The sequence below is a fragment of the Chamaea fasciata genome, unplaced genomic scaffold, assembly GCF_029207755.1.
Source record: "Chamaea fasciata isolate MVZ Bird 193981 ecotype frontalis unplaced genomic scaffold, bChaFas1.0.hap1 SCAF_6, whole genome shotgun sequence".
Classification (NCBI taxonomy): domain Eukaryota; kingdom Metazoa; phylum Chordata; class Aves; order Passeriformes; family Sylviidae; genus Chamaea; species Chamaea fasciata.
In genome coordinates, this window is record NW_027094091.1 from 12,825,773 (window position 1) to 12,931,021 (window position 105,249).

The window sequence follows — 105,249 nt, forward strand, 5'->3', positions numbered from 1 at the left end:
ACTTCTATTAATGGGCCTTTGTAACCTTCCAGGAAAAATTCCCTCACCAAGTGAACAAAACTGTTGTCAGATCTGAACACACATGTGAATATCAACTACAAAAAAAGAAAAAAAATATATATTTAAACAGTGGGGGTACTGTCTTCAGAAGAAAAGGATGTCTGAGTCACTAGCTTGTGTCTTCACTAGGCTGTGTTTTAAAGGTAGTTTTTATCTATTTTCTAGGATGGAGATTTAATAGCAGAGGTGGAAACCAACTGTTTAGAGAAGGCAAATTCAATAATAGATGTCAGTAAGGATTAATGAATAAGGCTATGGACCAGAAAGCACAAGCCTGTGTGTACCAATACAAAGAAATCTATTTGCAGCACAGTGGAGCACAGGTCAGTTTGAAGTCATTAGCATACTGAATTACCAAATAGCTGCATCTAAGGCACTTCAGTTGTCCTTAGAACACATTTCCCAAGCTATCACATTTTTTCCTTTGAATCTGTCTATAAAGCTCATGTTTGTTTGCTTTCTATTAAGCCTTCTGCTCAAGCAGGACCATCTACATGTCTTGCCGTGTTTATCTAACACACTACTTCTCAAACAAGCTCTTTAGCTAAAGAAAGCTAAACATCCAAAATACCAGCACACTCTCCAGAACCTGGAGCCTGGAGAATTTGTAAAGTTTTACAACTCTGTTTACCTATATGCCTCTACACTTTTCCTTACTGAGCTTGAATACGTTAACCTCTGGTCTGGATTATGAGGGGTGGGTAAGTGGCATGAAGCGAGCAGCAAGAATTGAATACAGCTGTCCACGTATGAATGGAGCTACCCACAGCGGGGAAGACAATGCAAGGAAAGAAAAAAAGTGGATTCCAGAAGCAAATGGCCTATGGGGCCAGTTCCACTTGCTTCACACTGATTTAGTCTTAAATTTGGCTTGCTCTTGTATATGCCACTTAGATGTTTTGGGAATACTTCATGTGTAGCAATTACTTCCCTGTAAAATTATCAACAGGAGTTTAAGTGTATTTGAATTTGCTGAAGAAGCCATGGAAACAAAGCACAAGTGCTCTGCTCTAAAGCCTGACCTCTGAATTTGAGATACATCTAGTAGGCTGGGTTTAAAAAGAGTGTGAGAGAATGCAGATGAAGTGTTAGAACACAAAAACACTCTGTGCTCAATGGCAACAGGTAATAAAAAAGCAGCAAGTCCTTCCTAGTGAAGTTCTTCTTCCTTATACAAATTTTTCAGTTCTAACTAAGCTACAAAATAAGTCTCAAGCAGAGGATTGGTTTGGGTTTGGGTTGGTTTTTTTTGTTGTTGTTGTTTTTTTTTTTTTTTTTTTTTTGGAAGGAGAGTTATTTGAACTTAGATGTAATTATATGATGTCTCCTTTTCCTATGTACACACAGTAAACATCCTCCCATAAAAATGGCAGGATACATTTTGTACAGATTTAATGCTCTTTAATAAAAATAAATTTTAAAAGAATCAAAACAAATCAATAAAATAAATCAAAATAACCACAGTAATGTCTCCCAAAGTCAAAACACTGATTTGATTTTTTTTTTTTAATATTGTTCAGGAATCAAATGACAGATATGTCTGCCCTGAACAAACCCAAACAAAGCCCTGAGTGGTCACCTGCACCTTCTGTAAAAAAAAAAAAGTGATTCAAGTTTGCAAGACTAAGAGCTGCTCTGAGCTGCAGGATAACTATTGCAAGAAATAACAATTAACAGTCTTCCAATTTAACTAGGCCAGGTTGGTTAACATCACCTTTCCAAAAATCCTTTTTTTTTTTTTTTTTTAAATAGCACGTAATTTACATCAACTATAATGGCACTACTGCACTGTCTGGTACTGGCCAAAGCACTGATGCTTTTTCAGCCCCCTCAGCACCTGGGTATGGGTATTTGTGAGCAATAGCTGTGGATGTGTCTGCTGCTTGTAAAATACCATTGGCTCAGCACTGGTGCCACGATTTCCACCTGTTCTCCAAAGCCACGGGGTAGCTGCTCCTCCTGGTTTATGGCAGCATTAGGACTTCGAAACAATATTTGCTATTCTCACTCAAACATCCTCTCATTACAGACCTACAGGTTGGCATAGAAAATTATTAGGATACAGGAAAGATCCTCTTTCAACGTTATTTTCCACTGAGGTCTCCCTGACAAAAGCTCAGGCAATACTAAATAGACATGACAGACTATGTTTGATTTTGGAAACACAACAGCAAAATACATTTTCTTGCTGTCAGGCAGTGATATTCTCACTGCAGGGTGGCTGCAGTGATGGGGCTTCTTAATCCAAAACTTTTTACTCCACACATAAAAATTCATTCTCTTCCATCTGCCTCCATCCACCTACTAATCTTTTGAATTTTCTCTCTTGTTCAGTTTTTCCTTCAGGCCAGCTAGAAACAACAATCCTTAGTGCTCCTTCCCAGTGCTGTAACTCCTTTTTCTGGTTCTAGCTGCACAAACTCAGACGGAACAGCTTCCTCTTACCAGTGTTTGCTCTACTTCCTTCTCAAAGATGCCACATTGCAATGTGCTGTTTTAACAAACCCTCCAAACCGCAAAGAGCATCCACAGTCTGGTAGCAGTTTTGAGAACTTTCATGTTTCTGGTGGGAAACAACTCTCGCAGAAATACTGCCAAGCAAGGGGAATAATCCTTAATGCAACAGAGCTGTCCTCTTGGCACAAAAGCACCTGATACTAATCCATGATCTGATCTATCTATGTGTTTAAAAGTATCTTAGGTTGCCACTTCCCTTTTATGACAGTCTTACACATTCCTCCAGACTTCCAACACACTATTGGAAGAGCACAAAGGTAGAAACATGGCTTGATTTAAACTTATCCTATAGTGACTCCTCAAAAATACAAGAGAGAAAGCAAAATCACTGTGGAATCAGAGACAACTAAAAAGTTAGAAGGTTCTTAAATTGCAGATTTGTCCTTTCCAAGCAACAAAATCCTCTTGAGAACAGAGTCAAATTTCTATTTTCTCTTGGGATAAGTAACTTTAAAAATAGTTTCTGACAGGAGGAAACCTACAGGGCTGGTGACTGGCAGATACCCACATTTTGCCTCAGGCACCAGTGCAAGGAAAGCAGAGTGAGAGTGAGCATGAGCACACGTGGTCAGGGACAGAACTGTAATACCTGGACTGTAGAATGGCACATGGGCAATTCCCACAGGGAACTGCAGTGTTCCAAGGCAAATAATGCAAAAAGCAAAGAATGAGGGGAGAGCTAAGGGTTTACATATATAAAGTGTTCCCTGCTTAATCCATGTAGGACTGTCTTCAGCTAGACTATGTGCTATTGTTATCACACACACCCTGCAAAAAGCTTTTGTGTTTTGACTTCACTGGCTGGAAAAATAGTGTTTTTAAGTTTTCTAGTATATGTGCACTACAAGAAAAGAAGGTTGAAAAAAAAAATCCCAATTTGCTCTCCAGTGCAGCTAATTTTTTTTTTTTTAACTGGTCTGTTAATGTAGTAAAAAAAGTTTTTTGTAACATTTAATGACTATTGAAAGAAATGTGTCTCTTTTGAGACCCACAGACAGTAGAGTGGGCTGCCACTTTTCTTTGAAGGCGTGCTGTACTCTGGCCAGAAACACTCATTTTGAATCAGGTTGCAAGCAGTTCAGGAAGGTATAGAGACCAAGTAAAAGAAGTAAGGAAGTGAAGCCCCAAATTGTAGTGTATGGTGGTTAACACAAGAGATGAAAAAACTAGTTTTAAATTCCTGGGGGGCAAAAATTGGTGAGCACCTTAAAAAGACAGAAGAATACTATATTTTGCCAGCTTTAAATTTCCACAGAATGTCATGTATCTGTAGCAAGCAGTTTGAAATGCAGCAGCTATCCAAAGCACCAAAGCAGAAAAAGCCCTCTAAGCAATGTTTCTATCCTGTAACAGTCTATTTATTCCATGAATCAGCCAATGTTTTATACTCATTCAAGTACAAGACAACCTACTGATGTATTGATTGCATTTATTTTATAGTGCAGCTCTTCTTGTGATGGCACCCCCATTAGCATTGTAAAGATAATCTGGAAAAGATGGAATTGTTACTGAAAATCCTTCACAGAAAGATGAAACACAACGAGCAATGTAAAACCATCCCCCTTTATTCACAACTTGATCTTAGCTTTCATTGTACAAATAATCTGCTGTGCAAAATAGTTTATAAAATACTAAAAAAAAAGCTTTTATTGTAAAAAAATAAAGTTTCTAGATATACAGTTACTTTGCACTATCAGAAATATTGCCCAATATTTAACATTTAAATTTAATGTCACAATACTCAGGTCCTGTAAACCAATCACCCTACTGGTAAGAAAGCCACTACTGAAACTTGGGTTCTTTAGGGACTGGTTAAACATTTTCCTCCTGTCATATCTACACCTTTACACAGCTCTGATGACCCATACTTGGAACTGTACCCCTATCATGAACTTAGACACTGGCCATCCTTTCCTCCATTATCAGGTAAAAAAATTTCAAGTTCAGTGGTAAATTTAGTCAGTGGCAGACTTTAGTAAATGATGACAATAACACAGGAGCTACACAGTGCAGTCACAGAGCAACAGATGTCCCCAACAGTGCATTTCAACTTTGCTGAGAAGCAGCGTAAATAAAGAACCTACATGTGGTTCTGGGAATGAGCACTTTGATTCCTGTCACTGTCCAAGCTGCCTGGCTTAAAAACTCTCCGTGATCTATGCTACAGTGCAATTGCAGCCACATTAGCACGAAATGCCTCTGAGAAGTTTTGGTACAGTCAGCTGAGCCCTCATTGCTCCAATTCACTTTCATTTTGTAAAGTCTTCATGGCCAAGCCCCAGAGGGACATGCTGGAGAAGAAGGGGCCCTCGTTACTCTTGTAGGCGGCAGAGGAGGCCCGGCTGCCCAGGGGCTCATTGCAGTGCCCGTCCAGGCCAGCCACGGAGGAGCGGATCATGGGAATGCCGTCGGCCTGCAAGGGCTCCTCTGCTGCAGACACATCCACATCTGTGTAAGCATATGGTGGGGGTGGAGGGGGAGTCTGCTGTGCCTGGGCCTTCAGGAGTTTGGCAGAGTCCACGCTGAGTTTCTCTGCGCTTGCCGAGTCGTGGTGCTGGATCATCGATCGCAGCTTACAGTAAGAATCCGCGGAACTGTCAAATTCAGTGGAGTTTCCAGTCGGATGAATGGGAAATTTAACAGACACTGGTAACAACGTAACAGACATTTCTGGGCCAAAAGAGTCAGAACTCTGGGACTTGTCAAGGTCGGAGGTTTCAATCCCTTGAGCAAACTCCTCGAGCGCGTTGGGCGCCTCCTCAGAGGCCTTGCAGTGCATCTTCTTGTGGCGCCGCAGCACGGCCGAGCGCGTGAAGCACTTGTTACACGTCTCACACGTGTAGGGCTTCTCCCCCGTGTGCGTCCTCACGTGCCTGCGCAGGTCACCAGAGCCTGCGAAACACTTCCCTGCAGGACACAAGTGATACTGAGTCAGATATTGCTCTCAACACAAGGGAATAAACATGTTTTAATTACAGCAACTATCAAGTTGATAAGGCATCACATGTCCCATTATTTATCTACAACAGGTTCAAACAAGATCCATCTATTTTTACAATTCCATTAGCTTGTTTCTTCTTCTTGATCTGATTTTCTAACTTGTGTTTCCCAGTGAATGGGTTTAGCTTTTGTCTCCAGAGACAGGAATTTCCATTAGTGCCTGAAAGCTGTGAGTGCTCTCAGTTTGTTTCAATCTTCACGGAGAAAAAAAAAAAAAATAAACTATCAATTTAATTTGTCTGTCTGGAAAAACAGTATGCTGATAAGCTGCTAAATATATTCTTCCAGTGAGAGCTGCATCATAGAAAGAAATGGTTTGTTCATTACCAAGGAACTACTACTCTCAAACTACTGACAAAGTTAGCTTTTTTGTTAACTTTAGGCTAAGATAATGCAGCAGTCCTTTTTTATATTCTAGCCAGAGAATGTGTGAGAACTGTAAGTTTTATTGCTGTAAATATCAGAATACGGAAAAATACTCAACTGTTTGTCTGTCTTCAAAGTTACAGACTCAAATAAGCTCAATCACCTTACAGCTAAGAAAGGAGTCAAAGACTGAACCAAGGCAAAATGTAGAAGAACAAGCAGAAAAAGAAATAATTTCCAGAATTGCCACGTGACTCAGACACCTCACATTCTTTGAAACAGTAGAAGTAAGCTTGTGATTTTTATCTCATTTATTTTTTGAGGACCAATACCACCTGAAACAAACCGTATTAAATGATTGCCCAATAAAACTGCAGTCTCAATTTTCAGCAGCATACTTTTTATTTTGCTGCACAGATTTCTCCTCAGAACACCCATTAAACAGTAATGATAAGATTAAAAATTACTGGATTTTTTGCATAGTGTGAATGATTTCTTAATGCTTCATCAGATCCTCTTTGCACAGTTTTTGCCTTTTCAGAATAAGATGACTTGGCTAAAATCAAAAATATTCAAAAGACCACTTCAAGACAAAATGAAAACAAGCCTGTTTCATGACAACAACACAACTGATTGTTTTTACTTTTGAATCCTGTGTATCTGTTTCCTCATTCTGATGCAAGACCTCCTGATAATATTGGCTTTTTCTTGTGCCTTAAGACAGTGCAAATAAAACAAACTGCAGTTGGATTTGAACATATGAAGCTACCCTCCTCCAAAGCTGATCCCTCAGAAAATGAATGAAATTCTGTCAAAATAGCACATAATGGCAAAAAAATACATACTATGCAGGATACTGAGTAACCTATGACGTCAGGATGGACCTGATCAAAAGTGATTTTCAGACCTCCTGGCAGCATGGCCTATCTAACAGATTTTGAAAATGGGTGTTCTGAAATATTGATCAAGTTTTGATTTTATTCCAGAGGCTGAAGCAAAGTAACAAAAGGTTGTTATTATCTAACTCTGTGGGTGAATGGAGCTAAAATCAAGTGGTATGCAATTGGAAAAAAAAAGAAAAGACCCTATCAATAGCCAAGTGATGTCAAACCTAACTTTCCATCAGAAAGGACTATTCTGAAAATAAATCTATTTCTAAAGCAGCTACTCTGAGCAGCTCTTTAGCAAACATGTTTGCAAACACATACAATGTTGATTCCTCTTACTTCCTTTCTCTAATTTTCAACTGAAATTTTCTTTTAAACTCATGAGAAATAAAGAAGTTTATTATTCCAAATGAAAGACTATGAAGCATGCAAGACAGAAAATTTTGTGACTGACTTTCACAGCATGGTATTTCAACTTAAAACAGTTCTGATTAATTTTTATTCTGCTGACAAAGGAACAATTACTCATAATTTGAAAAGCAAAGACACAACCAAGCAAAGCACAGTGAACTTACCACAAGCTGAACAGCTGTATGGTCTCTCTCCAGTGTGCCTTATCCTATGCTTTACCAATTTTCTTTGCATATTAAATGACTTCCCACATTCATCACAGGTGAACACTTTATCTGCTGTATGGGTCTTTTTGTGCTCCTTTAAATTACTGAAGTTACTGAAACCTAGAAAAAATATGACAGACTCTGAGATTAAAATGACTCCTCACTTTTCAGGCAAAAAACCCGAGGCAGAAACTGTGGTTGATACACACCTCTGCCACAGATATCACACAGGTGAGGTTTTTCTCCAGAATGAATAATTATATGTCGCTGAACATCACCAGAAGCAGCAAATCTGTAACACAACACAGAAACACAATTAGTGCCTTTATAAGGCCTTTATTTTTCTAAACTATCATATGGAAATTGGCTTGAATGAATGCCTGATTTTCTGAATGAAGACTAAGACCTAAAACACAGATAAATGGATGCAATTAAGGAAACAGTTTTAAACTGACAATGTCCAATTAAATTTATGCTAGAAAAAACCTCCAAGAAACATTTTACCAATCACGTTACTAATTCATTCTGCACTTTATGCTATTCCTGCATTAGTGTATTTTCTGTGACCTGTTAGCTAGCAGAATTATTTAATGCTTTGCTTAAATTTGTCAAATTTCCCATATTTCAGAATTCCATACAATGTAAAAAAAATGTATCATCAAAAATTAAAAAAAAATTGAGGGAAAGGTACAAACATGCATGATATATTATGACTCATACTGTTCAAAATACATACAACAATATACAACACAATACATATAACACAACACAATACGATCAATGCTATTCTTATCTGCATACCAATACACAATAAATTTAGACCACAACCTCTGGTGGCACGATTATCTTACTCACAACAAGTCAACTGCAAACATTTATGTATTTTAATCCCATCAGCCCACATTTAAACCCAGCATCTTCTAAACAAAATTGAGCCGCATGTTGCCTTAGCTCTTGGCCCACAGTTTATAATCAAGATTAGTAGAAAACATGAACAAATCGTTTCATGTTAACTTTACCAAGGTGAACAATTCTACTCACCTTTTCCCACAGATTTCACAAATGTATGGCTTCTCACCAGAATGTCGACGTAAATGTGTCTGGAGATTACCTGCCTGAAGGGAGGGCAATTTAAGCATTTAAATTCAGCTTGTCTGTTGTTGCATACAGATAAAAAAACCTCCAGTGATGGGAACTATGAGACTGACTTTTTATTCCTACTTTTAAGGCAGTGGAGACTACAAAGCATGCATGAACTTAAGTATTCTTATCTAGTAAAGACAGGCTACCATGTAGTCATCATCAACATCAAATTGTTTATGTATGCAATTAACCATTGACAAGAAGAGAAATAGGGAAAAAATAAAAACAAGAAGCCTGTAATCAAATGCCAAGAGAAAAAAATGACTTATAATTGAAAGCAGATCCAATTATAAGTGAAAATTACACTATCTAGAATGCAATGAAAAAGAAAACTTACTATAACTTACTAGCAATATGGCTCATGTTAGTCTCACTTTCCCTGTCCTACAAATAAAATACTGTTACACAAGGATGTCTGAATTCCTCTACCAGGTGGTTAAAAAGAAAAGAATGGGGTGAGCATCTTTTTATCCATAAAATACTCAGATGCTCCAAAACTGAAATTATTTACTCATATCAAAATAGAACAGGAAGTACAGAAAATAACAAATGGGACTACTGCTAACAATTTTATTACGTATCTTTCTTCTCTCAATCCTCTAAAAATCATGCTAGTCTAGCCACCAAACCAGCCAATGACTAGATAAAACCTTCTTACTGAATCCAACTTTTTTTGAATGGCTACTCCACTGAGTCCAGTTCTCCAACAACAAGACACACCTTGCAGAAGAGCTGCAGATGTTCCACACATTGTGCACACTTCCACAGTCAGTTTTTAAACCTTTTTGATTGATAATTGCTTGGTTTTTATTTAACTAAGGAAACATCGAGTCCTTTACATTGGGAAAGAAAATCTGGGATGTAAAGATTATCATGTCCTCATCAGTCAAAATTAGATAACAAAAATAAGACCCAGACTAATTCCTTCTGACTCATTTAGATAATAAATTACCTATTATGATCTGTCACTGTAATCAGACCTTATAATATACCAGAACTGAAGTACTGCAGGCACACACAGAGAGGATCAGTGTTTGAACTCTGAAAGAGCTTTCTTTAACCCCTGTAAATTTTTTCAGATAACAGTGTGACTGAACAACTGTTTTCTAAGGCCAAAGTTTCTAATACTGAAATCCACTCAAAGAGAAGCATTAGGTATTTATTTCTGGGGAAGAAGATGATGAACCATGGAATAATTTTTGCTTTTCAAAGACAAGGGATTTTATGTCACAGTGCATTTTAGAAAAACATATAGAAAAAAAGACAGAACCTTTACATCTATCCATGTCACAAACCAACCCTATAATGGGATTTTGAAAGTTATTCCAGATAAAGACAGAGGGTAAATTTGAAGTGCAACAACTATTTTGAAATAGTTCCCACAAAGGCATATTAAGTAAGAATAAAAACATTCTACAGAAAGCAGCAAGTAGGTCCTTTTCTTTATTACAAGCCCATGTTCTTTCCTCCTAATGAGGGCAAAGCTTGTTACGAACTGTGCTAAGACAAAAAACAGTACAAACATCATTATCTTGTATTCTTTCTTAAGCTTTAAAGCTGGCACACAACCTTGGTTAAAGCATCACATGCCATCCCAATGAAAAAAAACCTAAGGGGACTTCTGCTTGCATTTCAGTGGAAGAAAATGCTCAGAACAATCCGCTAAATGGTTGCATAAACCTTCTCACAAATTTGGAGACCAGAGAGATACACCAGACTTAGTCCTTCTGTAAATGGCAAGCTTTCAAAGTGAAGCAACTTATGCATGTGGCCCCCAAAAGAATCCCTGCAGGAGGAGGTAGAACACAATATCCTGGGTCACCAGTCAGAGAGGGTTCACATCACAACAAGCTGTGTACAAAAAGTAAGGGAAGATGCAGGCTTGGAAGTTAAAAAAGCTATGTTCTCCTCAAAAAAATCAGACTTTTAGGTGTTTGTTCCCAACTATGAGTTCCCACATCAATTTCCCCTACTTTTCATTTTTTGCTCTACATTCCAACACACAGCACGTCAACTACATCCAGCAGGAGCAGACATCCCACAAGGCCCTACAGCTGCACTGTCTCAAAAGCACAGAACATGAAGGCTTAAATAAGAAGTGTTTCTATTTCTGTGCCTGCAGACGGAGAAGACAAAGGACAAGATCGGAGATGGTATTTTAAGCAAAAAGTAGACAGTAATTATCCTTGCATCTTACTTTCTGGTAAGTGGAATCTTACTTATGTGAAGGGTTCAAAAGCAAGTACTTCAGCAATATACAAGACCCCTTTATGAGCAGAGAAAGAACTGCAGCACACAGGCTGAATGCTCTGGCTCCTCTGCTGGATGTGTAGGGATTGTCCATGAGGATTTATCTACCTACACTTTCAGGCAAGTGAGGTAACACAGAGCAAAGGGAAGCTGTTTGGGAGGGTTTAATTAAAAGGCAGAAATTTCCAGCTTTGTCAGGGGTTTTGTTTGTTTCTGTAATTAAAGAGGAGTTAAGCATATTTCATGAAGAGTCTGTCATGCCTTCATACACTCTGTGTGACATGTCCCCTCCTCTTCCCCCACTGTAGTACTACAGAATACCACTCTATTTGCCAAAAGTACTTTCAAAGGAATTTGAAGTATTCATGTTTTTCTTTTAATAACTAAAAGTTCAGCCATCAAAATGAACAAAAATGCTTTTCTTTGCCTAAAAAGCATGCCCAGTTTTGCTGAAAATTGCCCAATAACCAGAATGAAACAGTATTGTTCACTGGATGCAGTCTTATATTCATACTTAGCAATGAGGTGGAGGACACAAAGGCATCAGATTCATGGTTCAAACATGGCCCACTGGGGGCTGTGAAACTGAAGCAGGAGCAGCTCAACCAGTGCTGGGTGGGTAGGCAAAAAGCACAGAGCTCTAATTCTTAAACCAGGTACCGTAAGAAATGCCAAAGCTATTTGACAATAATTATGTAATCTTAGTATGAAAATATGCACCTGTTTATTGTCTCGTGTACATACACGTGCACATCTCAACCACAAAATCAGAAAGGAAGCAGACATTTTGGAAATGTCAGACTACTAGGCACCAAATTTGTAGAAATACAAATTAACTGTTGTCCCCAGAACAGGAAGCAAACACTGGAGGGTAAATAAAGTAGCTAAAGCTTAGGCCCTGTATGTAAGTATGGAATTTCACAAGAAGATTTTTTTTAAAATCATAGCTGAGTTTTGTCACTTCAGACAGGTGATCGTGTTCTCACTGAAGGAAACTGAGCCCAGTTATATGGATATAAATTCTTTTTATCTGACTCAAATCTACTTAATAATTTATGGCATTTAGGAAGATGAAACTGTACAGTGAATACAACATTATATAAAACTTGAACTTGCACTTTTTTCAGACACTGTAAAAATGCTATTCCCAACATACCTCTAAGCATAAAGCAAAAGAACAGTTTGGAAATGAATGTTCTTTGTATTTCAAATACAGCCGTGGCTCTGTATACTTAAACATTCACTTGAAGGTAAAATGCATAACACATCTACTGAGAGCAGACAGAATCAAAGACATAGAATGCATCAAAGAAATCTAAAACATTAAACATGTTATTTTCAAATCAGACATTTAAATAATTTATCCCTAAAGAGAATTCTTTCTTCGAAAAAAAAATTTTAAACTTAAACCCAAGATTTTTAGAATCAACAGAGAGATGCATTTCAAGTGTAAGTACCATAATATATAAAATATTCCCACCTGTGAGAAGTGTTTCCCACAAATGTTACATTCAAAAGGTTTCTCACCTAAAAGAAGAAACAGAACATAGAACTTCTAATAGTTGCAGTAGAACAGAAATGTTTAAAATTGGCACACTTCTTTTTAAAACATGTAATGTAAGAGTAAAAAATAGCCCCAAAAGGACACTTACCCATGTTTTTAAGGGGAAATTCAAGAGGGAAATACAGCTTTTACCACGAAGTTTGTAAGGCGGACCTGCTCAGAATTTATCTTTCAAAACAAGTAGAAGAGTTTTGATATGAATGGGTGCAGGTTTTAATCTTTTAAAAATACTTTTGATTTGAAATGAAAGGAGTATCATATCACCAGGAAGAACAGAATAGATGACAAGGCCCAACAACAACAGTGATGGGAAGGGCAGCTCTTTCTTCACTTGCACAGAGACACATTCTTAAAAAGAAGGAGGAATGAAGGGAAGCGAATTTGGAAGAACTGTGTTTTCGGATTTTAAGGTCTACCATGTATCTCTGCTCAGCACATAGCCATTCACTTCCAGAAAATATATATTTGACTTCTAATTCTCATCCTATACAGAAGTATCTGAAGATTACCCAAGTATTTTACTCCAAAATTCTGAATTTATACATGTAAAACTGTTATCCTTGAATCTCCAAAAACAGATTAGCAGATTTAATAAAAACTGGTGCAGCCCACTTCAGCTTTTCAAAATAACTTGATTCTCAGTCTAGAATGTGACTGTACAACACTTCAGTTCTCTCACTGTTAATTTAAGACAAATATGTTTTTGTAATAACTTTTTCTCTGTAGTATTTCATAAAGGCGTTTTTTAATTCCCCCTGCTTCATTCTTAATTTCTTAGTTTTCACACTGTTGATAAAATTTTATGTCCATCTTTTAGAATTCTGAAAACAAAAATGATGCGCAAATACCATTGATTCAATGACATCACATTTATCATCATCTTTCATGAGTCTAACTGCACATTTAAAGGACATTTATAATCAGTCCCACACGTGCAACGAAACTAGTGTAAATCCATGTGATTTTAAAAATGGAGTATTTCCAAAGGGAAAAAGAGATCTTCCAGTGTTTCATCTTGGTCATGATTAAAAAAAAATAAAAAATATCTGTCTAATGATTTTTATTTACTTCTTTAATTTTAATTTTCCGGACTATACAGAACTCTTGGCTTCTCTTCCAGTAAGTATTTTGGACATCAATCTTTTTTCCATCCCTGAAAATGTTACAAGCAACATCTACCATATCCAGGCATGGGAATCCCATTTTCCTTTCCTGCCAAATACAGATAAAGTTCTTCCAACATATTTTAGAATCAAGAACTAAATGCAATTCTCTTTAGATTTTAAAATACAGAGTAAACATACAGTTATTCTGCATGTAACATATGTTACTTCACAGATTGCAACCTTGCAGTTAGTCTGATAGCTTGAGCTTTATCTACTTTGTCTACTTAATGCAGAATGGAAATCTGGCTGTTTTAAAAAAGCTTCCCATCAATTAAAGATAAAAATTATGAAACCAGTAAACCAACTTTAAAGTCACGCAACTATAAAGAGCACTGAGGCTTGATTTCATGACATCTTTAAACTTGCAAAACACTAAAAATTCTGATACCGACAACAGAAATATAAATGATACCAACAGGGGGCCAGATCTGTAGCACCTGGGAAGGATTCTGAAAGTCTCAAGATAAAAGGAATCAAGATAAAAAAAGCATCAAGATAATAGGAAATGGTGGATAAAAAATACTAGTAAGGAATTTTGTAGAAATTACCTATACAAAAAAAAAAAAAAAAAAAAAAAAAAAAAAAAAAAAAAAGCTTACTGGAGACCTAAAGAATAGTATCTGAACAGGAATCCACTCTGAAATGACTAGAGTGAGGGAAGGAATTGGAGGCTCCAATTTCTCCAAACTAGTATTGTAGGCTGCATGCAGCCTCATTCTAACTGTACTGATGTACAAAGAATTGGAGGTTTTTCCCCCTAGATAAAGATAAAACAAACTGGGGTCTTTTTGAAAAGAAACATCAAATTACTTTTTAGAGAACAATTTTGCACTTGCATAGAACTCCAAACCACTGGGCTTATCAAGTAACCTACTGCTCAGAGGCAATTACCCTCACTGTACCTGAGGGTGTATAAGTAAGAGTGCAGCTAACAAGATGAAGATTATTCTTCTCTGCCTATCACTGGTAAGACCATTTCTGGAGCCTGAAGAAAAGAAGGCAAACAGGAAATCTTACTGCTGTCTGTCTGCAGGCTTGGGAAGGCAGATGCAAGCAGGTTGTTCCTGGTACACAGCCTTAGGACAAGAAGCATCAGACGCAAGTTTGATCATGACAAATTCCAATTAGAGATATGAAAATAATCTTTTACCCCACAAGGGTGGTCAGACACTGGGAGTGATTGTCTGGAGAGGCTGTGGAAACTCCGTCTCTGGAGATGCCCAAAATTTTCACTACACAAGGTCATGAGCAAAACAACCCAATCTAGTTTGATGTGCCTTGAGCAGGAAACTGGTGCTGATTACCTCAGGACATCCATGCCAATTAAAAATTATTCTATGATTCCACAACTGTCCATAAATTTCAAACCAAAAACCTCATCTGATAATACCAGGATTGTAACCTTATTGTTCAGCAACCTGTAAGAAGCTAAAGTACACAATAGTGGGATCCATGGCTGGATCAACAGCAACAGAGAAGAACTGGGGAAAAGTAGTAACTGAATACAATTTAGACAGTGCTTAATCCAGGGGACTTTACTTTTGAACCCTTGGGCTGCCTTGTGCTTTTCTGTCTTCTGTTGCATTCTTTCTTGTTCACCATTCTGCAAAAAGAGGTGAAGATAAAGTACACAACAGAGATCAAAGCAGTGTTGTGCCAGCCCCAGAGGAGAACGGCATGAAGCGGTGTTCTTGGTGAGATCACGAAGGTGAGGAGCTGCACTCACTAAGGCAAGGAATGCTGGAAATTGCTCAAGCAAAGCTGGAAATGAAGAAGGCTGAGGATCAACAATGTATTACATGGCAGTGCTACTCTGTTCCTGTTGCATTCCATCCTGCCAAGAGTTCTTTCCATTGGCCCGAGTTTGTTTTGGGTTGTTATTTTAAGATGTTCCCTGAAAATACCTAAAATACCCCAACAAAACCACTGGGTGTTCCTGGACAGGTATGGACTACATAAAAGAGATATACTTGCTTCCTTTTTTTTTCAGACAAGTCAATATAAGAATAAAGAACAAATTATAACATTCAAAGTCATCCAAAGCCAGTGCAGTAAGCTCTGTTTAGAGATTCCTTTAAATGTCCATGAGCAACACAATTAAAACAGCCAGACATGCCAGTACAATGACTGTTGAACACAGGCTGCCTTCACATAGAAAACTCATCAATGCACCCATGCTAACTTGTAAATTCTTTAGCAGTTAGTTCTCCGTTCAGGGAGAGAATTTCACACGTGCTTTTTCTTGACAACACGACCAGCACAGCACTTGTGTTGGAAGAAATGCCATTTTTGGGTTAAAAACAGGTTTGCCAGTGTGACATGTCCATTTCAGCTTCCTCCATTTCTTCAGCAAAGCTGTATTGGGAGGGCTTTCAGTGAGCACTGTAATACTTAAATGCCTGCTAACCTTTTTGCTTGGCTCTAGAAAATGAATGTTTTTAAATAAAATTGACTGGCTAGCAATCTGCTATGCTTTCTGAAGTGGCAGATAAATAGAAATGGTGTTTAGCATTCACTTACATTACTTAACTACCAGTGTACCTAACAGTAACAATACAGATGTGCCCTGTACCTTGTGCTACAGATCTTTCCAACATCAATATCCTACCCACTACCCACTGCAATTTTCCAAACACTCTTTTTGCACTAGTTAGGTATTTAAAAAATAAATTAACATGAATAACAAGGAAATAACAGGGAACAATTCCCAAAAATAACAGGGAAGCAAACATGCGTTTCTAGTCATATCTTTGCCTCAGTTTTTGCATCCTTTGTTGTGCCTATTATTTGTTAAACTTAGGCTCTCACACTTTTGTTGCCTTAGCACATCCATACAAGAATGCTAATGCTTTATTAAATAGCATTCAAGTCTGGAATTTTTGAAAACTACTGGAAGAAGATGGTGTGTGAAAAGCAGCAGAGAATTCCTGAATCCTGGGGTATCTCTAGCACAAACTGACATGTTACTGCAGTCTCTCCCTTAGCTGGGACTTTTCTAAATGTTTTTGTCCTCTGTCTGATCACCTGTTTTCCTGAAAATCTAGGATATTAAAATATACCTGATGATACCAGCTCAAACTAGATAATAAGAATTAAAAAAAAAAACAAGGCAAAAAGAGAATCTAGGTAAGAGGCATATGCAACTCTTTCACAGGGGAACAAATTTTAAAAAAAGTATTAGAAACATGAACACACAGAAGCAGTTAAAGCTAACAATTGAAAACTTCAGAAAGATAATGCAAAATGTCCGTATTTTCAGTCCCTTGGGAAGATTTTTCTATGAATGAAACAGAAAAATAAACTTCTAATTCTAAGGATCAGTTAACAAAATAAATTCATGTCTGCTAAGAGAGTTTCATATTTAGTGTCAAAGTACCAATACATTTATGATCATTTCCAAAGTGATGTTTATTTGACAAGATTGAGAGGTGCATTTGTATATTTAATACAGGGAAAAAGAAAAGCAAAAAATATTCAACAGCATAACCAGGAGTAATACCATCTCAAGGACTTTGAATCAACGGTGTTACCTGCCTAGCCAAGGTAATTCTTAAAAACTCTTCTAAAGAAGCATATCTAATAAGAAGACATGCTTGATTAAATTGAATTGACATGCTGTTAAATTGAACAGACAAATTAATTAATTTGAAGTTAAACTAGGTCTTGTTTTTCCCTAGAATAAAAAGATACTTAGAAATAAATGTTAGGTTTAAAAATATTACCTGTGAGTTTTTAAAATGAAGTAAATTAACTCAAAATTCCAATTTACTCTGCAGCCTGCAAGAGCCTTACTCTCTAGGTAAACACAATTAAAGTTGTTATAAGGCATATTTCTACAGGTTAAAAAAAAAATTACTACCAAGGCCCAATCACTTGAATGAATACATGACCAGAGAGACTCTAGTATACTTACAGTACCATTTATTTGTTTACACCTTTTATTATCATCTGGCTCAAACATCCGGGCCACCTGACAAACTGGCTAGAAATGACTCATCTAAATGCATGACAAAACCAAAATTTTCACTGAAATTTCATTTTCATCGAATTCATATGATGTTCTGTGAAAAAGCACCCAAAACCCCAAATACATAGGAGAAATCTTTTCTACAACTCCCAGCGAAACTCGGTATTACATTCTTTATTCCTGTAGAATTATCCATTAAAAAAAACCCCACAAACCACAGCCTTTTGAAAGCAGACCTTTAACCAGCATCTCTGAATCAAGAGACACTGCAAGATATTCTCTGTAATTGAAATATTTGGTCTGCAGACCAAGTAACTGGTAACTGTACCTGTGTGAGACCTTTTATGTAGCTCCAAATTGCTTGGATGTTTGAAAGCCTTCCCACATAACTCACAAGAATATTGTTTCTGTGACTGAAGGGTCTGTGATTGCCCTTCTTGATCCAAAGAACCTTGAGATCTTTCCACTTCAACAGTTTGTTCAAAATTCTCTGAATTCACTAAATCTTCAGCTTCTTTATCAGAAACTCTAACATCTGTTGTGTCCGTGGTACCTTCATTTACAGGTTCAATTACTTCTGTTATTCTACCATCATCTCTTTGGGGCTCAGGCAGCTGCTCTGCTGATTTCTGAGATCTTAGAAAATTTAACTTTTTGAGGTGTATTGCCTTTTTCAGGCGCATCTGTCTGGTGGGCTGCCCAGCTGTGCCCTCTGCATTTTGGTCTGGAGCAGCTTCACTTGCAGACTGAACCAGAAAGTTGGGTGGTAAATGATCAGAGGTTTCCAGAATACACTCAGAGTGATTGACAGTGCAAGAATTATTCTCCACTGTGTTTATTTCTGTGGAGGTGTTGTAAGAAAAGGATGGTTCTGCTCCTCTCTCGTGATCAGAGCAAGCGTTTTGTTTATAGAACTGTTTGCTGTAGAAGTTGCGCAGTTTATAGTAGTAATTTGGTTGTTTAAATGGAAGCTCTGTGCAGTTGCCATCTAAGGAATCTTGTGGTGGTTTCTGTCCATCAGCTGATGGGGTGTGCAGATTAACAGACTGAGATGCATGTGAGTGGTGCTCAGCCAAGCCTTTGTTAGTCTGTGTGTCAGCTGAGCACTCAGGCAATAGGTTTGTCCCATAGCTGTCACTGGCACAGCTGCTATCCGTACCCAAAGTACTCTGCAGTGAAAATACACTATTACACGGCATGCTGGCTGCCTGCTCCACAGCTGTGGAAGACTTTAAAAAGGTGTGGCAAATGTTCAGCACATTTTGCACTTGGAGGCACTGTGCAATGTCCAGCATAGCTTGCACATTGTCCTGACTAAGATCCAGATGGGAGGTGTACATGAAGTCCAGGATCTGCCCTATGCCACCTACATTTTTAATGTCCAAGTGAAACACATCATTCTTCTGGCCTGAAGAGTTCTGGAAAAGGGTCCTGATAAAATAAGACAAATACTCAGATACAAACACAAATAATTCACAAACACTTCAATGAGAAACACATACATAAATCTCAAATAGGCTGCTTGGTATGAAACAAGTTAACACTCTAAAGCCTTACCTAGATTGCTGTGTTTTTGAAGATGGATTTCTCAAAACTGCACAATTATTTGTCTGATATATTAGTCCTACATTAGTCCACTTGAAGTATAAATCAAAGTAAATGATCCTTTATCTAACTTTAATTCTGTATTTTTTTATGTTTTCAAATAACACCCTATGCTTGTGGCTTCTTATGCACCACTCTTCACATATTAGGTGCAGTAGTGTATTTATGGACAATTTGCAGAACTGGTTGACTCAGAATGGTTTTTCTCCTTTCATCATGGCAAATCAAACAGGGCATAATAAATTTTCTAGAAAAATGGAGAAGACAGACCTCAAAGTCAGCTAAAGTCTTCTCTGGCAACTGCGCTTGTCCATTGAACTCTATCAATGAGCCTATCAAAGTTCTTAGAATTAGTTCTTTCTCCATAAATACACAAGAGGTTGGCAATATTAAACAAGAAGATGACATTATTTTCAACTTATTCTCTCATATCAAAAAAGGTACTTTTTTTACTGATACTGGATAAGAACCAAGTAAAAGAATAATGAAGAGTACAGGTACATAATCCTAAAACAGCAGTGCAACCAATACCCACCAAATTGTTGCTGAATCCTTAAAGTGAATGAATTCACAGAAGTTCCTCCTATTTGATGTAAAGTATTCTCAGCATCAGAGATGTAGTTCTTCACATGCACAAGCAGTCCTAGATTAAGTGGGCTCATACTCTCTCTCAGTCCAGAACTTTATACCTTGCCATTAAAATACTGATACTCCCAAAGTAAACAGTGACATATAAATGGGGTGAGGTCACTCACATGTAGTTACTTTCCTACACCAAAAAATGTCCCAAACTTGATGGTTTCTCTTTGTGGGCTAAATCTCAAATTTGGTCTTGTTTAAAGGTGGGCATTGTATCAAGGAGCTCTAAATCTTAAGAAAATATGAGTCTATGCTGAAACTTTAGATATGCAGGGGATGCTCTGAAGCCAGTGCCCACATCCAAATTCTTTCATAAATCTAGATCATCCTATCTAAATTAAAACCAGAACTATAATGAACAGATATGGGTTGAGAGCCTAAATTAATTAGCCACTTATATCCTACTGAATTTTAACAGGAGCTGAGATCTTAGTCCTCTTTAACAACTTTAAAAATTTGGTCTTTGAGCATAATTGCACTTCATCAGCAGTACACCACTAGAGCAGAAAAAGGAACCTCTTATCTTTTTTTCCCTGGTTGTAACATAAAAATAGGTTTCTTAACAATGATTTAGCAGTCAGAGGCTTTAGAGATGTTTCAAAAAATAGGTCTAAAACCTGCCAGATCTAACAGCTTACTCATGATTAATATAAAACACTACGTTGGGAGATGCAGCACCCTCCAAAGTTTGGAGGCACAACTGAGGGCACTACAGAAGGGGAAGAAAGCAGTGATGTAGAATAATGGGCCACTTGTATACTTTAAAACACAGTTGCTGTCTCTGAGAATCAGAATAGGAAGAAATTCACTAACAACCTATATAGTCACATTTTATTTAGAATATGATTGATGAAACAAGTCCCATTATTTGGAAATGGAAAACGTTTTATCCCTTATCTGGCCCTGTTTATATACTACACTATGTCCCTTGTAAGTAGTTATCTTTTTCTGGTGAAATACTGAATATAGGTCCATGCCAGAATCCATTATATGAAGCACTACAAGCAAGTAAATGAAGAAAACATCAAAATCAAAGTGCATACTATGAATACTTGACAGAGCTTTATCTCTGGACAAACAATTTCCCTTTTCTCCTTATACTCCAAAACGTTACTCAGCCAGTGACCAACAGAAAAAAACCCAAAAAACCTTCTCAGAGAAAACCTCAACCAAGAGCATTTAGTTAACTTTATAGAGAAGAATTTTCTCCCACATACCTGAAATATTGACTGAAAGCAGCTAATACATTCTTGTGTGCTTTGAAGCAGACACCCTTCACCACCAGCATGCAGTCACAGAGAAGGCCCTGAATGCGCTGTTCATGTAGCTGCTGGAGAAGGTGACAGCTATGGCTAGCAACAGTGTCCATGCTAGAAAATCACCTCAATTACCTACAATGAAATAAAATGCTAAGGTGAATATTAAATTGCAAAATTAAGTTAAAATATTAAGAACATTTTTACAATTTGTTTTAGCCTTCAGAGGAAACAGACTTCAGTTAACACCTGCAATTTGATCGTGAATGACATTTTTCAGGTTAAACATGAGTCAGTCACCAACAGATACACAGCAATGCACGTACGAAATATTGATTTTAACAGAGCCTTGTTTACAACAAAGAGCATCTGCAAAAATCTAATGGTGCTGCCAATAAACTGAGCTCCATAACCACAAAAAAATGCACCCCAATTTAGACAACTTCCACAACAATTAGATGCTAATGCAAAACCATATTGCACGTATAAAATTACTAGCATTTGTAGAGGAAAACCTCAGTTTCTTCACCTTCTAAACTGGAAAGGGAGAACATAGTACTAGTATTAATTGAGACATTGGCTGCTGTTTTAGCTATGTACATTTCAACCGTGGATGTGATTAATTAGACACATCAGCATGATATTGTTTTTAATACAATGTAATATCTAAATGAAAAAATCCCAACAGGTTGAAAAGACAAGTCACATTCCAACACAACACATTTACATTGAATTTCACACTTTTTTTTTTTTTTCTTCCTACCAAGGATGTAATGCTTCCCCTGTGTGGTTGTAAACATGACAATTCCAGCTATTAGGACAATCAGAATTTCTAGTCTTCTAAGTAGGAATGAAGAAAACCTCCCTATTGTAAGGAATGAAGCAGGAAAACCACCTTCTGTTAAGCACAACCAGATAACCCTAACCCATTCCAAATCTCATGAACGATAAGCGTTCCACATTTTAATTTATCCTGTTTTACTCTGTGATTCCCTGCTATCTGCTGTATTACATGGGGCAGCTGCTATACTGTGCTTTTTCTCTACTAATGCTTATCATGTTTTGACCAGGCTCTAAAATGGAAGGAAGCACATCAATTTGCTTTCTCTGTGAACATCTCCCACCACGGCATCCTGCAACTCCTTCGACAGTGAACTGCCTCTCATCCATCAGGTGCGTGTCTCCCCACGGGGCCGGCGGGCCCGAACGGGGGAATGCCTCCAGCACAGCCGCTGCTTACGGCTAAGTTCCCCTCAGCCTTGTGCAGGGGGAGGCCGGGCTCGGAGAAGGGGCCAGAGGGAGGGTTTGCAAAACCCTCACAGCGGGCCGGCTCTGCCCGGGAACAGGGCTGGCGAGCGGCCAGCGGCGGGGTCGGGGGACGAGGCTGCGGCGGGAGGAGCACACGGACACACAGCCCCGGGCGGGGGAACGCGGCGCGGCCTGGCACAGGCGGGACGGCGGCCGAAGGGCAGGAGCCGGCCCTGCCCAGCCCAGCGCTTACCGGCTCCGGCCACCTCCCAGCTCCATCCCCGCCTGCGGCCGCTTCCGCCGCCGCTCCCTCCCCTTCCCTTTCCCCTTCCCCTTCCCCTTCCGCTGCGCGGGGCGGAGGCGGCGCAGGCGCGGGGCGGCGAGGGCTGGGGCGGCACGTGCCGCGCGGGGCGGCGGCGGGAGGCGGCGGCGGCCGGTGAGGTGCGGGGGCAGCGGGAGCGGGGGCGAGGCGGCAGGGCCCGGTACGGCAGGGCCCGGTACGGCAGGGCCCGGTACGGCAGGGCCCGGTACGGCAGCGCCCGGTACGGCAGCGCAGGGCAGCGCAGTAGCCCGCTGCCGCCCAGGAGCGCAGGTGGCGGCCACGCCGGACTTCCCGCGCCGTGTGGCCCGGCCACCCCCCAGCGCTGCCGCTCGGCGGCGCCCGGCCGGGACGGGTCTGCAGCTGACGGGAGCGGGAGGGCTCGGCGGGGGCCCGCAGGGGAAAGGAGAGGGACGGGAGACGCCGCCTGCGCGGCGTATCGGTGTGAGGGGCGGTGCGGGGGTCACCGGTTCCGCGGTTGGGGTGGTGGGTACGGGGGTTACTCCGTTCGGGTGATGGGTATGGGGGTTATCAGTTCCGGGGCTGGGATGGCGGCTGCGGGGGTTACTGGTTCCCTGTTGGAGTGGCAGGTACAGGGATTGCTGGTTCCCGGGGTGCTGATCTCCCCTCTGCTCAGGGAGCTCTTGCGCGTGCAGCCCCGGGCCGCTCACCCTGTGCCAGTCGGTGCACTGGTGCCTTTCGCTTCGGCCCTCCAAGTGTTTCCTTCAAGCTGTAAATTAAGATCTTGTACTCCTAGAGTTGCGCTTCTGTGGGAAGGAAGAGGCTCCTGACCACTCGCCAACATGGTGGTTTTCACATGCAATGCGTGTGGAGGAGCTGTGAAGAAAGCACAGGTTGAAAAGCACGTGAACATCTGCCGAAACTGTCAGTGCCTATCTTGCATGGATTGTGGCAAGGATTTCTGGTATGTAATGGACGGGAAATAGCCTTGCTCACTCTGCAGACTCACTTGCTCGCTCTTATCACAAATACAAGAGATGCAAGTCAGAAACTTTCACTGAAAGCTGTAGCGTGACAGAAATGTCTGTGGTCTTACAAGCATGTACTTTAAGCACATCACATTGTAATAATTTAAGCGTTGACAGTAATAAGGTTTAAATGATCCATTCATTTAAATAGTCTATTACTTCAGCTTGTTGGTTAGTTGAGTGTTGAACAGTTTGAAGACTGAAGCGTTTCAGTGGCCTGTGGTTAAAAATCTCTTGTGTTCAGGGGTGATGACTATAAGGAACATGTGAAATGCATCAGTGAAGACCAGAAATACGGTGGGAAAGGCTTTGAAGCCAAAACTAACAAAGGAGATGCTAAACAGCAGGAATGGATTCAGGTACAGTTTGTACTGGTAACACCTACAGTAACTGTTGTCTGTACTTAGCAGAGACAGAAAAGAGCCTCTACTGGCTCAACCTAGAGATCTATTTTTGCCAATATCCCCAGCTGTCTTCTGGCATTTCCTTGTTAGGTCTGTGTTTATCCTGGTAAGAAATGTGTCTTTCGCTTTCAATCTATCTCTTACTGCTTTGATTTAGTTTAATTTTCCCAACTACATACAGACACATTGGTAGTTGTCCTTTTCATGCTATTTATGCTTCTTTAGACCTCTGTCTACAGGCATCCCTCCCCATCTCATATTCTTTGTTGAAGGCTCAAAAATTGTACTCTGCTCAGTTGTTCTTCATGTGTAAAATTTTATCTTTGGTCTTCTAAAATCTTCCCACTCTACTGTATGCTTGTGAAATGCTGTTCAAGATATGAGTGAACCATAGATTTACCATGTGTCATAATTATGTTTTCTGTGCCTTTTATTCCTTTCTAAGTTTTTTGTCAGTTAATCTACTTTTAGGTAGTTTTTTTGTTTGGTTTGTTTTTCACTACTGCTGATCAAAGTGCTGGTATTTTCATGGAATTGGCTATTTTAACCCTGAGATCTTGTGTCTAAGCTCCAGTGGTCAACTAAAGCCTGCCATTTTAGATGTGAAGTTGGGATTGCTTTTCCTTTTCTTCTTACTTTACATGAATTTGTGTTGAACATATTTCACCTTCTTATTACCTAGTCACTCATTTTCTTAAGGTCTTTCTGGAATCCTCATAGTCCTCATCCTGAGTAGCATCATACCATTGGGAAAATTTTCTGTTCTCTTGTCAGATATTTTGTAAATATGTTGAACAAGAGAAGCTCCGGCATGGATAGAAATATCTCCTACCCTTTCTGTCTTACACAAGAACCTGGCTATGAACTATGGCTGTCCTTCAAAGGTTTTTGAAAGGACCTCAAACACGTCCTTAAAACACCATTAGTAATAAGTTAGGTCACATTTATGCATGGAATTGTTGATTTCTATTGTGTGGAACACATCTTAACAAGGTGCTAGGTTACACGTGTACTTGAAGCATATGATGAATACCCTTAAAGTCAGAGATGAGTGCTCTTGTTGAGCACTGTTTGAGGACATTTGTAAAGGCAGAATGATGTGAGTGCTTATGAACATTGGTAGCTTGCCTCAATAGTAAGTAATTCCTATGTAGAAGGATGAGGGATTATTACCAGACACCTTTTTCTGATAGTCTTAACATATTCACAAAGCCTTTCAGTAATCAGATTTTTCAGAAGTACACATAGGCTCTACAGTGTCCAGTGGTTGCACTCTCTAAATACTGGGCTTCCCAGTATTTCCTTTTTCCTCCCATGAGCAGCAATGCTGTTCAAGGAACTGCCATGAGGCCCTGGTCTAATCTCTCTTCTCTCATGCTGACACCCATAGTACAGGAATATCCAGAGCTCTCATATAGGGATAAATGTTTGTTAAAGCTGGCTCTTCTGCCAGGAGAAATGCATGTCAGAGCTGTGGCATCAAAAGTAAGCCTGATTTTTCATAATTAACTCCAAAACCGAAAAGTTGCCTTTCTTAATGCAGGTCTTTTTCATGCAGCAAGAATCCTTTCTGCAATACAGTTATTTTAGTTTGAAATGTTTTTATTACAGTTTGTAACCTGTTCATCAGAAAGCGCTGGTTAGCAGTCCTGCTTGCCTCAGCTTACTACATAGGTATAAATGTTTATATAGATAACTTTGACACATCTAACGAGCTATGATAGAACCAAAGGTCAGTATTTTTCTCATGTTTTTTGAACACTTCCTATGAGCAGACTATACCAGCTGTGGGTGCTGGGTGATTTCTGCCCGGTGTGTTTCAGACTTGCACACCTGACATGTACCCTTTGATCCTTATGCTGCTTTGTTGATTTAATTGTTTTTCTTCATTCAGAAAATTCACGAAATAATGAAGAAGCCCAACATAAGCCCTAAAGTGCGGAACATCCTGGAGCAAATGCGTACCTTTGATAACATTCCAAGAAAAAAAGTAAAGTTTCAGGTATGTTTTAACAGAGATTTGCAGTAATCCATGCAGTGAGCAAAAATAGACTTCTTTAGGGAATGCCACTCTCTTAACAAAGGTGGGAAAAGTTGCTTCTTTGGGCATTCGTATAGATTGCGTAATAACTGAATTTCAAATAAGCAGTGCTTGTAAAATCCATTTATTTGCTTCAAAGGACTCTTGGTCTACCAGTTGAATTAGGTATTAAGGCAGAGATTTACCTTGTAAGTTTAATCTCCATATGTAGGTTTGTTCTGTTTTCAACACCTTTCTTTTTTGACTATTTGCTATTTCTGTTGAATGTCCAAATTCTTTGACATATTTCTTATGTCTTTGCCTTTGTTTTTTCCTGAAGGCAAGATCCTGTTTTGAGAGTTTTCCTCAGTATTCCAACAGAATCTCCCGCTCTGCATGCTTCACTAAAGTAAATTACAGATGTGGAGAATTTACTCTGTGTGAAGACTTTCCTTACAAGTAAAGAATTTCTCACAAACTGGCCTTTTTTCCCCCCCTCTCTGTTCTGTGCCTCAGACTGTGAGGCTGAGAGAAGATCAGGCTTGCTTCCAAAGCACTCACATAGAACAATAGAGCTGTGGTGAAATTGCTGCTAGCAAGCTGAAGGTTAGAATATTTCCTTACAGAATTAGTGTTCTGAGCAGGAAAAATGGTATTTTTCAGAAGCCTCTCTTTTTGATAAAATGCATTGAAGTGGAAGATCAAAAGTTTTTGCAGTTAATTGTTCCAATTTACTAATGTACCTTTCTTTGGGTTTTCACTGCAGCGCAAAAATCTTTACATTTAACATTGAATTCCACATTTCTAAAAGTTGATCTCTTGCAGATAGTGTGGACAGCATAATTTACTGCTCTATTTTCATTTTCATCAGGAACACCTGCAATAACCCAAACAACTATCAAGTGTTTGCATTGAGATATTTACTTAAATCATACTCTCCTGTAATAAACTAAGATATCCATTTAGGAGTGTGACCTTATGTCCAGTACACAAATGAATAAGATTTTTTAAGTCATGGAACAGTCAGAAGATTTGCTAGGACCTTAACATAGCCATTTGGATCAAAAGCTTGAGGGTTATCTTTTGTATATATTTACCACTCACTATCTTAACAGTACCTAGACATTATGTGAAACAATTTAGCAGAGGCGGCTTGAGAGATTGATAGGAGGAACCTCGAATCAGATCTTAGTCAAAAGCAGTGATTAGATTCTTAAATGAAAAATAAAAAAGAAGAACTAATTATATGGTAAGGAAGAAAGAAAATCAGAGGTCCATGTTTTCAGTTGTTGTTTTTTTCTATGCACAGAATTGGATCAAGAACAGTTTGAGAATTAATGACAGCAATTTGCAAGATCAGGTGTGGGATGTTTTCTCAGAAGCAACCAGAAACGTAAGTTTAACTGGAGGTACAACATTTTGAAATGGGAATGCACTCCAAAACGTTTGAAGGAAAACCTTTCAGACTCCCTTTGTAGATGTTAGTGGAAACATTGTCTCCCATAGTTCCAATAGATTATGTTGTGACGTAGTAGTTCTTGACTAAATTGTTTATTTGTGGAACACAAAACTGTTGCTGAAGTAGTTGTTCATACTGGGTGTGTTGTGATTGAAAACCTGGACATGATGACAGGATTGTGCCATGATAACCAGAAAGCTAATTTATGCTACTAGTACATGAAAAAATGAAAAAGCACTGCCTTTATCTTTGTTCCGGTCTTTTAGCATACACTAAGACGGAATAAGACATCCTTCAGAGTTTATTGGTCTCAAATTTACGTGTATTGGAGTGAGAAATTAACGAGCACATTGTTTACCTATTTCATTAGCAGGGAGAGAGATCCTTCAGTTTGTGGCACAGGTTCCTCCATTTCTTTGTTCAAATTGTGGACCTACTCTGACCATTTGTCAGCACCTAATTTTTTGGCGTTTTATTACTGGCTTAGCGTGTTTTGGTAGGGTGTTGTTTTGTTTGTTTGTATCTATTGCTGCTACTCAAAAGCTGTTGGAGAAGCTCATCATTTCTCAGTTGATGTAAAGGTGCTCTCCCCACTTTCCCCCACATTCTTTTGAGGAAGAACGTAGGCATAGCTTTAGCATTAATCCCCTGTTGATGCTTTGTGTTTCTGATTTGATGATTCCAGTTAAGTTTATTTGCAGTTTTTCTGAGGAATCCAAATATAAGAGCCAGGAAAGAAGGAAACACATTTACTAAAGGATAGGAACATAACATAAATTCTGTACACTGAAGTACACAGTTTTGCCTGAGCATTAATACTGGGTTGATACAATTTCACTAAAGTCATAAGCAGTTCTCCCTTGACTTAAACTAATTTTTAAGAAAGTCTTCAATCTGAAAAACTTGTATTTAATCACAAATTTAAAAAATTACACTATCCATAGAGCATAGCATTAAAGTAAAATATATAACACAGCATTTCAATTCACCTTTAAGAATTCTTGAAAAGATCTGAAGGTATGGTTTGTAATACATACCTTGAAGTGTATATACTCAATGGAAATTCTTAGGTAGGATTCAAATTTAATTAAAATAACTCTTTATAAAAATCTTGGTGTTAAATTGCTTGTATAAAGATCTATTCTCTTTCTAAATAGCTACACCAACATTTCAGTAATTGTATTCCACTTGTAACTATTAAAATTAAAGTTTCAATTGAGCTTTAAATTTTTCATTAATATATTAATTATTCTACAAGAAAATCATTATAAGCCCAGGAATATGAAAAGAAAACCAAATATGTTGGGAAAAGTACAATTAAAACAACCAGGAGTGCCTTTCTTAGCATCATGCCATAATGGTTTGTTGTCCCCAACACATCCAAGACAGGGAAGTGGATGGCAAATGAGTTTATTACTCAAGGGCTATATATAATTATTTTTATTACTCAAGGGCTATATGTACTTAAGGAATAAGTTCTGCATCTTGCTGTAATGTGCTGTAGTTCTGTTTGTGTAAATTAAAGAGTTGTCACTTCCTTAATTACATTTAACAAATACTTAAAAACACAATAGACACTTCAACTAGGAATTTACGTATGTTGTAAGGTAACATTTCTTCTGTGGGGTTAATTAGCATTTAGTCTGTTAAGTTAAAAGAAGAATCAGGCACGTTATTTCTCAGGTAACTGGTGACATCACGTGAGCAATTTAGTTGATTTCAGGTTATCAGTGTTTTGAACAGTCACCAGTGATCTAGCAGAGGAAAGTGGCAATGACAAAAAATGCATGTGAAAACTGTAATAATCTCTCTTTCAACAAAAGATTTCAAATGAAAAAGAACAAGACAAACCACAACAGAAGGAAGAGCAGCAGTCTGCAGAAACTGGGGAAAATACTAAGGCAGAAGAAAACGGAATTATGGATGCTAAAACTGAGAGAAAAAAGAGTAAGAGGGAACGAAAAGAAGAGAGACAAAAGAACAAAAAGAAGGAGAAAAAAGATTTGAAAATAGAAAACCAGACAGAAGTGAAAAAAAGTAAAAAGTCCAAAAAAGGAAAAGAGAGCATGGAGGATGAATTTGAAATAAATGGAAATGGCAATCACAATGAAACAGAAGATGAAACAAATGTTAAGAAACGCAAACATAAACTTGTAGAAGGTATCCATCTTACAATTTTATATTTTTGTTTGTTTTGAAGATGCTTTTTCTCAGTTCCAAAGCTCAATAAACTACCTAAGTAGAATTTTAAAGTAGTCCATTAGATATACAAATTGGATTGTTTTTAACAGTGATTGCACATTTCTTTCATAAAATCTGAACAACTTTGCAAATATAAACTCATGTTACAAGAACAAAAACTTTAATCATGTCAGAACTTCTAGTTTTAAATCCTTCTTGTGTATGTTTATCCAATTCCATCTCTAGAGGAACCTCATACCAGAACAAAGAGAATGAAAACTGAAAGCATTTCAGAAGACATGGAAACAGAAAACATCAGTGACAATGAAGAACATGTGGGAGCAGATAAAGGTATTCTTAAAGGAGCGATTTAGATAGTTACAAAACTACTCTGCAAAAGACCTAATGCTAGAAAGACCTAATGATAGAAATACAGCTTCTGTAGCAAGGCATGAAATAAATTGTGCTTCAGTATACATAAATGTGTATATATTGAGTATACACGTTTGTTCCAGAGTAAGTAGCCTGTGCTACTCTCAACACCTGATAACAAATCACTTCTCTTATTTGTTGTTTGTGCTGTGCTGGCAGTATTTGATTATGCTTGGTTCCAGTGGACACTGATGTTTCACCACAGTTGGTCTCTTCCCTGCTGCCACGCACATCAGACAACACAACAACTCTTAGACCTCTTGTCTCTAATATCTAATTATCTCTAATATCCCTGTTTTTTGTTCAGTGAATCAGAAATTGCACTTCAGATACATTGGACCTTAGTTTATGCTTAGATAAACCTACTTCTGTCTATCACCTCACCCACTCTGACTGTGTTTAAACATACAGATCATTTATTTGGAAACCACCAATGACCTCTGAAGGTGGTATGGTCAGATTTGACTGCCTGTGCTTTAAGTGTGAAGAGACAGTATGGTAACTATTCCTGCCTTATTTAAGAGTTTCTGCTTAATAGCTGAAGTGCAGAAGTTAAGTAAAAACAATTCTGACCCCTGTTGTTCAAGTACTGTGTTGATTCTTTGTCTGTATTCCATTGTCTCTGTATTCAGGAACAGCTGATGACTGTGCTTAAGACACCGTCTTGTTGTAGGGTCGCTAAGGTAACAACTGTTGTGGAAGCCAAACTGATTCCAAAATTAGGAGATTGATGGCTGGTTACTAGTAGAGAAGAAGACCCAGAATACCTCCTTTTACTAACAATGTTGTACACCTAATTATTTTCTAGGTAAATTCAACTGGAAGGGAACCATCAAAGCAGTTCTGAAACAGGCTCCAGACAATGAAATTTCAATTAAAAAACTAAGAAAAAAGGTACTGTACAACATGTTTTTTAATCTCCTTTGGTCGTGTGAATTTATTTGTGTAATGCTGAAGCTCAGAAAATTCTGGCTTGCATAAACAAAAAAGTTCAACATTTTTTAATGGAATATCAGTTAACAGAATGTCAGCTGAAGGACAGGTTCTTTATTGCTTACTAATTACACAAGAAATTATACAAGAAGTTCAGTGCTAGTTGTGCAAAGGAATAATAGTACAATAGCTTCCATGCCACTTTTAATGCAGTAATGAAAATGTATTATTGCTTACAATGGAATCATCTTCACAGACTAAAACCTATTTCTCTGTCTTTGTGCAGGTGATAGCTCAATATTATGCAGTAGCTGGTGAACATCACAAAACAGAAGAGGAGATCCTAGTCCTATTCAATAAGAAAGTGAATAACAATCCCAAATTTAGAGTTCTAAAGGACAAAGTAAAACTTGTGAAATAGTTTGCATAGCTGTTGCATTTTAATCTTGCAGACGGAGTCAAACTCTTCTGTCAGCTGTACAGATACTATGCATTGGTATCAATTTAAATTGTGTATGTGAAAGCAGAATTTAACTTTTAATATTGGATTCCTCCCCTTTTTCTAGATTTATCACAGAACATTTTCAGATATTTTATTTTTTGATTTTACAGAAAATGTATATTTTTTGGTAGAAGTTTTAAGAGGTATTGAAAATAATTGCTGGCCTACTCTATTAAATTTTTTTCAGTAATGAATATAATTTATAGACATGAATGTTTTTCAGGACCTGGGTTGTGTGGCTTTTTGCAGGAACTATTTTCAGAACATATAGGATTTTCATATTCAAAACCCCACTGTGGAATAAATGTTTTGTTATCCTAAAATTCAAAATGGTATGACTGATGCCTGCTTTATGCACTGTGGATAATGTATGCCATCTTTAATAAACTGTTGATTCTATGTTGTAAAATGCATAAATAAGGTGTCAGATTTGTGTATGCAATATTGCACATACAGTGAAAATTTAAAGACTGACTTACCTGTATATGCATTGCTACTGAAAGTCTTGATTAGTAATGCAACTGACTTCAATAGAAGTGGTTACATGGACTGAAAATTGACTGGTGAGATAGATTACTTTAAAATACAGCCTTAAATATAATGTATCTTGTCACTTTATAGTTGCGTAATAAATCCACAAATTATTTGAAGAGGCTGTTGTATTGCTGTCACCAAAACAATTTAGCTGGGTCAGAAATGTTACGGGTATGTACGAGACAGAGCTGCCTGGTGAAAGTTACTTGAAGTTTTATAGGTTTTTACTTAAACGCAAAATTACATCCATGTAGGAAGTTTCCTATGACATAGTCCTTTTTAAAACAGCTTTATAATGCTGTCAGTCACATGGTGTTTTTAAGAATTGCTTAGTGATTTCAAGCAGAAACACTTCTATAAAACTTCATAGTAAAAATATCTGAATTTATAGAAATATAGAATATATTAAAGGTATAAATACTAAAAAATTAACTGTCATACACTGGGTTCAGTTTTTCTGAGTACATAGTTTTCTTGTTGTAAAGGTTGCAAGAAAGCATCTAATGAATTCAAGATCTCTTATTGAAGTATGCAACAGTTCTTTGTATTCAGTCTAACAGATAACCAGAATCTCGACTCCTATCATTGCAAGGTAGTGGTGTCTGATGCTCAGGGTTTACTGCAGTGATTACTGAATGTAGCTAAGTGTTCAAACGCTATGCATCAGTTGAAAGCTGGAAATAAGGAATATCAAGTCAACAGTATGCAGATGAGCTATCAGAGTAGAATGTAATTTTCTTTCCTGCTTTAACTGTTATGATTCTTAAAGATTCAAATGGTGTACTCCCCTGTGCATTGCCAGGGTTGGGTTAGTGGTGCTTGTGTGGAGTAGTAAACATACTGTAAATTTTTCTTTCCCTCTCTGTGTAAAGGATGAAGCAGCACCAGCTTATGTTCAGTTTTTCCCCTCATGATTTGGTAGACATGAATCTAATGCAAGCCTCTATTTGACAGTCATTAGTAGGAGTCTGTTGCAAGTAAGCCCTGATATAATTATGAAGTATAACCTCAGCATATGTTGCTGCAGTAGTATTACCTTTTCCTGCTCTGTTGGCAGAAAGAAGGGGAGGGGGAGCAATATGCTTTGTAGGCATGTTTTTCTTTCTGGGTGTTCCTGAGAATACTGTAGTATGGTGCATGAGTCTGCGCCCCTAATTGTAGAAGGCTTCAAGTGCTATTCCAGTCCAAGCATAGTTGCATTATTGACATGCAGCTCTCCGCTGAAAAAATCCCTGACTTCAATATTTTTTCATTGGACAATTAATAAAATACTCAGAGGACTGAAATTGGCTTTTGCCTTACAACAGATCTAGACTTTAATTTACTCCTTGCAACTAACGATGTCTTGATCAGATTGAAGTTACTAAAAATTTGGTGGTAATTGTTTCAGAGGAAGGCATAATCCCTCACAGATCATTGAGAATCCTTCAAGAAGACAGAAAAACAGCAGGACCTTTCTAATTTCTATGCAATAATTAAGCAGTTTATTTACCAGGATTGTTTTAATTCAGAATATGTTTTAGTGATTTTCTAAACAGCATAACATAGCTCCATAATTATACTTTATTTTTAAAATTTTTCTTTCTAAAATAGTGTATTGAAAATCAAGTGTCTTTGTGGCAGGGTGGGGAAGGAAGAAATTAGAAAATTGTTTAAAGTAGTGTCTTTCATTATAAGTATAGCATAAGCACTTAAGCAGGGACTTTAATCACTGGAAGAAAAAAAGCTTCAAAGGACAGCTACTTATTTGCTGTGCTCAACCCTCCACTGTCCTGGTGCATTAGAGTAGTTTGTTCTTTCTCCAGTGAAAACTGATCCTCCCACCTGGTGCTATAATCCAGTTGCATCAGGACAATGTAGTCAGAGCCCGACATGAGTAGTGGCTCATAGCTGATGACCACAGGATACAGAGACAGGATACATGATTTCATTCAGAAACTTTTAAGGCTGTAACACTCACCCTTATTAAGGAAATAAGAGAACAAATATTAAACTTTTTGTGCGAGATAAGTGAAAAAAGGCATATTGTTCTGTACATTGAGCTGGGTTCACAGGTTACAAGATATCTCAGTCAATATATTCAACATTTACCCCTTTCTTCTCTCGGATTAGCCTTTAAGAAAAAAACAGGAATAAGTCCTCTAAGTTTCTTTTCTGCTCTGTCAGCCAAGAAAAGCTGCATATTATGTTTCCCATTAGTACTATTACAGGAAGAGTTACTTTATATTGAATTCTAAATTTCATTTGGACTAGAGGAAGTTTTACTAGTAACTTTCCCTTGCACTTTTAAGATACAGTTCCTTTTGCTCCTTGTAATCTACTGCTTTTCTTTGCAATTCTCAAAAAGGATGTAATTCCTTTTGCACCTGACTCCTCATGCTTTTATGCTCTCAGACAGCAAAGGCTGAAAAAACTTTCAAGCTTTTTGCTTAGATTGGACTTTCTTCTTCAAAACTGCAGATCTCAGATCTTAGTCCTTTCCAAATACTTTTTTTAAAAATCTTTCCTTTTAAAATTTATTGTAGAAGATTTAGAATTATCCAGTCTTTTGTGTGTTTTGTCCTTCTCATTAGAATGTTAGTCGAAACTTTCTTGCTACACAACTTCATATCTGAGCTACAGTAGAAGTAAAATACTGAGTTTCAAAGAAGTAGTTTTATAGTTCCTGAAATTATTTGAAAGTAACAGAAAACCAGAAATGGTGTCTGTATGCCTACCCACCAATTAAACCCCTCTTCTCAAACTTGTATGTGGAATGCATTAGTACAAAATTAGTATAAAAAGCCTAATTAAGGCCCCATTACGGTCAAGCTCAACTCACGTATATTTGGTTTACTAGAAAAAAGGTGCTTTTAAATAAAATGGGATCTTCCTCTCAGGCAGCATGAAATCTACTTGGAAGTATTCAGATCACTACATCTCACTTTGGTGACAAAAGAAAAAGAACCTGAATAAAAAAGAACCAGAATTCTGTCTGCATTGCAGTTGGCTCAAACCACACTGTGTTTACTCCTTCGTTCTGTTCCTTGCAGTAGCCACACAATGAACTTCCACCATCCAGCCATTAATGTATAAACACAAAGTGCACTTTTATACTTAGATTTTTTTGCCCTTCTGCTGGCCTTTTCTCTTGATGAGAAGGAATTCCAGGAGGAATACACACCTATTGACACTGTATAGTATCCATACATGACAAAGGCTCATGTTCTCTGTGGTTGAGACAGGACCAGGATTTTCTCCTGGACTGTTCTTTCTTACCATGTCTTATATCACGAAAATATGTTTCCTCCTCCTGCTTGCTCCTACAATTCTGGCTCAGGTATTATACCTTTGAAAGTTTCAGCTTTGTTGGTGAACTTTCAGAACTGAAATGGTTCCAGAAGTTAGCATTGGTTCAGTTTTTCATGAGAAGAAAAAATCCGAGCTCAGCTGATGTTTTTATGTTATGTTCTTGTGTTATGTTCTTATGACTGTTCATAAACAAGACCTGTTTATGTTACACAGATTAGCCAAAACAGTAATGGGAATTGTACTATCATCGTCCAGCCAAAAATTCAAATTGCTGAATTCAATCTTCATAAAGGAAACATCTTTCTCTTCCTGTCTATCTTGGACAGTTTACCATTCACTCAGTGTTCCTTCTAACTCTGTTGTCCAATGAACTACAATACCTGTTCAAAATACATGAAAAATTGACCCTACAGAATATGAAAGTGGTAATGGACTATGAAGGACAATGGTAAAGAAGACCTTTTCCATGAATGAAGCGTGTAAGAGCTTTGTGTTGTGTTTATTTTTTTCAAGACTCCACAGAAACAGCATGAGCTGAATCCCACATTATACCCAGCAATGGGATGTTGCTATGCTGAACTGCACTTTCCAATCTTGTTAACAGTGATCCACATGACCAAGAAGCTTTGTCCCTGCTTTAGTACATCAGTCAAATCACAGGCAGTGGTGACACTAGACATCTTGAAAGCAATAGTTAATATTCTATCACAGCCTAAAATAATGCTAACCCCTACCAATAGAGAAATAGAGTCACACTGAAAGAGACCAATAATCCTGTACAGTAAATGTTGAATGATGGACTTGAATGCCCATTCCCACAATTGACAGACTTTCCTGTGTGAATTAGATCTGATGTTCATTATTCAAAGACCACACTTTAGGATGTTCCTAAATTCCCTAAGTATGAAATTCTTTTCATATTGTTACAGATGCATGGTAGCACAGACTTCTTCAAAGTAAAGAAATCAGTTTCAGTAAGTCCCAAGTGTTCTCTTTCCCACTCTCCCACATCTGGCCATTTGTTTTTGCCTCTCCACCACCCCCCGCATTTTTGCAGGCTTTTAAAACCAGATCAAATCCTCAAACTGAGAGGTATTATATACCACTACTGGGGATAGTGTAGTCAAGAACAATTATAGATGGAGTATTGCTGCCAAGTGCTTTGTATCATTAAACTGTAGTCTTGGGAAAACATTTTGAGAGCCATTGTATTCCCTCAAGAAAGTAAGTATAGTTAAGTGAAACTAAACTCAACAAATGATTTAGAAGACAGAGAGTAAGAAAATTTACTTAGCCACTTCTAGGAGAATGGTTTATTCAGATTTATTTTGGATAAACAGGATGATTTTTGGATATTTGGATAAATATTTTGGGTTTGCACATTTAAAAATGGAATGAACAGAACAGTCTTCTTATATTTATATTGCTGATTATATAAAGGCAAGTGTCAAACACATCTTTAAGGGTTAAGATGGTCTTCTATCAAATAAATAATTCAGATCAGCTTTTTTTTTTTTTTTTTTTTTTTTTTTTTTTTTTTTTTTGTAATTTGCTGACAACTTTCAAGGTGAGGAATAACATACCTAGATAAATTAGATGTCTATATGTGGTGCATTTTTTTCTGCTCTCCTAGATGCTCTCTTCACCTTTTTAACTGCCTTTGTCTTTTATGCTTTCTTCATGAAGAAGTTCACATGCTTGCATCCTTAAATATGGAGCCTTTTTGGTATCAAACACACTATTCTATGTATTGTTTCCTTCCTAAAGGGTCAATCCACGGCTGCACTGCAATTTAATACTCGCATGAGAATTCAGCTTGAGCTCAGGAGTTTGTATATGGACCACATTCAGAGTCAATTGAGTTTTACCCGGCAGTTGTTTTTCAGATCTGCGTTGTTATTCACACCAAGTGCTTTTAAGTCCTTTTCCATTGTACTGAATTTGAAATAGTTAAAAGAATGCAAGATGAAAGCAAGGGAACTGTTTGTACTGTCTGGAGGCTTTTTTTTTGTTACCTAGATGAGTCAGACAATGTATTTACTTTTTCACCCAATGTAAGAGAGTATGCACAATACTTTAGTCCAAGGACAAGGTTCAGAAAGGATTGAGAATCTCTACCCATCCAATCTTTTACTCCTGATAGGGGAAGATAAGCTTTATTATTTTTTATTTTTAATAACTTTATTATTACTTAGTTCATAAACAGAAAGCACAGACTATATGGCACAATATTTCCTCAAAATGAAAAAATACATCTATATTTTATCCAACCTACTTCAGCTAAAAATTAACATAGGAAGGAGCCTGCCCTACTTAGGTATGGAATGAAGAAAATTCCAACCAAGTCTTTTGTGAACAGATAACATTTGGGCTAATTTAGCTGTTGATTTCTGTGATAGGGAAAAAGTTATGAATATTGGCTAGAGTACTAGAAAACTAATTTGACTTCCCAAAAGTGAGAATTTAACTGGGAATTCCAATTCTAAATTTTATATCTACCCAGTCAAGAGACACAAAAAGCTACCACATTATTGTTGTAAATCAACATATAACCAACTAATCACTAAGCAGCAAATATTTATTGAGCAACAAGGAAATTCAAAATATCCAAATAGATGGAAAAATTCAGCTTATAACTGAGAAACCTGAATATTTAAAGATATTCAACTAACACACAAAGCATTATTTTCTACTTAAAATAAATGAATGTGAAGGTGTTGAATTCAGTTCCCAAGATGTGGAAACTGAATCACATTATGTGAGAGACCAGGAATACAGTTCACAAAAAAATTTCTGCAAACTCTGCCCTTTGTACATTTCTTCCCCCGAATCTTCAAATTCACAAATTTATTTCACAGACTTTTAACTAAAGTAATCACATCAAGCATCACATTTTAAAATACTTCCTTACATTTGTGCAGGGATTCCTAAACAATAACTTGGAAGAATTAATTATCCATAACAGGCCCGTTGATTAGATGCTTTGTTAATTATGTTGTTCATTTTGTGACAGTCTCGGTTCAGCTCCTGATCACTATCTATTCTTTGGCAGATTAATAATTTCTGAATCAGAGAAGCTCTGTGAAAAGATCACAGAAAACCTCTCGGCTCTACAAACACAGAACATGAGCGGTCTCAGTTAAGGTCAATAGTGAGTCCAGGAAGGAAGCTCTTATTTCAGCTCTTTGCACAATACCTACTCTGTAGGTAAACAGAAGTGTTCAGTTTAACAACACTGACAGATCTTAACCTTTCCAAGCATACATATTTATTTAATTGCTAAGTTTAAATCAAAGATATATCCTATGAACAGCTTTTGCAAAGAAATTGCATGAAGATTTCCTTTGTTTCTTATTTGAATCACTAAGATGAAAGTGGGGGCTGAGGTAGTCATTTCACTCAAAGGAAATAAAACAAAGAAACCTCTCTTTCATTGATAAGAAAGCAGAGCTCTGATCTCCCATGAGCTGCTAGCTTCAAAATATTCAACTGCAATACATAAAGAATAATAATCCCTGTAGTCACTAAGGATGCCATGTGGTTGGCCTTTAAGTGATACATGTTCTAAGGCTGGGAAAACAATTTCTACCTACTATGATACCTCTCACATGAAATTCAGTTATAAACAAAGGCCTGTTTTTCTGCAGAGAAAGAATTTTTTTTTTTTTCTGTTCTTGTATCTTTTAGGCTGAATTTACTCAAATTCAATGTGCAGTTATAAAGATTAAACAGAACCCTGTTTTCCTTTGTCCCTAGAATCTCACTCATTAATAAAACAGACAACAGTATATTTAGGAAAATATAGTTATCCAGCAGGTTTATCCACTGCTTAAACACTGCAAGTAACAGAAAGTTTAGCTTTTACTCTAATTAATTTCTACCAGTTAGTTTCTTCCCTTAGGATGGCCTAAAATTTTTTAGGGTTTACTGATAAAATACATAATTATTTAACCACAGCCTACATTCCATTCTTTTTGATTTTCTGGTTTTCTCAACATAAAACTACAGAGGAAGTATCTGCAAGGCATTTTTGTTGAGAAATGTTGCACAGTATGCATGTGGTAAGTGGAAATTTCACACATTTCTCATAATCATTGTTTTAATGCAAAATATTTTGCCTTCTGAGAGGAAAAGTACAATCAGGTCATTAAACACTTGGATTTTTGAACATTAATCTATATACAGCTAGAAGGACTGTAAATTTGATTTTGGTAAGTAAAACACACATACTGAAATTAGGTTTTTGTTTCATCAATCTCCCTTATAAAAATCTAAGGTTTTATTGAATATTTCTACATTTAATCCCACTGTAAAGAAAAACTATACATAACAGCTGCCGTATTGGACAGGTACTTCCACACTGAAGTCGGCAGGATTTCTGCCTTAGTCAGAATGTTACCTCACACAATTTTCTCTGAGAAAGTGCAGGCTTTTTAACAATCACATGGTTCATCTAATTAACAGAATGAACCTTTACTATTACGAACAATTTTCAATTTTAAAAGCCATATTAATGGCTTAATCACTGAACACGCCCCAGAAGATACAGTACACATATTCACAGTATTCCTAATATTCATAGTATTATAAGGACCAGACCTAAGGGTAATCTGCCAGCAAAATTAACTACTTTTGAGTTTGTCCATGTGAATAAACAAGAAAGCCCCGGTAATATAATTAGTTTCAAGGTTTTGTTTGCAGAAACAGGCTGATGTGACTTTAGTTACACAGAAATCAACTACAGAACTGAAATAATCTATTTTACCATTTTATTAGTTTATTTAACTTTAACATAGTTTGTCTTGCAAATATGTTTATTATTTCCAGTTACGAGCCGCAGTCTCGAGTGCTACAGGATTCCCGTGGCTCTGCAAACCTCCCGGAGCTTTGCATTTCACAGAATTACAGAATATTCCGAGTTGGGAATATTGGGAGGGACACAGGAGGATGGTGGAATCCAGCCCTTGAGTGAACGGCCCCTACGGGCATCCAACCTACGAGCTTGGTGTTCTAGCACCATGCTCCAATCATCTTTAATCTACGCTGCTGGCGTGTGGCTCAAAAACTGGGATTTCCTTAACATCTGCCCTCGAGAACATATGGTTGGCAGATGAGGAAAACATTTCTGCGCACAGTTTACATATATATATATATATTTAATTTTTTTCCCCTGAATCATTTCGGCACCACAGCCCTCACTGCGGCCCTCGGCTGTTCACGGCACCGCTCCCCCTCTCCCGGGGGGATCAGTGCGGTTCCCGAAGCTGTCTCGGCATCCCGCACGGCTCCCCGCCGCCGGGCGCCGCCGCTGCCCCTCACGCCGGGGCGGTCGCGGCCGCCGCGCTCCCGCCCCGCCGCGTCACTGCCGGAGCGGCCCAACATGGAGCCGGGCGGCGGCGGGGACGCGCTCCCGAGGCTGCGGCGCCCGGGGAGGCGCGGGCCGGAGCCCCGGGAGCCGCTGGAGCCGCGGCCGCCTGCCCGGGGCGGCGGGACGGCCGGTGGGTGGTGCCGGGGCGCGGGGAGCGGTGCCGGGCCCCGGCGGGCGGGCGCTGGGACGGCAGCGGGGCCGCCTCGGGTGGAGCGGCGCGGAGCGCGGCCCCGCCTGCCCTCAGGTGTCCGCTCCTGACTGCCGGATGCGTGTGGGGGACGCGAGGGGCTCGGAGCCGCGGATCGCCTGAGGCGCATGAAGTGCTCGAATGCTCCGGGCCCAAGCTCCGGTACGATGAGGAGGAATCTAGGAAAGGAAAAATAAAGCTGCCTGTAAGCTCCAGCAGAGCTGTGGGTACGCTCGGCTGGTGGCTGTGCGTGTGGAGGAATCGGCACGTGTGACGCTGCTGAAAGAGCACAGGCCACCAGGAACTCCTAGTGATAAGCTTTAGAGTGTGAGACATCAAAACCACCTCTGATACCTTTTTTGACAGGTTCGAGGGATTCCACGTGTATAAATACTGTGTTACTGTTACATGGTTACTGTCGTGCACAAAAAAAAAAAAGGCTTTCTCATCTGCTCGCTCTGATGTCTCCCTCTCTAAAGCAGTACGTGGTAATGAGGGGAAAAAGAGAAGGTAGTTTCCTGCACAATGGTAGTTACGGTTTACCTGCTGAAAGTGTGCAGTGTAAGTCAAGCCAGCTCCTGAAACTGCAGCTGAAAAGTTGTGAAATATCTGCAGTTGAGAACAAGAAAATTGTCTATGCCTGAAATCATTTTGCAAACACTTAAATTCATAAAGAAGGGTACAAATAAATTAGTAATTGGAAATAACGATCTGAAATTCTATATGCTAGATTATTAAAAATGCCTTAATAACATCAGGGGGTTTTAATTAGTTAAACAACCTTTACAAAATATAGTCAGCTGTTTCCTATAAAGATACACAGGTACAGTATTGTGCTGATTATTAATGCTTTATCCTTTTATCAAAGGGTACCTTGCTTAGTCTTTCACTTCAGTAAATGTTCAGAGCTTTTTAGAATATGTCTAGTACAAAGTGTATTATGATGAGTAGAATAATCTCCCAAGACAAATGAATTAAAAGATAAAACATCATGCTTTACATAACTATAATCATACTCCATTTAATGACTGGTTTTAGTGCTATAATTATGTTCTTATTTACAGAAGAGTCTACAGCTGTAGAGAAGATGAGGCCTCTTAACAGACTGAATATTCATTCTGCATTCTGGATTTTGGCATCAATAGCTGTGACATACTACTTTGATTTTTTAAAAAACATTAAAGAAACTATGCAAGCAGATAGGTAAGTTATCTTTTCTTACAAAAAGGTGTGTTTTAGTCTTAAAATCATACTCAGTTTGTTACATCTGGTCACTGTGTTTTACATCATGGATGAACACGATCTGCAGTAGGAATAGAGAAACCTGGGACTGTTCAGCCTGGAGAAGAGAAGGCTCAGAGGCATCTTGTCAATACATGTAAATACCTGAAGGGAGGGTGCAAAGAAGACAGAGGCAGGCTCTTTCCAGTGGCATCCAGGACAGGACCAGAGGCAGTGGGCACAAACTGAAATGGAGGAGCTTCCCTATGAAAATCAGGAAACACTTTTTTAGTGTGAGGGTGACTGAGCTCTAAACAGGTTGCTGAGGTAGGTTGTGGAGTCTCCATCCTTGGAGACACTCAAAAGTCATCTGGACATGATTCTGGGCAGCTGGCCGTAGCTGAGTGTACTTGAGCAGTGAGGTTGGACCAGACCTAAGCTGATATTAGTGAACTAACTTTAAAGTAAATACAATGCTTATAATTTGCTTCAAGTGTTTTTTTCTCTATAAACTCTACTGAGACATCTTTGTACATGCAAAGTTTGCTCTGATACCAGACATTTTAGCACTGTACCTTCAAGCTTTCACTTCAGTCCAATAAATAGCTGATTGTTTTGTTGGAAGTATTTAGGTTTTGATTTTATTTTTACAGTAAACTCTCTGAAAATTAATCCTTAAAGGTCAAACAGAAGTTCATTTCTCTAGAAGATCTCTAAATGATTTTGAGTAGTTCAGCAAAAGATTAATGAAACAATTTCTGTGAAGTAATTTTTATTTCTAGTCTATTTCTTTTCTATTAAATTCTTTTCAATGGGATTGATGTGCATCTTCCTCCCAAGTTTCCTTATCTGAACTAGTCTTGAAGTGTATCCTCAAAGAGGCTAAAAAGTGTGTCTCCCTAAATAATCACATACCCTGTGTTTTTATGATTCTGAGTTTAAAATTCTGGATTTCTCCATGGTTTTCTTCAGCAGATATAAAGAAAAATCTTCATGCTTCTTGTCTGTTAAATTTGAGAGTTCACAAACTGCAACCATATTAAAGCTTTCTGCAGCATTTCTGTTACACAAAGATCACCACTCTAATTTATAGTGAAAAGCACAGTTGCAGTGGAGCCTATTTTATTTTATTAGTGACAAAGTGGTTTTGATGTGGTAGTGTAGTAGATTCCTGACAAGATCTGTCACATTGAGTTTCCAGAATATTTGAGGGGACAATGTATGAAAAGAACATTTAATTACAAAATTAAACTCAGTTGTTTATATTAGCTTTCAAGGGCAAAAAGTGTTATGTAGAATTAATTTAAGGTAAAACCTACAGGAACTCTGGGCTACAGTCTGTGTATTTAACAGATATTGCCTCTTGTATCTGTAGACTGGAGTGAAGATGACTGTGCCAACTGCAGTGTGACTGTGCTAAACATGGTTTTATGGGCTTTTCTTTCCACAGCTGGTGGCTTTCCTGTGGCTCTTGTTTATTGGCTGCATGTTTATCTATTGCCTTTTACTGCATACTGTATCTTGAGTGGTACTGTGGCATTCAGGACTATGATGAGCAGTACCCTGCCCTGATTCCTGTCACAACAGCTACCTTTATAGCAGCAGCAATTTGGTGAGTTCAAACACTGCCTGCAAACTCCTGCTAAACCTGTGCTAGTCTGTGTGCTAATGGGCTCACTTTATAAGAAGTATAATTTCTGTTGTTCTGCTACGTGTATTGGTGACAATACCAGTTCTATGTAGTGTAATTTCTTGCACTTTCAACTTTCATCCACAAAGCAAGAGTTGCAACAGTTGAAACCATATATTGCGTACTTGGAGATGTACTGGATCTTTTCTGTCTTGAAAATTTAGGGGAAAACTGAAGTTGTTATCTTTGTTAGTGTAAATTTCTTACCTCTGGCAACTACTTGTAGTTTACAAATTAAGATAAAGATGTAATCTCTCTATCTGAGAAAAAATTCAGCTCAATCAGTTTGTCAGAGTTCTTCATTATCAAACAATCTACAAATAGCAAACATACACAAAATGTTAGACTTCTGACTACTGCCATGTGAGTTTTAAGGGTTTATATTTTGTCTGAGAATGGTACTTTTAGTAAGAGTTGCTTTACTTACGAGGTTATATGAGTTGAAATTGAGCAAATGTGGATGAAGAAAATTACATACATTGTGCCAGTATATTTATTTTTTTTCTGCATGAAAATTGATTTCCTCTTGTTTAGCTGTTTTGTCAGAGTTTCAAGTCAGTATTTGTTGCAATGGTGAAAAAAAGGAAGATGGAAGAAAATAAAGGTTTCCTATGGTTTATATTTAGTCGAATCTGTAATTCTTGTAAGTCAGTTGTAAAATAAGTTGTTTTTCCCCCTGTCTCTTCAGTTAGCTGAAATCTGCCTGGATGAAAGTTCAGATTAAGGTTTCTCTCAGCTGCCATGTATGCCCATGGAAAAATCAAAGAGTAGGTAATTTTCAGGGGCTTCAGATACAGATTTTCTTAAAGTAAAAGGTATCTTTACCCTTTACCTTTGATGTGTTTTGTTGTCAGAAACAAAGGAGTGTATTTCCAGGTTAAGTAATTTATATCTTATTTCCTCTTTTGCCATGTTTCCTTTGAATGCCTGGTGTTTCTGTAATATGACAACTGAACTTACCAAATACTTTCTGCTTTATTCCCAGTTTCAATGTTGCCTTGTGGCCTATCTGGTCATTTTTTACACCTGTGTTGCTCTTCATTCAGTTCATGGGTGTTGTGATGCTTGTGTCACTCCTTGGATAAGCCCTTCAGGTAAATAATTGAATTTTTTTAAGTACATAAAAGTATCTATGTTGTTGTGGGAACTGTTTTGTTAGACATTTAAACATTGGGAGGCCATTTAGGCATTCCTTCTCTATGTTTTATGCACGTTCTTAGAATTGTGACATTTTGTGGCATATAGAGTAGCCAGAGAACATGCAGTTATCCAAAGGGGAAGAGTATACTTTCCGCTTCTCTAAAATTCCATTCTAGACATTGAAAAGAGACATTAGTGAGAATGGATGGTTTGAGGCCAAAAACCTGCAGCTTTTACCTAGACTGGGAGAACTTCTTAGTAAAGCTGCTTGACCTGATAGTAAAGGGGAGAAGATATCAACATCCATGTGCAAAGGCCTTGTCTTTTTTCTAAATTAAAAATCCTTTTATATCTTTGTCTTCAAGTGTGCTGTTTACATTTTCTGTGATGCACAGCCCAGATCAACCTGCTGTGTGGAAAATTGCCAGATATGAGAAGTTCTTTCTAAAAAGAACTTTTCAAAAGCCAACTTATCTGTTTTGTTGACTTGAAAAATGTCTTCTCAATAACTGCCACACCTTTTGTTAGGATATACTTATCAAGTGAATCCAGGAAAATGTAAAAAGCTGAGAAAGACATCAAATACAGCTCACTCAATAGGGTAAAGGATGCAAAGGATGTGAGACAAATGTATCGCATTTGTCTCACATCATCCAGGCAAGCTACTCCTGCTTTTTGTACTTCTCAAGGGAATAGGGAGCAAGCCTGTTTGGCTTTGCTTGCCATCACAAATCCTTTCTGGTGAGGAGATCCCTCAGCATTTTTGGGAGTACAGCAAAAAGAAGACTGCTGGATTTAGGGTGTAGCCTTTTGTACTGACAAAGTTGTAGGCAAAAAAAGGTTTAATGGCTGGGATGGTGAAACTCAGATTTTTTTTTTTTAATAAGAAACTGAACCACTGTTGCATTTCCCCCTCTATTTTTGAGTTATCAAGAAACCTGGTTTTTAAGGAGATAATTAACTTCTATTCTGACAAAACTCAGACTTTGAAAAATAGAATATTCAATTCAGAAACTCTTTACTGTGGGAACTTGAGTCACACTTGCTGATACAAACGTATCCATGTTTGTTGGTTCCCTCATTAGCTGTGTTCTGTCTGAGCACTTGAAGTATGTGGGGAAAATACTGTATTAGGTCAAATAATGATTTGTCTAATAAGTTATTACTTGGTGTTCCAAAATCATTAATTCATTTAGTACATGATACAGCTTGTGCAGTATATAGAATCTTCAAAGATTTTTGTTAAATTTGGTTTGTTTTTTTCTGTTCTTTCAGCTTCCTGTGAAGGACTCAAGTAACTGTAATCCTGCAAAGTGTATGTCACTTCTGTTGCATTCCAGTACTTCTGTTGTTTCTAATACTGCCTGTTTGTTCTAACTAATACAGTAATTCTTAATCTAGTTGTTTTATAAATCAATGGATATAACCATAGGAAAAAGCAACTGATTAGTGAATAATTGGAAGATAAATTGATTTTACATCTCTTAGTTACATGAGACCTTTAATTTTGTAAAGCTTCTATTTATGTTTGAATATTAAGCACATGGGTAGTATGTAGTAGCACCATAAAATAGTGTTGAATGGGACCTTTTAATATTATCTCTGGGGGCCTCAGAGGTCACGTACTCGAACTTCCTGCTCAAATCATGTTGTTTGATTTGGAAGTAAGTGATACTTAAATCAAGTGTTGTGGGATTTTAATACTATATTCTTTCCATTTGAACTGACAGGTAAAATACACTTTATCTGGAACCTGTGTTTGTACCTGTAAACTTACTTACAGGAGACATTTCTTGATCTGTTAAATTTTTAATGGTATGTTACCATGTAGGAAATACATTATTATCTAATGACTTGAATTCAGATCTGCTAGTGTTTTAAAAAAAGTATGGATAGGGGTAAGGGAAAGCTGGTTGACATTTGGCAGTGCCATCAATTAAATAAATTCTGCTTGTGCTCATACAGTTTGTCCACAGCCAAAGGTGGATGATCAAGCTCTGAATAACTAGCAATACAATGAACAATATTAACACTACGCAAGAAATTTGGAGCACACATTAAATTCTTTTGATGTATGCACTGTTTTTCAGTATTCAGGTTGTTTTTTCGCTGTAAATTAACTTTTCATTCTTAGCAGTGCCTGTTAATGAAGTTGCCATTTTCCTTCCTCAGCAATGAAATGGCTGATATTAACTGAAAAGTGACTAGTTATCCTCAGTTGGGGAAATAAAATAACATTTTATTTTTATTAGGTGTCTGTTCATGTTGACTGAGATACTTAACTATCTGAAGACCTGAGCACCATCTAGTTGCTAGACCACTCTATGTATCCTTGTGTAAATACTTTTCCACCCATGCCTTTTGGAAAATAGGAGAATATAGAAACTGGGTATTGAAACCTGTTAAAATCTACTCCTTGTGAGTCTTGCTTGAAGTCTGGACTGTCAAAGTATAGTGTGTTCTTCATTCCAACTTCCAAATTCCCACCATTGCTGAACACATGGAATGTTTAGTAATGAAAGAGATACACATTGTCTTTGGCTGTTACTGTTCCACTGATGAAAAAAGTTGTGACCTAATAGTATGTAATACAAAGGATCAGACAAACCAAAATAAAATGCATTCAGCACTACTTGAAGTAGTTTGTAGGATAAGCTAACTGCTTGACTTGTTTAAATGTAATATTTAAGTTTGCCAAAAGCAGTCATGCTTCACATCTTTAAAGTGCAAGTTGTTTATCTTCGGGTTTTCATCTTTTAAAAGGTTTTAACAATTTTGTGTCTGCATACACAGGTACATTTGAATAACTTTCTTTAATATTTAAAATGCAGTATTGCTCAGGGACGGTTATTATAGCTGTATTTTTATTTGTCAGCTATATAAATGCTCTAGGTGTTTTGTCTGGTGATCTGAATTAAAATTACGATTTGCTACATGATTTTTCAAGTTCATTCTTCTGAACATCTTAATAAACTTTGTACAAAAGTGATCAATCGTTGTTCAGTATTTAATTGTTTAACCGTCTAATTACACTTTCTTGGAGAGTTCCACCCCATCTCATTGCTTTTTCTGTAAAATAGGTGTTCATGTAGATTTTAAATACTCTACTTGACTCCGAGTATCTTTGTCTTTCATGCCCCCTCAGTTGGGTTTATTGAAGGTGTTACAACACTGTTCACTTCTGGAGAGCTGTTTGCCCTCTGAGTACTTCGATTTCTTTCTGAGAATCCTGGGTGGATATGCTCCTTGTACAAAGTCCAGCAGAGTCTTTCAGTAACAGTTCTGACTATCCAACATAATACTCATTCACTTACATACTCAAAAGGAAGTAATGGCAAATCTGGTGAGAATGTGAAACAATGCTTGTTTTAGTTGTAACCTGACACAATGCTGCTGCCACTTCTGTGAGCTCCTTGCTTATGTTATTTTCCTTACCACCAAGTAAAGAATTTAGGGCAAGAGAGTAGAAAGAGGTAGCATAATAATTCCCTGAAAAAAATATGAGGCAATTGAAATCCCCACCTCTACTAATGCTTGAATGTATTCTCTTGGTACAGACCACCATAGGTATCTTCTGTATCCATTTACATTATTTCATTTCTGGGTGAGAATGTGTACCAGCACCAAAGAGCTTTCCTTCACAAGTGACAAAGGGATGCTCTTGCATAATTTGAAGTTAAATAGTCCATGTAGTGAAGATTATTTATCACAGTTACCCATAGAAGCTCTGTAAAATGGAAGCATCTTCCTTAGTTATTCTTTAGGGGTTATATCATATGAGATAGAAGTAGGATTTGGCAATCCTACAATGCCATTTCTGATATTGATGGATGTAGCTGTGAGCTAGAGGTGATTGAAGCCTGACAGTTTGACTAGTTATGCTTTTGATTTATATTGCTGTTAACAGGCCAGACAGAAACACAGGGCTGGCTTTCTGTTAAGTCCATTCCTCAAAAGGAAAATCTTCAGGTGGCTTAAAATACCTGTTTCTTGAGAACAGGACAAAATGAAGAAAGGACAGGAACTACTACTTCTTTATGTTTACCTAAATAGGTGATTGTCCAGAATTCACTCATTCCACCTTTCTGCCATTTTGTTTTTCTTCCCTGTTCTTTAAGAGGCTTGTGAACCGCAGACACTTTCGTGTAAGTTCAAAAGTGTCCTATTTTACATGAGAAAAACCCCTCTGTTATTTTCTGGCTTCAGAAGAGGAAAAGCTTAAAATTACTCCTTTGACAGAGGAAGTGGAGTAAAACAGATGCTGTATTTTCAAAATATCTTTTTTTTTTATTATTTTATTGCAGTTGAACTAGTGGCTTAATTTCATGCAAGGTGTGGGTCACTCACTGTAAAGAACAATGGTTTGGGTAATCAATATGTGACCAACAGACAGAGAACAAAAATGTAAGACCTGCTTGGCCAGGACAAGGACCCATCTATCTTGGTCTTTGGCCTCCAAGCTGTGCTTGGCACCCAAATGCCAAGGGAAGTGAAGTGAAGGGAATTCAGTTTAAGTAGAAAAAGGTCAATACTGAAAGTGTGTATAAATATTGGGAAAATGAATATGTAAGAAGTGGAGTAAATTCTGCAGAAGGTTTTCCTACTTTGAACTCACTAGTTGCTTCTCCAGCTAGCAATTCCTATAGTACTCTGTTGTCAGAACAGGACTTTGTAAAAAAACCAAGGTAAATTGCCACTTTTGAAAGGTCAAGAGAATTCCTGAAAACCGAGGTTCTGTCCTACCAACGAAAGTACCGATTGCCCAAAAGGTGGCCTGTGGGGCCCAGAGCGTGAAACACGTGTGTGTGTGTGTGTGTGTGTGTGAGATCCCTCTGCCTCACCGTGCGGAGCTCCATCAGCAGCTGCTGGCTCCCGGGCTGCAGGGCAGGCTCCAGCCTCGCCGGCTCCCAGGTTTTGGCCATTCCTCGCCTTTCCAGCCATCGGGCCGGGGGTTTGTTCACCACACGGTGTCATCCGCATCTTCTTGTCCGGGGAATGTGTTACACCGCACCGGTCTCTCAACACGGACATGATCCCGTGTCCTTCACCAAAGCCAGCCGAGCAGGGCTGGCTCCGAACCGAGTGACTTCCCCTTACCCTGGTCCGGACCCCAGCTGTTGTCAGTCTCGCAATGAGAACGTCCCGCAAAAACCTCAGCAGCCTTTCCTGCAGCGGGGAGCGCGGGGCTGCCCCGGCAGCCGGGGACCACCGCCCGCGGGCAGGGCACGGCCCGGGCCGGCGGCCCCGCTCCGCCCCCGCCGCGATGGGGGACGGGCCAGCAGCGGCCTCGGGGCTCCCCGGGGAGAGCGGGGCCGCCTGCTCGCAGCACCTGGCCGGCGGCGTGGGAGATGGAGCAAGCCGCCGGGTGTCCCGCGGTGGGCGGCAGCTACCCGCAGAAAAACGCCGAGATCCTCAGCAGCCAGTACGGCATCAACCTTTTCCTGGCCGGGCTGCTGCTCACCTTCGCCTGGGCTGTGCATGCCGTGGGCATCAGCAAGAGCCACTTGCTCTCCTACCTCATCACGCTGATGCTCATCCAGCTGCTGTGGATGCTGTGGTACCTCTGCAGGAGCTGCACGCAGAGGAGGCTGATCCGGGACAAGGACACACACGCCGGAGCCCGCTGGCTGAAGTGTAAGTACGGGCACAGTGGTACCGCACGAGGGACACCTGTGCCATCCCCTGTGTCTGCTGCCTCTTTGTTATCCTCTCCATCCCTACCGGCAGGCATCCTGGTATTTATGAACTGAATGCACACACAGCGCACTCTAAAGTAAATATATGCATAAGCTGAACATACTAGGAGATTGTATTGGGAAACTGTTTGTTAAACATCCTCACTTTCCAACCTACCATTTATAGTGCTGAAAGCCCCAGCGCCTTTCTTCCTTACCTGGCTGGTTTGGTGAAACTTGAAAAATGAAATATTGTTGTTGGGACAGTCATGACACGTAGGGAGACACCACAAGAGTTCAGAAGGCTTCTCCTTATTATGGCAGCATGCTGTATTTTTAGATTTTTTACAAACCTCGAGGGTAACTTCTAATTGGTTAATAGCTTTCTTGTTAATTATTCTATTGGTTAATAAAAGACATTTTACTTGTCTATCAAATCTATCTGTTCTCAGATAGTTTACATATTTTCTTTACTGATTCTCATGGCACAAATCCCTTGTTGTTACAGGTGCACATATTTTTCACCCTCAGAATAGATTGTTGTGTTAAAGGAACTTCTCATTTTCAGAACAACTTCGTATGGGAACTTACAGATTACTTGTTAGCTGTACTTAGAAGAAACGACAGGCTAGCTTTTTACCCTATTCCTACAAAGTATGGCCAGTGGAAGAGGCAATTCTGTTGGTGTCTTGCAGCTCTTTTGGAGGAATTATCACCTTTTCCAGATGGTATAATGCAATTTACTTTGTAGTAGTACCAGTCAGAAAGGTCTCAAGTGATCTCTATACCAGAGAGCAAAACCTCTCTATATCAGAGATTGCTGTTTATATGTGATGCTTTTGAAACATCTAGAGTTAGACAGAAGAGGACAAAATCCCTGACCAGATCAGTTTGTAAATAGTACATAAAGCAGTTAAACAAGGCATCTAAACTGAGCATTTGCTTGCAGAAAAAGTATGCAAGTTTGTGAGGGTAGTGGTGGGATGTGCTGGCCCTCATCTGCAGAGTCAGGCATGTACCAGAGTGAGGAAATAAAGGTATATTGAGAGAAGGTGTTTGGGGAGCACATCACAGTCGTAGTGACAGGAATGCTGTTTTTTCGAGTACCAAGGAAAAGAAACAGCCTACATCAGTGCTTCTGGAATAACAGGCAATCCCAGTTTTACCAGCCTCTTCCAGTCTCAGCACTGTAAATGATAGATTGGAAAGTATTTAAGTGGAATGTTATGACAGCTTTCCCATAAAATGTCTTCTACCTACTAACAATGAGACAACAGCTAAATTTCACAGGAGCTAATGAAATAGCTAAATGAAAATTCCAAGAACACCTGACACCTGATTATTTTGAAAAGTAAGGTAGCGCTGTGGAAATGTAGTTTGTTCTCCATCCCAGTGCTTTTGTATCATTTATTTTCTTCGCAACTGTTAACATTTGTGTTTGAATTCCTGACAGAAAACCTATTTTTTTAAAATGTCTAATGTACAGCCATAATCTGAAAACTCTTTCCTGAAATATATGGAATTCACATACCAACTGTTGAATTGTTCTTCTTGATTATTTACTATTTTTCAAGGCAATATCCATCTCTCAAGCATTTTTCTTCTATTAGCTTATGTGGCTTTCAACCTCCTGAAATACATGCAAGGCTTAATTTGATCCTACCTTGGACCAAGCTAAGCTTTTGTTACTCAGAGGGTAACTTTCCCCTCCTAAATATGGAATAAATACTGCCTAGCATGGGTAAGTACAGCAGGATCCCCTGCCCTCTTTCTTTTGGTGCTGCATTCACAGCATTTCATTTGTCCTACAGAATATAAGGAGTCACAGAAACTTAGAAATAAGATCCTGGATTGAACTACTAGGTTACCTTATTCATTTCTTTTACCAGCACAGGATGGCTCTTTGTACTGGCTTCTCAAGTGGTGCGGCTTCCATGGTTTCTCTTGGATGTCTAGGCTGCAATTCAACAAATTTGCCCTTAGGGAATGACCTACACTTTCCTATTCTTGGGAGTTTCTTGTAGTTACAAGAAGTCTGTACAACTCCTTTATCCTCTGTTGGTAAAAGAAAACTTACTTGAGCTAAGGAAAAAACTCAGGTGGCAATCCCTCTGTCGAGATACCCCTTGCCCTCCTCTTTATCAGTGCTTTTGTCATAGAAATCTTTTACCTGAAAGATCAAAAGTCCAAAAAGGAAAGGGGAGGATGGAGTGAGACAGACGTATTTTGTTTGAGTTCTTCCACGGAAAGCTTTCTGCAATTTTTTACTAGCACTATCAGCTACTTTTGAAGAACATCTCCTTGCTGTAATTGTGAGACCAAATGTCCTTGTATTAAACACTATAAAATGAGTGTATTTTCATGAATCCTTTCAAACTGTGAATATCATTTTAGTAAAAGTGGGGGCAGCTGCCTGCTTAGACCATTTTGCTCTGACAAATGTTGAAATGGAATGATTTAACAAAGACCTCCTACCGCTGACTCCTTGTACATATTTAGCAATGCCAGAAGGACAGTTGATCAGTTTGCAAGAACTGTTCACAGGAAGGCTTCCTCAAGCCTTTCTGCACCAAGGTTTCAGTTGTGTGAACCTTTGAGCTTGGTTGTCTTCCCACCTGTGTGGTTGACCAAGAACCACTCCTAGAGTCTGACCGTGGGAAAAGTTTGTAGCAGAGAAAAGTTTGTGTCTTTAACACAACACAGTTATCCTGACCCAAATAACCACAGGGAACCTTAGGAAGTCTTTCCTTTACTTATTCCAAATGTTATTCCTCTAAGCAAGCTCTCCTGCTAGGAAAAGCTCTCTGATCATTTTTTGGGAAAGTTCAGTGAAGTGAGCCAGGGAACCCAAAATGAAAATCAGTTGTCTTCACAAACAGCTTTATTTTATCACATTCTTTAACAGCACAGCTTCTGTTTAAAACATTGACAACTGGTCAACTTTAAAGCTCTTGACAGACTTCAGCTTGTATCTTTTTTACTGCCTGCATTGAATTGCCAGTTATTTGAACAATATTTTAAAGTGAGAGTGGTATTTTTGCAGCTGTATCATTATTTCTTCTTGATGGTTACTAGGAAGAAATGAGCCAGCACTTAGCAATATTTTAAACCCTATTGTTGATCCCTTAAGACACACAGGTTTCAACAAATGTTTGAAAAGAAAAAAAATAATAGAACAGCACTCTATAGCAATCATTTCACGTTCCTTAAAATTTTAAATGGAAATAACTAAGTGGTGGAATTATCTTCCTTGAAATTACTGGTGTCCATTTAGTATTAGTAGTACATACTACTGAAGTTTCCATCACAAAAAGTTGACCGAAAAACGATTAACATACCATATGCATGGTCATTATGGTTGTGCTTTGATTTTTGACTAAGGAAATTAGTCAAAATTAGTCCAGTTCTCTTTTGAAGCCCATAAATGAGCATGTTGGACACTTTGTATAGACTTGTAGTGTGGCCACCTGTGTGATTGCAGAAATATCTAAATACCTTTTCATAAATGAAACAATCTACAATTAAAAGAGTCATATAAAGTCTTCTAATCCCTGGAGTTAGGGAAAAGATTAATCGATAATCTTTTTGCTTCAGAAGATAGCTTTTGCCTTCTTATTGAAACAGCCATAACACATGTGAAGTCCCTCAAGCTAGCAAATATGCTGTTTCCTGTATACTTTCTGAATAAACCACAAATCACAAAATCAGTTTTAGAATAATTCATGTAGGAGGGGATTTCTGAAGGTCATCTGGTCTAACACTTTGCTCAGAGCATGTCTAGTTACCTCAGGCAGAGTGATTTATAATCACTTATATTTATAATTATATAATCAGAACTAGCAATTCTAATTTATTTCAGAATTATTAGCATTCTTTAGATAAGGAAGGGAACGTATAATTTGATCTTAAGAATAGCCTATAATTTTTTATTTTATGATACCATTTACTTTCATACATAATGAAAATGACACCTCTATTTAAAAACGTGGGCTCCAGTCCTGTTACATGTGTTAGAATACAAATTAGCTGACCTAAGAAGCATAAATTAAAAAAAAAAAAACCTGTGTGGGATTATACACATGCATGAAGTGCAGAGCTGAAGTTTTAGATTTTGCAATGTAAAAGCAGAAGTTTTTAGCTCTTGGTAGAAATTACACTCAATCAATAAATTTGACAGTGTTTTTATTACAGAGAGATTGTAAAAGAGAAACAAAATCCTACTGGAATTCATGCCCTTGTATTAAAAAAGTTTCTGAAGTCTACTTTTGTTTAATTTTAAAGGGTCGATGATATAATAAACAAAATTACGGTGTGTTTGTGCAATTTCTACTTAATTTTTATCAATGCTACTTTGACAATAAAGGTATTAATTAAACAAATTTTTAATTTAGTGTTACTTTTTTACTACCACAAGTCAAGTGGAACACATGGTATTTATATGGAAGTTATGTTGTGGCCTCATATAAAAAATAAATATTCATCAAAGTCAACACTCTCAATGTTATTTACTTTGTGAGGAATTGTAAAGAAAGATTAAGATATTAATGCTGATATATATCATAAGGTCTGGTTAAGGTCCATAGATAATTTTTATCTAGTCTTCATTCAAATAAGTTCAAATTAAATCCAGTGAAAACTTGCTTGAATAAAAGCCTAAAAAAAAGGAAAAACCCACCAAACCTCCAAAAAACCCACCCCTCAAAACAAACCAAAACCAAGGAAATGGGGTCCTTGGTTTGTTCAGTTTGGTTCAGTAATCTTGTAGCCAATTGTACTTAGTCATACAGGTACAAACCAAATAATAACAAAACCAAAACAAACAAAGAACTACACACACAAAAACCAACCAAAAACAACAACAACAAAAAGCAGCAAAACAAACAAAAACCCTCCAAAAACCCAACCAAAAAAAAAAAAAAAGGAAATTTATTTTGAAGTGCTTTAGGGTATTTAGACTAATATATTAGGTTATTTTTGTGTGTGTGTGAAGTATGGATGGTGAAATTAAGTCTTTGGTTCCTTTCTAGGAGAACAAACCATACAGCTTGTTGCAGTTGTGGTCTCTGAACTATAGTGTGACCCCTGAGCCATGGGGAGGGCACACCAAGTGATTGTGTCACTTCCCACTGTCGAGCTTTTGGGCTGGGAGACTTTAAGGTGATTGTTCAGCTCCCCAGGGCTGCCCAGTTTGCTGTGGGGCTGCTGAGGGCAGAAATTCCTGCTCTCTACGGCTGCCTCAGTGCCACTGTCCCTTGGGAGGCTGGTCCTGCCCAGAGCTGGGCACTCTGCAAGGTGCTCAATGTCCTGGGCACTGCAGGGCTGGCGATTCCTCACTGATCCTGCAGGGGCTGTCCAGGGTGACCTTGCTAAACATACTGGGCGGTGGCTGTCACAAATTACAGGCACTTATTTCATGGGCTCAATTATCTTCATGAGCATTGATCCAGTCTTATTTTCCTAAACAAGGACACAGATATTGATCAACTTTCATTCTCCTAAATAGATATTTGTATATTTTAAAAATGTCTCTAGACACTATAACTATACATTAAAATTTTCTAATATTATTTTTTTCATTTGTAGGTGGAATTACATTATTTGCAGTGATTACTTTAATTCTGGACTCCTTTAAAATTGGATATTATATTGATTTTTCAAACTGTTTATCACCAACTGAAGGCATTTTTCCTGTTACGCATGCTGTTCACACCATCTTACAGGTAAAAGTCACTGGTTGCAGTTTTATATTAATCTCTGTTTCTTATCAAAATATATATTTTGTCTTGTCATCAGTGGACTTAACACTAATTTGATTTCTAAGCATATCACAGAATACTTTTGAGGACTAAATACTTGTGCGTGTATAGTAAATTCAAGCTTTGCAACCTGAAGTTGCTTAGCCATAAAATTCATGGGTTTCCAACATGGGTTTGAAAAAAAGAATAATAAAAAAATGTTCTCCTCTAGTTGATGTTGCATGGTTTTTTGGTTAAATTGAAGTTACATACAGAATTTTCAGAATTTTCAGGCTGAAATGAGTATTTTGGCTAAAGACGATTGCCTTATTTATGTAGGTAGGACTTGTCACACAAGTTCAATTCAGTCTGTCTAACCTGATGTTCCATTGTGGTTAGAGGTGTAGGCCTGGTAAGTTAAAGGGGGCAAACCCCTTCCTGGTTCTAAAACATTTGCACAACTTTCCTGTAACAAGTGAACATGGATGTTCCTTCTAGAAGCATTTGGTTGTTCTTATCACTGGCTGCACAGTAGCAAACACAGTCAGTGACTCTGGTGAAATTTTCAAGCTGCCTGTTTGTTCTTTGGATCTACAGTGTGTGGTGACACTCCATAGGTGATTGTTTCTCACATTAACTCCTCTGAACCCCTGTCAGCAGGTTTGTAGGGAAGAAGGAAAGAAAAAGTCACTCAACTGAGATACTCAATGATAGCCAGGCGCTTTTATGAATTTTCCAAGAGCTTTAAGTAATTCAGAAAGAAAAGAAATGTTTTTCTACCAATTGAGGTTGCATGTAAATGAGCTTTTGAAAAACCTACATTTTTCTGCTTTCTTCAACGGTTAAAAAACCCCAAACCATTGAAATTTAAACAGTAACTCTCACTCCATCTATGTTTTTCTCTGAGGGTGAAATTCTGAGTTGGTTGAGGTAATCTTAATTTCACATTCTTGTAATATCCACTCTCCATGTCTTGCAACTTCTTTACTTCTTCTCTGAAAAACAAACCAATGAAATGAAGCCCTTCTGCCTTGCTGATCTGAACACAGCATTCTTCACTACAGCCAGTGACCCAGAGCTGACAAGGTTTCCAGCCACCATGAACTGCAGTGTGGGAGAATAGTGAATGAAAATGCTGAACAAAGACAACAAGGATTCTAATTTAAATTTTACATCACCTAGTGTCGCTGAATTTATCATCTACGGAGCTTAAAATAATGACCACCTGAATGTTAGCCTGAGCAAAGAAAAAGTTAAATTTAAAAAGTAATTAACCAGATACCTCTTACCTAAGACAAATCTTCTTGTGTCTTTGAAATAGTGGATGAAATCACAGCAAAGAACATCCCTAATGTGTGTCATCTAAAAACCAAAGAATTTGTTTTCTGCCAGACAGGTATCAGATTCTGTTGTCATTTACTCTAAGTGAGGCATCCTGATACATTCCATTAAATTCATAAGTACATTCTGCACCCTCATATGAACTAACATGTTCCTGCCCTCCCAGGGCAGGTTGTGCTTATGTTCTTCTGCAGGCAGAAGTCCCCTTGAGGCAATGAGTATTCTGTGAGTGAAAACTGTATTTTATGCTATTTCTTTACTGACTTTTCCTATTTCTTCCCACTATCTTGTGTCCAAACAGATCTTCAAAACTTATGGGTTTTTTTTAAGTTTTAAAGAATGGTTTCACATCGGCAGTTAGATTTTACTGCATTTATCCCAGGATGGGAAATTGAATATGGAATTAGAGACTTCAGGTGATTTCAATTTGATTTCAGTTGAAGCCTACATGAAATATTTTAGTCTTTACATCTAGGATTTTACAGCAGCCACTCCTCTCATTGATAAATGCTTCATTAGAGGAATTGTTATTGCTGGGTAGCATAGGTAAGCCATAAAGAACTGCATTTGCCTAGCTTTTGCCAAAATGCAGCATTGAATGCCTCAGAAGCAGTGGCTGTGAAGGCATCCTGTAAAGGATGCTGTGGAAAAACAGGCTTCCAGTTACTCTGGTTGCTGAAGAAGAACCCAAAGATTTTATCACTTTTCAGATCATTTCTGGAACACTAAACCAGGTGGGTTTCTAAGACAAGTCTTAGGACTCTTTCTCTCCTGGTAGTTCACCTACTGATGAGTTCAGTATCCTAGGAACTATTGGGAGTCAACAGACTCCCAGTGTCACCCTAACATCCCTGAGGAATACTGGTATGGTTCTTCTTCAGCCTATCCATCCTTGATTTTGTTTCAGCAGCAATCTCTTTCTGAGGTCTCCATTATGCTCTCACAAACAGAGTTCTAATTTTATTCCTCTTTGCTCTTGACTTGCTAATTCATTATTGTTATCTCTCTCTTTTATTCCTTGTTTGAGTTTTTTGCACTATCCTTGAGTACAATTAATGGAGTTGTCTCTCTGGCAATTAGTACAAACTTTTCTCATGCTTCCTGGGCACCTGTTGTTTTATAAGTCAAGTCTGGCATCCTTTCGTCGATCATTTTCCCTCTACAGAATTTAATATATTTCATAAATTATTCAAACTTAGCATTACTGCAGCAATCATACCTCTGTCCACAGCCAGTGGCTTTATTTCATTTGTCAATGAAATAAGTCTCTTCAGGTATAGAAGGAAAATATGTTTCGGTGAGTGATAGTTAGACTTTCTACTGTTAAGTCACTGATTTTTCATGCAAGAAATCTCAGGTTCTGTGTCATAATCACAGGAAATCATGAGCTCTTTCACGTGTGTGGAGATGGAGCTGCCTCTGTTTAAATCATCAGAAGTTTTACCCATTGGAATGTCTGTCTACAGAAGCACTTTCCTTTCTGAGTGTAACACATGTTCACTAGTGTAATGATATTTCTCTGAGGTTTTTTTCCATTTAGGTTTACTTTCTGTGGTGTCATGCAAAGGATGTTATCCAGTCTTTCAAAACACTTGAAAGGTAATGTGATTCTGATCCTCATCTGGCATGTTAATAGGTGTATGTCTGTACAGTGCTTTAACACCAAAGTTTTATTGTATTGTATTTATGAGGGGCAGTGAAAATATACAGAGATTGATTCTCCTCTTGATTGCCTTAAGTAGAAAGAAGTGGTTAAATAGGAAGTAACTCTATTTACCTTTATTTAACCTGAACTGATATTTTGTAATACAAAATAGTGACAGAGTACATATATTTTTCCCATTGATGCCTTGGGAAGGCTGACCTGAAAAAGGGACTGGACAGAGCTAGAGAATGAAGTAGATATTGATTGAAAGGCCTTTAGGGCACACCCTGGGCAGGACAAGAGTCTGAGGACATGAGAGAGGAAAATGGCAATATATGATACCACAGAGTCACTTAAGAAGGAAGCATCATGTATGTGTGTTAAGGCTATGCACTATATTATGTTTTATTCATTTGCCTGCTGAAAGGGAACCTGTATCACCAAACTGCAGTTGATGCAGTGTAACTGAAGTATTTTATATTGATTTTATGGAAAGCACCTTTTTAAAACTAGGTCTTAAATGCAGAGAATAGTTTGGGTTGGACAAAACATTTAAAAGCCATTTAGTCCAGCCCCTCTGCAATAACCAGGGACACCTTCACCTAGATCAGGATGCTCAGAAGTCCATCCCACCTGGCCTTGAATATTTCCAACCCATTGATACTGGGGCTTGCCCTGACCCAGGTGCAGGACCTTGCACTTGGCATTTTTGAGCCACATAAGGTTCCCATAGGGCCACCTCTTGAGCTCATCCATTCTGGCATCCCATCCCTCAGGCATGTCAACCACACCTCACAGCTGTGGTAGATGTTGCTGTGCACATGCACTGGGATACAGAACCTCCCTGGTGGTATCCTATGCACCAAATCAGATCCAAAGTGTTTTTTGGTTTTGTGAGAAGGCAGATTAATGTACACTATTTTATCTGTACATGGAACACAAGGAAGGAAACATGGAAATTTTCAAAGTACTTGTTTAAAGTTATCAATGATCTGACCAGTTTCTATAGGAGGTAAAATAAATTTGCTCAGAAACGTCATCTGTGGTGGAGGTTCTCCATTTGTTCTGCTCTCTTGGGTAAGTGTTCAAACCCCATGCTCAGGAAGAGACTGATTGCAGAAGGCTTTGCAATGTCACTGGTGCTATCAGCTCTGTTTATAAGATTTATAAGACTTATAGATTTAAAAAGTTTCTAACTGTTAGTTTATCGCTGAGAACAGTGATGTAATAAAGAACTGTTTCTTGGTGAAGAAACATGAACAGCCTCAGGTGTAGGAGAACACCTGGCATTGGTAGGTGAAAGGATTGTGCCTAGGAAAGAGATAGATATATGACCTCCTACAAAAAAGGGACTGCTTGGCAATGGAGGACGATTTTTTTCTGGATTTTATTAGGAAGTTCAGGACCATTAATACACTTTCTCCAATGCCATTCTGTTCCACCAAGCTGAAATGGCTGGTCAGAGGCCAAGAGTCTCAAAAATGCATGGAGACCTACCCTCATTTGTACCAGTACTTTGAATGGAATAAAGCCCTCTGTTAGCTTCATCTCTCTCCAGAAGACAAAAATGCATGGGCTAGAAGTTGGAGAAGGTGGTGGTATCTGTGAAGAAAGATCAGACACAGAATATGAAGGAGCAGTGCAGAAGGCTGTACAATATGGTTTGCAAACAAATAATCCTGTTCAGACTGTTCAATCCCTAGCATGAAGCTTGTCCAGCCCAAAGAATAAAACCCATCACATAAGAGAGCATAAGAAATAATAAAAGTATTCGGTTAATAGTTTAATACATTAGGCCACTTAATATAATACATTTCTGTAAGGTTCTTGAAGTTTGATATTCAGTGACTGCAGAACATCTTTAGAGATTGGTGATGGTTTTTCAACCCTCCCCGTGCACTGACAAATAAACAGTGCCATGTAGCTTAATTAACATGAAGTTAATCCATTTTATTTCATTTCACATGTTTCACGAGATACAGTCAGTGCAGATTCCTGCAATAATTACTTTATTTTGTAGGTTTGGTGTTATCCACTCTGTTTTCACAAATTTGCTCCTGTGGACAAATGGCGTGTTAACGGAGTCAAAACATCAATTGAATGAACATAAGGAAAGACTAATCACGCTTGGTTTTGGGAACATAACTATAGGTAAGCAAAAGGATTGGTGCATTTTGAAATTCCTGCCGTAGCACACTCATACAAAATACTGTCATTATAGGACGTAGCTGAGTCATTCATGACTATGTCAGCATAGTCATTCTGGGGCACATGGTAATTAGCTGATACTGAAATGTTATATGATCATTATCTGTCCGAGCACCGCAACAATTATCATATATGTACTCAAGGCAGTAGTTTTCTTCTAAATTCCAAACAAATAGATTTTTTGAGAACATTTCTTTTGAGGAATAACATCACTGAGGAACATCACTTAGGAACCAGTGTATTACTAAATCACAGTAATAGATTAACATACCAGTATTAAAAAGAGTTTACTACTCACTAAGTTATTCATAAACAAACAAGTATAGATAATCTTGCAAATCTTTCCCAGGAGAGTGATAGCATGTAGCCTGTGATCCTACAGGATTCAGTGGGATGGCTCAAAGGAATAGTTATCCATTAGTGCTGTTTCACAAGACAGGGACTTTGCTCTGTGTGTTTTCTTGCTAATGAATCATTTTCTCCATTGACGAGATGGTGCAAGTTGTATTCATTTAATACAAACATTTAAAGTAAGGAGAATATAAAGAAAAAGTTCTTCACCATGAGGGTGGTATGACACTGGAACAGGTTGCTCAGAGAAGCTGTGGATGCTCCATCTCTGGAAATGTTCAAGGCCAGGTTGGATGGGGCTTTGAGCAACCTGGTCTAGTGGAAGGTTCCCTGTCCACAGCAGGGGAGTTTGAAATAGATGATCTTTAAGATCCCTTCCAACCCAGGCCATTCTATGACAACTGCTGGGGATGCCTTCTGCTTTCAAACTCCAGTGAAGTATAGGGAAACCTTATCTTAGGTGGGTTAACTGGGTGTTGTTTAACTGAAATTTTACCTTTTGTGTTTCATAATTTTATTTATGTTTTATTGATTCACTTAAACCAAGGAATCTTCGTAATGCACAAACTAATCTCTCCTTCTCCTTTAGTTCTAGATGATCATGCACCTCAATGCAATTGCACGACAACAACCCTCTGCTCAATATTTTCTCAAGGGATATATTACCTATATCCCTTTAACATAGAGTACCACATCCTAGCATCCACCATGCTCTATGTCCTGTGGAAGAACATCGGCCGTAAAGTTGAGCACCACCAGCAAAACAAAACTCCATTCAAATTCCATGGCATAACTGTTGGAATGATTTTTGGACTAATCGTGTTAACTAGCACAATAGCCATAGTTGTTGTGTATTTAATTCAGATTGGAGGTTCGAAAATCAAAAGCGAGTTAGCGCTCACTATGTTCTACTTGCACGCTATCTTTGTGTTGGCTCTCATGTGCACAGCTGGAATTGTTGCCCTTCTCATCTACAGACTGGAAGATAGATCACTGGATAATTCCAAGAATCCTGCTCGAAAACTGGACGCAGAACTGCTGGTGGGCACAGCTGCAGGGTCCTGGCTGCTCTCCTGGGGCTCAATCCTCGCCATTATCTGTGCCCAAGGTCATCCCAAATACACATGGTATAACCTGCCCTACTCCATTCTGGTAATTATTGAGAAATATATTCAGAACCTCTTTATCATTGAATCCATCCACCGTGAGCAGGAAAAGGCGAATGACGACATTAAAACTCTTCGAATAGTGACCATATCTCGGGGGACCACCTTGTCCCTCTCCCCCTTGTACAAGGAGATTTACAATGGCAGAGCTGCTCATGACAGCGGCGACATACCCTGTCTGTTTAAGGGCAGCATCTGTGGGAGAGAAAACGATGGTGCTGGTGTTGCCAAAGAAGAAACAAGTCAGGACAATAGCTTGGTCATGCACTCAGCCTCAGATTTCTCATTTTGCAGTAGAAACTCAGTTACTAACAACAAGAGGAGAATTTTGAAGAACATCGCTGCATTTTTATTCCTCTGCAACCTTTCGGTAAGACATATTGAATGTAGTTCACAAGTTAATACCCAAAAGCTTCCCATCCTTTCAAGTCTGGTAAGTGTATTAAAATGACATGGTTCTATAGTTTGCAGGTGGTAAATTTTACTTCTGGAAGAAGCGAATATGCTTTTGGGGAACAAAGTTCATATAAATGTGGGATATGGGAGGCTCCTTTCAGTCCAAAAACTGTAGCAGCAGCAGAAGCTGAAACCCTCTTCCACCAGCGTGCCCCAGGAGCAACAGGGAGGGGTTTCTTAGGGATTCCTGAAACCAATTTGCGGTACAGTGGAGTCACAGTCATTAGGGGCGATTGACTTGTACCGCTGGTGATTAACGCTGGCCTCGCGTTCTTTCCCTGCAGCTGTGGATACCACCGGCGTTCGGGTGCCGCCCGGAATATGACAATGGACTGGAAGAAATAGTTTTTGGCTTTGAACCCTGGATAATTGTTGTGAACCTTGCGATGCCTTTCTCTATTTTCTATCGGATGCATTCAGCTGCCTCGCTCTTTGAGGTCAATTGTAAAACATAGATCATATACGGTCCCTCAGTGAACAATTGAGTGAATAATTAATTACAGAAATAACAGTTGAGGGAGTGGATGGATGAATGAGTGAATGCAGCAGCTGCCTAATAAATAGAAGATTCAATAATTTGTTTTAAAGAAGGGACCATAGCTAATAGCATGTAATTTTTTTTCTTTCCACGTTTTGTTATATATGTGGTGTCATCGTACAAATACACTTTTCAGAATCATATTAGTGTTAATATGATTAAGACTACATAGTAAAGTTAATTCAATCTCATTAATCATTGTTTTAGTCAACTGGGATTTGTTCTCTATACAATTTGTATGGCTTTGTTTTCATTCATTGTGACTAGTGAAAGGGGTTTACCAAAATTCTGTATGACTTAGAACAGAAAATCCCAGGAAGAGCTTCTCCTGAATCACAGATGTATTAGGAGAACTCCAACTCTTAATTCCTAGCTTTGTTTTTTTAATAGTAAAACTTAAAAATATTTGCTAGATAATTGGGATGTGGGAATTAGTTTAAAGTTCCTTATTACTGATGAAAATCAATATAAAATTATTATTTTTGGGTAGATATAGATTGCAAGAAATCCATGTGAGTAATGTATTATTAGATATCATGCTGTATATATCTTTTCTGATAAAATATATTTCCATTTATTCTCTTGTATTTACTCTATGACATAACTGAGAAATAAAATTAATCCTTTTACTTAATTCTTTATTCAAATATTCTTGAAAAGTTTTAAGAGAAAAAAATAGTCTTACAGCTCTTATTTAGGTATATGTGTTCCAGTGCCAGAAAAGTATGTATTCCCTGCACAGTTTTTAAATGAGCTACTAATTTCATTGTAGATCAGTCTCCTGATTGGAGAATACTCATATATTTTCATACAGAGATGCTGTAAAGCGAAGCTGAAGCCTCTAGAAATCTGGAGGGCCTTTAGCTGAGAGTTTTATAAGTGTGGTTTACAAGATGTTAGAATATAATCTCAAAACCCTGTGATATTTAATTGCTTGAATTCTCACAGAAAACAGTGAAAAGTTGGGTGCCTGAATATTCCTGTTTGAATCTGCACCGGCAAGACTGAAAGACTGGAGCAGTAACCTGGATACTGGAGCTACAGGTCAATTAATTACTGGATAACCCTTGCTAATCTGTTGATGACCTAGTCCTAAATCTGATGGGTCAAGGGCTGAAAAATTTCTGCTCCTTGTTCCTGGAAGGACAGTTGTGCAATTATCACTGCCATCATCCCAAGAGCAGGAATATTTCATTGTGGGAGAGGTTTGCTTCTCAGACAGGAGATTTCAGCAATTGTGTCTGCCCTCCCGCAGCAGAAAAGAATTTTGGCTTTGTACCGCTAGATGGCAAACACAGACCATTCGATAAATTACCTGATAGCTTTAGGTTGTTTCAGGAATTGCTTCATACCATAATGAATTTTCAGTTCTATTTTGCGGTACATATAGCCTGCTTGGGAATTTTTACTACCTTCTTTACCTGTTGCAGAGCCCAGATCAAGCAAAGTACCCATCTGAAGTCTCAGGTGAAATCTGAATTAGATGAAGCATCAGGAGACTGAGCATGAGAACTCCTATTTTCCTGGAAAGCAATTTCAGTTGTTTGATTTTAAGCAGTTTTTAGAAGAGGCACTATCTTACATCGCTGTAATCTCTGCCTGTCCCTACGGTGGCTTGTCATGCTGTTTTATAACATCTTTATTTGCTCTTATATTCATTCTAGACAGCAACATTTTCTATCCTCCTGCTTGAACTCAGTAGCTTTATCTCACCTAGTTCCATTTAAATACCAGCTCTGGTCACTCAGATCAATTTGAGTAAATAGGGCCATCCAGATAATGAAATAAAGCTTTAATCTTCCTTCCAAAGCAATTTTTATTCTTCTTTCCTGGACAAACTCTACAGCTATTTCCAGTATCAGAAAAAAATTCATTTCACTAGGAAGGGGCAAAAACTCAATTTCAACCTTTAAGTGCTCATAAAGATGGCTAGAGAAAGCCTGTTTCTTCTTCCTCTGCTCCTGTGGGATGGGTCCCATGTCATCCTTTAGCTAGAACTGGTGTTCTTTAGCTGATTTCCAGCATTTGTGTTTAGCCAAAGCAGAGCTAGCTCTAAATTCCTAAGGCCGAGAAAGGGCCATATGCTCTATTTACAAACACATAGCACATATCTGGAAGTTTCAAAAATAAATAACATCCTTATTTAGTTATATTTCATTTGCAATTACTTAACCCTTTCTGCTTCTTCCCATTATGATTGAAATAATTTCATTTGTCCACTAAATTAAATTGCTTTTGAGTGCTGAAATTGAAGTTTATTCAGAAAAGTGAATTAAGGTAGCACTCTGGCAGTGAGCAAATGCTTTAAACATGCTAATGGGCAAATTCTATTCTGAGCTGCACTGATGAAATCCCGCTGACTTAAATGGTTCTGTTTCAGGACCAGAGATTTGATTTTGACCTGACATGCTGAAGAGGTTTTCACAACAGGACTTCTCTCAAAAAATATTGTTTCATCCAAATACAGAGTATTTCATGGAAACAGCTCTTAGCTTAACTACTCTTGAAGCAATAGTGAGTCATGAAGTTCTGAATATTTGAGAATATACATTTTTAAGAAATATTGATTTTTGAACCAGGAAAAATAGCGGCATACATTTTTAAGAAACATAGATTTTTGGACAAGGAAAAGTAGATTAACGCAGTTACCATAGTGTGAGCTCGAGCTCTCTACTCAATGCTAAACCTGGGCTTTCTCAGATTACTGTTATCTAATTTTTTTTAATCTAGTATGTATCGACAACATTCATTTATCACAGGTTTGAAAATAAAATAAATAGCACAAAACTACTCTATTTCTGCCTACCTATCTGCTCAAGCATGTGACAGGAGGCACGAGAGTCTGCTTACCCAGGAGAGAGGTCTAACAGCTGCTCATTGATATTCTCCTGAGGTGCTCCAATTTAATATTACTTTAAAAGAGACCTTTTTAAAAGGGAATTTCTTTAGTGAATAGTGCTTGATATGCAAAGGATTCTGAATTTTTGCTGCATAATCTTAACCAGAAAGTTATTTTCTGATGCTCACCCTTCTGTTAGGCTCTTCCACTCCTTCCTTTTCTTCCCTAAATAATTTTATCTATTCAATAATGCATGCTTGGGTTACATTTAAACTCATATGTGTACAGAATTAAAGGCTGCTAAGGTGCAGAAAGAGCACTACAGTCCTCAATTTACCTGAAGAGTCAAACTTGCATGACCACAGATTTTCCAAGTAGTTTTTCATGTCAATGACACTGACATAGGAGAAAATGGAAGACTCACGGTTGAGGCCTTCTAAAAAAAGTGAATTCCTTTTACTAATATTTCTCAATAGTTTGAATTTTCTCTTTTAATTATGCAAAAAATTACGTCCATTTTGATAATTTTGGAAATATTTGTGTGTTGCATGGTCCACTCGTATTCCCTAGATAGACTTTGAGTGGACTATATAAGTGCAGATAAATAAATAGATGGCTCCAGAGAACATCAGAGAGGGAAATTACCCAACTAATGTGTTTGTTTCTTATCACTAGCTTAAATAATCCATTAACGTTCACCAAAAATCCATGAAATAAAAAAGATTCCTAAAACTAAAGGTTTTAAGAATCTAATAATTTTTATTTTCCCCACCTCACTGTGATTAGACATGATGTGTGTACAGATGGCTCATTGGATCACTTATTCCCTGGGAACCCTTGTCCCCAAGCATTTGGCCTCATTCTATGCATGCATGAATAAAATGAGATCTAGATTTAAACAGAATTGAAGCAGTTGCTATTGTTAAGGAGAACTTTAAAAAACAGGTTTGGCTTTATTAGCTTCTAAAGGATCAGTTTCATCTTGAAGTTGATGATACCTTAATGCAGTAGTCAATGGTTAGAGTATTTTTATTATTATCTGTTGTTTGGTTTTGGGTGGGGTTTTTTTTTTTTTTTTTTTTAAATTAGGAGGCGTGTTATGTCCCATAATGTTAATTAGGCAGATTTTAAAGCAAAACTTACAGTTCTATATGGCATGCCTCCTGCCTTCCTCTACTACTGTTCTTCACTTAAGAGAGAACTGAATTTCATCCTTAAAATATGGCCTTTGGTAAAACCTTTTCCAACACATTTTTCATTTTCTTGCCAGTAGCAAATGGACCGCAATTTATGCCTAAGTACAAATAAAGATGGATGCAGTACGTGGAAAGTTTTGAAAGAACCAGACTGCCGGAAAACCAGCTGCTATCTCTCTACTTCATTTGTAACAAAGCAGTGGGTGTTTTATGTTTAGTTTCCAATAAATCTTTGCTTGAATGTCACTGCAATACACCTGGAATTAAAAGCCACGTCGTGAAAGCTACACGTAGAATCATTAATTCCAGTGAACTACATCAGCATTTTAATCTGAGTGAGGAACAGCTCCTGTCCACACGCGCTGGTTTTGGCTGGAATAGAGTTAATTTTCTTCAGAGCAGCTAGTGTGGGGCTGTGTTTGGGTTTTGTGCTGGAAACAGTGCTGGTAGCTCAGGAATATTTTAGCTATTGCTGAGCAGCACTTCCACACAGCCAAGGCCTTTTCTGTCCATCATCCCACCTCATCAGTGAGGAGGCTGGCACTGCACAAGGAGCTGGGAGGGGACACAGCCAGGACAGCTGACCCCAACTGGCCCAGGGACATTCCACACCATATCCCACACCATTTGGTTTTGTGCTGAGCATAAATCTGAGGGAAGAAGAAGGAAGCAGTGGGGGAGGGGACACACATTTTGAGTGGTGGCATTTGTCTTCCCAAGTCTCTGTTATGTGATGGGTCCCTACTTTCCTGGGAGTGGCTGAACACCTGCCTGCCCATGGGAAGTGGTGGATTAATTCCTGGTTTCACTTTGCTTGTTCAAACACCTTTTGCATTACCTGTTAAATTGTCTTTATCTCAACCCACAAATTTTCTTACCTTTACTGTTCTGATTCTCTCCTCCATCCCACTATGGGGGAGGGAGTGAGTGGCTGAGCAGGATTTTCAAGGATATCATAACTTCTGTATTCTAATTTATTGTGCTATGAAATATTTACCAGGCTTAACTGAAGATTAGAATGCCTTTAAGAATGCAGAGATATGATTAATCCTTACCTACCTTACTTACCTAAGGCTAAGTCCACATTTTGTGTCCAGTTCCACATTGAGTCCATATTTTTCTGAATTTAGTAATTTCACATCTAGCAGGCAATGACTTTTGTAGGAAGGCAGCAACCAACAGCAATGATGCAGTAAGCAATAGCTTTGTAACAACATCTCAATGGTAGCTGGTTAAATGAACCCCCTTCTTTGTCCCTCCTGCTGCTCCTCTCCCAGGTATGAGAAACATGCCTGCAGTGCTCCCCAGGCAGAGTTTTCCACCACAGCCTGCTTGAGTCTAATAGTTTAATTACCAAGAAATAAATGTAAAAGATGTATCACTAGCCAAACAGACTTCTGAAAATGTCCCCGAGTCCTTTCCAAACATCAGAATGTCTTTCTTCTCTCTAAACCTTTAATTTTATTTTCTTTGCTCTGCATTTTGGAAAACCTTTGCAATCCAAGAAGAGCCAAGAACCCAAACTTCACTGTATCGAGAAGAGCTGGCTGTGCCTGCACTTGCGAACTTCATTCAACTGCAGCAATACATTGACTTTGTGCTGAATTTGGGGTATTTGCCTTGATTTATTTGAGCATATGCTTTTCAACTGTAAATGTATGTTCTCTCCTTTGATTTGCAGTGCATCAGCCAGAAGACTGGGGGAGTCCTAAAAGCATTACAGGGGTGCTTGATACTCTCTGCACTTGAAACTCCTTTGAGCCTCATTATGTATGTTGGAGAAGAAACTGGAAGGATTCTAAATGAGCATGTTATTTTTGAGTACTGCTTAAGGGAGGAAAAAGGCAGAAATAAGTAAAAGTAGCAGTTTATTGTTGTTTATCTCTAAGTAACAAAGTTGCTGATCCTTACCACTAATGTTTAAAAATTTGAAACTGAAATTCTTCCCCCAAATAAATCCTGAACTATGAATTCTAGTGCTGGTCTTACACAACCCTAAACAGCACAGATTAAAAACCCTATCAGCTCTAACTGTTGACACACTTGTAAAATCACCTTGGACTGCAGCTTTCTGTGTAGCATTTTCAAGGCTCTTCTGCAAGGTGTCCCACAGTGCCAGTGAAACAGATGAGGTTTGGGTGTCCTGCTTCCCCACCCCATTCCCTTTCATGCAGCAGCTGCCTTCTGGAAGGAGGGAAGTCCAAGGATGAGTCACTGACTGACCCTGGGAGACATCATCTGTGTTCCTCCAGAGGCAGACACCCAGCTGCTGACTTCTGTTTGCTGAGCCCCTTCTTTTCTATCAGACTTAACAGTCTTCACAATAGTGTCTGATTTCACTACTGAAACTGCAGTTTGATTCCATGAAGGATTTAGTTTTCCTACTCATTTTATGAAAAATAATCTCATGCTATGTTAACGGACAAGGTAAAATCCTAAGATAAATTATGTTGTTGGTAAAAGTTCCAATAAAAATTATTTAACTAAAAATGCCTGTAGTTTACACATTCAATATAAAATTCATAGATCCTCCTAATGTACAGTAGGTTAGAGAAACAGAGAAATCAGAAAACTGAAAAGAAATCTGTTTTCAAATTACTCCACAGGGCAAATTGTTACACTATTGAAGCCAGATACAAAATTACAGCAGCTTCTTGGGGAATTAAGCTCACCTGATTTTTATTTGCAGTTTGACAGTATAGTTGCCAAAAGACAAAATAAAAATCTTGAATGTTCAGCATTAGAAAATTAAAATCACATTTTTCATCTTGATTATTTTCTCAGGACAGTCATTCCCCTGGGATATGCCCATGCACACCCAGAGAATACGAATAAAATTCCTGAATTGTAAGAAACAGGGTTTTTCCTCTTTTTATTTATCTTGTTTCAAATGTGACTGATCTTTAGTAGTTTTTAATCATATTGCTTTATTAGAAAAAAAATATACTATTTAAATACATGATTATAAATATCCAAAAATAAAAGATAATATTTTATAAGACAAATGACCCAAAATGAACTAGGACAGTACAGTAGGAATCATCTTTACAAAAATGTTCCCTTTGGTCTTGGCTTTGGCTAGCATTCATCTTTTATCTTTTAACATTGGTTTAAATGAAGTGAAGCTTGGTATGAAAAAAAAAAAACCAAACAAAAAAAACCAACAAAAGTTTAGGAACATGTGCAGTGATTTTGTTAAACTGGCCTAATGTGCAGTGACTTCCACCCTCCTCCACCTCTACTACTCCCTCTTCTTCTCTGTTTTAGAGCCTAACTGTAATGGGAGGTTTTTGATGGGATGCTTTTACAGCCTAAACCTCAGTGGTACACCTGTGTCTCTGTATTTTAATTTCCTTTCAGCATTAATTATATTTTATCTCTTTATATCAAGTATCTCTCAGATGAGAGAATGTGTGAATTTATGAGCGTTGATGAATTTTAAATAAATATGATTAGGCAGAACAATGGGTATTTGTATTTTGAAGGGGAAATAGAAAATGTGACAATAAAGGGAAAGAACTAGTAAAACATATATTTTAAAAATAAGGAACTAAAAAGATTTTTTTTGGCTCAGAACCATTACAATAGCAGTTAAATTCCATTACTTCCAATCTGCCAGCTGTGAGAGAGAACTGCAATTTTAACAGGTGAATAAAAAAAAGAAAAGTGAGTCAAAGCTCTGAAGAAAAAGCACAAAAGACATTACAAAGATGATTTCAGGATGAAAAAAAATACCCACCCCAAATCTCTCAGCAAGTGACAGCTGTGGGTTTAATGGACTATTCTTAAAAAGAGATTTATATGCAGACTGCCTACAGAAAGTTAAAAAAGGATGCTAATAACCTATAAATGCAAAGGGTTTTTATCTCAGGCTTAAAAAATTTTGATGGCTGTGGATGGAATGTTACAACACACCACAAATGTCCCTATTAAACGATTCTTTCTCTGACCTGATGCCATTAGGAATGATCTGGTAAAAGCACAAAGCAGTTGTCCTGTTGCTCCTTCCTGCTCCACTCCTTCCTAACTCACTGAGTCTGTCAGCATGGGGTTTTTAGTCTCACATGCCACCCCATCACAAATTAGTATTTCTTTCTACTACCACTGAAAATATTCCTGATCTCCTAATGTGTTCCTTTGCCTTGAAAGAAAGTTTTGGACATGCATGTATGAAATGTTGTAGCAACACTGGAGACTGATGCACACATTGACAGCTGCACCTTTGGGTGACAAATCTTCCCCCAGCTCAATGCTAGATCTTTTTCCTCAAGGAGCTTTGGTGAACATCAGTTCACACCAGCTGGAAACCAAGAATGATTGCTAAAGATTAAAAAGGTGGGAAGGGAGATTATATCCTCTAAATTCTGAGTTGTGGGATTCAGACAGCCAAATGCAACTCTTGGCCAATAAATGGGGTACTTTGGAAAGTCCTCCACTTTGGGTCCACCTATTGCAGACAGTTAAGAACAAAGCATAGCAAAGCTTCATTCTTTAGACCCCTGACAAGTGAACTCTTACAATTTTTGTTTCAATGAGTTAAGGCATCTTTCCCATTTGCTTGCACGTCCTCTGCGCCTGACTCCAGCACACCCGGCAGAGCTGGCAGGAGATAACACACACCTGCACCTCTGATTTGTACTAAGCTACCAGTGTGGGCAAGAGCCTGCGGAGTTGTGAGCAGGCTGTTTTATTGGGCTACTTTTGTTATTAAGACAGATATCTACACGTGTGTTTATTTAAATAGCTCATGCATACTGGCAGCACACGTGTGAATACACACATACATCCAGATACCACATTACAAGCACATGCATGCACCTCTGCATTGCTGAAGCAATGAATATAAGCTAAACAAGCAAATTGGATCATTTTTGACATAAAATATCCCCATTAACTACATTATAAAATAACCCCACGACTAGAAGCCTCAACAGGCATGTGCACAAGTACTTGTGCAATCTGCTTCTTCGTTTAGACAAATTGTAGGAGGCATTGCTTAGGAAAGCAGAGTTTGTGCAAGCAACACATTGCCTCAGCATCAGAGCTTTAGTCACACTGTTTAGAATTCAGTGGTGACAAAAGCTAAATTCTCCCTCCAATATTAAATATAACTCTGTTTAAATGTGGAAATGTAGTGCCAATTTCTTAAGCGAGAGGTAAAGTGAAGCTTCAGTTTTCTTGTGACAATTTTATAAAATTACCTAAAAGGTTTCAGAATTTGATTTTTTTTTTCTTTCCCTCTGTATTTAGTAACTCTAGCACTTAATCTTCCTTCGTGTCACTGCAGATCCAGTAAGGTATAGTGATCCTTCCTGATCTGCCTGGAGAAGCAGCTGGAAGGCCCCTGAAAAGTGTCAGTTCTTCAGCCCTTTCAGTGCCAAAACAGGCTGCTGAGTCAAGAATGGGTTTGATCTCTGGCAACGGTTTTAAAAAGTAATTAAGTTCTAGAGGAAATAAATCAATTATATTTCGAATAAGAATAACTAAGACGTTCTCTGAAGAAACTCAAGCATGCCATTTTCACACGGTGAGTCCAAGAGCATTAACACCTGTAGTGCTCACGGTCACAGTCTGTTTCTAGTTGTGCTGGGGCCCTACCGAGAGGAATGATTCATCCCACAGAGCTGGAAAGAGAGAGAATCGGATTTTCGGTTGCCGGGCTTTCTGCCTGTAATACATCTCACCCGTCCAGTAGAAGCCTTTGGAGCAAATACGGAGGCACACTCTATTTCCCATCCCTGAGGAAGACACCCAGCCCGTCCCGCTCCCCACACCGCACCTTTCAGCCCCGTTCGCTCCCAGCGAGAGGCCGGCCGAGCTGTGTCCGTGCCCGTCCTGGACAGCCCCTCTTCCCCCGGTGATGCTGGGGGTCATTTCCCCACTCCCGCGGTGGGACCGCGCTCTCCTCCTGTGCTGCGCAAAACCGCCGCACAGAGCCGGTGACGGCACCGAGCGATCGCGAGGGTGACTCGGTTTCGGAGGGACGGAAGGAGCAGGCAGGGCGGCTGCCCCCGCTGCGCCTTTCCTTTCCGACCCGTCCCGTCCCGTCCCCGGCCAGCCGCGGTGCCCGCCGGCCCGGACGGCGCGTCCCTGGCGGCGGAGCATGCTCGCAGGGCGGCGGGGGCGGGCGGGCCGGCCCGGGCGGCGGGGAACGGGCGGGCGGCACAGGCGGGAGCGCGGCTCAGCCGCGCTGGGAGCCCGGGCGGGAGCCACCGGGAGTCGCGGTGGCGTAGAGCGAACCCAGAAGGAGCGGGCGCGGAGCGTGTGCCACGGGCAGGGTGCGCGCTGAGCCGCGGAGCGGGGGGCGCAAGCGAAAGGACGCGAGGCGGGAACCCAAAGCAAGGTCCGCGGGACAGGGACCCCGAGCGGGGGGCCGTGCCGAACTGCGGAGCGGGAACCCCTGGAAGGAGCCGCGGGGCGGAGACCTCGAGCAGGGGGATCCGCACTGAGCCGCGGGGCGGGGATCCCGAGCGGAGGTACTTGCACTGTGCCGCGGGGCGGGGACCCCAGGCGGGGCCCCGGAGCGCGGGAGAGGGACCCCGGCGGGGCTGGCGCGGCGGTAGTGGCGAGGCGCGGAGCCCGGTGCGCGCTGAGCGGCCGAGCGGGGCCATCCGGCAGGGGTGGCGGCGGGGCGGGGGGGCAGCGGCCCCATGGGGCCGGGCAGCGGGGCGGCGCTGGCTGCTCGGCGCATCCCGGCCGGAGCCGCCCCGCCGCCGGCGGGAGCCGCCAGCGATGCTGCGGGGCGGCCGGAGCCCACTGCCCCAGGCGACGGGGCCCCCCAGCGAGGCGCGGGGGCCGGCGGGCTCCCCGGGCGCGGCGCAGGTGGCGGCGGGCAGCCTGCTGGCGCTGCTCATCCTCTGGACGCTCTTTGGGAACGTGCTCGTGTGCGCGGCCATCGTCCGCTACCGGCACCTGCGGAGCAAGGTTACCAACATCTTCATCGTGTCCCTGGCTGTCTCGGACTTACTGGTGGCCCTGCTGGTTATGCCCTGGAAGGCGGTGGCAGAGGTAGCTGGGTACTGGCCCTTTGGGGCTTTCTGCAACGTCTGGGTGGCCTTTGATATCATGTGCTCCACGGCCTCCATCCTCAACCTGTGTGTGATCAGCGTGGACAGGTACTGGGCTATCTCCAGCCCTTTCCGCTACGAGAGAAAGATGACCCAGCGGCTGGCTCTGGTGATGATCGGCGTGGCATGGGCACTGTCCGTGCTCATCTCCTTCATCCCTGTCCAGCTCAACTGGCACAAAGGTGGGGATGTTGTTGCTGCTGATGATATTGGAGACGGATTTGGCACTGCTTGGGCAGCAGCAGGTGCTGTCACTGCCTGGACAGAAGATATGAGTACCACATGGGTGGCATTAGCAGCAGTGAGACCCTCTGATGGGACCTCTGGCGACAATGATACCCTCACTGGACCATTGGAGAGCTGTGACTCCAGCCTCAACAGGACTTATGCTATTTCCTCCTCCTTGATCAGTTTTTATATCCCGGTGGCTATCATGATAGTTACCTACACTCGAATCTACCGCATTGCCCAGGTGCAGATTCGTCGTATCTCTTCCTTGGAGAGGGCAGCCGAGCATGCACAGAGCTGCCGGAGCAGCCACATTGACTGCCACCATCATACGAGCCTCAAGTCCTCCATCAGGAAAGAAACCAAGGTGTTGAAGACGCTCTCTGTCATCATGGGTGTCTTTGTCTGTTGCTGGTTGCCATTCTTCATCCTGAACTGCATGGTTCCCTTCTGTGAAAGCCCACCCAGTGACCCCCACGCAGGCCTCCCCTGTGTCAGTGAGACCACCTTTAATATCTTTGTCTGGTTTGGTTGGGCTAACTCTTCTCTTAACCCCATCATCTATGCCTTCAATGCTGACTTTAGAAAGGTTTTCTCCAACCTCCTGGGATGTGGTCAGTTTTGCTCTGGTACTGCAGTGGAGACTGTTAATATAAGCAATGAGCTTATCTCTTACAACCAGGACACGCTTTACCATAAGGAGATAGTGACTGCTTATGTTAACATGATCCCAAATGTGGTTGAATGTGAGGAAAATCGCGAGGACCCTTTTGATAGGATGTCCCAGATCTCCCCTGACCATGAGGTTGCCACTGACTCTGCCTGTGAGCTGGACTGCGAAGGGGAGATTTCGCTAGGCAAGATAACACCTTTCACTCCAAATGGTTTACATTAAATTGCATCCTGGTTGGGTCAATTCTTCTTGGATTATAAAAGAAAATATTAGCACTGAGTGGAGAAACCTGCTTGATGATGTGCTGTAGTTTGGTCAGTCAATTTATGCTAAATTCACTTCTGTGGGTAGTACTCTGCAGGATGTAGACACTGTCATATAGGGGGCTGGCAGCACAAACTTAAATCAGCACTTCCCTAGGCTGAGGGCAGACCAGGCAGTCATGTTGATTAGCTGTGGTTAGGTATTGTGGTATAATTGCAGTCAGGTCATGTTTATAATGTGCTTGCAAATGAAGGGTGCCATTGTCACTGCTAAGTATTATGACTTCTAAAATCAGGGACAGATGTGGCTGGCATAGACATTAAATAAGATTTCTGGACTGTTTGTTCAGATTTTATGTTTCTTTTTCTCCATTTTTTTTGTTTAGTTTTGATTATTTTTTTTTTTAAGATAGAGATAGTGAGGTGGTGATTTGGATGATTATTTAAATGTGTGTTTCTGCCAAAACAGTTTATGTGAAATCCTTGTTCTCCTAGGCGGCGTTGTTGCCTATGATATCCTCTGTTCCTGGATGAATAAATAAAAGTTATATTGATCAAGGGTTTATTATCTTTCATTTGTCACCCTGACAAGGTTTACAAGTATTCCAACTAACATTTCTATATAAATAGTTAGAATGACTAACAGCTTAACCATATTATTTTAAAAGCAAATAGTCTGTAAAGAAAATACAGTTTTTGAATAAAAGCGAGGCTCATAGGAACCCTTGACATAGATGAACTTGTTTAAATGGCTCTTACAGCTAGATTTTTATCTGTTTTTCTTTAATATTATGATGCTATCCCTTTCTGCAGCCAAGAATATCAAGTATACATATGGATAAGCTATTAAAACTTTCCATTTAATTCTGTACTTGAACTTACTTTTAAAAAATGCTACTAATGTAAAGAGTTTGGTGATAGAATTAGGAGCTGGATGTGTCTAAAACAATGTTTGAAAATGATACTAATAATAATCATTTCCCAGTGTAGACTAGAGAACTCATTAACACTGAGAGAAGAAAAGAATTCTGTTAATGCATTTTTTTAGTTACTTATTAACTGGAATTTAAAGGTGCTGTAAGTCCTTCAACTACACTAAACATTTTAAAGCAATCTTTAAAACTGAAGATTATTTTTGGCTCTGTTTCTACTGGATCATTTACATCAAATGGAATATTAGAAATAGTTGTAAGCTTTCAGCTCAGAAATCAAATGCTATTTCCAAAACGATCCAAGGTTGTAAAAGTGATATCAATATTTATTTCAAGTTTTGACTCATAACACTTGAATTAATTTACCCTTTGGAAGTACTTATGCCATGAGCTGAGGAGATTTACACTGAATTGTAGGTGTGGATTCTGCAGCCCTCCCTCCTAATGGCCCTGAGCTGGAGCCTCCTCATCCTGCCTAACTGGGAGCTGAAGGACCCTGTAGGATGTATGGAGGAAGAGTGGGATCTGCATGGTTCAGGGGAAATCATTTAATCAGATGCTGGAACTTGTGAGTTATGGGCTTAGTATTGGAAGTCAAACCCTTAATACTGGTTTGGGGATTATCTTCTACCCCCTGGGGATATGGGATGGGAGAAGTGCAGGAGGCATGTGATTGAAATCCCTTTGTGGTGGCATCTGCTGAAATCTGGTCTGCAAGCAATGTTTTATGTATTTAGTCTTTGATATTAATTAGTTCTATCATCTTGGATTGCCTTTTCAATTGCTTGTCACTGAAGATTGATGTCTACCTGAGCATTTTCTGTGCTGTTGTTGTGAAATCTCAGTGTAATATCCCTTTACAGCTGTCTTTAGGGAAGGGTATTGTGACTGTGTCATAGGGAAGCTTGAAAAACAAATCTCATGCCCATAACCAGGTTCAATCTACTAATGGCTTGATATCAAGGGTGAATATGTTACTGTTCCTATGCTAAAGCAATCATATGTTGTTAGAGTTAACCACAGTTCTAGCCCTGCTTGTTAGATAAACATGCCCAGAATAAAATAATTTTCCCAAAGGACAAATGAAGGAAAATGCTTCTGGTGGTGCAGAAATGAATTATCCCAACCTGAATTCAGACTTTTTGTATTTTACAGTTACTACTCAAATGTTGAGGCTAGTACAGCATTTTAAGCTGGATTTGTGCAAAAAACCAGTGATATCCAGATGCAAGAGGTGCAGGCACCTGGTGCTGATTCCAGCTCCCAGGGAAATGCCTGCATTCTTTCCGGTGTTGTCCACATTAAATCAGAAGCAGAGGAAATGGGAAAGGGAAATCATGATCTCTCCCTGAGCACCTGCATGCCAGCAGTCTGTGCAGCCTGGTGCTGTGTGGTTCCCCTGCCCCAGTGGCAGAGCAGCAGAGCAGAAGGTGTCACCCCACCTGCCCATGTGTCCTTTCTGCTTCCCAGCGACCCCTGTGCAGGGGTGTGACAGCTCCCTTGGGTCCAGCTCACTGCAGGTGTGGCACAGGGGTAGACATTCACGAGGTGTTAGTGCATTACCTTGGTCAGTGTTCTCCTCGTGGAGGCTTTACCTGCCTGGGTTTCTGCAATATGTGAGTGGGCTGGCTCTGGGATGCAAGAAGACATCTCCGTCGGTGGGTTTATGTAACCGCTTTGTGCAAAATACTAGAAAGAGTCTTTATCTTAGATCTGAGGGAAGACGTTTTTTAGCCAGCACCTAGATTTTGTAAGCATGATTGATGGCCAAATTGACGTTTTCCATTTGTAATTTTCATTTCATGACTTCATTTGGTAACTGATTTCTGATGGTGGCTCTATGATGTAATCTCTTGTCTTGAAATATGCGTCTATAATTTCAAAGCCTGGAAGCATCAGAAAGGGAACATTTCTGCTTCAAAAGACAGACAGAAGGTACTTTTTTTGCTGGAAGCAGAGCTTGACCTTATGGTTCTGAAAGAAAAGATTTTCTTAACTCATAGGGATAATTTGTTGCATTTTAATATGTCTTAATTACCACTGACAAAGCTAGGGTACTACTTCAGAATTAGTAAGATAAACTTTTAAAAGAAATGTGTATCTTGCCTTGAACTACAAAAAGAGGCAGCCTGTTTTAATGAAAACATCCCCAAAAGGATTGTTCTAACTTTTTTCTCTCAGATGAAACTGCTGCCCTACTTTTTTAATGGTTACCCTCTTAAGGCCTAATGCATCTGCCTATACATGGAGTGGAGTTCACTGGAAGTGCAAGTGGGTTTTTATAATCCTCGTATTTTTGTGGTGTCTCTCTGGAACTTGTCTATGCCAATGGTTATGCCGATGGTTCTGTACCTCTCATCAGCTTTTTTTTTTTTTTTTTTTTTTTTTTTTTTTTTTTTTTTTTTTCCCGTACCAAAATGATTTGAATGTATGATACAATTTGACTTTAACTTAATTTAGTCCTGAGTGGTGGCTGATCTTCAAGGTCCCAGATTTTTTTCAGTTTCTGTTTTGTATTATTTTTAGAAATCTTACCTTGCAATTTATTTCACTTTTAAATTGCCTCTTAGCCAGCTGGATCTGTTAGTCGTGGATAGCACCATACCTGAGAGGGGTCGGTGTATTTGTAGTCTTTGTGTGTAATTACAGATGAGTCATTTTAAGTCTTCTATGGAAGAACAGAATATGGGAATGTATCTTAATTTTTAAGAAGCTGGGACATGGAGAACATGAATGTACTGTGTTTTATGTAAAATGCTGCAAACACTATAAAAACTCTTTCGCTCTTCAAATCCTCAAAGGGCTTTTAACAGCTCTGGCTTTAACAATGGATATTGGGTTGTATAGTGGCGGGGTTTTTTTTGTTTTGTTTTTGTGGCTTGTTTTTTTTTGTGGTGGTGGGTGGGGTTTTTTTTTTTGTTTGTTTGTTTGTTTTTTTTCCCCACAAGCTTAAGAAATGTAGGTGTCTTTCTGAGAGGTGAACAGAAATAAAACACTTTCCAAAAAGAGAAAAATTACTGCAGTTATTTTTTGGTAAGTCTGGTACTTTATGGCTTTGTTTTCATTGTGTTTTTCACTTTCGCCAGCCACATCTGATGTGTGTCTGCACGGAGGCTCCCTGCCGAGAATTCCTGCACTTTCGTAACATGTAACAAAAAAGGGTTTAAAATTAGGAAGCCTTCTTGTAGCAATGTCACTAAGCACAATCTTGCACCGTTTAGGAGTCAATCATGTATCAACTCAGCATTCAAGACTGACAGGACTGGAGGCAGTGTTCAGAACATGCATCAGACTGGATGTTTGAGAGGTCACAAGTTCCTCAGCTGCTTCTATGTACCAAAATTGCCACTTTAAATAAGGAGGCCATTTTTGTCACTGTCACACAGAAGCCAGGGTGCACACCTATGTCTGTGTTAATAATTATGCAGAGATTTTTCTTTCCTCTGAGGCCATCTTCACTACTGTTTAATTGAATTCATAACATCTTTAAAAATATTCAGTGCCTATTTAATTCAGCAGAAGACCTCAGGGATGAATGTGTGCTTAGGTCACAGAGCAATGAAATTATTTTTCCTTGCTTTTTATGAATATTGCCACTGGTATTCTCTGACAGTGGATGAAGCCATGTTAATGTTGGCACACTGAACAAAATATTTCACCTGCTGCAATGCAGAAATATTTTCTTTTATTCAGATGTATTTGTTTGTTTTCAGATTTGGAAAGACTTTTCAAACTTCCCAGAAGCTTCATGAAGTCCACACAGAGAATCTCCACTTTGGTCACAGATCAGCAACAACTATTGCATTTTGAGTGCCTTGTTAACTGTGTAGTGCACTAGGTATTTACTGACAAAAATTTACCCTCCAAGTTTAAATTGTTTTTAAAGATAAGGGTATACTTATGGTTTAAAAACAATGATGTGCACAAAACAAAGTATAAATGAGGATATTCTTGTTATTGGGCTAGCAAAGATATGTCTCCTTCAGCCTTTTGTTTATTGTTGCAGTTGATGGTAGTGAACAGTAATAGCATTAGGTGTGTCAAGAGTAGAAATATAAATAATATCATCTGAAGCAGATGATGGATTGTTTTTTTTCAGAGAACCTGCTGTCTCTCCCAGGATAGTTTAGTTTAATGGGAAATTTACAAGATGATTTTATATTGCTTTATGTTCAAATCCATTCTTAGTTGTAAATGGAGATAAGTCAATAATATTTATAGTAGGCAGTTATTTAAGGAGGATAAATACTTTTATGGACTTAATCTTTATATCATAGCCATCACAGTCACATTTATGGGATTTCAAAAATACTATGCAGTAATCATAAAAAACTAAAAATTCCAGTCTGTGTAAAAAAATTCTTCCTGTGAATTTTTCCCTGCAGTTAACAGCAAATACTTGTTTGTATTGAGAACGGTGCCCTCATTGCTACCAGAAGAAGCTGGAAAGCCAAACCTTCTACTGTTAATCTACTGATTCACTGTAGGAGGGAGGCCTGAAAACAAGGAAAGAAATGGCAAAAGCATGTGCAGATGGGTTCAGTTTGCATGGAATCAGTCTGGTGTCACAGCCAGCTGGGGCAGGGGGCTGCAGGGCAGGGAGCCATTCCTGACACACAAGCACCTCACCCTCCACCACAAATGCCTGCTCCTTGGTAGACCCCTCGCTCCCAAGATGGGTGCTCAAAATCTGCATGTGATGCTTAGGAAATCTGAACTTTTTAAACAACAGATGTTTTTAGGTTGCTAAATAAAAGAGAAACCACAATTTCTTTTCTGAGGTTATGCTCTGAATGAAGTGGTTTCAAATGAGATCAGCTTGACGTGGCCTCTCCAGCATAGCTGGTGCCTGGCTGTGGCTTGAACGGATGTGGCTACGAGGGCTGCTCGGGGCTTTGGCGTCTGAGCTGCACGTAGGTCGTGGTTTAGGGGCCCAATATTAAGCTGAAGAAATCCAATCCTAAATTCACATAATTTTTCCAGAGCCCCTGCTAGTCGCTTGGCAGAGATGAGCCTTGACCACAGCCTGAGCTTGGTTGCTTCTGATTAGTTGGAGAAGTCTGGTCTGCAGCTCACCTGATGCAGTTTGTAAAATGTCCCATGAATCAAATATAAACCAGGAAGTTCAGCATGCTTGCTTTTCCCTCTGACCTCATTTTTCTGATCTGAAAGGTTTTCAGTAACATTCAAAATCTGTGTTTCTAGCCTTTGGCCTTTACCTTTTGCTTCCTCTGTTGACTTGATATAATTAGTCTCCTTGGGTGAGCAGAAGCTCCTGGCATGGAGCTTGCTGCTCAGGTACCTTATTATCACCAGATCTGGCACAACCTCAAGCTACACTTAAGTTACATTATTTCTCTGCCCAAAGGGGATCTTACAGGTCTTGTCGTTAGTTGTGTTTTTTCCCAAGCAACAATTCCTTTCTCAACACAATGTTATTCATCAAAACCATAATTTAGAGGACAAGAGTAAATGGATTTTTTTAAAAGCTCTTGGGGATTTTGCTTGAGAATACAAAGTGAGAATGGATCAGTATTAGACATAGAGGTAATGGAGGTTTTTCTACAAAAGGTTTAATTTTTTGGCTTTTCTAGAAATAAAGGCTGAGTATTTTCATTGTGAAGAGTATATGCATTTGATTTTTATATATACTTGCATATATAAGTTCTTTTATATATATTAAAAATATATTCAATCACATTTATGGGGTAATTAAATATCTTTTTCTCTCTATAAATGCAAAATGTACAAATTCATCCAGAAGAAACAAGTCAGATTTTAAAATTTTATTATTTTTCATTACAAGAATAAAATACCAGTACATAGTCTTCCCAGATAAGACATCCCAGTGCAAATTTCTTTCAACTTTTTTATATTCAAAGCAGTTTTATAAGGATTTGCTAATCAATCTTTATCTATAAGCATTCTGAGACAGCAAGAAAAGAAGATGATTTAGAAGTACCTTTGGAGGTGCCTCAACAATGGATATTAAACAACACTTTTGAATTTCTGGATCAGTAAAACAAAGATGAAAACTTCTTCACAGTGTGCAAAGAATTTCTGCTTCGTCAGAAGACAAAATGTTTTGCACAATGTCCACATATTCAGTTGAGGTAAGTCAGTGTCTGAATGTTAAATGGCTTCTTAGGTAGAAGAGTTTTCTGTATTAAACAATTACTTTGGTAATTCAAATAATGCAATTCTCTTAAAAGATAGTATTTACAGATAGAGTTTCATAGGTCAAATGAGATATAAAAGTGCAAACTCCAGGACGAGCTCAGCAGCACTGGAAGAAATGGCAGGATTGAAATTCCTGGCAATAGCAGAGCTCTATCTGAGCATGGGAAAGAAGATAATTGGATAGAAGGGAGGGAGAGAATTTAAGGAGGAATTAGAGAAACCAGGTGGAAGTCCATCAATCCATAAATTTGGTGGTGGTTGAAGAAGGCAAGGGGCCAGGAGGGATTGATATGGTGCCCAGTGCCTGAGGCAGGGATGATGATAGAGGTCAGTAGATTTTGGAGCAAGGAGGTGAAAGGGGACTGGGAGGGGTCAGGATGGGGCCACGGCAAGGACTGTCCCTAAGGGCTCGTGGGACTCAGGGATGCCATGCAGAGATGGGGGAGCTTTACATGGGGAAGCCAACAGAGAAGGGCTGAGAGTCCTGTCCACCTCCCAGGATCCACAGACTCTCCTGCTCTGTGCAATCCCCTCCTGCCATTTCTGAATAACTTCAGTAGTGCCATTGCATTTCATCATTAAACACATGCAGCTCAAGCGCTTGTCTACTGTGTGCAGCTGATAAAGAGCTGTCACACTTACTCCATTGTGGTACAGCCTGGAAAGTAACTTCCACAGCAAAACCCTACATTATCCTGCAAGGAATACTGTCTCAAGGAGGGGAGAGTAGAGAGGGCTCTGCTGTGCTGTATGGTGCTGTTTTCACTGTACAATGGTACAGTGTACACTGTACAGTGGTAGGGCATTTTAGAGGTTTCTTCTGCTGGATTTCTAGAGCAAGTCTGTCTTCCAAAAACTTTCTGAAGGTGTCTATTTGAAATGTCTGGTAGTCTGGCCCTCAGTGTGTCAGTGCTATGATTTCTTCAATCTGTGCAAATAAGGTGCATAAGGAACATAGTCAAAATATGGTGCTATGTATTAAATGTATATATTAAATTATATTATGTGTGTATATATATATATTAAAATATATCTATATATATAATTACATTATGTATATAAAAATTATATTAAATGTATATATTCATTGTGAAAAGCTGACCTGTGGTGACTTGTAACGTCATGATATGGAGGTGACTGTTGGTGACTCAAGCCTAAATCTGCCAACGTGTAAGTACAGGAGATGTGGGGGCTCTGCTTTCTGCTAAATGAAAGTATTAGCAATGTTTTTTTTCAAAAATAGAGGTACAAAGTTCTACTATTTTTGCCTGTTGAATAAAGATGGTTTTGTACAATGATGGGACAGATGGAAATGGGCCTAAGAGACAGAAATCTTAATACATAAATATTTATATATCATGTAGTATCTAATAGAAAAATGTTAGTATATAATGTAGCAATGCTCATGCTGTTTTATGTCTTTGCAAAATGTGTTTTGGGGTGGTTTTTTTTTTTTTTTTTTTTTTGGATTGTTTTTTTTTTTTTTTGGTAACTTCTTTCGGGATATCCAGATGATGGTAAGAGCCTACAAGAGATCTGCAGACCAAACTCCAAAATTTAAATGTTTTGCTTATGTACTGTTTGAAAGAGAGGTGATGATACCTCTGCTTGAATACGTTCCCATGTTAGCACAAAGCCCTGCATCAGGTAAAGATCAGTAACTCAGCTCTGCGCTCCTCCTGGATCGGTGCACACCCCAGCAGTGCCCCAGGTTTGTGAAGAGGAGACAGTGGCCCCGCTCACCCTGCTGCTCAGCAGCTCTCCTTGGAGGTTACAGAAACTTAATCTGTTTTCAGCAGGATCTCTTAACCACTAGAGTGTGATACACATCACAAATAACTCTCCTTACTGGATGTTTCTGAGTCAAGCTAATTGTCAGGTTCTGAGTGTGCTCAGGAAATCAAGTGGGAGCAGTGCCGGAACACCTGGTCTGCAGGTGCCAGAGCTGGCGGGAAGATGTCTCAGCAAAAATGAAGACCAGTGAGGTGTATGTGGTGTCAGAGCTTTAGGAATATGGAGATAATTTTGCCTTAAAAACCATCTGGGTGTTGAAGCGAGATTTTTTTCAAGACTCTTGTCCTGCCCTTAGGTACCTAAATTCAATGTAAATGATAGTGTAAGAACTTTAATGCCGTCTAGGTTACAGATGTATTTATCCAAGTGCACCTGTAGATGTTGCAGATGAATCTGGATCCCAGCTGGCCAAGATTTTAAATGCAGCAGAAGTGTGTATGTACAAAGTGGATGACTTTGTAAATTCCAATTGGGCAGGATCATCCCTTCTCACTTGTGAGCATCACCTGGTTCAGCATCTGCTTTAAATTCTCTCAGAGTAAGCTGAAGCAAACCACTGCCTCCCACATTCTGCTGTGCTGATTCATGGACAGGGCTTATTAAAACACCCTGGAGCAGGATTTTGCAGCACTGGGACCAATGGATGTAAAATGAGGACCATTCTATGTGATGTGCTCCCCAACTTGAGCTGGCCAAAGAGCAGCTTGTGTTACATCAGTGCCTCTTTGCACAGCATTCAGACAGCCTTGGGGAACCTAAGAGATACCCTTAACTTCACATTTCTGGGCTGAGAGGTTTATTTTGTGAGTCAAAGAGGCACAGCTGACTTTCAGTTGCTTTTTTAAAAGATAGTATGCTTCAGTGCCTTGTGTATAAAAGCAAATGGAATGAACACAGTGATGGCAGCAATACAAACTTTATAACTTTAATCTACTAGGACAGATCATTCAGTGGTAAAGCTGATTTAAAAGGGGTGACTGCCATTCTAAATTTGTCTCTCCTCTTCCTCTCCATTCCCCTCTCCCTCTCCTCTCTTTCCAAGCATATTAGCTGAAGCACTAGAGACAGTTGTTTGGTAGAGGAAGAAATGTTTTTTTTTCTACTTCATCAGATATGATAAACAGTCCTGAAAGTGTCAGATCTCCTTAGGGGATGCTAATCAGTAGATGGAAGAAACATACTTTCCAGATTTTTCCTCTAGCCAAGATCTCATCTTTCTTCTCTCTGTGCTCCTTTCTTTGCAAGATGACTTCTTTTGGGGAACTCTACTTTTCTGCACCACCTCTGCTTTCCAGAACCCCAAGCACCACAGAAGCACATTGCATGATCAGCGAATTGGTGACTGGTTTACACTTCTTTATTTCTGGAGGATTCAGGATGTGGCACTTTAGTTCAGTCTAGGTTTTATCAAAATTTATCTGTCTGTATTGGTTGCAGCAGCAGGCTTCTGCTTGAGATACAAAAGTTTGGATTCAGGTGTTGGTTCTCCATACCAGCTTCTGCAGCCTATTGATGTTCAAATTGCATTTTCTTCTTTCACCTTCAACAGCTACAAAGGATTCTCTGCCAGGAATTATCCTTCACAAATTCTTTTTCCTTGTGAAGGAACTCCAGATTCAGAGGAGACTTAATTCTGAACACCTCATTCTGTGCTCAGGTCAGTTGCTTCCAGGTCAACACCTCTTTGGGCATTCTTTCTAGCTGGCAAGCAGTGATGATTTCAGGGAGTCTGGAGTTGGGTTTCTGGTGTATCTGCAACTGACCTGTGACTGAAGTGAGAATGGAACATTTAAGGTCCATCAGGGTTGTTCTGTCCAGTACTGGAGCCAGATTATATCCCTTTAAGTATCTGTTCTCCTTTGAGAAAAGAGGAGCACACTTTCCTGAGCCTTTGGAGGTCTTATGTTGCTTGTGTCAGGTTATGAAGCTCCTGCTGCTCTCATCTATTCAGTGAAATGACTCTGACTCTGTTGGAGGTGGTGGGACCTGCACCACCTGCCTACACTGTGGATCAAAATTTTATCCATCAAGGGTCTGAACAGTGGAAATGTCTTCTCATGTGCTCCCTTTTTGCCTTCTTTACAGGATGAGCAACATAGTATGGCCAGTTTTTGTAAGTTAGAATATACATACACAAAAAGATAATACAGGAAAGAAGGATGAAATATAAGACAAGGTGAATATTTACACAAAGACTTAACCATTGGTGGTGCCAGTAGCATCCTGCCAAAGCATCTTCCCAAAGCAAGACTGGCTTTTCATGATCTGGCTACACCTGTGTATCTCCTTCCTCCAAGGACAGGCTTGGGGGCAGCTCATACCCAGACTAACTTTGGCAGCAATTCCTTGTCCAGCTCTCCTCTCCAGTGTGCAGGGCTCAGAGGGTCCTGATGTGAATAATGTCCTTTGCAAGCTTAGTCCAGCATGGTTCCCACCACTGTTCAAAGACCCATTCCAGATTGAAAGTCCTTGATATAAATAGTTGTCTGGTATTCCGATCCCATAACTTCCACCCATTTTTGGTTTTCCGAAACTGAGAGTTAAGTGCAAATTGTAGTGCTTTTTTACCCTTTTGACTACTGTGCTGTGCAGCCCATGGTGTGCACACCAGTGGCTTAATTTCGTCCCTACTGGTAAACCTCTGAATTTGATTAGAAGGAAAGATGAGATGTCCATGCTGACAAACCTACGCTTAAAAAGTTAAAGGGAAAAAAAAGAAGCCCAACAAAAAATATTGTAGGCTTAGCAAGCAGTAATTGGATTGCTTTCTGGCTTCATTTCAGCCTCAGCTGTTTCCTCCCACTCCCACCTCTTAGCCAATATTTCATACAGCAACACAAAATACCTCAGAAGGTGGATTAAACAAAATATCTCTGTATTTGGCCTCAGGTTGAAATCCAGACATGGTTAGTGATTACAGGATCAATGAAGTCCACTGAGTGACCTATATAAGATAAGTCATTGTACTCCCACAACATGAAGTTCTTCCTATAGGGAGAAGTGGCGGAAAAGCACCAAAAAGTGACTTAAATGTCACTTGTCACACTTTTAATAAGCCCTAACGTGGGTGTGGTGAAGTGTTAGTTTTAACTTCTTCCAGAGTTAAGTAAGTCTATGTCCTGTCTGCCAGTCTGGTATCGAAGGCATTTGAAAAAGAGCCAATAATTCTTTCCTGGACTGGGGAGGGAGGTTGCTGATGTCTTCAGAAAGATCTTGCACTGAAATCCGAGACAAAAGGAACTGTTACCGTTGGTAAGCTGTGTGCATGGTTTGTCTAACCCTTTCAAATACTGTAACTCAAAATGAGGACATTTGCTTTTCTATGGCTGCTCCTTGTTAAATTCTGCTTAAAATACTGGTGTCTGAGGCATGACATTTTATACTCCATCCCTGAATTTTGTTGCCATTGAGTATTATAAATCCCCAAAAAGCTATGATATGTTCTGTCTAATCAATACTATAACAGTCAAATTTCTGGGAACAAAACCCCTACTTCAGGTCTGACGTATTTTGCCTCTGTATCTAGTGAAGCAACATGTGTGTGCTTGAAAGTCTCTGTTTGTCATAGAGGATAAAAGATATCACCACCTGCTACAGATAATGCTGTGCCTGTAGCCCTAATGAGCAGTGATTCCTCTACAGTTGTAACTACTGCTGAAGATTTTGTAAATGCATAACTTGGTCTTAAAAGTTCACTACAGTTTCTCTTTCAAATCTGAGGATGTCAAACTGGAGAAGTAGTTCCTGTCATCAGCTTTTGATTTACTGCTTTTCTGTTTCATCTTATGCTTCCCTATTTCTAATGTCACATGGCAAAGAGACCAAACCCTCCCAGTCTAATGTGTTCCTGAGCTTCTGTGCTTTTAAAATAAATGTTTCTAAACTTTTCAGTTACACTTTACCATTGAGTTATTTATGACACTCATAGTTCTTGTGCAGAATCTGTGCCCTACTACAGTTCTGCCTCCCTAGTTTTTGTGAAGTATCACATGCACACTGCAGGCCTGATCTGGAGGTGAATTATAGTACTTCTACACCATCTTAATGTATAATGTAATATGCATTAATTACATATATTATATGTAATATACAAATAATGTAATCTCAGCAAAAGCACAGATGTAAATTTATAATAGATTATTATGTATCAGGAAGAGCAGCAAAACAAAACAAAACAAAACAACAAAAAAAAAGAGAAGTAGGGAATGTGCTTCAAACAGAGTTGGTCTCACTTATGCAACTCAGAGACTTTGAACAGAGAACTGTTGTCTTTTCCCATGTATTTTCAATCTTACGAAAGTTTTGAGAGTAACTACCTTGCCCTGTGCAGGTCTGGGAAAACACTGGCATTATTTTTTAAATTAAACATTTAGGAGGTGAAAGGCCAGATAAAAGAAAATGGCAAATTTAATTTAACATCCCCATACATCATTAATTATTCGAGTTGGTGCTTGCAGATAGCATGCCATTAATAAGCCTTCTTCAGCCAGTGTTCTTTCCTTTCCTGGAGGATTATAGCTGCAGGGTTTAGCAGGGAAAAAAAAAGAAGTATGAGGCTAGTGGAAGGAAATCAATGGTTTTCAATGTCAGAACGTGCTGCAGATGGTGCTGCATGGGAGCCCTGTCTGCACGGGTGTGCGTGTGAGCTGCAGCAGCCACACGTGTGTGGCTCCCTGCAAAGGCCAACTCTTGTTTGCCTTCCCACGACTGAAATGCTGAAGACTATTTATTTCAGGGTTAAAATTTGGAGGTAACTACAACAACAAAAGAGTAACTGCAGCACCCTGCTCTAGTAGGAGTGACTGACTGGTTTTGTAACTGAGTGGGTTTTTAATTTCCATATCCTTCTTAGGACAAATCTGGCTCTAACGCTGGTGACGTATGATAAAAGTGAACTTGTCACGTATCCACAGATTTGGAGGTGCAGCTGACAGCTGAGATCTGATGAGCCTAGAAGCTCTCTTTGCCCTTCCCAACCCAACTCGGACTCTAAACAAGACCCTGAAATTAGAGGATTCAAATAAAAATATTTCACTCAGGTGCATCTAAAGCAATTTGGTTTTTTCCAATTGATTGCCAAATTGTTAGGAAGTTCCATCAGCAGTATTATGGTTCCTCTAGCTCTTTTCCTGCCCTACCAAAAACCGCAAGTTAAAGACAAGACTGCTAGGGGCAATTAGAGCTGGGTGGGATGGTCCCAAGCCCAGGGAGCTGTGTGAAATCTATGGGGCTTGCAGAACCCCCCCTGCCCCCATCCTCAGGCACCGGGAGCTGTGACTGGGGTGGGCAGGGCACAGTGTTTTTTACCATGAGCTTCTGGCACCTGCTCTGTGCTGGTTCTTGGTGGGCAATAATGGCCCCTGTCCTTTTCCTTGTGCCACAGTGTATCTAATCTTAGCCCAGCAGCGTGCCAGAACTGGAAACTTGCCTTAAAAAGAGGAAAAAGAAGCTGAGAAAGCGAAGAGATGATGAATGGTATCTTTTGTAGATGGGAAGAGCAAGATGAAGGAAGGCTGATTTGAAAAATTTGCTGCTTCGATGGATGATCTGATGAAATTCAAGTTTTTGAATATGCCCCAAATTTATGGGTCATTATTATGTCTTTAGTGATGCAGACATTTGTCTGAGCATTACCTTCAATCGTACATTGAAAGATACTTAATGCCAGTGGAATTATCATTATGTTCCAAAAAGAAATCTTCTCTATTTCTTTCACCAGTTTGACATACCACTCTATTAAGCTACATTTGTTCTTATTTAGAAGCTATTTTTCAGATAGCCATTTCAAATCCAAGTAAAAAATTATTTTCAACATTTTCTTTCCAATTCAGATAAAAAGCAGGCTGACAAAAGCAGACACATTTCCAAGTAATGTTTGCCTTTCTACTTTAACTAATCCCCTGATGATACCATTGTTTTCCCCTTACCTGTTGGTCACTCTATAGCCACCACTGTGGGTGAGTTTACTGAACAGTAGAGGAGATAAATCCCTTGTTTTAGTACAGTACCAGGGGCAGAGGAGATCGGGTGAGAGCAGGGTCAGACACCTTGTGAAATCAGGCAGCTCCACAGTCAAGTGCAAACAAGAACTGGACTACGCACCTCACATCTATCTATCTATCTATCTGGTAAATCTCACACTTGTTCTTTAAAAAAAAAAAAAAAAACCAAAAAAAAACACAACCAAAAAAACCCCCCCAAAAACCAACCAACAAACAAACAAAAAAAACCAACCCCCCCCCCCCAAAAACCCAACAAAAAAACCCAAACCAAAACTAAAAAACCCAAAAAAACCCCAGCAGCCAGGATAGAAAACTTTTTCAATTTTATCAATTTTTCATTCATGACTATTTTTTCAGGTTTTTAAGGACAAAAAAAGGTCACATTCCATGTCTGTAACTTCTGAAAAAAAAAATGGAAGCAATTGCAGGATGCCACCCTAAAGTTGGGGCTTGTGAAAGATTCCAAACTTTGGTCATTTTACATGAGTGCCATCACGCTGACCTTGGTCCTGTGGCTGCAGGTACTGTTTGGAACAGCAAGGACTGGTTGTGGCTTGGGGAATCAATGTGATTATTTTTCCCTTCGGTGTAAATTAGGGATATGGCCATGGCCAGTGAAGGGGGTTGGAGGAAGGAGAGAGGAATGGGAGAGAGCAGAGCGTGGCCTCAGCTGAAGGAGTTGGCGTTGGATTGGCATTGCCAGGGGGCTCACTTGCAGGCAAGGGAGAGAATGGAGGAAGACAGGGGGGATATTGGAGAGGATGTTCATGCACGGGAGGTAAGAAACTAAGAAGGAAGCTAATCAAGTGAGTAATTGAAAATTACTGTAATTTTCTTTTGAAGAGAATAAAAGTAAACTCACCCTCTGTGCAATTAGCAAGGAAACACGTTAACAGTTATCACAGCTATGTGGGAAAGGGAGGTGAAATAGAAAGGTAGAGAGACTAGTGATGAAATTTGATAATTTTTTTCACCATCCTAGCTTCCCCCAGACTAGGAGGTGATTTTTCTTTCTCATGATTGTCAGGTTTGAGTCATGATCTGAATGGAAGAGCTGGCAACATAGCAATTCCTAGTTAGGGCTAGAAAGACACATTTTTTCCTTTAGTTTGAAGAGATAAAGATCAAAAAGACACCTGGGGCATGTCTATAGAAGCCTAAGCAATGTTGTAGAAACATTTAGCAGGTTTGTCTGAATTTCTCCTGCGAAGCTGAAATTTCAGCATCCTGTCTCGCACAAAAGTAAAGCAATAAATCCAGGTCTTCTTGCTGTGCTTTAACCAGGTTTCTGTATACCAGGTGAGAGGCAGAGAAGGAAATGAACTCAGAGGAGCTCTTTGACATGTTCCCAGCAGCTCACAGTCTCGGGATGCCAAAGCTGGAAAGCTTATCACCCATCTTACAGTTCAGAATTAAGGTCCAAGCTTCAATCCAAGAACATATTTGGCACCAGCTCAGGACAGCTCTCCTTCACATGCTGTGGGCTTTCTGTGTACCCTCCCACAGTATGGAAGGCAAGCACCTGTTCCTCCGTACCTCAGGCTGGAGGCCAGGCTGTGTTCCCTCACCTGGAAGCTCACTGTCCTTCAGTGAGCTTAGACCACAGCAGCTCAGGTGTGGCTTTCCTGCCTGGATATTTTATATTCAGGTGCTGGACATTAGGAAATCTTTATATGATGCAAATTTTTGCAGCTGTATTTGGGATTTTTGATCTTCAGAATGAAACAAGCCATGGCTAAGGGGTATGGAATTGTTGCTGAATTTATTTTTAGTATCTAGTCTAAACCTACTCTCTTTTAGTTAAAGCCATTAAAATGCCTGCTGCAGTACGTGCTGCTCTGCCAAGGATGGAGAAAACATAAGTTCATGACTTACCTTACCAGGTAGGCCTGCTCTGTATCAGGCAATTGACAGATGATATATTACTCATAAATAGGTTTTCTTTCTCCACTCTGTTTTACAAAATGCCACTTGGCAGTGTACAACTGCATGAATTTTCAGCTTGGGTTTGTGGGGAGGCTAAAATAAGAGTTCACTAGATTCCTGTTTGTGCACATTTTGCTGGCCTTCCCTATGTCACAAGGTTTTTACAGTATTTGTGTATCTAGTTCTCATCATGTCATTCACTCACCTGCTCTGGAGCTGTTCTCATCCATGGAAAACTTTCTTTAGTGAAGCTGTCTGCAAATTCTTTGTCCTTGGTGTCTTGTTCACTGCCGTGTCTACAGCAGGAAGGGCTGTCCCTCAGCTTAGACAACCATCCTTAACCTGCAGTGAACCTTCATGGGACGGTTCTTCTTATTTAAAATAAAATTAAAAAATGCTAGTTCACAATGCTCCTACCTCATCAGCATAAACCATCAACTACTGCAGCAGCGGTGCATTACTAATGAACTTTGGGGAAGATGTTTTGTTTTAGGCTACTCACCTTGAAAGACAGTGGTTCTTTGAAAGCTGCTGACATTTTGAAATCCTAAGAAGGGTTGCAATGGAAGACACATTAGTAAGCAAAGACAAAAATGCCCAGGGAGCCAGTAAACTATATTTATTACATAGCTCTAGTCACAAATTTTTACTTGGTAATTTGTTTCAGGATTTACAGATAACTTCCTATATTCTTCCACATCTTTTTCTTTTGGGCTTCTTGTGCAACAGAAAGTTCATGCCCACTGTATGCAGCCAAACTGATCAATGTTGTGTTGCATTTCTGTTTTAAAGCTGTGTTTGTTTCTGCCCAAAATGTGGGTGTTTTATCTCACTTCATGTGAGCATTAATGTAACCTCCCAGAGGAGTGCAAACTTACCTTTCTAGAAAAGTTGATTTTTCTTTAACAGGGTGTTGAAATCAAACCAGGAAATGTCCTTGGGAAGGTTATCATTCCACATCATGGCTTTCAGAAATATATGAATGTAATCATTTGATTAAAGGCTTGAGAAGATAACACATCTTGCAAGATGTAGAAAACTTCACTGTCACCAGAAAGTGCCTTCAACTGGTGGTAATTTGCTTATAAATCTGCTTCCTCAGAATACCTTCTCTGGGAATGTAACTGGTTACTTTGCTTTGCTCTCAGCAAGACAGATGCCCATCTGAGAGATGAATCATCTCATTTTGCTTTCAGGATTTTGATTTATGCACCATTGGAGATACTCCGGAAAATGGCAACAGCTTTACTCCTTTTACCACCCCTCTTTTATTCCTGTTAAAAACAAAATACTCATTTCCTTTTTTGTATTTATGACAGAATGATTCCTTTCTTTTTTTTCTGTGAATGCAAATGCCTTGTCAGTTCTCTGTTTTGCTCTCCATTGTGTATTTCACTGGCCTGACCTGTGCTTTGCTGCTCCTGAGCTAAGCAGAGATGCAGTCCAAAGTCTGGTGAAGAGCTCTTTCCACTCATGCTTGTCAAATTGAAAGTAATTTTTGGAATGCTGAACTTGGGAACTTTGGCATTTTCTTTCTTGGTTTTTTTTTGCTAGTTCAAAATGAGTCATCTCTTGCCATGTAACGATCACAAAGAATTAAGGCAGCTGTCTTTTAGAGAGCTTGAGTACAGTATGGAAGAGTGGTTCTCCTCACCCTCAAACTGCAGTACTGTGCTTGGACAACTGGCTTTACCCCGTGTCTGGTCACTGGGACATCAGCTGTTATTTCAAAATGTACATGGAAGTGTCTAAGAAAAGCAATTTTCCTGTCAGCGAGCTTTGTGTTCTACAGGAATCAGTAGTCAGTGGAAAAATTTTAGGGACCAGCAAAAGGGAAAACATTGATGAGCGTGAACCTGGAATTTGTTTTCTGTTTTTCTGCTCCATATTGAAAAAAATCCCAACAAAAAACCCCAGAAAATTTTGTTTAACAGTTTTCTGAGTGATATGATGATGTTACACACAAGCATGTTCTCCAAAAAGTGGGGAAATTTGACTTATTATCTAGATACATGAACTTATCACATTGATCTCCTGTAAGCAATGACAGAGAAATGAGAAACTTTATAAGGAATGTTCCTTGTCTTGTCCCAACTCCCAGACTCTGTCTGGGAAGTTTTTGGGAGGCTGCTGGTCAACATGGGCCAATACTGAGCCAGGCACATCTGTGATGATTCAGTTCTAGAGAGCTGTAAATTTAGAATGTCTGGACATATTCCCTTTTGATTTGCAGGCCCAGGCTCAACTGTCAGAAAACATAAGGAATATTATTATTTTTTGGGCCGTCTCACTGAGATGAATGCCATTCCTCTGTGCACCACTGTTGCCACCTGATCCACGAGGGGTTTTGCAGGAAGATGTGTGCATGCCGGCTGTGCAGCCAGGAGGAGTCTCTGCTGTGGACCAGGAGCAGAGGCAGCAGTGGCAGAAGGTCCCACCAGCAGCTTTTCTGTAAGACTGTGTGGAGGAGCAGTCAGTGTGCAGTGAGGGATGGCAGGAGGATTCCACTGGAGACGAGGCAGCTGGCATGAGCATCACCTATTAGAATTTCAATTGAAACACAAATCCTGGCTTTGCGAGAAAGGTACAAGTTAGAGAGTTATATGGGACTTGTGTGCAGACCTTCATGAGTGTCAGGCTTTGGACAAGAGCCTAATAAATACTGACTTGTTTAGGAACAAATTTAGTGGCTAATATCTTTATCAACAGGAGGGGCAAGGTGATGGTGTCCTCCAGAGTTTAAATATAACCTGCTACTTTGCTGGAGTGAAAAGAGATATATACATTAAGGGAGACATTTATCTCCTTTTCTGGCACAACAGATTCATGTCCCCTCTGAAGTGATCTGAAAACTGGTTTCCAATAAATAAATGTTGTCATTGTTTATTATTGTAGTAATGGATTTGGGCCAAACCACAGCATTTACCATCTTTTACACAGTTTTTGTTTTGAAACATGTGGGGAATTTACTAACACTGAATTTAATCCTAAAGGACAGGAGAATGATTCCACAAATTGCTTGTGTTATATTGCATAGTAACAGCATGTGCTTTGGGAGTTAAATTCAAGCCTTTCTAGGTAATAAATTGTGGACCATAGTGCACATTGATTATATTCAGTAAGATACTCTATGAAATGATAGAAAAATATGGGGTTTTTTTCCTGGCAGCTGTAATGTAGATACCTGGCTGTTATGTCTGAAGTAGCTTGGAAATGCCAGCTTGTTCCAGATGGTTCCAAGTCTCTGTGTACGTTAATCCCATGTATACCTTAATTTTAGTAAAGTCTGAAATATTTGATTAATGGCTTTCCAGGAACAGCATATAGGACCAGAAACCCAGAGTTTGGTGTAGTGCTGTTGTGGATGTCAGGACTTAGATTCACTTACTCCCAGGAACACCTTAAAATAGATTACAGATACAGTGATAGGAGGAGAGAGAATGATTTTAAGCTGAAGGAGGTCACGTTTACATTGGATATTAGGAAGAAATTTACATGAGGGTGGTCAGGCACAGGAACAGTGCCCAGAAAACTGTGGATGCCCCATTTCTGGAAGTGTCCAAGGCCAGGTTCAATGGGGCTTTGAGAAACCTGGACTAATGAAGGGTGTTGAAAGGTGTCCCTGCACATGGCAGGAGGTTGGAATTAGATGATCTTGAGGACACTTTCCAACCCATACCATTCGATGTTTCTATGGTTTTTTTCAACTTTGGAGAGATTATGAGGAAAAAAACTTACAAGAAATTCTGTGGTGTTAGAACAGGGAAGGAAAAGGGACCAAACAAACACAGGTTCATGAGGCCTGATCCCAAAAATTTCAACTCTATTAATGTAGATATGTCTGCATATTCAAACCTAAACCACTCAAATATTTACTTATTTCATTCTTGCTTATTTATTGGTGCTCAATGAAAATCACGTGATAGTAGAAAAGGGATTTTGATAGTTGTGAAAACAATACTAATTATTCCATTACCAAATTATTTTAAAAGCACATTTAGATAAATGCCATAAGTAGATGGGGAGGTTTTTTTCCTGAAAACCAGAAATCTTGTGCACTGAATAGTTTGATCATCTGTCTTGCAATGGCAATAATTACCATTACACTTTAGTGTCTGCTTTTGGCAGAATCAGCAGAGCTTGATTAAGATTAAGAATCAACAAAAAGATCCAGGAAGAAAAAAATGACATCTGGATAAATTTATGTTTATTTGAAGAAAACAGTACATGGGAAAAAAAACCCAACATGGAATCATAGAATGGCTTTGATTGGAAGGAACCTTAAAAATCATCTAATTCCAACCCCTCTCCCACGGGCAGGGGTACCTTCCACTAGACCTGGTTGCTCAGGGGCATGGGAGGAGAGGCTGGAGTTGGGGTTTTCTCTCCCAACTCGTCTCACTGGGGCTGGGCTGAACTGTTAGGCCATGGATAAAGTTTCTGCTCGAATCGGGATGGGATGGGGGCTCCTACAGCGCTGTTCAAACATGGGCATGGCTGTAACCCCTGCATGACCAGGTGCTCATTATTCAGCTGATCTGTGTAGGTTTGATCTTTTTGCACCAGTTTCAGTATGGACCACTGAAGAGAAGGGTTGCACCTCTTTGGCTTTGTGGTGGCCTACACTTACCACACAGTGTGTATCCCTTTGTGAGGCAGTTTTAGAAAAAAAAGCCTCACTTTCACCTGGTGGGGCTAATTTTCTTGGCTGTCCTATACCCAAGGGAGGGAAGGACTCCCTAGGACTCAATTTGAGTAGCAGGCAGGAGGCAGGCAGCCCCAGGACTAAGGGCAGGCTTTGTGGATATCTCTCAGTGCCTTGGAAAACCTGTAAGTCTTTTCCCCATGAAAATTCTTTGTCATCAGGAAAATTTCAAATTTTCACTTCTTGCCACAGCATAAAATTTTCAGTTCTTCTTGGGGGTGTAAAAGACCAGGACTTTATCACCATTATAGTGATATATACCCAGGGCAAACCTATGCAAACTTACACAGGCACAATAGCAGTTAGAGTCTCACCAGAATTTAGAGGATTATTTTCACATCAGAAAAATAGTATTTTTGAATTTTTTCTTTTTGTTATTTAAATTCTTGACCTAAAATTAATTATGTGACTGTGAAAACAAAGCCCTCCACCCAGCTGTGGTTGCAGCTGCAGCAACACTTCTGGTGGGAAGCAATGTAAGGCTGTCATTCACTTATCACCACGGATTCCAGGTAGTACTTATTTTTCTTAATCTTTCTGCAAACTGCACACATTTATCAGTTCTCCAGCCCAATATTCCTGGCACAAAGTTATTAAAGGTGTGACTCCAGCAACCCTGGTATCTCTGAAAAGCTAGGCAATGTCAAGATAGGGAAAGAATAATTTAGATAATCCTCAGGTTCATTTCTCTCCCTGTCTGTCATACCTTTCTATTTAAATGTAATTTGTGTAACCTGTAAAACTGGAAGGTGATTATTAGATTACTGAGCAGTTGGGCAGAAATTTGAATGAGGCAGATTTGATAACTGCAGGAACTTCGCTACAAAAAGCTGGCGCTTGAATTTACTTCCCTAAAGACCAACTCAAGACATAACATTTAAAAGCTATTTTGAATAATTTAGAAGAAACAGATTTCAAACCCACTCTGCTTCAAGGTCTCTTGAAAAGCCTGTCCTTTATCACTAATATTTTATAAAAGAAAAAGAAATCCAACTAATTAAATATTGCCAGTCATTAGTGCTGTTTTGTGAGCAGTAGATGAACTGAGCACAAGAAGTGTGAGTCCAACAGTGGGATTTGGGCTCTGGGTGGGAGAGAACAATTTTAAAACTATCCCTTATTTTTCTTATACTGTTAGAAGAATGCTTTTAGACTTTGTGAGCAGTAAAACTCAGGACACTGCCGTGATTTTAGGTGTCCTCTGTTTTCTTTGTACAGTCAAAATTGGTTTTTTTTTTTTTTTTTTGTGTTTTTTTTTTTTTTTTGTTTTTTTGTTTTTTTTTTTTGTTTGTTTGTTTGTTTTGTTTTTTTGTTTTTTTGTTTTTTTGTTTTTTCCCTGCAGTTCTTGAGTCATTCAGATGTTTTAGATAAGTCATAACTGCCCAGGATGAGACATGCATGGGCCATAAAATGTGGATTTGCTACTGTTGCACTGTAAAATGCTTTTTATAGCAGTAATAGTGGAAAAACAGGACAGGGAGAAGGCCCCTTCCACCTCAAGGATCACTGGCACTGAAGGGGGTTCTGGCTTTGAATGTCATTTACAACAGAGCGTGTAATAATATACCTGCATCAGGGGCTCCTAGAGCCTGAGAGATCATTATGTGAAATTTTCATGCCAGAAAGTAAGCTGGGGATGTCAGAGGTCTCCTCTCCCCCTGCTTGTGTGTCCTGGTGAGGTGCTGTGCTCCCAGTTAAGAGTGGGGCCAGAGCCGTGCAGAGTCCTTTCTGCCTCACACCATTGCTGCCACTGCAGTCTGTGCTGCGTTTGGTTTTATTCTGCTGCTCACTAGCACTCTGGCTGTGATAAGGATGGCCAGCTTCCCTGCCTCCTTTAGCCTCATCTGACAATCTTTATAAGGGGAAGGCCCATCAGACCTTCCCATGCCTCCAGATGCCCTCTCTGACGGGACAAAGCGACCTTGAGCAGACAATGAGGGAGATGCAGCAGCTCCTCGGGAGTCCCGCGGCTCTGCTCTCAGAGGAGGACCAGCAGTATCTGCAGATGGGCTCCCCAGTTTTCCAGCCTCCCTGCAGGCACATTTCACCCTTTACTGCTGCACTAGCTCCTGCAACAGTACAACTTCATTGCTTGTTGTGGTGTTCCCCCCCCCAAAATGACAGAGGTCATAGGGCACAGCTCACCCCGAGGTAGACATTATAACCATGGCCACGTTGGTGTTAGTTGATGCTGTTGAAAGGCAATCTTTAAAATGTACTTCATAGGGTGTCTCTCTTCCAAGGGAGCTATTTAAGGTAAAGCATTATGTAACTACTGGAAGTAGATAGATAGTCAGCTATTCGAAGCTGATTACCTCTGCTGATGAAAGGACTAATATTCAGCAACTGTGCAGTGTATGTTTTCTGTTGAGCAGATGTTGGGAATTGGAGTATACACTGAAGAGACTCCATTTTCTGTTTATTTTCAACATGGTATTGTGTGAGTGTATATTCTTGTGACTCATTTGGGAAGATTAACTTGTGCCTTCCAAGTTCCAATACCCAGCAAGGCCCCTGGAAAGTTCTCAGTGGGTCTTGGTAGAGCTTGTTCCTTCATTTAGCCTTCATTTGCCTTAATAAGGAGCACACTTACACCACCCACTGGTTCCATCCAGATGACACAAACTGGAATCTCCTGCTCTAGAATATCAACACAAATCACTGCTTCCACTAAAGCTGAGCCAAGAAAATAAAATTATTTAGTAGCAATTTTAAATTTTTGCCCTGTGGCTTTAAAAAACAGTGTAACTGAGTGTTGTGGCATTTCTGTATTGTGACGCTCAGGTCTAATCACTAGAGACTTCCAGGACTGATAGGTGTAGCATTTTGAATTTTAGATGCTAATTAAAACTTTTCTGATTCCTATTGATTTCCTTTTTTGAACTTTTTCCATCAGCCAGAGGAAGAACAGTTAAACCTTGGCTCTGTGGATAATGTATGGATGAAAGAAAGCCCCATTTTACAGAGCTATTTTCCAGAAGTGATACACTTAGTTTGGCTATGGCTTTTTCTCTGCTGCACTGTAAAGAAAACTCAGGGTAAAATAAGTTCTGAGCAAATAAAAACTCTCTCATCTGTACAGCATGCTTCTGCTGGAGAGAGAAATATATAGATGAACAGGACAGAGGTTTTTCTGGGTGAATTCATTCAAAGAATCAACAATTATGTCTTGTACTCTGACAGTTAAGAAAATTGCACTGAAAGGCTTTGATTATAGTGTGGAAAAAGAGAAAAGGATGAAGGGATCTGAAGCACAGATTATTTTATGTGGAGTTAGAAACACCTGTGTCTGCATATTTCTCACTCCCAGCCAGGGTTGGGGGATTCAGGGCTCTTACAGAATAACAGAAATTGTCATTACATTACTTCTCACTGTGTGATTTCTGACTGCTCATAGTCCTGTTGTGATAAAGGTTTTCTCCTGCCTTTTATCAGGTTGCCAATGATTTAGTCCAGAAGTTTGAACCTGTGAGCACCAGAAAACTGTTTCAAAAGGCCATGGAAGAACGATGAAAGTAGCCTAGTGCCTTGTTAGAGAGGGATTAATTGCAGTTAAGTCACCTTTCTACAATTTATTCCGTAACACAACCAGATAGAAACTTTCCCCAGCTCCCACAGACATCTACTGTACTGTCATGCTGACCTTGCTGGTATAAAAAAGATGAAATTGCAATTGAACCCCACTAGTTCTTGTTGAATCCAGCAAGAGCACAGTTTATGTCTTCCATTTCTGCAGCAACCTCTTATATACATGGCTTTTCTCTGTGTGGTGGATTTCTTCATGCTGAGCCCTGGTTCTTTCAGTCCTTCTTCAGATGCTGATGTCTGTCTGTACCACAAAACCTTCTTCCTCAAAGTCTCTGAGAGAAGACTCAGCCACTTCCCTTGGCAGCCCAATCCAAAGGGTTGTTAGGGAAGCTGTAGAGTCATCACCACCGGAGGTATTTAAGAGGCATGTAGATGTGCCAGGTTTAGTGTAGAACCTGACAGTGCTGGGTTAAGAGCGGGACTTGGTGGTCTTAGACGTGTTTTCCAACCTAAATGATTCCATGACTGTTGGATTCTGTGGAATGGTTTCATTTCTCATCAGCGCAGCTTTGGTTTGTGACCTGCAGACTGAACTGCACCTCCTTATGAACCCTGAGCAGTGGCTCAAACACACAGGTGATGGGCTTGAAGTGGGAATGAAGATGTGTAAATCACAATTCTCATCAAAAGTCTGCAGGACCACAGATCTGAAAAATGCTGTTTGCACCAGTGGTGTATAGGTTGATAGAAAGCAGAAAACAATGTAATTACTGATGGATAGTATGAGGAGTGGGCTGGAACTATGGGGGGAGTGAAGGTGCCATGAGAATTGTGCTTAAAAGAAGCAGCTGAGACTAAGAAAAATGATGTTCTCAATCCCTTGGTGTCATTTTGGAGTCGACATTATTCAGTAGGCTGAATAATGTGATTTCCACCCTCCATGTCCTTAGCAGTGCCCTGAAAACACTCATCAGAAGCCAGGACTTTGACTTGATCAGGCAGACTGAGAGAACCCCACTGAGCAGCTGTGAAGTTGTTTGGCAAATTCAAACAGGGAGAACAGTTCTAGTTTGTGCAAAAACAGTGGATTTTGCTTGGGAGATGAAATTAAAAAATGTTTTACTGTCCCTGAACCATCTTACCAGGTATAAACCCAGGATTTAGCTGTCAAGTCCCAAAACCACTGAATATGTGTTATCACACATGTTCTTTTCTATGCACATTTTTCTAGAGAACATAAAAAGATGGCAGGCATCAATAGATTAATATAACTCCCCATTCTACTGCCAATATAAACTAAGCAATATAGAAAGGACTCCACTATTTCAGTATTAACAAGATCATAAAAATTCATGAGGCATTCAAAGCTGCTAGTTAAGCTGTGTGAGAATTTCTGAATATGCTCTGTGTAGGACTTGACTGAAAATAACTCACAAAAACTTCGTTTCAGTGGCTTTTTAGGCTGCTCTAAGTTCTGCAAGAACTATGATTTGCCTATTGTTTTTTGTCATTGGTATTTGGCCCTGGATTTGCACAGACAGCCCTCACAGAAGTACACAGATATTACAAACCTTGAATCAAAATATGGGAGTGAATGTAGAAAAAGCCGAAGCAGCAGGGACCTGGGATCCCTCTTCACTAATTGCACACAGTTCCATTTCCATATGAAGAACTAGAACTATTGCGGTGATGATTTCTAGAACTTCTTTCAAACTAAAGAAAGCAAATCACTAAACTCTTGACAGATACATAAATAATTTATGGATCTGTGAACTGGTCTGGAGAAGTGCTTCAGCTTTTGCAATTTAATAAAGGCATACGTGATATACATGTGCAAGGAGATACAGCTTACTGGATTACTACTATTAGAAATAGAAAAATAAGTTTAATGTTTTACAGCAGATAAAGTATTTTATATGTATTTTTATGTATATATATAATCATCTAAATATAAAGAACACTGCATGAAAATACATATATAATTATTCCCCTATGCTGCATATGATTTCCATTATTCTGGGAATAGATTTAGTAACTGAATACAATTATTAAAATGAAAGGATATTTTTGTATACATTCCCTGTTTTGAATAAAAAGATCTCTGCACATGTAATTTTGGAAATCAATCACATAGCTGCACTTTTGACCCATAAGCAAGAGTCCCCTTGGGTCTGAGGTGCTTGTTTCTCTGTGCATAACTATTATTTGAATTTATTGCAGAAGAAACATTTGGAAAAAGCAATTATCTGAAAATCATTGTTTTAAAAAATCAACTACCATCATAACAGCAGAAGATATTTGAAGTCTGTGAGCATTCTTCATACTCTGCTGAATGCATACAAGGAATAACTGACTAGTATCTAGCTGTCTACTGTATATTTTTCCTTCTGTTTTGCACTGGGATACATCTGATCCAAAGTCATTAGTCACCGCAGTGACAGAGCTCTATCTGCTCCACCAAATAACAGTGAGGTCTAACCAAACTGGCTTGTGATTGCAGTGTCATTGTCACTGGGCTATCATACCTGAAGAAAACCCAGCTTTTGAGCATTACACATTTTTTTTTTCTAGGTAGTGATTTTTCCTAGGGCTAGAAATATTTGTAGACACTTATTCTGTTTGTTAAATCTAATGTGATAAGAATGTACCTTAGGTTGAAAGGTCAGCTGACAGAGCCTGGCTGGGCAAAGCCTGGCATTTAGCTGCTATTTCTGCGTCTCACAACCCCTTCACAGTTTGTTTTTTTTTGTCTGAGAAGCTGTTGGAAACAAGCAGAATGCAGTGAGGGGGAGTGGTGCTACTCCTTCTCATGGTGTGGCAGGAGCGTCACAGCCTCCAGAGCTGTCCTGCAGGAGAGCTGGCTCCTTCCAGGACGGCGGCAGCTGGAGGAGGAGGAACTCTCCCAGCTTCCACACCTTTGTGAACTTCTATGACATTTGCTCTTGTGCTGCTTCTTCCTTTTTCTCTGAAAGCCCCCTAGCTATTGTCCAGCTGACAAAAGCATAGACTTTGAAGGGGGTTGTGAAAATGTTTTTTGATGATCTATTAAATAAATACTATGCAAGATTTTTTTTTTGTTGTTTTTTTCTAATGCAAAAGAATCTGATCTCCTAGGTTTCTAAGTCTTGGGAAAGAGGCAGGGGTGAGATTTTTTGCTATGAATAAAAACCACATATACAAATAAAGAAACACCAAAAATTACAGAATAAAGCAATGATTTAGTTTCATAAATATGAAGCACAAAACGTCATAGAACAGATCAGGCATTTATCATGTATTATCTCATTAAATTGTAAGATTTTTGTCCTTTAAGTAGCTGTGAAAGGACTAAACCAAGTACTTCTGCCAGGCTGAGGGAGAAGGACTGGATCTGTGACTTGCTGCCAGCAATGACACTGTGTAGGAGCTTGGTCAAAGCCAGTCAGCTCTAAGGAGGGCAGATCACAGGCTGCTTGAGCTGTGCATGCCGGTCAGATAAAATATTACAGATAAATGCCCAGGGCAAATCTGGTCATTGTACTAATTCCTGCTGAGGATATTCTCAAAGCAGAAAGCAACTTGTAGAGATGGTTTTCATTTCACTCTTCTTAGGCAGCAGCAGATATCCTGCTTAGCTCCACAATAAATCTATACGACCACAGTCTGGGGAGATTGGTAATATCTGCTGTTTACTGAACAAGGACCCAGTCCTGCTAATATTTAACCTTATGACTAACTCTCATTTTCTCATCAACAAAAACATTCATGTTAATATTCAGTGCTGTGTAAATGTTTTTGAGTGAAATCCTGGCCTGTAATGACAGGGAAGGGTAAAATGCCAAGCACTGCCCACCTCAGATCCCACCT

The 105,249-nt window shown here is 39.4% G+C and overlaps 5 protein-coding genes across 8 annotated transcripts; 4 read left to right on the top strand and 1 right to left on the bottom strand.

Moving 5' to 3' along the window:
- Nucleotides 1–4,033: 4,033 nt before the first annotated feature.
- ZBTB49 (zinc finger and BTB domain containing 49) lies at nucleotides 4,034–22,595 on the bottom strand. The gene is made up of 8 exons (XM_066185455.1): nucleotides 22,539–22,595; nucleotides 20,999–21,172; nucleotides 17,866–18,968; nucleotides 12,321–12,367; nucleotides 8,489–8,562; nucleotides 7,657–7,739; nucleotides 7,406–7,567; nucleotides 4,034–5,484 (listed from the first exon to the last, which is right to left on the bottom strand). The coding sequence occupies exons 2-8, from the start codon at nucleotides 21,148–21,150 to the stop codon at nucleotides 4,808–4,810; spliced, it is 2,298 nt and encodes a 765-aa protein (XP_066041552.1). The 5' UTR covers nucleotides 21,151–21,172; nucleotides 22,539–22,595; the 3' UTR covers nucleotides 4,034–4,807.
- Nucleotides 22,596–22,708: 113 nt separating this feature from the next.
- On the top strand, nucleotides 22,709–31,933 carry LYAR (Ly1 antibody reactive). The gene is made up of 9 exons (XM_066185457.1): nucleotides 22,709–22,726; nucleotides 23,362–23,529; nucleotides 23,838–23,952; nucleotides 25,892–25,999; nucleotides 27,327–27,410; nucleotides 29,300–29,636; nucleotides 29,904–30,008; nucleotides 30,898–30,983; nucleotides 31,309–31,933. Exons 2-9 carry the CDS (start codon nucleotides 23,408–23,410, stop codon nucleotides 31,441–31,443), a joined length of 1,092 nt encoding a protein of 363 aa, XP_066041554.1. The 5' UTR covers nucleotides 22,709–22,726; nucleotides 23,362–23,407; the 3' UTR covers nucleotides 31,444–31,933.
- Nucleotides 31,934–40,724: 8,791 nt separating this feature from the next.
- On the top strand, nucleotides 40,725–47,935 carry TMEM128 (transmembrane protein 128). 4 transcript variants are annotated; one of them, XM_066184936.1, is made up of 6 exons: nucleotides 40,725–40,847; nucleotides 41,969–42,107; nucleotides 43,576–43,737; nucleotides 44,801–44,909; nucleotides 46,231–46,270; nucleotides 47,208–47,935. In XM_066184936.1, exons 1-4 carry the CDS (start codon nucleotides 40,730–40,732, stop codon nucleotides 44,898–44,900), a joined length of 519 nt encoding a protein of 172 aa, XP_066041033.1. In that variant the 5' UTR covers nucleotides 40,725–40,729; the 3' UTR covers nucleotides 44,901–44,909; nucleotides 46,231–46,270; nucleotides 47,208–47,935. The 4 variants fall into 4 exon arrangements, with proteins under 4 accessions (XP_066041033.1, XP_066041032.1, XP_066041034.1 ...); XM_066184935.1 differs by having other exon boundaries at nucleotides 46,231–47,935; XM_066184937.1 differs by lacking the exon at nucleotides 40,725–40,847 and adding an exon at nucleotides 40,916–41,066 and having other exon boundaries at nucleotides 46,231–47,935.
- A 2,368-nt stretch (nucleotides 47,936–50,303) lies between these two features.
- On the top strand, nucleotides 50,304–64,704 carry OTOP1 (otopetrin 1). Its single transcript, XM_066184939.1, has 6 exons — nucleotides 50,304–50,589; nucleotides 56,214–56,350; nucleotides 59,247–59,305; nucleotides 61,372–61,502; nucleotides 62,500–63,446; nucleotides 63,817–64,704. The coding sequence occupies exons 1-6, from the start codon at nucleotides 50,304–50,306 to the stop codon at nucleotides 63,985–63,987; spliced, it is 1,731 nt and encodes a 576-aa protein (XP_066041036.1). The 3' UTR covers nucleotides 63,988–64,704.
- Nucleotides 64,705–74,837: 10,133 nt separating this feature from the next.
- Nucleotides 74,838–76,894, top strand: DRD5 (dopamine receptor D5). Its single transcript, XM_066185458.1, has one exon. The coding sequence runs from the start codon at nucleotides 74,838–74,840 to the stop codon at nucleotides 76,293–76,295; it is 1,458 nt and encodes a 485-aa protein (XP_066041555.1). The 3' UTR covers nucleotides 76,296–76,894.
- Nucleotides 76,895–105,249: the final 28,355 nt, after the last annotated feature.

Excerpts from the sequence above, each read along its gene's own strand:
- DRD5 (XM_066185458.1), top strand. The coding sequence starts at position 74,838 with ATGCTGCGGGGCGGCCGGAGCCCACTGCCCCAGGCGACGGGGCCCCCC.
- ZBTB49 (XM_066185455.1), bottom strand. The coding sequence starts at position 21,150 with ATGGACACTGTTGCTAGCCATAGCTGTCACCTTCTCCAGCAGCTACAT. Across the intron at positions 8,563-12,320 it reads GTGGGAAACACTTCTCACAG|GCAGGTAATCTCCAGACACA; the intron begins GTGGGAATATTT and ends CCCTCCCTTCAG. Across the intron at positions 5,485-7,405 it reads ATACAGCTGTTCAGCTTGTG|GGAAGTGTTTCGCAGGCTCT; the intron begins GTAAGTTCACTG and ends TGTGTCCTGCAG.
- LYAR (XM_066185457.1), top strand. The coding sequence starts at position 23,408 with ATGGTGGTTTTCACATGCAATGCGTGTGGAGGAGCTGTGAAGAAAGCA. Across the intron at positions 23,953-25,891 it reads AACAGCAGGAATGGATTCAG|AAAATTCACGAAATAATGAA; the intron begins GTACAGTTTGTA and ends TTCTTCATTCAG. Across the intron at positions 30,984-31,308 it reads TTAAAAAACTAAGAAAAAAG|GTGATAGCTCAATATTATGC; the intron begins GTACTGTACAAC and ends GTCTTTGTGCAG.
- OTOP1 (XM_066184939.1), top strand. The coding sequence starts at position 50,304 with ATGGAGCAAGCCGCCGGGTGTCCCGCGGTGGGCGGCAGCTACCCGCAG. Across the intron at positions 61,503-62,499 it reads TTTTGGGAACATAACTATAG|TTCTAGATGATCATGCACCT; the intron begins GTAAGCAAAAGG and ends CTTCTCCTTTAG. Across the intron at positions 63,447-63,816 it reads TATTCCTCTGCAACCTTTCG|CTGTGGATACCACCGGCGTT; the intron begins GTAAGACATATT and ends CTTTCCCTGCAG.
- TMEM128 (XM_066184935.1), top strand. The coding sequence starts at position 40,730 with ATGGAGCCGGGCGGCGGCGGGGACGCGCTCCCGAGGCTGCGGCGCCCG. Across the intron at positions 40,848-41,968 it reads CCGGGGCGGCGGGACGGCCG|AAGAGTCTACAGCTGTAGAG; the intron begins GTGGGTGGTGCC and ends TCTTATTTACAG. Across the intron at positions 42,108-43,575 it reads GAAACTATGCAAGCAGATAG|CTGGTGGCTTTCCTGTGGCT; the intron begins GTAAGTTATCTT and ends TTCTTTCCACAG.